This window comes from Bidens hawaiensis, unplaced genomic scaffold (assembly GCF_021521415.1).
Source record: "Bidens hawaiensis isolate Kalapana, Puna unplaced genomic scaffold, B.hawaiensis_p1.1 tig00001087_1, whole genome shotgun sequence".
Classification (NCBI taxonomy): domain Eukaryota; kingdom Viridiplantae; phylum Streptophyta; class Magnoliopsida; order Asterales; family Asteraceae; genus Bidens; species Bidens hawaiensis.
In genome coordinates, this window is record NW_027491062.1 from 1,707,490 (window position 1) to 1,835,054 (window position 127,565).

At 35.7% G+C, this 127,565-nt stretch overlaps 7 protein-coding genes, 6 non-coding genes and 2 pseudogenes across 15 annotated transcripts; 3 read left to right on the forward strand and 12 right to left on the reverse strand.

Moving 5' to 3' along the window:
- Nucleotides 1-3,716: 3,716 nt before the first annotated feature.
- LOC143557738 (polynucleotide 5'-hydroxyl-kinase NOL9-like) lies at nt 3,717-6,763 on the forward strand. Its single transcript, XM_077046745.1, has 9 exons — nt 3,717-3,907; nt 4,161-4,258; nt 4,347-4,380; nt 5,616-5,770; nt 5,876-6,044; nt 6,118-6,277; nt 6,369-6,459; nt 6,550-6,677; nt 6,758-6,763. The coding sequence occupies exons 1-9, from the start codon at nt 3,717-3,719 to the stop codon at nt 6,761-6,763; spliced, it is 1,032 nt and encodes a 343-aa protein (XP_076902860.1).
- A 1,346-nt stretch (nt 6,764-8,109) lies between these two features.
- On the forward strand, nt 8,110-8,884 carry LOC143557746 (putative myosin-binding protein 5 pseudogene; annotated as a pseudogene).
- Nucleotides 8,885-12,673: 3,789 nt separating this feature from the next.
- On the forward strand, nt 12,674-13,570 carry LOC143558487 (putative myosin-binding protein 5). The gene is made up of 2 exons (XM_077047317.1): nt 12,674-13,408; nt 13,506-13,570. The coding sequence occupies exons 1-2, from the start codon at nt 12,694-12,696 to the stop codon at nt 13,562-13,564; spliced, it is 774 nt and encodes a 257-aa protein (XP_076903432.1). The 5' UTR covers nt 12,674-12,693; the 3' UTR covers nt 13,565-13,570.
- A 1,059-nt stretch (nt 13,571-14,629) lies between these two features.
- LOC143558480 (serine/threonine-protein phosphatase PP2A catalytic subunit) lies at nt 14,630-18,138 on the reverse strand. The gene is made up of 6 exons (XM_077047312.1): nt 17,713-18,138; nt 15,861-15,975; nt 15,513-15,621; nt 15,340-15,417; nt 15,066-15,257; nt 14,630-14,975 (listed from the first exon to the last, which is right to left on the reverse strand). Exons 1-6 carry the CDS (start codon nt 17,963-17,965, stop codon nt 14,802-14,804), a joined length of 921 nt encoding a protein of 306 aa, XP_076903427.1. The 5' UTR covers nt 17,966-18,138; the 3' UTR covers nt 14,630-14,801.
- A 3,268-nt stretch (nt 18,139-21,406) lies between these two features.
- LOC143557178 (transcription factor bHLH79-like) lies at nt 21,407-25,863 on the reverse strand. The gene is made up of 6 exons (XM_077046312.1): nt 25,488-25,863; nt 23,380-23,586; nt 23,216-23,281; nt 23,060-23,128; nt 22,895-22,966; nt 21,407-21,830 (listed from the first exon to the last, which is right to left on the reverse strand). Exons 1-6 carry the CDS (start codon nt 25,764-25,766, stop codon nt 21,690-21,692), a joined length of 834 nt encoding a protein of 277 aa, XP_076902427.1. The 5' UTR covers nt 25,767-25,863; the 3' UTR covers nt 21,407-21,689.
- A 6,878-nt stretch (nt 25,864-32,741) lies between these two features.
- On the reverse strand, nt 32,742-34,650 carry LOC143557190 (transcription factor MYB35-like). Its single transcript, XM_077046321.1, has 3 exons — nt 34,488-34,650; nt 34,241-34,373; nt 32,742-33,617 (listed from the first exon to the last, which is right to left on the reverse strand). The coding sequence occupies exons 1-3, from the start codon at nt 34,621-34,623 to the stop codon at nt 32,915-32,917; spliced, it is 972 nt and encodes a 323-aa protein (XP_076902436.1). The 5' UTR covers nt 34,624-34,650; the 3' UTR covers nt 32,742-32,914.
- A 7,945-nt stretch (nt 34,651-42,595) lies between these two features.
- Nucleotides 42,596-42,714, reverse strand: LOC143559017 (U5 spliceosomal RNA). The gene has a single exon (XR_013139847.1). It is a non-coding gene; the product is annotated as a U5 spliceosomal RNA (small nuclear RNA).
- Nucleotides 42,715-43,233: 519 nt separating this feature from the next.
- On the reverse strand, nt 43,234-43,394 carry LOC143559087 (U1 spliceosomal RNA). The gene has a single exon (XR_013139872.1). It is a non-coding gene; the product is annotated as a U1 spliceosomal RNA (small nuclear RNA).
- A 1,667-nt stretch (nt 43,395-45,061) lies between these two features.
- Nucleotides 45,062-45,181, reverse strand: LOC143559037 (U5 spliceosomal RNA). Its single transcript, XR_013139853.1, has one exon. It is a non-coding gene; the product is annotated as a U5 spliceosomal RNA (small nuclear RNA).
- A 1,094-nt stretch (nt 45,182-46,275) lies between these two features.
- On the reverse strand, nt 46,276-49,526 carry LOC143558503 (DDT domain-containing protein DDR4-like; annotated as a pseudogene). Its single transcript, XR_013139751.1, has 10 exons — nt 49,436-49,526; nt 49,310-49,347; nt 49,094-49,175; nt 48,825-48,931; nt 48,450-48,600; nt 48,272-48,364; nt 48,049-48,169; nt 47,913-47,955; nt 47,589-47,789; nt 46,276-47,492 (listed from the first exon to the last, which is right to left on the reverse strand). The product of XR_013139751.1 is annotated as a DDT domain-containing protein DDR4-like (transcript).
- Nucleotides 49,527-58,813: 9,287 nt separating this feature from the next.
- LOC143559024 (U5 spliceosomal RNA) lies at nt 58,814-58,932 on the reverse strand. The gene has a single exon (XR_013139850.1). It is a non-coding gene; the product is annotated as a U5 spliceosomal RNA (small nuclear RNA).
- Nucleotides 58,933-59,451: 519 nt separating this feature from the next.
- On the reverse strand, nt 59,452-59,612 carry LOC143558987 (U1 spliceosomal RNA). The gene has a single exon (XR_013139841.1). It is a non-coding gene; the product is annotated as a U1 spliceosomal RNA (small nuclear RNA).
- Nucleotides 59,613-61,280: 1,668 nt separating this feature from the next.
- On the reverse strand, nt 61,281-61,400 carry LOC143559044 (U5 spliceosomal RNA). Its single transcript, XR_013139855.1, has one exon. It is a non-coding gene; the product is annotated as a U5 spliceosomal RNA (small nuclear RNA).
- Nucleotides 61,401-62,546: 1,146 nt separating this feature from the next.
- Nucleotides 62,547-68,317, reverse strand: LOC143558496 (DDT domain-containing protein DDR4-like). The gene is made up of 12 exons (XM_077047323.1): nt 67,705-68,317; nt 67,312-67,422; nt 65,666-65,752; nt 65,540-65,577; nt 65,324-65,405; nt 65,055-65,161; nt 64,680-64,830; nt 64,502-64,594; nt 64,282-64,402; nt 64,146-64,188; nt 63,814-64,014; nt 62,547-63,717 (listed from the first exon to the last, which is right to left on the reverse strand). The coding sequence occupies exons 1-12, from the start codon at nt 68,056-68,058 to the stop codon at nt 62,856-62,858; spliced, it is 2,250 nt and encodes a 749-aa protein (XP_076903438.1). The 5' UTR covers nt 68,059-68,317; the 3' UTR covers nt 62,547-62,855.
- A 10,522-nt stretch (nt 68,318-78,839) lies between these two features.
- Nucleotides 78,840-87,663, reverse strand: LOC143558512 (uncharacterized). Of its 2 annotated transcripts, none has more exons than XM_077047344.1 (14): nt 84,906-87,663; nt 84,683-84,811; nt 84,415-84,597; nt 84,280-84,332; nt 83,969-84,197; nt 83,827-83,890; nt 83,622-83,741; nt 83,232-83,342; nt 82,603-82,799; nt 82,303-82,518; nt 80,563-81,067; nt 79,759-79,892; nt 79,549-79,635; nt 78,840-79,463 (listed from the first exon to the last, which is right to left on the reverse strand). In XM_077047344.1, exons 1-14 carry the CDS (start codon nt 87,462-87,464, stop codon nt 79,377-79,379), a joined length of 4,674 nt encoding a protein of 1,557 aa, XP_076903459.1. In that variant the 5' UTR covers nt 87,465-87,663; the 3' UTR covers nt 78,840-79,376. The 2 variants fall into 2 exon arrangements, with proteins under 2 accessions (XP_076903459.1, XP_076903454.1); XM_077047339.1 differs by having other exon boundaries at nt 83,232-83,345.
- Nucleotides 87,664-127,565: the final 39,902 nt, after the last annotated feature.

Consider the following 127,565-nt stretch of genomic DNA (forward strand, 5'->3'; position numbering starts at 1 on the left):
AGGGTTACCTCCACAAAACCCCCTCAGCCCAATAACATTGTATTAGTCCATATAATAAAATAAGCCAAACATAATAAATTTAGGGTCGTAAAACCGGGTTTAGTACCATACCCCTACAAGCCCCCCCAAGTCCAGCGTTGCTCCTGGGCGTGCAAGCGTCTAGGTGGAGCGCTGGACTTTATGAGGTGTGTTAGGTAATGGGGCGGTTTTTTCTCTTTTCTTTGGCCTTGTCTTTATTGTCTTTGAGTTTTGGGAGGTTTTCCTCATGATGGTGACATGTTGCGGTCCTTATGATAATGATGGAGACCTGTCATAAATAAGATATAGCACGCATCATAGTGGCGCGAGGCCTGATAAAAGATGGAGCGCGCATCTCGATAATAATGTAACATAACTTGCGCGCGAGGCAGCTTACGAGTTATGAGAATAATAAAGCCTGCGCGTGAGGCGACTTACGAGCTATAAGAATAATGAAGCCTGCGCGCATGGCGGCTTACGAGCTATAATAATAATAAAGCTGGCGCGCGAGGCGACTTATGAGCTGTAATAATAATGAAGCTGGCGCGAGTTGCGGCTTACGAGCTATAATAATAATGAAGCTTGCGCGCAAGGCGACTTATGAGCTGTAAGAAACACAAAGCTTGCGCGTGAGGCGACTTACGAGCTATAAGAATAATGAAGCTTGCGCGTAAGGCGACTTACGAGCTATAATATTAATGGAGCTTGCGCGAGTTGCGAGCTATAAGAATAATAAAGCTTGCGCGCGAGGCGACTTATGAGCTGTATGAATAATAAAAGCATGCGCGCGAGGCGTCTTACGAGCTATAAGAATAATAAAGCTTGCGCGCGAGGCGACTTATGAGCTGTATGAATAATAAAAGCTTGCGCGCGAGGCGTCTTACGAGCTATAAGAATAATAAAGCTTGCGCGCGAGGCGACTTATGAGCTGTATGAATAATAAAAGCTTGCGCGCGAGGCGTCTTACGAGCTATAAGAATGATAACAGCTTGCGCGCGAGGCGACTTATGAGCTGTATGAATAATAAAAGCTTGCGCGCGAGGCGTCTTACGAGCTATAAGAATGATAACAGCTTGCGCGCGAGGTGTCTTATGAGCTGTAATAATAATGAAGCTTGCGCGTGAGGCGACTTACGAGCTATAAGAATAATAACAGCTTGCGCGCGAGGCGTCTTATGAGCTGTATGAATAATAAAGCTTGCGCGCGAGGCGTCTTACGAGCTATGAGAATAATGACAGCTTGCGCGCGAGGCGTCTTATGAGCTGTAATAATAATGAAGCTTGCGCGTGGGGCGGCTTACGAGCTATAAGAATAATAACAGCTTGCGCGCGAGGCGTCTTATGAGCTGTATGAATAATAAAGCTTGCGCGCGAGGCGTCTTACGAGCTATGAGAATAATGACAGCTTGCGCGCGAGGCGTCTTATGAGCTGTAATAATAATGAAGCTTGCGCGCGAGGCGTCTTACGAGCTATAAGAATAATAACAGCTTGCGCGCGAGGCGTCTTATGAGCTGTATGAATAATAAAGCTTGCGCGCGAGGCGTCTTACGAGCTATGAGAATAATGACAGCTTGCGCGCGAGGCGTCTTATGAGCTGTAATAATAATGAAGCTTGCGCGTGGGGCGGCTTACGAGCTACTTTATGTCCCGCGCCACGCGCTGATGTTGCATGCGCGTGCGCGTAGACTTTGGTTTTGTGTTATGCGCCACGCGCAGATGTTGCATGCGCGTGCGCGTAGGCTTTATGTCCCGCGCCGCGCGCAGATGTTGCATGCGCGTGCGCATAGACTGTGATATGTGTGAGCATGTGATGCGTAAGCATGTGTAATATGCTTGAGCATATGCGATGCGTGAGCATATGTGGTGCGTGAGCATGTGGTATGAGGATTCCCAACCCTTAAGTTTGGCGCGTGTTCATATAGGATATTATGAGGATTCCCAACCTTTAAGTTTGGCGCGTAGCCATATGGGATATTATGAGGATTCCCAACCTTTAAGTTTGGCGCGCAGCCATATGGGATATTGTGAGGATTCCCAACCTTGAAGTTTAGCGCGTAGCCATATGGGATATTATGAGGATTCCCAACCTTTAAGTTTGGCGCGTAGCCATATGGGATATTATGAGGATTCCCAACCTTTAAGTTTGGCGCGTAGCCATATGGGATATTGTGAGGATTCCCAACCTTGAATTTTGGCGCGTAGCCATATGGGATATTATGAGGATTCCCAACCTTTAAGTTTGGCGCGTAGCCATATGGGATATTATGAGGATTCCCAACCTTTAAGTTTAGTTTGGCGCGTAGCCATATGGGATATTATGAGGATTCCCCACCTTTAAGTTTGGCGCGTAGCCATATGGGATATTATGAGGATTCCCCACCTTTAAGTTTGGCGCGTAGCCATATGGGATATTGTGAGGATTCCCAACCTTTAAGTTTGGCGCGTAGCCATATGGGATATTATGAGGATTCCCAACCTTTAAGTTTGGCGCGTAGCCATATGGGATATTGTGAGGATTCCCAACCTTTAAGTTTGGCGTGAGGCCTGATGCGCGCATGCACGGCGATGGAGTGGTGACTCGCGAGTGCGCGTGCATGGCGGAGGTCTCTTGCGCAAAACCCACATGGTGGTTTCCGCGGCGGCACATGCACGGCTGCGGAATGAGAGTCCGCGGGCGCGCGTACATGGCAGCGGAAGTCTGGTAATTTTTGGATCTGCAATTAAGAGTTAGACCTGCAATTTTAAACCTAAAATCCAGGTCTGTAATCTAGATCTAGATCTGTGAATCAGATCTGGATATATCTGAAGCTCGGAGCAGATTTAAAACCATCACAGATCCGGAGACTAGATCATTCGAGTCCGGCAGTTTCTTTTCACACAGATCTGGAAGCCTCTTTTAGATCTATGGATCTTTTTGAGCTTTAATAGAACAAGCCTTGAAGCCTTTTTCTGTAAACTTCAAGATCTGGGTTTTTCCTGGGAGAGATCTGACAGCCGAGATGAAGATCGAAGGGTAGTTCGTTGCCGTCCCACGGATGGCGCCAATGTCGAAGCATGAAATGAATCTGACCTGATCCATGACGATGTTTCCACGGATTTTCGAGATGAACGAACCACGTCTTCATCTTCTTCATCAGCTGCTGGTGACCTGCGATGGCTTTTTGGGGGTGTGGAGGTGACTGCTAAGAAATCCTAAGATCTCTTGTTTACAGACACAAAAAGTGGTGGTGGCTCTTATTGAGCATGACCCTTTAATAAGGAGGTGGAGACCTCCTTATATAGAGAGTCTCATGGCCACCATCATGGTACCCTAATGGGCCTAGCCCAGTTAGGGTTACCTCCACAAAACCCCCTCAGCCCAATAACATTGTATTAGTCCATATAATAAAATAAGCCAAACATAATAAATTTAGGGTCGTAAAACCGGGTTTAGTACCATACCCCTACAACACCCTTGGTTACGAATTAATTTCATACGATCAATGAAAATTTTGAAAAACATTCGGTTTAGTATTCCAGCACCTACTTTAATTCAAACTTGGTATCAATACTGGTACCTGGACTGATACTAGTACGGTACCGATCACATCCTTATGAACAGTCACAATAAATACATGCAGAACGCATGCCTTCTAGCTTTTCCTCCCGCCTGCAAAAGTCCAAACTGAGCTTTCATTTGCAGTGAACAACTTCCGGCAATGGCCGTCAACTTACCACCCGAAAACACCAACAATAATAACCAGATCATACAGGCAGAGTGGGACGAAGCAGCCAACGCGATTGCTTACGATTCAGTCACGTCTCCAGCGCCTATTTGTGTTATTTGCGGCCCTCCGAAGAGCGGCAAATCAACCTTCTCTAGACACCTTCTCAATGTTCTCATCGGCCGGTATTGTATTTTTTCAGGGGTCGGAATTTTTTTATTATTGGGAAACCATCACTATATAATATTTTTTATGTTAGTGTCGGGTCAGGTTACATAAATAAAAGATGAAAGAGAAATATTTTTTTTGAGAATATGACAAAAGTACGTCAAACTTTATTAAAAAATGTGAAACATATTTACAATATATCTAAAGTTGTTCTCTGCTACGGATAAGTAATGATCATCAACTTTTGTTATGATCGTTTTTTGTGAACAGATACCGAAGAGTTGCGTACATGGATACTGATGTCGGGCAAGCTGAGTTCACGACTTCGGGGTGCTTATCGCTTACTGTTATTAATGAAGAAACTCTAGGTGCTTTCGATTCGTTCATATTTAAGTTATTGTTAACTTAAAAAGGTTTTGAAATCGGTGTTAATTATCGTCTTTTGTTTCATTGTAGATCTGGCAATGCCGTGTTTGAGGACGCCTGAGAGGTACGAATCGGTTCTTGATTTATCGTATTTATCATTTGCGTAGTTCATGATCGAATTATCTAGAGCTCTAAACGAACTGAATGATTGGCAAACTGTTTAGGAATTGTTTGGCGGGAAGTTTGTTTATGTTCCTTTGTTTATAATAAATAAAGGAACATGAACAAGAAGTTCTGTTCTATTAACTTAATGAACGAACGTGAACAGAAGCCATGTTCATTAATTGTGTTCGCGAACGTTCGATAATATGTTCGTTTATGTCCGTCTATGTTATGATTGTTTAAGTTTTTCATTAAAGGGTATTTCTTTTTATATTTTTTTTATAACTTTTCTAATCTTATCACATAGATTTAAGCAAAACTATTAACTATAAAAATTATATATGTTTATGAGTATTATTACCAGTGCCGAAAATTCTGATAACGAATTTGAACAAAATTGGGTACCAAATACCAAAATCAAACGTGTTGGCTCGGTACCGGTACGATACTTGTATTTTGGTAAGGCATGTGTATTTCGGTACAGTACCTGCTTTGGTACCACTTTGTTTTTTTTCCCCCGAATCTCCTTTGATCATATAATAATTCATTCGTAACCAAGGGTAATCAAGAAACTAAAAATCGTATCAAATTCATTCGTAATCAAGAAACCATAATACCAAAACCAAAACATACAAAATGTTTTAAAAAGTGCATCAGTTTCTCCATAAAAAACAAAAAGAAAAGGTAAGGACACCGGTACTAGTACCCAAGAAAAACTCTACATTTTTCAGTCGGTACGAAATACCAAAAAAAAAATACCGAATACCAAATTTGAGAGACCGAAACCGTATTATATGAATAAAAAAACCCTAGTATTATGTGAATATGTGATTAATTTATATGTAAATTAACAGATGAATATGATTATATGAATGTTAAAAAAAACACAAACATAGTAGCCGGAACCGACCCATTGTCACTGACCATTCTTGTTTAGCCGAATCAAATAAGAGATTTTTAGGTTCATTTGTGTTTGTGAACCGTTCACAAACAAGTTCATATCCTTAACGAACAAACACGAACACAAAATTTCGTTCAGTTAGGTGTCCGTGAACTGTTCCCTTGTCCGATAGAAGCTTAACGAACATGAACAAGTCCTTATTCGTTCGGTTTTTTACAGCGTTAAAAGTATTCAATTAAGCATGTAGATTGTCCTTCTAACTATGGTTAACAAATGCATGTCATAAACCTTTGCAGATGCTACTTTTTTGGGGATACTACCCAAAGAACCAATCCAAAGACTTATCTAGCATATATACATGCATTGTATGGTTACTATATTGAAAAATATCAACATGCTGATGCTAATATTGGTGTTCCCCTAGTAGTAAACACTCCTAGTTGGGTCAAAGGTATGCTTAATTTTATTTTATTTATTTTTTTGTTTTTTATTTAAGCTCAATTTTATGATAATAACTGATTATCTATGATTTACTTATGGTATATTTGCATGCAAGGTATGGGACTTGACATGCTGGTGGATATGTTAAAACATATTGCTCCTACTCAAGTGGTTAAAATCCGTGTACCGGACGAAAACAAGAACCTACCGCCTGGCCCGTTTTGGTTGAAAGACGGGCTTGATAATCAAGAAGTGACCCTATTTGAAATCGGTTCAAAGAAACTGTAAGTTAAAGTTTCCTTTCATTTCTAAAGTCATATTAACATGTGAATCTTTATTTATGTATTGTTTATGCAGGTTACGTGCTGCGCATGATCGTTTGCTAGCATATTTCAGAAACTGCGTTCCAAATGACGCGAGTTTATCCACAACTGAGGAGCTTGATCATGAACTGGCTGCACACCCTCCTTATGAAATTCTCATGTCTTCGGTCACTATCAAGAAACTTCATCCAGAGGTTTGTGTGGGCCAAAACGGGTCGGATCGAGTCACAAATAGTTTCGTATCTATTTTAACGAATTTGATTAAACATAACCGAAATTATGCAGATGCCACGGGTGCAAACATCGGGTAGCTTTATAGTTGGATTGGCGGTTAGCTCATCAACTTCTGAAGGTTTACCCTGCTGTGTTGGTCTTGGTATGTATTGTTAATAATCATTTTTTTTCATTATTTAATTTGCTTATAAATTATATAAACTATTTGAAAATTTGGTTATTTATTGTTCAGGAATCGTGAGAGGAGTAGACACTGCAAAAGATACTTTGTATTTGATAACACATGTTCCGAAAAGTGTGTTGGAGAAAGTTGATCTATTGCTACATGGGTTGATCAAAATTCCTGCTTGTTTGAAACAGGTAAAAGAATTAAGTTATACAAACCGAATCTTATTTTAGTGCGTATTAGCGTATAACTTTCTAAATCGTTTTATTTAAAGATTTAGACGTAAAGTCAGTTTAACGAATTTTTTTCATTATATGTGTTTTAACTATTTATATAATTTTATAAACATGGGCTCAAGCGACCCGACCTCTAACGTGTGATTTTCGGTACAGGTGCAGGAACTCGTGGCTTCAAATACCGTGCTTACAAATTAAGGGATGATAGTGTTTTTAAGATAACCAAACATATTATATCTCTAAGTTATTCACTGCAGCACTAGACTGTTATTTCAAATATGAACATTTAGTTATGGTTTATTTAGACTTTAAATATTGTCAAGTTATATTGTAGGTCAGACCTTTATCAATGGTTGAAAATGCAAACTTTTCTATTATGTTAAGTATGATGGTGATCATAATGTGTGTAGAAATTAGCTCAAATAGTTTTCTTATATTTTTTTACTAGCGTCTTTATTATATTGTCGTCTTGAATAACATAGGGTACATTATATGTTGTAAGTACATGTAGTGTAACCATCAAATGCAGGGCTGTAAACGAACCGAACGAACAAGAAACAAGGCCTTGTTCATCTTCGTTTGTTAAAGAAATAATGTGTTCATGAACACTTATCGAACGAGATTTTATGTTCGTGTTCGTTCATTAAGGAAATGAATGTGTTCACGAACGGTGCACGAACAGAAATAAAATCGCAAAGCCTAGAGATTGAGACCGATGCATTCATCAATGTGAATAATGAAAGCATGTAAACGAATGAACAAAATGAACACGAACACTTAATCGAACAAATATCTATGTTCATGTTTGTTTATTTAAAAAATGAACATTTGTGTTCGTTTGTTTAAAATCTAAATGAACATAGCTGAACAAATATAAACAAACATAAATAACATATATGAACAAATGTGATGAACACAAACGAACATAAATGAAAATATTTAAATGAATACAAATTAACAAATATAAAACCTTTAACTAGATGACTAATCCAGATATATATGTAATTATTTTCTATTAATACATAAACAGACATATATAAACAAACCTAAACGAACATAAATAAACAAACATAAATGAACGTTCATGAACATAAATGCATATAATGTGATATTTTTCAAGATAAAGTAAGAATAATGTTATGTGTGATATTTTTGGTCTACTTGATGACTTGATGTAAATAAAAATTAAATGCATATAATGTGCTTGCAATATACTATTAATACTCTAATAACATATATACAATTTATGCATGCATAATTTGTGCAAAAGTGCATGACTGACCATTAATTCAGTTATAACAACAGACCACTTCTATTTATAGCTAACTCATCACTTCAAACCTTGTTATGCATCACATACACACACAGATAACCAACCGAATCTTAACCTGACAATGTCGAAAAGAACATTTCGAATGTTTGTCAAGGAAGAACTCGGCGAATTCCCACATTTTGTAGTTGGAGCCATACTCAAATGGTTCTTGATCGCGTCTCTTTTCATCGACGGGTTCATAGCGTTTATATCTCACCAATTCGCCACGGTCTTCCAGCTGGACCCACCCTGCGTCCTCTGCACCCGAATCGACCAGTCCCTCGCGGCTACAAACCCGAGCTCTTACTACAACAACTCAATATGTGAGTCTCATAAAAAAGACATATCATCATTAGCATATTGTCATGTGCATAGAAAACTGTCTGATATCCGAAACATGTGTGACGGGTGTCTGATCTCGTTTCAAACCGATAAAGAATCGGATGTTGAGACCAAGAACCCGGGTGAGAAAAACGAGCCGAATGTGTGTAAAGCGGGTGGTCGGGAAATGAAGTTGAAACAGGTGAAAACGGGTAAGGAAACGGGTGCTAGCCCGCGTGTTGAAATGAGTAAGTGTTCGTGTTGTGGGGAGGCGTTTAAAAAGCGGACGTCGTCTAAAGTGTTTGTTAGGACTCCTTCTAACCTTCGGGCCTCGTTGACCGCACCGGCTTTTTCGCCTCGGGTACCGTTGACCCCAATGGGGTGGCGAAATGATGATCAAAAGAATGTGGAGTTGAATCAAATGAGGTATACTGAACTTAAGTTTGTTTCGGATAGTGAACCGGAGGATGATTATGGGTTGAATGCCGAGTCCAAAAGTGAGTTCTTTTTGTTATTAGGTTTGATAGTTTAGTATGTTTGTGTTATGGTCGAAACGGGCCGGGTTGAAATGAATCAGGTTTGAATTCAACCCGTTTGAAGGCCAAACTAAGCATACGCAACCCAAAACCAACGGTTTCGTTTTGTCTTTTCTCTAAAAGCAAATTTCCAGTTTGGTTTCGGTTTTGCGTGTACTCATCTTGAAAAGGCAAAGCGAACCTATAAAACCAAACTGAACCTGTAAAAACCAGTTTTGCATTGATTAAATCGTATCTTGGAAACCTTGTTATGAATTTGTGAAAATAACTCACCAATTTTATAACACAAACTCATATATATATATATATATATATACACACTAGTTTTTAGCCCGCGTGTTACGCGGGTTCATTTAGATATTTTTTTTATATTATTGTAAATATATAATTTTCGATTATAATGTGTTTAGGTTTCAACTTACCATTACTTTTTTATTTTCACAAATTTCAATGTGACTAAACTACCCTTTCGACCAAACTAATTCTGATTATAAATCTTTTTGACCAGCCCTTTTATCCGAATATTAGTACTAAAATAATAAACGAAATAAACTATAAATGGTTCAAGTTTATGGCTTTATGCATTCATTGAAGGTACAATTAACATCCTCGACAAAGATTAAAGTTTGGAAGGTATGCGTTTAGCATTCTTAAAGTTATATTACATTATAATGGAGATGCAAGTTTGGATACACAAAAGGTAGGCTGCATTTTAGGGACATATTCCTTGATTTCTTCACCTTGAACCAACGACCAGCACTTTAGGATCATCTGAAATTACCACTAACCAAATAAATACCAAAATTGAATAAAATGTCATCAGACTCGTTTATAATGTGAATCTTTAACTACAATTTATATGTATAATTTTGAATGCATCATCATCATCGTACTCAGTATATCCCACCAATAACAAAGCTATGGTAGGGTCTGAGGAGGGTAAGATGTAGACAGCCTTACCTCTACCCCATAGGAATAGAGAGGCTGCTTCCGGTGAGACCCCCGGCTCGATAGTAGTTTTGCATCAAGCCTTGGACATAAGGCACATAGCACTCAATCATCAGGACACCGGCCGATCAGTGCATGTACCCTTGTCTTTCGGCTATCAACGCCACCACATGATGCCTGATTAACCTTCCGTCACTTTTAACGTTATTTTCATTAGATTAGTAAAATAACGTCAAAATTAGTGCAATTTCACTTTTGCTCACCCGAGGGTTCACACATATATACATTATATGCGCAAAAATGTTATTTTGCTATAATTCTTTAACTTTAATTGCTTGCATTCTCAAAGAATGCTTAGTAGTTCTTTAACTTTAATTGCTTGCATTCTCAAAGAATGCTTAGTAAGACCAGACCCCTTTTTTTTTGGTAGTAAACTCAACCATACAAATGATTCTTTTTTTTGATAGTACAACAAAACAAATTACAAAGAGTAAAGCAATCAATGAACCGAACCAATTTTTTAAACAACCGCTTTGTACCCAAATTCATTTTACTCGGAACCACAACCACCCGGACATGTTCTGACACGAGCCAACTTGAATTGTTATTAATCCCTCGTGTTGACCCGAACTCATTTTACTCAAATCACATATTGACCACCAAATAACATGTAAATATAATATATGCATGTATTAAAAATTTCTGGTAAAGAATCAAATTATGTCTTAAACTTGAGTTGATATCATGTTTTTCCTTCAGGATCCAAAATAATAACATTATCTTAGATGAGATGTAATCAACTCTTTCAAATACTGGATATGCAAATTAATAATAATAATAATAATAATAATAATAATAATAATATACATGATCAATAAGTTAATATATGTTTAATGAAGCATGAATATACGAAATAAATACATATATATATATATATATTTAACCCAATTCCTGTATTTTTCATTATATAGAAACATAGATATTACATCAACATAGCAGGTAGGCGGGCAACAAGCTGCGCCGCCACCCCTTTCTGAATTGCAAACCCTAACCTGCTAAAGACATACCCCTGCCCCTTTGGAGTCGACACATTGCTATGCACAACCCGTTGGACCCTGGTTAGGAAACGGATAGCTTCCGGTGCCAAGGAGCCAAAGGTATCAAAAGCCAAAGGGACAAAAACATGTTGGTTCTCTTCGCAGGCTTTAGCATGTTTCTCCACCTTCTTCGTTTCAGCCCTTTTCATTGCTTGCCCAGCTACAAACCCATTATCCCTCAAACCAGCTAAGGGAGATACCCATGTGAGGTCAACACAAGCGTGTTTTCCCCCGGCCCAACCAAAGACGAGCAAATCTGCCGTGGGGTCTGTAAGGAAGTTTACGGGGGCTTCCTTTTTAGCTGATATCCCAGCTCGCCTTAAGATGTCCCAAAGAACGTCCCGCACCCAATCTTGTCGGTATTTGAACCCAGGCATCTCCTTGCAATGAACCGCATGCTCTCCGAATTTATCCAGGCAAGCCTTACGGCAGATCGGACATGTTTCGTCTTCTGGGTACATTCTGTTTCTGCAAATTTGGAATGAAACCCGATGCAAACTTAGTGTTGTGTAAATTATATTTGTACTAATAAATGCTTAATAACTCTTATTATGTTGCAAATTGTTTATCACTTTTTTGGTTATAAATACTACACAACTCTACTTCATTGAAGTTATGAAGAATGCCATATCACTTTTTTGGTGCCCGTAGGTCTAAACGTACAATAATACGTGTTTATAAGCAGTGCGTCTAAATCAAAACTGTTTTGTTGTAAATCGGTTTCCACAATAGCTTCAATTTGCAGGAATCCAATTGAAAAATAAAAGATCCAAAAACAAACATGCGAATAGCTTTGGAAAGGGTAAAACATTTATGTAAACACACCTCTTAGACCAGTTTCTGAGGGTTGTTGATTGGTGAAGTCTGCACATTTATATGTTACATGCCACATTCAGCTGATATAATATTAGAAAACCAAAACTAATGTCTGTTGTAGTTTTGTGATGTTCTATTAACATCTTTTCTACTGTGTTGTGCATCAGATGCAAGTAGTAGCATATAGCTTTAACTTGAGCGCAACCTATTTTTAGCAACACAGTATTACACAAAACAAAATTCATTACTTGATAAATTCTAGAATGAAGATTTAAGTTTTTACTTTTATAACAATGACATAGAGTATTAGAGTTAACAGTAGACCCGGTTTGAGACAAAAACGGGCTAAATTAATGTGAGGCCTCTATTCAGAAATAAAGCAATACGGTGGCTCTAGATAATTGGGGGAGCGATGTGAGAGCGACACGTAGGATTTTATGGTACACAATTATATAGATAGTTAGATTAGTTAAATAAAATTTCATCTTTATCTAATAAATAAACTAGATAATTATCTCTAATTGCAATAATTTAATAATTAATGAGATAGATCCATCAGCTCGAACCGGCCACACCTTCCCAACCCATAACTCGGTTCGGGAATTAACTCGACATTATATTTTATGAATGTTAAGTAATTAATAATAAATTAATAAATGATATAAACCAAAATTTTTAGGCTCAAATGATTAACAATCAACTAATCATTAATTAATTAAAAAAATTTACGCCCAAAGTTTCAGGCCCAAATTCATTATTTTGCCTTTTCTCCGGCCCAAAAATTTCAAGTCCAAACTGACAAAACCGAAACAACAAGCCCATTGTGAAAACAGAATGATTTTTAAGAACCCAAGAACCAACTTTCCGGTTTTTGGTTCGGTTTGAGCCCATCTAATGTCATCTTTTTCTCAAACAACTTGATCCATGTATCAGTTAAAGATGACATGAAACCTACACCAGCACCATTGCTACTAGACCTGGAAGAACTAACCGAAGAATCGTTAAAAACCCCGAGCTACGGTAAAGGAAACAAATTCTTCGGTGTCCCACTTGCAGACTCAGCAGTAGTCAACAGTCCAAGATTCGGCACCAAACTTTCAAAAAAGTTCCCATTCGAACGACCGGACTTTTTATCTGACTTAAACGATGACGGGCCACTAGACGGCGACTCAACTCTTCACATACTAAAACACCAGGCCCGTTCAGACAGACGAATGCTGATGGTATTGTATCAAGAACTCAATGCAGAAAGAAGTGCATCTGCAGTTGCAGCTAATAACTCGATGGCTATGATAACTCGGTTGCAGGCCGAGAAAGCTGCCATTGAGATGGAAGCATTGCAGTATCAGAGAATGATGGAGGAACAAGCGGAGTATGATGACGAGGCGATTCAGATACTTAAAGATATGCTTATTCAGAAGGAGAAAGATATTAAAGTTATGGATGCCGAACTCGAGGCTTTTAAGGAAAAATATGGAGAGATTAAGAAAAAGGGAAGTGGTGAGTTTGTTGGTGATAGTGATTATATGGAGACCGAGAGCGAGAAGAGACGAACGAATTTTGAAACCGAACGGTTTCAGATTTCGGGAATGTTGAATGATTTGGAAAATCTTATACAATCAGATGATGATGATCATGATGATAAAGATAAAGATAAAGGTATATGTTACCTGTTTTAAATGTGGGGCCCGTTGAACAGTAAGTCTGTTCAACGGGCCCCACGTTGAAATACTGGTATTGATTTAGATTTAAAAAGATAGAGGTAGTTTTATTTATATGTTACCTGTTTTAAATGTGGGGCCCGCTGAACAGTAAGTTTGTCCAGCGGGCCCCACGTTGAAATATTGGTACTGATTTAATTGTGTTTGGCTTAATAGGAAAAGAAAAAAAGGCAACTATGGATAGAGAGATGTCTATAATTAAGGAGAAAATGAGTGTGATGGAAGCGGATAGCGGATACTTGAAGAGCACCACAAGGACACTTCAAAAGGGTGATGAAAGAGCTGATCTTCTTACTGAGATTGCTCAAAATCTTAGAAGGCTCAGGACTTAAACGGGCCGGTTTGGATTATGAATCATATACTTCAAGCGAAGGTGGTGGTTTTTGCCCGTTTGCTTAAAAATGGGTTAATTGGATTGTGTTTCTATCTCTGATGGTTCAACGGGTAAGAAATAACAAAAAAGAAACATGTCAAACGGGTTGAAAGTTGCCCGAAATGTAAATTCTACGCACATCACCTCGAAAATTGTTTTACTCGAACAACTATATTACATTTATTACTGGAACAATATTGGTCTTGTAATCATATTTAACAAACTAATAATTTAGAATTGCATGTGCAGCGCCAAGTCGCTCGTGAGCTACTCGAAATTAGATCGATAAAAGGCTCAAAATGGGCTGAGACTTATTGAGCCAGAGCCAAGCACGAGCCTCATACTAAACTCGTTTAGACGTTTAGTTATTAAGGCCAAACTCAAGCCTTGTATGGGAAGATCTTACGGGCTCGTCAAGGCCTAACCAAACAAACGTAGTGTACTTTTAAATTTAAACTTTTTTGGACTTCTATGCATTAAACGAGCTCAAGCCAAGCTTAAGATCATTTAAGCTTTTTTTCTCAAAATATATAATTTAACTAATAAATAATGAACAAGCCGAGCTCAAGCATACAAAAACGACTCACGAGCCAAGCTCAAGTTCTATAGAAAGAGCTTGAACTAGCCGAGCTCAGACTTGGCTCGTTTAAGCCCCTACCTAGAAACAAAGGTTTCGGTTTCAAGTAATAAAAAGAATACCGGAAGTAGTATGGCTCCAACAATAAACTCTCACACGCTTGATCCATGTGTAACCATGAAAATGGTTTAGTGAAACATTACGGCTTTTGTAATAAGAATGCATGAACTGCAGCCAAAGAGTTTAACATAAAATATCAAGTGAAACAACAAACAATCATTCAACTTGTCTTTGAATTTGCAAGAAATAAGGTACTCTTCTAACAAAAGAAAACTATAACATTAAAAAGATGCAAAGGTCATATTAATATCAAACACAACTTTACAAAAAGTAATCTGGAGTTCTTCGTGCGACATCGGGCTCAACTTGACGAGGGGCCGGATCAAACTGTAAGAAATTCTGGTCCATATTCTCTCCAACCTCAAGTATCGCAGCCATGTTCCCGCATCTATAGCAGTAGTTTGGTGCACTAAATATTGTTACAACATTATTCTCCTGCAAAATAAAATAAAATGTTATGTTTCAGATAAAGGATATGTAAAGTGTAAACAACTAGTTATAACTTAGATAAATGTTATTACAAACCTGAGACCAATTGTAGCCTTCCATGACGAGCTGATGAGCCCGAGAAATAAGACTGAGCCCATTTGTATGGTTAAACTGGGCAGCTATATCCTGCCCGAATGTGTAACCAGCTCCACGAGGAGAGATTCCCCAACCGCACCGGTCATCAGGGTCAGACCACAAGAGGTCACACATCGGCCCCTCATGAGGAACCTATATTAGATCAAAACATTATGATAGATCATAGAATCACGCATGGTGTCACTAAAATGGTTACACGTATTAAAGTTCATACCTCTTGAATGCGATCTAAAGCACGAATGTTATCTAGTGTATCCAAAGATGGAGACAAACCACCATGCAGACAGAAAATCTGCAAACAGAATAATATTATAACATAAACAATGTTTTTATAAGAAGACTTCAAGCTAAAACAAAAGGCGAGCTAGATAATATGAAGTAATGAACCTGACTCTCGATAAGGGCAGTGAGAGGTAGATAATCGAAAAGGTCAGTAAAATGTTTCCATACATTTGCATTTCCATACTTCCTTAAACATTCATCGTAAAATCCATACCTGAAAGGAGATGTTAAGATTAGGGGAGAAAATATTGCTTACGGTTCATAAACTGTAACTTAAGATAAACTGATAAACATAACCGCGTAATTTATAGTGAAAATTATGATGCAATTGACATCATTGATTTACATGTTTATTACCAAAGATATGTATCTTGAATCTTGATAACCGAATATTACACAAAAATAAACTTTCTGGTTATAATAGAAGTGAAAGGTAAGGCACTGAGATCTCACACTTGAGTTATTTGCCGGCTCTCATGGTTTCCTCTAAGAATGGTAATCCTATCTCTATAACGAACCTTCAACGCCACAAGAAGTGTGACAGTCTCCACCGAGTAATAACCTCGATCTGCATGAGGTAGATCAAAACATAACTTTATCAGGTTCAACCACACATCATCAATATCTACTACATTTAATTAGCTCATAACACACTCAACAACTAACCAGATTCAACCACATATCCTCAGTTACCAGCAGCTTTACTTACATGAGCCACAATATTCAATCAAACTTAACCTAATTAACATTCAATAATATCCACTACATTTAATGTTTTCATACCATGTACCAATACTGTAACGATAACGTTGTGGTACTAACAGAACACAACTGGCACCAGCTACCGTATTCGTTTTCATACTTCCAATATCAATACCATTTGGTTTCGCTATTTTCAAACAATACAGTACCAAGCGTTATCAAACCGATAAAATCCATACGAGATTCCGTTACACTTTCACTCGTTTTCAGTTTTGGAATTTTTCGGCACCTTACCGGTTTGGTACCACATTTAATTAGATCATAACACACTCAACAACCAACCAAATTCAGCCACAACTGCTCAATTACCAGCAATTTCACTTACATAAGCCACAATACTTAATCAACCTTAACCTAATCAGCATTCAACAATATCTACAACACTTAATCATTGATCTTAACATACTCAATAGGGGTGTGCGTGGTGCGGTTTTGGGCTAAAACCAAACCGAAAACAAAAACTTCGGATTTTGGATTTTCGAAACCGTTCGATTTCGGTTTTGGTTTCGGTTTCTGCCATTTGAACTATAAACTTTTAGACCGAAAATAATGAATTTAAGTATAAATTGTTTTGTTAATTGTTAACTAATAAAATATTATACATTTGACCAAAAGTATTTAAGTTACATATTTGGGCTAAAACCAAACCGAAAACAAAAACTTCGGATTTTGGATTTTCGAAACCGTTCGATTTCGGTTTTGGTTTCTGCCATTTGAACTATAAACTTTTAGACCGAAAATAATGAATTTAAGTATAAATTGTTTTGTTAATTGTTAACTAATAAAATATTATACATTTGACCAAAAGTATTTGAGTTACATATTTGTTAAGTTCTTTATAAATTACATAAAATAAATGAATATATAAATAAATAAAAATCTAGAAATTCGGTTCGGTTTTTTAGGTTTTATTACAAGCAAAACCAAAACCAAACCGTTAGTTCGGTTTTCACAAAACCATAAATCTAAACCATCGGTTTTTATTTCGGTTCAGCTTAAATTTTTCGGTTTTTTAAAACCAAAAAACCAAACCGATAAAACCGAACCGAAACAAAAACCAATAGTTTAAGATTAGATCATTAGATAAAACAAATAAACAAATAAAAATCTAAAAATTCGGTTCGATTCGGTTTTTCCGGTTTTATTACACACAAAACCAAAACCGAACCGTTCGTTCTGTTTTCACAAAAACATAAATCCAAACCGTTGGTTTTTGTTTCGGTCCGGTTTGGACTTTTCGGTTTCGGATCGGGTATTTTGGTTGCTTGCACACCCCTAATACTCAACAACTAAACAGATTAACGTACAAATTAAATTAACATGCTAACTGTGAGAATCAAGTAGTGTAGTTATATATACAAGTAGTGTAATCATGTAATTACTTCGTAGTGTAATTACACTATACTATAATTACACTAAGTTGTATATATAACTGCACTACTTGATTCTTACGGTTAACACGTTAATTTAACTTGTACGTTAACTATCTAACCAAACTTAACCTAAACAACATCTAATTTCAAAACCACAACACACTACTAACCAACATAATCTCCCATAAACAAGTAATTAGTATCCGGAGCACTTCCTCCGATCCGAAACAACTCAAGCAAATCATGAAACTGTCCATGAATATCACCACACACAGTCACCGGACACTTCACCGGCTGCACATTCCACTCCTCCACTAATATCGTCCGCGCCTGGTCACATAACACCTTCACCTCCGCCTCCGGCAACGGCTTGCAGTCCATCAGCTGCGAGATCTGACGGTCCAGATCCGATTGCAACGGCATGGTTGGATAATAATAATATTAATAATAATATTGATAATATGCTTGTGAGGATTTGAAGATCTGGTCGGAAGTCCGCCGGAGAGTCGCCGGAGAAGTAGGTCAAGGCTCGGTCATGGCTGCCGGCGGCGGAGATATTTTCTAGGGTTTTGAGAGAGTGTTTTTATATTATTGGGGGTAGTTAAACTGGTTAATATTTTCGATGTGGTCCTTGTAGTGTTTTTGACTTTACACTTTCAGCACAGAAATTATTTTTTGAACAGTGTTTAGAATTAGACTCAAACCCGAGTGAGCCTTCCTGTTAGGGGTGCAAACGAGCAGAGCTGCTCGTGAGATACTTAAGATCGGCTTGTGAAAAAGCTCGAACGAGTCAAGCCTAGAAGAGCTCGAGCCTAAAAGTAAGCTCGTTTAATAAATGAGTACTCTTTAAGGAATTATCTATTTTGTTTATGTAGTTTGTTTATAGTTGATATTTCAGTCCAAAATTTTAAGATTTGTTGTTTCGGTTTCTAGAGTTTCATTTCGTTGCAATTTGACGATTTGTGTATTCATCTGATTAACATATTTTGGATTCAAATAACAAATTTAACAAACCACATGGATGAAAATGCTAGATTTTAATAAACTACATGACATAACTTGCAACGAAAATGACACTCTACGGACGGATATAGCAAATTTTAAACATTTGGGCTGAAATAGAAAATTTGAACAAACTATATAGACGAAAATCGCAGGAATGGAAATAACAAATTAACTTCTAGACTGAAAATAGTGAGTTTGAGCAAACTATACGGACGAAAACCGTAATTTTTGTTTTACACATTTTGCACAATGTTATTTTAATTATTTTTGACGTGTAAGTAGTCATTATGAAACATAATTGTGAGACTTTTGTGTTCGATTTATAAATTATTGCTCACACTAATTACTGTCTTTATAGTTATTTTTAATTCAGATACTTTTTACCTAACAATGTATTTTTTTAAAGATTTATGTTAATTATAAATATTTTTGAAATGTAATTATCCTACAATTTAGGGCGAGCAAAACCGAGACGTAACAGAAAACCAAATCTTTAATCGAAATTAACTATAATTAAACAAAAACGATGGTTATGGTTAAGTGATTCTGACTAACAATCATTCGGCCATGGTTACATTTAAGGTGTATTAGTTTACCAACTTTAACCATAATCAAACCGAGCATAGTATGTTTGTGGTTTTTCAAAATTTGTACCTCTATTTTCATTTTTTGTACCTTTAATTTTAGCTTCGAGCATTTAAATTCGTGTTGTAGATGTCTATAACATAGCTTGGAATACCGTAACTAACCTTTGAAACCTCATATATTTGAGTTCGAAACACCATAACGGAATCGTTTTTGGCATTTTTTACTGTAACAATGGAAAAACTAATTAAAACAATGCATTGTGCAATTAACTGAAAATTAACCCGTAACCGACGGTTACCGACCATTTGGTTATTATGATTAAGCAGTCTTTCATAAGCGAATATCATTTATAGGTATGCTTAAGCCGCCATGAACTAACCGAACCATACATACTTTACACACACTATCTAGTAAATATTTACAATCTAGTAAATCTAACAAAGCATATATTTTATTCACTTTCTATTGCAACTAACTCAACGTAACACTAAATCAGTCACTTTATCTCATTTCACTCCACCTTACCCTAAGGAAGTTGTTTAACCACCCCCCCCCCCCCTCTTCTTTTATATCTCTTTATTTAATGTAAAATTGATTCTTAAATTATTCTGTGTATAGAGGATTTTAAAATCCGTTATTTGAACTCACATTGCACTTAACGCCCCTTAACCCATAAAAGGAATGGTATGACACTTGTTAACCCATGCCAACTCATTTTTAACATAATGTACGTTAAGGTATACCCTAGGCCTAACTGATCTCTTGTCGGTGTTATCATTTAACGCTTTGATAACGTTAGTCAAGTGAAAGTGAGTTTAAATTTAAAATATGCGTTAACAGAAAAAATTAGTTATGTTTCAAAATAAATAAATAAATAAAATTAGAATGGCATTTTGTATAATTTTTTTTTGGCTTTTGTGAGGTTCCATAAAAAAAACATGGAGAACAACATGTCACTTGTTAAAGATAATAAAATATATTTTATGTCACTCTTTGAAATGTGACATTTTGATTATATTCTCTACACATATTCGTTAAAAAAAATTACATCATGTTTGTTTTATTTATCATTTGATGGAACACTTGTCTTTGCATGCCAATAATTGAGCCTTTATTAATTCATGGTGCTTTAGAATGACATCTATATGTATTCTGAGTTATCAGCCTAAAGGTTCACATTCAAACCACTTATGGATACCTGGTTTGGGGCGATCCGGTTTTTACTTGCTCAGGCTTGATCCAAACAGGTTTAAAGCAGATTCGGTTTTGTGCATAACATGCTTAAATAACCCACAACTCTTTTTATATGATTATCAAAGTACTGTATTTTTGTATATCGTACGAAGATTTCACTTGAAAACGTATATAAAAAAATCTTTAATATTGTCATAAAATACTATTCATAGATGATGACTTTACATGAAAAGTTATATCTTTCGTTGTATTGTTAGACATGTTGTACATCATGAAAGAATATGTCTATGCAATAAATAAATCAGTTAATTATTAATTAATTTATGAAACATTAAAATTTTTCATATTGTGACTTGTGACCATTCATTAAGTAACTAGTCAGATCATATATTTACAAAACTTCCATTAAATGCATTATATTGATATATGTGGCTCTATCTCAAGTCTAAACACTTTAAAAAATCATTTTTTTATAAAACAAAAATATACATAATCATTTTCTTATAAAGACAAATTGAAAATAAATATTATCTCAAATTTTGTGTATCGACAGATAATAATCTAACCTTTAAAAATCTCTGTTAACGTTTCAATCTTTTGACTATTTTTCTCTCAATGAACATCCATTAAAAAACTTAGCGTCGCTATTCAAACTGATGTTTTAAGAATTTTAATCGAAAAAATGATGAGTCAACTGATGTAAAACTTATCTCGAAGTGGTGATCCAATCGACGAAACATTGTTCAAATTCAGAATTTCCAATTAACAAAAATCAAGCCAATTAAATCACTGTTTCAGGATAAATTTAACATCAGTCGACTCATATCTTTCTTCTGATTAAAAGCCCTAAAACATCGGCTTGAAATTCGGAAAAAAAATTTAACAACATTAAGTGTTTTTTAACGAAGAGCCATTGGGAGAAAAATAGTCGAAAAGTTAGACCGATGACAAAGATTTTTAAATGTGGGATTATTATCGGTCAAAACAAAAAAAAAATGAGTTACTTATATTCTATTTACCTTTTATAAAAAGTAAACCATGTGAAAGATATGAACATGTTTGATCACCATGTTCAATAATGAAACTTTTTTCTAAATTTAACTAGTCCAAGTACACTTTATCTGTCAATAACATACAAGTAACCTTGAAATGCAAATCTCTACACATGGTATATAGTACATAAAGACACTTTAAACATCAACTCAATAGTAGTTTCATTCTCATACAATTTTCTATATATATATAACACAAATAATGTAATCACACTGGTCAATCAGTCAGTGCAATTGGCAGGGCTTATCTGATTTCTAGTTGGCTAAAAATGTAGCACATGGTGGGCCCGTCTGGTCCGGTCTGCGGTTCATGTCATCCGCCCACAGTTATTATTATTGCCTAACTGCATATGAAGCCATTCAGGTTGGGACTCATGTCCAAATGGTCTTGGGGTCTGTGAGCCGAATAAGAGCCCGGCTGCATCAAGCGGTTGTTGTTGTGGCCCAAACTGCAAGGACAACATTTGTTATTTAGTTAGATGCGTGTTTAATCAATGAGACCGAGCCCGAGCTTCACTCATCGATCTTTGGGCCACGAGCCTATTATTTATATAATTTTTATTTGGTGTATACAAAATATGTAATAATAACTATTGTGCATAAATTTGATAAAACAACTAAATTATATATATACATATATATATTTATAGGGTAGGGTTAATGTAAAAAACAATAGTTTTGTAAGAAGAATAAGAATAGATATTAGCCCTTGGATCTAGGATCTAGTGGTTGAGATTAGTAGTTTCTAAATAATGTATAGTTTCCTATTTACATGGTATAGTGTTTTATTTTAGTGGTGTGCTTGATTTTAAAACCTTCTCACACTTCTCACAAAACAATTGTTTTTTATTTGAACCCTTTTCTATATATATATATATATATATATATATATTATGTTACATATAAAAATTATAATTTAGATACATATATATAATAATTATAAATATATATAAATTAATTAATAAATATTAAACGAGTCTAGCTCGAGCTCTAGTATGTTAGATGAGCCGAGCTCAAGCCTAGTAGAACTCAGGCTCGACTCAACTCGACTCATTTACATTTTACACCACTAGTTAGTCATTAAGAAAATTAATTGTTGAGATGAATAAAAATTTAAGGTAATAATCTAAAACAAATATTCTTAAATAAATGCTCAATTAAACATACCCCTTAAGATGGATTATAGGTTCAATTTAAGCGTAATTCGACACTTTGGATCTCAATTACCATTTAATAAAAAACTCTAATCACAAGTTTGTTAGAAATAGTTTTCAGTTTATTGAGCAAGATTTAGCAATAAATTATCAATAAATAAAGTCATCAACAAAAAAATCCTTCCAAGGGTTGGCAGAGTAGTGGTAAGTGTCTGATTCCCCTCTAGCAGAGGTCTCAGGGTTGCATCCGGCTTCCACTAGTTTCCTGCCTTAACCTCTTGAAGGCCACATGTCCTACTATTAGCAGGGTATTGGTGGGCCTGCTAAACCGACCAAAAAAGTTGACAAACAAAACTTACATCTTTATTAGGAAACCCTTCTACAGGCAAGGCCATCCTGGTATTTACAGCTTCTAGCTTCATCGACAAGAACTATAACATAAATAAATATATAACATATGGTACGGTGCCAAATTCTTCAGTAATCATCATAGGAAGTTCGATTAACTTAATAACAAAAATTACCTCAACTTGATGTTGCAAAGATTGGATGTAATTAATTATTTCATCGAGAACAAGTGCTTTTCCTATAACCTAACATTAACGATACCAAAATGGCGAAATTAATCATCTTTACTACAATTCTCACAAAAACACTAATCAAACCATTAATATACACACCTTGTTGCATCCCGGGACCAAATCTTGCAAGATTTTCATTCTTTCGCTTATCTTTTCTCTCCTAGCCTGAATAAAACAATTCAAATTCATAAGAAAATAAAAAATAAATCAAGATCAAGATTGAATTTTTTTTAATATTTTTTTAAGTGAAAGAAAAGTATTACTCTCTCGGCAAGACTGTGTCTATCAGTGGCTTCACCTCTTCTTGCTCTAACATGAATATAGTCTTTAGGTGGTTCAGAAGGTTTATTAGTTTGGCCTGATGCAGGACCTTTGCTAGCTGACCCTGAGCTCATTTCTTGATCTGTTTTCGAACATCCCGACTCATCTTTCGAACCCGATGCATTCATTTTCTTACCATTCAATCTATTCTGCAAATTAGTAATCATGATTTAACAATAGATCTTCACAAAAAGACAATCAATTTCAAATCTTTAAACAAGATTATGAATATTTACATCGAAAACTGAAGAACCATATTCATGCTCAGAAATTAATATTGACCCAAGGGATTTTTCAAATAACCAAATCAATCTATTCTACAAATTAGTAATCCCGATTCAAACATAAATCTTCGCAAAAACATAATCAATTTCAAATCTTCAAAAACATTTAGAATGTTTGCATTAAAAACTAAAGAACCCTAACTCATGCTCAAAATTTAAAATTGACGCAAGTGAATTCAACAAATCAAACTAAAGTAACTTCAATTTCAAATTTGTGGATTTAATTTCAATCTTTCAATACCAAAATCAAAAACTGAAGAACACGCATAAGGGTCCAATTGGGAACCATAATCTACACTCAAAAATTAAAAATTGACACAAGTGAATTCCAAATCAACTAAAAGGCATTCAACTCCAAATTTGTGTATTTAATTTCAATCATTCAATATGTAAATCAAAAACTGAAGAAGAACACACATAAGGGTCCAATTGGGAACCCTAATTCATACTCAAAAACTAAAAATGACACAAGGGTATTATCCAAATCAAACTAAAACAGTAAAACACCTTCATTTCAAATTTGGATGCTCAATTTCAATCTTTAACACCTAAATCAAAAAGAGTATATTTTTTTAATTACCAAATCAATCAATTCTGCAAATCAGTAAATCACAAAAGATGATCAATTTCAAATCTTTAAACAAGATTTTAAATCTTTACATCAAAAACTCAAGAACACACACAAAAACTAAAATTGACACAAGGGTATTCAACAAATCAAACTAAAACACATTCAATTTCAAATATGAGTTACCTCAATTTCAATCTTTAACACCTAAATCAAAAAGGGTTTTTTTTTGGTTACCTAATCAATCTATTCTGCACATTAGTAATCACAAAAAGATGATCAATTTCAAAATTATATACAAGATTTTAAATCTTTACATCCAAAACTCAAGAACACAAATACGGGTCCAATATACTCAAAAACTAAAATTGACACAAGGGTATTCAATAAATCAAACTAAAACACCTTCAATTTAAATCTTTAACACCTTACAAAAAGGGTGTTCTTTTTAATTACCAAATCAATTTATTCTGCAAATTAATCACAAAAAGATGATCAATTTCAATATTATAAACAAGATTTTAAATATTTACATCAAAACTCAAGAACCCTAATTCATGCTCAAAAATTAAAAATTGACTCAAGGGTATTCAACAAATCAAACTAAAACACCTTCAATTTCAAATATGTGTATTCAATTCAATCATTCAACACCTTAATCAAAAAGGGTATTTTTTTTAATTACCAAATCAATCTATTCTGCAAATTAGTAATCACAAAAAGACAATCAATTTCAAATTTTTAAACAAGATTTTGAATATTTACATCAAAAATCAAGAACCCTAATTCATGCTCAAAAATTAAAAATTGACACAAGGGTATTCAACAAATCAAACTAAAACACCTTCAATTTCAATCATTCAACACCTAAATCAAAAACTAAAGAACACACATAATTTACACTCAAAAACTTAAAATTGACACAGGGGTATTCAACAAATCAAACCAAAACACCTTCAATTTCAAATATGTGTCAACACCTAAATCAAAAAGGGTGTACTTTTTTAGTTACCAAATCAATTTATTCTGCAAATTAAATTAGTAATCACAAAAAAAAACCCTAATTTACACTCAAAAATAAAAAATTGACACAAGGGTATTCACCTAATCAACCCAAAACACCTTCAATTTCATATATGCGTATTCAATTTCAATCTTTAACACCTAAATCAAAAAGGGTAATTTTTTAATTAATTACCAAATCAATAGCACTACTCGTAGACACAATCTTCGAAGACTCATCTTCATAATTAATATCCTTCCGCTTCCGACCACCACCACTGTACTCCGTCACCGTCGATTCATCATCACGAGTATTATTATTATTATTCGGGTCACCAATTCGCCCAATTAGGGTTCCCATTTTAAGCCCTAAATCTTCAATTCGACCGCCATTGAACGGCCAGATCCCGGTTAAAGTGTAAGATGATGGATTGGCTGCTGAGAATGAGGTTTCGTTGATGATTGGTGGATCCATTGATATGAAGATATAGATATACACACAATGTGTATGTATATATGTGTGTGTTTATGAATTGGATTGAAGAGTTAAAGATGGGTTTTTTGATGTGGGTTTTAATAATGAGAAGATGTTTGATTTATAGCCATTTGTTTGTGTAATTAATTACAGAGAGAGTGTAGTGTAATGGACTAATGGTGGAAGATGATGGTGAAGTGTACTGTGCTTATGGTGCATTTTAAACAAGCTTAATTAAATGCCTAACAAAAGTTTCTAGCTAAGGACATTGGTAATGGTTAATGCCGGACGTTTTCCGTCACGTTGCCACCGGTCACTTTTATTAAGGTCGATGGGTATACACTATTTCGGAATGACATCATTTAAATATCATACGCCTGTATACTATCTAATGCATGAAATAAGGAGAATGACCGTGCTCATTTAGATCATTTCCATTGGTTTCAATCTAATCCAATCAATTTTTTTTTCTTTTCTTTATATTATTAAATAATGGAATGGTACGGATTGGTACAAAATGAAAAGAAAGATCCATATAGCTGGATGAAGGGTGTTCTTGAATAATGAAGGTATATCTGACGTGGCGTATACATGTAGAATGAAGGGGATTGTTTAAATGAATCATACCAGTTAGCCTAATAAAAAGTTTATGTAATGGTTAGTGCATTTAATGTATGTTAAAACATTTTCATTTCAAGCCACATAGAACTTTATTGTAGAAACATTCATGATCATATATGTGTGTGTTTGTGAGAGTATATGTTGTAAGGATCCATTGTTACGTCCGCTTGACCATCTGCAGATACAGACTTCAACACAAGACTTAAGCCTCATGCCAGCTAGATCCGGATGATGGTAGTTCACCCTTGTTGACTTGTTGGTGCTATAATGTGTGTATTTGATGAGTTTAGTTTTTGATAATTTTTTGATAAGTGTGTTTTAATAACATCTTCGGATTTCAACAATTCAAATTGTAATATATTGGTAGATAATATTTTGTATCGATAATGTGACTAATGACAATCCTCATTCTCATTTTAATTGCCAAAGAGCAATATTACGAAAAAGTATTTCAACCGTCGCTAATGAACTATTGACCGAGTTTCATTTTTATGGGAATGTTGTGAAGTTTTTTGGAACTTGTTCACTAGAGAGTGATTATCTTTCATAAAAAAAATGATGTTAGATTGTTAAAAACTAATAATTATAATTTTGGTAATACAAAAGTTACCAAAAGAAAACTAAAAGTATACAACTAATATAGAACATGGAGTGCATAATCTTGTCACTTAACATATGTAAGCATTTGATTATTATTTAAGGCATTTAATTTAACAAAAATAAAGTGCAATGCAAGTAGAAAAAAAGTACAAAATTTGGTAGAAGTAATGAAAAAGGGCCCTAAAATGTAGAATTGGTTCGTAACCCAAACGAAAGATGATAAGATAAGGACCATTATTTGCCTAACTTTCCAATATCACCCTCCTTACTTGAAGTTGAACAAATGAGGTCATCATAAAGCCTAAGTTCAATCATGCCCAAAATGGTAAATTCCCAATCTAGTGTCTCTCATTGATGTATGTCCTAATCAAAATGGAAACAATTAAAACAACGACCCACTCCTAATTCATTCCATCTAAATTCACACTTGTTAGTTAATCAAACACGTTTGATTTGCAATCATTTTTTGTCAAGTTATAGGAAATAACGTTTGATGTCTATTGTGTAGCTGTTAAAGTATGAGTGATACTAGAGAGACGCTCGGAATTTGCATGTTTTGTATTGCCATGGTATCTAACATGATCGTTTTCTTGTTGTGTAATCTTATATTATCGTTAGTAAAATAGTATGGTATCTAACATGATCGTTTTCTTGTTGTGTAATCTTATATTATCGTTAGTAAAATAGTTAGAAATTAATGTAAACAATATATCTAATTTACCATTCTATATATCATTATTGAGTTTGATGAATTGCTTTTTATCATAATGTCCTTGTGTGAGTTGACTAGACTTCCCATGAAGAGACTTGCAAGATAAGGTTTCATTAACATTCGATTGGAGGAAACTAAAATTCATTAACAACCATACAAATAGAATTGGCTCAAGTATTATAATTATTTAGGACATGTGTGTACGGATTCACATATTAGACACCAATATAAAGAGCTCGTCATTAACATTCTGGTCCAATGACATAAGTTGATTGTTTAGGTTTAAGATCTTAAGATCTTCGATTCGGAACCTGACTCAAAGGGGTTTTCATACAGTGGTAGATTTTGTCTCTGATGGTATTCCTAGGTGAATCAGACCTTTAACGTCAGAATCAATATGGAAGGTTTGACACCCCATCTTAGTGCTCACTCGATATTTGGGATAGTTCCAAATGCTATTAATAATAAAAAGAAAAAAGACCAATATAAAGAATTATGTGTCATACAAAAATCGAAAAAAAAGTTTTATGTGTTATTTATGTATGTAAGAGCCGAATGAGGTTTACTAACCGAACATTTTCTAAGAATGATATCAAGGAAATAAGTTTATATGTAGTGTAGATAATGATACTCCTAGTGATAATACATATACTTATAAATTAGAATATTGTTATTATTGTGAGTATTATTTTTATTATTCATATAATAATGATGAAACCATCAATATTTAATTGACACGTTTCAAAATACCTAGATTTGGGTATAGTGAATGTAGAACTTTAATTTCATTGTCAGTACAAGTATGAGCATCACCATCACATTGGCATAACATCACACATGGAATAACACCATTTTATTGTGGCGAAAGAAGTCCATTATTAGTGGAGTGCATTATGACTTTTATTTGATGTTTTTCGGTGTCAAGAATTTATTGGCCTTCATATTAAAAGTTAAAAATGCCTTATCAAAAGTTTCCTAAAATAGAAACCACACAAGTACAATGTAGTCCCAATTGGCTTTGATTGTGAGGTTCATGGGAGGGATAAAGAAAATTAAACCTTGTCCACAACTTCACATGTTCTTTATTCTTTGAGATAAAATCTTTTTAGCTAACATCTCCCAACCCAAATTTTTAATCTTAAAGTCCTCTTTTTGTATATCATAAAGTAAAAAAGAAACTAGAGGAAAACAATCTCATTTGCCTATAAAGCTAAAAGCCAAGTTACAATGTTACATGCACTCTCTTTTTGTTGTTAAGTCGGCTCTATGAATACTCTCTTAATAGGCAAATTGAATCTTAATAGTTAAACCAGTCATTATTTAACTAAATCTGCCTTTGATATGATTGACCAAGATTAACTATTTTTTAGCAGCGTTTGAACCTATCCTAAATATTCGAGTGAGCATTTCTAAAACGGGATATCAACTATCCATACTGAGTTTGACGCTACAGGTCTGACTTATCCAAGAGCATCATCAAAAAGGATTAAGAATTATCATATTCCCTCATACATCTCTTAACAAGTCATTAGAGGTCTTAATGAGTCTTTACGGACAATAACGAATTTTAACAACCCACTATGTTGTACATGCTAGTGTAAACCTTGTGTAAATACCGAGGATTAGTTGCCGTACTTACAAAACTAAAGGTCTTTTGAGTTAGTTTTTCTCTTAGTTTGAGTCTAATAAGGATATAAGTTAGGGACTAGAAGGTTACATATACGGGTTATTTATAATCAAATTAATAATCACAATCGAAACAAACAAGAATTGGATTCATAATCTTTGATTACCTCTTTCAGTACACTATGACTTGTTGTCATTCATCCATTTTGTTAAAAAAATATTTGGGGTCAAAGTTCATCTAAAAACTTGATGGGCTTAATATTTGCAAATAAAACTTGATAAAATCTGAAAGGTATTTGTGATAGCCACGTATTCTGAAGAAAGATATCAAGAAATTTCATTGTGTGTGTAATCGTGATTAAGAAGCAAAACCAAGGAGCAAAATTCAACATATTTCTTACCTTTAATTCAACTTTTCATAGTGGTTAGAATCACTAACAAATCATTTTGTAAGCATCTATTCACCCGTTTCTTTTCATTCTTGTGTTCTTAAGGAGTTTAATCCAAAATAGTGAAATTGGTGATGAAATTAATGCATAGGAGTCTACAATCATGATAAATGATGATTATGACTAGTGGTAAATAAATCTAAATAGGTTGTAAATTCAGCATTCAACAACATGAGGCTTTGAGACGTTCTAGGTGGGTTCAAAATCCGAATTTTGGACAAATATGATGTTAACTGTGTCTAAGAGCACCCAGAAAGGGCACCGGAAGCGGAGGTCCAACTAATGTAGCATGAAGTCAATAAATCAATCAAATTCCGGGAGGCTTCGAGAAGTGCTTCTTTAGGAGTTAAACTTCCATTTGTCCATATTTCGAGAAATATATAGTATCTCTTTGTTACCATTTTCATAAGAATGAATACTATGATTCGCATTTCAAACATGCATGAATACATGATCTATAGGTTAACTTTCATCTTGAAAGGCAAGATATCCGCGATTCTTTTCTATTTGTAATCCAATAACCAACTCAATGGGTTCCATCAAGCTAGCTATATGCTGTGTATTATCGACAATTTCTACATAGGGCGATAAGATGATATCTTGAGCAGTTACATATCCAGGGCTCTTGGGGGAGGGGTTGATGCTTTAGACGTATGGCAAACGGGGGGTGGTGAGGCCCTTTGCCACCCCCCCCCCCTCTCTCACACACACACAAATTCAACATTTTTAATGGCGTTTGCGAAGTTTGGTGTTATAGAAGAAAGTGAGAGTTTTTGAGAAAAGTTAGGAATATGATGTGATACTGATGTAGTGGTTGTGGAGGTCTATCGTTACCGTGCTCTAAGGGTGTAGAAACAACATAAATGATGCTTATGATATGTTAGAAATTCAATGATTATAATTTTGTAGTCTAAATGAAAATTGATTATGCATGTTCCTGTGATATTGACGAAATTTGACCCACTATAGATTTTAAGTCTATTTGTGTTTTGATGATAAATTATTGATAAGAATTAGCCAAAGAGGTGCTATTGAAATAAGTTTGAATCAAGATATGAGGTGAAAAGAAAAGAATGTCGTTTTTTTTCTTTCTTTTTTTTTTGGAATAATGAGATTTAACCATTTCGTACTCAAAATGGTGAATTAGCAAATCTAATTGACTTAAAATAGTTATAAAATATTAATTGCATATTATTCAAATGTGTTTTAAGGTGTAGAAAATGCATTTGGAACTTGGAAGTAATCAAAAGAATTATGTGACGTTTTAGTATTAATGGGTCATACAGGTAAAACAAAGGATAGAAGGATCCAAATTTTCTAGTAACAATTTGATTGCCGTGAAATAATTCCAATACTTAGAGCATTTGTGACGCGAAAACTCAAAATCAAATAAAAAATGTCTGGACATCTAACACATCAGTAACACTTAAAAACCATCTCACAAACTGTTCCAAACAATGCACTACACCCCACATAGCTTCTGACATTCTCACAAACTTGGCCTCTCGGCCCTCTCCATACATGTCCGCCACATAGATGTCATAGACCCTGCATTGTAGATGGACTTAAACAAAATAATCGGAGTATGTTTAGAGGTTAAGATGGAAATTATCAAATAATAGTTAAATATGTATTGCACCCAAGAAGCACAATAGTGAATACGTTGGTTTTTTAAGTCAAAAAGGTGTGAAAAAGGACTATCAAGTAGGATTGTAGGAATCCCCAATGACTATTCTCAAGAGTTTAATTTGTGTTGAATATTTGTTTGAAATAATAATAATAATAGTGACTATATAGTTATGCTAAGAGTTTAATATGAGTTGAATAATAATATGATTATACATTTTTACGTAATTATATGGTGATTTGACTTAGTTGTGAGTTATGCATACTAAATTGTTTGATGAATTCACGACAAGCAAAGTATGGTCTAGCAGTATCAATGTATATAAAATGGCATCTATTTCACAAAATTGAGGATTTAAGTCATATGGTAGACAATGATTTAGATTTAGCTAGAGTACGTAGGATTGGAGAATAGGCGTGTCAATTATTTTTTTAAGGTTTATTGGATTTTAATAATCCAAATTTTGGCCTATTGGCCGATATTAATCTCAGTTTAAAAAATTCCCTAGAATAATACCAGCTTTCACTCTGTTGGCCTCCACTGAGCCTTTTCTTAACAGGAACTAACCCAGTTAGTTTTAAGGCAAAATATGTCATTTCTACAAATTTAAGGAGATAAACGAAAAATATAAATTAACTTAAAAACTCAACGAAATGGGCGCAACCACCATCGCGGTCGCCGCCACCGACACCACGACCCTCGACACTGCCACCACCACCACCACGACCGCCGTCGTCGACATCGTCACCACCACCATTGCGGCCTCCGCCACCGGTGGTGCGGTGGAGGCAATGGCGGAGGTCGCGGTGGTAATGGCGGTGTCGACGGCGGCGGTCGTGGTGGTGTTGGTGGTGGCGGTGGCGGTGGCGGTGTCGAGGGTCGTGGTGTCGGTGGCGGCGACCGCGGTGGTGGTGGCGCCTGTGTCATTGAGCTATTAAGTTAATTTACATTTTTCGTTTGTCCCCCTCAATTTGTAGAAATGACATATTTTGCCCTAAAATTAACTGGGTTAGTTCTTGTTAAGAAAATGCTCAGTGGAGGCCAATAGAGTGAAAGTTGGGATTATTTTAGAGAATTTCTTAAGTTGGGATTAATATCGGCCAATAAACCAAAGTTTGGATTAATAAAATCCAATAAACCTTTTTTTAAATGTAACATGAATTATGTAGTGTAAAAAATATTGGATAATGGTTGATCAAACCTTTTAGAATGAGGTCTAAGAACTTCATGGGATGAGAGAATATGTAAGCTTTCTTTAATGACGTGACATAACTATATTTAACAAGATTATATACTTTTCAATGTCTCTATTTTATTCAAAGTTCATACTTTTCGTTTGGACGTGATTGTTATTATCATAATCACAAATATATTATTGTTAAGACTTTTACCATGAAATATCACTTTGATTTCAAAAGCAACCATTTTTTACTCAAACCATCAAACTCACAACTTTATGGAACTAACCATTATTCTAACACTCCAAAGGTCAAACCAAAAGTCAACCCTACTTTTAGTTATAAGATTGTTCACCCAAAAGCCCGGGAAAGTCCAAGAACATGTCATCTTCTCCATCTAGCATGCCTTCCACAAATGATCCATCACAAGCATTCTCCATAGTTTCCGTAACACCATTCATTAACGGAGTGTTACCTTCAAAGGTAAGTTTTTCATCATTCCCTGCATTCCCATCTTGTGCATTCTCAACTAGAAAGTCACGCCAATTAAACGGTTGTTGTGGAGTCATTTCATTCAAGGTTGAACAAGAACTTGAAGAAGACGATGAAGATGACGCCACAGAAACTTGGAATTGTGTGAAAGATGTTTCATGGTTTGTTGATGAATCTTTCCCATGTGTGATGGCTTGAAGTTGAGTTAGAAGATCGAGTGAGTCGGTTTTGATCACCTCTGATGGTTCCATTTTGACATTGTTGTTGAAACTAGGAAATAAGTGTTCGGGTGTTGGGAGTTGTTGAGTTTGATCTTGACTTGTTATGAAGAATGTGTTCTTGTTTTCTCTACTGAGTGAACCCATTCTAGTTTTGGTTCTTGTGAGTCCGCTAATGTTGCCATAGTCAGCCAACATTTGCGAGAAGGGTCGATGAGTGACTGGATCAATTCCCATTGATGACAACTTCTTCTTTAGTTTAGTGTTCCAGTAGTTCTTTACGTCATTATCTGTTCTTCCTGGAAGTTGTTGTGCTATTATAGGCCACCTACAAAACAAATATACATCAATAAGACCAATGGGAAGCCTAAAACCAACGTTTTCATAGATCGGACTTCAAAACGAACTTATTACCAGCCCATTGGTTGGATCAAATTTAAAAAACTGATGAAGTAATAAAAAAATAATAAAATACTTACACTTTTGGTGTAGCTTTGCAATTTTATTTATGTTTGGTGTAGATTTGTAATTTTAGTGAAATACAACAACTCTTAAAACAAAAAAAAAAATAAGGAGTTTGAAGTACTAAATAACTTGTAAATGTGAGATTCGAGATAGAGAAATGGTAACAGTGAACCGGGCTTGTGTTTGAACTGCTACACCCAAAAACGCCACAAAACAATTAAGGATGGAGCAACATAGGCGTAAAAACACTCATTGTGGCTACTTTGAATACCAAAGTTTTGTCTACCAATATGACTAAGTTCATATCATGGACCTCTTTTATAATCCGATTCAAATAAAACTCGAGTCCCGGCTTACAATCAGATTCAATGATTCTTTACATGAATTTTCCAAAGGGCTTTTGTTAAGACTATTAAAACTTTTTTGTGCACATTAATGGTTAAAGAAATTTTTTATTTAAAAAATGTAGAAGTAAAAAAGAAAAACCTGCTGCCTATAGCGGAATGAAGCTTGATGATCAACTCCTCTTCTTGAGGCGTGAAGTTTTCGTGCCTAGTGTTATCATTCCTCGTAACATTTGTTTTCCTTAACTTACAACTCTTTGCGCATCTTCTTAATCCTTTTTCTCACACAAAAAAACACAAACATTAGAATCTAAACTATTTCTGAGTAGATACATCATACATACATACATACATAATATTAATTCATAGTAGAAATATTAGCTAATAACCTGGCTTTCTTGGAGCCCCAACTTGCCAACTACTTGTCGGTTGTTTGGTTACAAATGCAAGCATTTGTGCATCCTCCTCTTCATTCCACGATCCTTGTTTCATATTGATCTTATCGTAACACGAAGGCCTTACCATGATCCGATTAGGTGTTAGATCAAAAGACGACCTGAGATAAGAGAATTGTGCACATTATGAGTTTTGCATTCTAATAACAGAAATGATCAAAGAAAATGAACTTAAAAGAAGGTTTACTGGTAGGGTTGAAGAATAAGCAAGAAAAGCATGTTATATTAACTACAACTTCATGATAAAATGCATCTACTTTGAAAACTAGAACGTGTCACACGAAGGGAACGGATACTATCTTTTAATAATTAAATTATAAATGCTAGTAGCTCAACTATTTAGTCTTGAAATAGGTTTATATTTGGTGGATGATTAATCTAATTAGAAACTTATATTATTAATTTTAGTTGGGATTAGAAAGGTGGAAATGAGTTTTGAATGTGTTTTGATTAGTTACAAATGAGATCAAAAGTTTGATAAAGACATGATTCAACTAATTAATGGGAAAACCAAAAGCCCATTTTGTGCCAGCCTCTAATTATGTCCACCATTTTTGCATGACATCTAGGGTTTATGATCAAAATGTGTGATGCTTATGCTAATAATAAAGTTATGTGAGTAATTAACTATTGAGGCATCACATACTCTTGTATGATTCTTAAATCTGGTTCTCGAAGTCGGTCATATATGTGAACTTGAAAATCAAGTTATCATCTATGACTAGCTCCGAGTTTCGAGTTCTAAAACCAATAAGTCTCTTGTTCGTATCTTTGATTGTGAATATAGTACAACTATATTGATTAAGTGAGATAGGTTATTACTTTTTTCACTTTTTTTTTCAAATCAAATATATTTCACTAAAAAATAGTGTTTATATCGATAGTCGATACTAAAGGCAAACATGTAACACATGCTTCTTCCCTTAACACGTTAGTATCATCATGAAATCAGTATTTGCATTTGCAAAGGAGATCCATTTATCCTATAGTATTTGATTAAATGGCATTTAAGTTTTAAACCTATCTTTATTTTTATTTTTATTTTTTTTAAATCACTGAGATAAGTGTGTTTTCTTGACCAACTATTTGCAAATTTGTTACGAGACTAAAGATATTTTAAACTATTTCTAAAAGAATTATAACTAATTTATTTTAAATATCGGGGCTAAAGAAATAAAGATTGACAAGGTGACACATACCTTGAGGGGCTTTTAACTACATGTCTTGTTGAAAATGAGAAAGGGCACACATCACCAATACTTTTCCAAAACAACATTTCACCGATATTTTTTTAGTCATTAATTTACTAATATAATAATTTGAAATAAAGATAATATATCAAGTCACGATTTTTCTAAATATGACTCCTAGAAAAACAATAATAAATGAATATGATTCATATGCACGTTAAAAATCAAAACAATTCAAATTATTCATGTCCATCACGGGACTTGAACTCCCAACCTCTTTGTGTCGGGCAACATTTTACACACCACGATAATAGGCAAAAGGCTCATTTGTTTCAAAGAGTATTGTTGTAGAACACTCTGAAGAATTGATACAATCAATATACGAAATCAAAAGGTTATTGTTTTGGATCACCTAACGATTACAAAAGGAGAATATGAAAGTATTACAGTATACAAGAAAAGTGAATTGAACTAAACTGAAACCCTAATTTCCAATCGCTATATAAAACAACTCAGTAAGTTTCACTTTTGCCCCCTGAAGAATCATCCATCTAACAAATGAGCCTCAAACTATCTAATCTCTTGATAAATGACAGAACAGTCCCTGAAATATATTGCAAGGATTATTGACTTTAATCCCCAACAAGTATTTTATTATTATAAAAAGTAAACAAATATTTGTAAACTATAAACTTAGGATATATAAGATATAATGTAACATATTACTTAGGTTAAAGTTGTCTATCTTAGGTAAACAGAACTGTTTTAAAACCAAACATTAGAGAGAGTTGTTTTTCTTGTTTTTTTTTTTTAAATCAAAAGTTGATTTATGAGTTAGTAGTTATTTACGATAGCTACTACAAGTGAAAACCGTAAAAGTTGCTACCTACGATATTAACTTGAGTTATGTGAGTTTCCAGTATAACTTAAGTCATTATCTCAAATAGTGACTACTTATTTTCTTTAATATAAAAAAAAGATAAGTTATAACTTATAACTAATGTATTTCATATATTATCTAACACACTTTAACAGCAGTGTTTTGTCTATTAACCTTTAAACTTAATGAAGATGCCTAGACATATGTTTGTTGGGCCAGTAGTTGTTTGATGGGCCTTGGGTAAGGGTTGCACATATAATAACCAAGGGGAAACACATAATACTGCGAAGGTGCGGGCCTGCATATATGGTGTACGTCAACATTGGGCGCTCCCCAGTGACCGGTCCCACAGCTAAAGTTGGCGTATACGTCACATTAAAAGGCTGTTTGTGCGTAGTGAATGATGTTGGCCCGATATTGGTTGTTCCCGTTGCCCGCATGCCCAAAGCCTACTGGTTTATTGTTCACAAACCAAACAATATATATGCAAAACAGCAATGCCTTAAAAAATTTAATCATAGATATTAGGTAGAGGCCACGCGACCACTTGGGCCGACCTTAGGCTAGCACCCCTCTAGAGTGCAATGGAGGTCAACAACCTAGGCCATGAACGGCCTCTTCTATTTTTTGTACTACAATACTTACCCCTGGTTTCTTATTCCCAACGATGTGGGATGTGCTTAATGATATATTTATGTTTTCGTAATTATATGTTCTTAGTTATGGAGTCACATAGAATATGAATAAATGAAGTTATGGAACATTACCGGAAAGAATAAGAAAAGCCAATCATGTACGAGTCATTGTTGTAACGCTGATAACCACCATTAACATGTTCTGTTTGTTTGAGGTTTTATTTCTCACTGTCCATCTTATAGTTTCCTAATACGAGTATTATACCAAACACACCAATGCAAATAAGAATACTTCAACTTAGCTCTAAATATAAGTTTCCTACTCCCAGCTTCTAAATCGGACATGTATCGAAGAACCGTAGAAGCCATCTTTCATAATCAGATACAAATGGCATCCCACACCCACAAGAATTTTATATATATACTCTATAATTTGATGGTTTTTACTAAAACTGTGTATTTTCTTTTTAGATATCTCTATACAGCCGATGTGGGATGGAGTTCACAGTACATATTTTAGATGAAGTAACATGTTTCCTATCCTTGTAGCCCAAGGAGCTTTTCGAGATCAACATTTTATTTTGCGGGCCTGTTAGACTTGCCGGGCCTTGAATTTGGAAGACACGTGAGGTGAGTGCTATACGATTATCACGAGCTTAGCAATTGATGAATGATGATAGATCTCCAAGACTGCATCGTATTTGACTCTAACTAAAACGGCCCATTTCAACCCAAGATACTTTCTTAAGCCCGAAACGAATTGATACTTTCTTAAACTGACCGCCCGTTAGCTTACCGGACCCACCGGTCCGGCATACTTCATTGTATGTAAAGGTTGAATTGATACTTCATTGCTCTAGACAATGTTGATTTGAAGTTTGAACCATGGTTTAGCTGCAGGGTTTGAAACCAAAGATATAAGTATGTATAAGTCATTAGATTATGAACAACGTGTTGGTGCATAATGTGAAGGCTTGAACTTATAACATATCAGACAAGATTAAAACATTATACTTTAATATAAGATAACTAACAAATATTGATATGGTACAAATAAAATACAAATGATGATGGTGGTGAACTGGAGACGGCTGTGCATTATATTTTTTTATAAAGATTTAACTTTGTTTTTGAACAAGGATTCTAGAAACAAGGGTTTTGGTCTTTAAACAAAAAGTAAACAGATATTTTGGACATGGTTAATGAAATGGGCAAGTTCAGGGATGGCCATGCGTGAAAAACAGATTTTGTTGACTGACAAAGGTCATTAGGTGAAATGTAAAATCGATCGCACAATAAACGTGACAGTAGTTTTTAAAAAACTTTATAATTTATGGCATTTAAAACATAGTTGCTATATTTAATTGCTATATTTAACTTTAAAATGTCCACACAGATTAAAAATACAACTATTAAAATATTTGATTTAAATTTACTTTACTATCTATAATATATATAAACGAAAGGCAAGGGATCCTCCCACACCACTCTGAATGGTGAAGCGTGTCAGTTTGTGTCTGAGGTTGTCGGTCGTCGTTTATAGTGCCTCATATAGGCCTGTACGGGTCGTATAGGCCTATACTGGTCGCATAGACCTATACGGCCGTATAGACACTTTAAAAAAAAATAAAAATTGATGACCATATATACAATATATCAGATTTATACTAGTCGTATTTGGCTCGTTTATCTTAACGGGCTTAAATGTTGAGCTCAAGCTTAGCTCGTCAAAAGCTCAAGACTGTTTGGGGTTGGTTGACCCAGCTTGTTTATTATTAAATTTTCTAAAAAATTGAGGTCTTTTAATATTCTAGACATACTTGTTGCTTACATATAATAAAAATTTGAGGTTTTTTAATATCTAGTCCACATACATTAAAATAAAAGTACACCCCAAAATACATCATGTTCCAAACACATGGTCCACATACATAAAAGTAACCAGTTCACCCAAAATGCATCTAGTGTTAAACGTGGTCCACATACATAAAGTTCATATTAGTGCACATCAACACATAATGAAAATAAAATAAGAACTACTGTGGTGGTGGCCTCTGTGCATGTGGCTCCAATGCCGGTGGTGAACCATATCCGTATAGGCCTGTATAATCGTTTTCCAGCAGCGATTAAGCCAGTCTAAATGTTTCTTCAAATGTTTTCTATACGGTCGTATAGCCCTATACGACCGTATAGGTTTTATGGTTTTGTCAGAAGGCAATACGAGCCATTTAATGCCTATACGGTTCGTATAGACCTATACGGTCGTATAGGCTGCAAAAAGCTATTTTTTTGTCCCCTTGTCAGGCATGCATACCCTATACAGCCGTATAGGCCTATACGAGCCGTATAAGCATGTGGGGGTGGTGTATGAGGATCACATCCCAAACTAAAACAGAAAAATCTTATGTGTCACGATGTGGTCGCTCCCCATTTTTTTGGAGTCACCAGATTTGCTTGATTTTTGAATGATGGATTCTTATGCATTTGACCCGAATTCACGGGTATGGGTCTCATCAAACCTATATATTTCTTAAACGGGTTATAATATCTCATTAAATTTAAAACTAATATCACCAAATATTTGATATAAAAATCCTAAAAGTAGGGATATACTAAAAATTAATATATGATTTATTTAAAAAAAGATATATATATTTTATAATTAAAAAAACCAATTTTATAGTAAAAAATAAACGGGTCATGGGTCTCATCAAACTCATATAACTTTTAAACCGGGTTATAACATATCATTTATATGTGAAACAATTTATCATCAAACCATAAGTATATTATTAACTTTCATACAACAAAAAAATATTCAAAAAATAAATAAATATTAGTAACAAATAATATAAAACAACCCCCATAATATGGGGATTAAAACTAGTATAATATATAATTAGGTTTAATTTATCTTTTGAAATTTAAGGTTATTCATCATATTTCATTTCTACGAACAGTCATTTGAGGCAAAACCGAAACATAGTTACACTAGGTTTATTTTTATTGAAAAAACAGGTTCTACAAATTACAACAAATGAATGTTAGCACACTAAACTACCATAATATTTAACTGATGTTCAAACGTATAATTTATAGCCATTTTATTCAAAAGTAAAAGTAAGAGACCATTGTTACACAGATTTAAATAATGGGTTTCATTTCTTTAGCTTTCTCTACACAGCCGATGTGGGACAGAATTAGAGTTACAAATCCTGAGTCTTATATGCAACCGATGTGGGATGGACTCCACATACCAAATCCTTCTCACCTTCTACCATCATGACACCAACACCGCCACCGCCGCAGATGTCGTCTCCACCAGCCACTTCCACCTTACGAAGAAATAAAGTCATTTTGATACTTTTTTTCCTACTACGATTTGTTTCAACTTAAATTTATATAAGTTAGAACCTGTTTTGACTGGAACCAAATTAGTACTTTTTAACAGTGACCAGTTTTGACTCGAACACATCAGCTGGCGGGAATGACCGAATCCACCGAATTAGGAATATTTAAGTTTTGCTTTGGTTAATGCTAATTTAACCATGGTTTGTGTTGTTGGGTTCAGAACAAAACAAATGTAAATATTAATAGATTATGAACAACAATGTTTTCGTAAAGAAAGTGGGTAACAACATTAACACTATATTTCTTCATTACTAAATACATGTTAAATTAGTGGTTCCTTTTATTTGATCGTGATGTGAAAATTGAAATGTGAGAAAGGAACCCGTGATGATGATATTAACAAGTTTGACCAGTCGAAGGCGAGCTAATGGTTGACCAGGGTGATAGGCCGAACCAAGAAGTTGACCATCAACTGTAATGAGGAGGTTTGGATGTATTGTAAAATACAACGCAAATCAACTAAATTCGGTATGGGCTTTTCTATAGAAATGGCCAGAAGAGTTATTATATTTTCATTATGTGTTTTTATTACTTACACATGATCTTGATAGTGTTTTTACACAGTAGAAGGAAGCCGGTCGATTATGTTCATAGTCAGTTGGCTGCATAGAAGATTCTTATACATCTTACTACACTATCAATTTCCTACACAAGTGATTTTTGCTTGTGGGACAAATTACTGATTCATGCCCGGCCCGAATGGTGTAACATAAGATGACACCTACTTCAATCTGAAGCCAATAACTCGAGACATAAACACTCAAAGACTCGTCATGGGCCCAGTGTTTCCCATAATGTTTAATAGGTATAGCGTAACAATAACAGAAAACAGTTTGGAAAGATAGACATGGGTTTTTAGCTGTGCATATATCCTAGAGGCAAAGGTAGCAACTTTAACCCGTTTATGAACGGGTTGATTTGGATTGTGATTTATCTTAATCATACCAGATAGATCACAATAATTAACAGTTGCTCAAAATTGTCTCTGAACATTTACATGCATCATTAATGTATCAATATTGCATGAACATATACAACTAGGTTAATATTTTAGATAGATTCTGGATGATAGTATCAACAAATCCCACAAACCATAATAGAACTTTTTGAAATCTAATTTAAGTTCTATTTTATTCTCGTGTAAAAAGAGGTTCGCAAATCTCCAAATTATTATCTTTATTTGTAAACATCTTAAAAGCAATAGACTTAAAAATTGGGCCGCTGCTTGGTTCATGGATCGTGAGTTATGGTCTTATTATATTAAACAGAAGAGAGATTGTATAAGTATTCGTTACAATTCAATATCATATGCATATTTAGGATAGGTGTTTGAATTTTGATTGTTCTCTAATGTGATTTTGTTAAGTGTTACTTTGCATATAGATCTTTGGGCTAATGCCGAGTTGATTGGGTTATTGCGGACCAACCAACTATGTTGGAGTGTATATAAAGAAGAGAGGCTGGCTAATTATTCTTCTTCACCCAAAATTGGGTTTTACTCATCAATTCTGTATAATCAACATCACCTCTAAGTTCATACCACTCCTAGTTTTGATACCTTTATTTGTCTTCAATTCTTGTTCTTCGTGTTGAGTTGTAGGCTAAATTTGATGTATCAAATATACTAAATATTGTAATAGATTGTATTGTTGTAGCGATTAATGTTACATCATAGCGTTTATATAAGTTACATACTTACATGTCTAGTCTATAATCTATCCTAAATTAGCTAATGGTTATGTAAAGATGAATAATCCATTTTGTATGAATAATTTTTAGATAATGTTGAGTGTCATCATTTTGTGACCGTAAGAGAATACTTATTTAATGTTAAAACAATCAATCATACACAGGAAAAACCTACACAAATATGTACATTTCATAAACGAGAATGAACAAAAAGATTTAAACTAGCAACTGGTTGGAGCCTTTCAATAATAGAAAGGACTCTCCAAAAATAGTCGTATGCCACTTGATGCAGCGAATACACGGTATTCTTTAGTAAAAGGCGAAAGAATAGTTCGCTTTGTATTCACTGTGTGGCTGCGTGCCTTTCACCAGGATCACCTGCATGCCTGAAATAGTGGTTTCACCTTTTCATCTTTCTCTATGCAACCGATGTGGGATGGACTCCACATACCAAATCCTTTTCATTCTCTACTCTTTTTCCTACTTCTGTTCGGTGTAATTATTCTGAACCTGTTAGCTGGCAGTGTTTGGTTTTTGGATTTGCAGCAACAAAAGAAATGTAAATATTATCATACAACCTCCAAACAGCTTGGGAATATAGTATATATTCAACAAACTGATAATATATAAAAAAAATGTTTGGAAAGACGAAAACACTGTATCATGAAATGACTCCTGCTCTATATTGAAGTCAACAACTTGAGACATAAACACACCGAGACAGAAAACATTCAGAAAGACAGTAGTTTTCAAGTTGTGTATAGATATTGGATTGCGATTTATCTTAAATCATACCAAAGATATCAGAGTAATTCAGGGTTGCCAGTCCTGTAAGTTTAAAAACAGTTTTGTAACTTTAGACTTAAAAGTATTAGGCAGAGGCCGCGCGAACGCAGGCCTCCACTGCAACAAATTATGACGTAGGCTCGACCACTTGGGCCGACCTTAGGCGGGCACCCCTCCAGAGTGCAATGGAGGTCACCAGCCTAGGCCATGGGTCTTATTGATCGCCCATTGACCCCGTCCAGGTAAGTGAGTATTCCAAAGGCCTCTTCTCGTTTTTATATACAGCACTAACTCTTGGTCTTTTTTGACATTGCCAATGTGGGATACCCTCGCATTGCTACTTCTACCGCCTCTTCAGGTTACAGTACTCTTTACCACAAGCGCAACCTGTCAAACTATGGATTAGGGGTTTGAAAAGAATGTGTGATTTTGGACACCTATTGAAAATTTGTAAGTTTAAAGGAGGTGGCATTTACTTATGGATGATTTATGTTGGTGGTGTTTCGATGTGTAGTAAAATCAAGAAAATAAGTTAAAAGGATAACAATTAACAGGTCAAACGTTATGAAAATAACACTAAGAGTAATTTTTCCTGTGTGATTTCGTACATTTTTAAATCTGCTTTTAATTAAAATACACATTTAACATATTAATTATATACAATAAAAAAATATAAAAAAAAGTTTAGATAGACAAAATGGTGGTGCCATTTTAACCCAACCCAACAGGCTTCCTGCTTTGACTCTTGGATATTGTCATTGCACCTTACATGGATAGCTATGACCTTGTCGTTCTAAAGACCGTTGCAATATGTGAATACAGGATGAGTCTTGAATATGAAAGCGGTATTCACAAGGTTGAAACCGTTAACTTATTATTGTCAATAACTTTTCATCTTCTCAAGTTCTTGATCACGGTTTGAACAAACCATGATTTCCTTTCTGTTTCTCGTAATAGTACTAGAATTTGAGCAAATTGTGTTTAATATCGTTATGTCAAAGAATTGGACTTTAGTAAGTTTGATTTTGGTTGTCATATAAATATATGTCACTGTATGTTAATGTCATTTGTTTTGTTTGGCCTCTGAACATCAGATTAGTCATAAATTAATCTTAACTTTCTATTCTTTGTAACTTATGTATTGGCATTTTAATGAGAAATTTCTATATTTTTAGGCTTTTAGCATTATGTCTTTTGCCATTAGAAGTGTGATTGTACTTTTTTATGCTAGTGATGATTTTCCTTTAAATATTACAAATGTTACTGCTTGTGACGCTAAACAGGATTCTCCATTTTCTAATTTGAGCATTTTGATGCAACCGATGATCAGTGATAATACACGGTTAAATCCTTAATTGATTTCTTGATGACGTCGAGTCTGAATTTCTCTATTTGATGTTGGTTTATGACGGTGTTGATGATTTGAAATATGTTTTTTGTTAGTGATTCAGGTGCTACAAATTTGCTACTTTTGAACTTTGTGTTACTGTTTTGGCTGTTCTTCCTCATCTTGTTTGCTATCTTAAGAAGTTGGATATGTTTTATAACAATTTATGATTTGTAATTTCATGATTTTAGTCATCTAATACTTTTTTTTCTAAATCAATCCGTTTTGGCCATAATGGTTTTGTCAAAACCGTTGGAGGTACTAATTCAGCGCGTGTTTAAAAGTTTTTAAATTATACAGATCGACCCCATTTTGATGTAAAATACAACACAAATGCGCGCTTTGTTATTGTGAGAGAAAAATAATTGAATCCACCATATGCAAATGCGCACCTTGTTATTTCGAAGGACAAAACAATTAAACCCACCATTCGCAAGTGGCCAGGCTAATTCTTTCAAAAAACATAGCAAGCAGTTCAACTATTAAACAAAGACAGAAGAAAAGGTTTATAACTTCAAGTTTTGGTTGGAGCCTTTCAACAAATAGAAAGGACTCTCCAAAAATAGGCTTATGCCACTTTGCGCAGCGAACACACGGTATTCTTTAGTAAAAGGCGAAAGAATAGTTCGCTTTGTGCTCACTGCATGGCTGCGTGCCTTTCACCTGCTACACCTGCTTGATTAAATAGTGGCTTGCACCTCTTTAGGTTTCTTTAGACAACCGATGTGGGACTGACTCCACATATCATATCCTTGTATTTTTTTTTAAACTTTTTCTACATTGAGTGGCATATGCCATATGAGTAACCTCTTCACCATCACCATAACCTCCACCTACTTAGCGCTGTTGACACCGCCGCCAACACCACTTGCCAAGACCGTGCAGCCGCCTTACAGGTGGGTGAACTATTTTTGATAGGGGTGTGCATTAGGGATGAGATCGGGACCGTACACTGTGCATGGTGAGATTCGGTGCGGTTTTAGGCTAAAACCAAATCAAAAACCAAAACTTTGGTTTTTGGATTTTTTAAACCGTTCGGTTTCGATTTCGGTTTCGGTTTTTTTCGGTTTTTCCATTTGCTTGCAAATTTTGATGCGCGAAAAACAAAGTTGGGGAGAAATAATATAATATAAGTATATTGAATTTTGATAATTATACCTTTTTAAAAGATATTCGAGTTACATATTTATTAATTTTTTATTAATTATTTAAAATAAAAATATAAAAGTTTAGAAATTCGGTTCGATTTTTCGGTTTTAATTTCATTCAAAACCAAAACCGAACTGTAAGTTCGGTTTTTACAAAAACATAAAACCAAACCTTCGGTTTTTTGTTTCGTTTCGGTTTTTCCGGTTTCGTATTTGTTTTTTCGATTTCTTGCACACCCCTAATTTTTATGTCTTTTTTTCTTTTCATCTTGACGGTATATTCTAACGCACGCCTGTTTTAATTAAAACTTGTTTTGACCCGAACAAAAAGAAATTTTTAAAGCACCCTCTTAGTTTAGGCTTACTTTAGTCAATGCAGAATTTCGCTCCGTCGACGCTAATTTGAATTATGGTTTGAAACAAAAAATAACTGTAACTGTCGATTATGAACTGTTTATGGTACATAATGCGCAGGCTGAACTAAGCATCAAGTGAAGCGTAGGTAGATGCGGTATTATTTTGGAGTAGCCAGAAGAATTATATCCAACAATCGACATATGCAAACGGTCCAGGCTAGACTCTATCATTGGACATAGCTGAGGTAACAGACCGACCCGTAGCAATAAATGTTTCAACACATTAGCAACCAGCTTATAAACAAAACTAAAGCATCAATCTTGCATAAACACATACAATTACGTTAATGTTTTAAAAATCTACGCTAAAAACGCAAGAAATTAGTAACTTTCGGGATAAGGCGGATGGTTCAAAGTACAACAAACAATTCGGCTTCTAAATGCTGATAATATCAACAACCAAAATTCTCAGATATAAAGACTTGTAACCATAATAAAAATCTAATTCAACGCCATCTCGTTTCGCTAAATATTACACCCCACTGAAGATCAAGAACCCGCTTGCTTATTAAAAACGCGGCTTGTTTAAAAAATTACTCGGTTTTAGAAATCGTTTGTATCGTCATCCTTTACAGGCCCGTCTTCAAAACCCGAACCCGGTGCAAGCTCATTTAAATCAAGAAACCTTCTTTTCCGTGCACCCGCTTCAAACTCGTCTTGTTCCGAGCTCTCCACCTTCATTGATGCCCCGTTTTGTTCTTCTTGGTCAACCTTCGGGTCTTGCTCGATAACAGGCTGGTCAACCTTCATCTCTTCATTTTCATTATCAATATCATTCTCGTTTTCATTCTCGTTACCATCATCAACTTCATTATCGTTATCGTTATAATTCTCATTATCATCCTCATCATAATCATCATTATTATCGTTGGCATCGGCTTCGTCACTACTTCCCATCGAAAACCCGGATTTCTCACTCGGTTCCGAGTGCTTATCCGAACTCTCGGAAGTCTCGGGCTGTTCCATTTCGGGCTCAGAATCTGAAAATTCAAACTGTTTGTAATCGATTCGGGTTCGCACGGCCCGTCTACTACGTCTAGGGCCCTTTCTGATTTCATTAACCGATCTCAACTTCGTTTCACGACGGGTACAGCCCGATAACTTTTTAACTCTTTGCGGGCTTTCGTCACTATTTTCACTTGCACTTAAAGATTCTTCACCTTCGTCTTCATCTTCAGCATTATCGTCATCCCATCTATATTCTTCATCTCCTTCAGAACTACTCGACATCTTCTTTTTTTCTTTTTAAATATTCTTCATCGTACACGGCTTCACCGACTATATCATCCTCATCACCATCCTCGTTATAATCGCTATCCATACGCGCCTCGTTGTCTGAAACCGCTTCAACAAACTCGCGTGCAGAGTATCGTTGAGGTCTCTGCCTCCTTCGACTACTGCGTGTAAAGATGATAACAGGTCAAACGGGCCATTTGATTGTTTATCAATCAAATTTTGTTAAGAAAAATGGGTGTGAATAATTAACGAAGTACCTGCGGTCCAGTTGTTGAGATTCGTTATCCTCGTCACTCTCATCATAGTTGAGTGAATCAGGAGATGGTGGGCTGAAGGAGGTGTTGTGGTTATTTTGTGAAGTGGCAGGCGCGGGCCCACCACCCGATCTACCATTTGTGGAAGAATCCTGTCTCAACCCTTCTCTTCTTACGGTTGGTTCTAGTGACTGTTGCTTTCTTCTACAAAAGTCAATAATCTAAGTACAAGTGCCAAGAAGAACGGATCAAGTCGAGTCGGGTCGCCCAACAAACATATTTATGAAAAAGAAAAAATTGAAAGTGTAAAGGTGAAGAATTGAGTACTTGGTTATCTCGATAGCCTCGTTGATTGATCGGTCATAATCATCTAAAAATAATAATGCAACGGTTTAATATGATGGGACCAAAGGACAACAAATATTTTTTAAAAAGAAGTTAATAAATAAAGAATTAATCTTACCAAAAGTATAGGAGACTTGTTTTCTACCACGAAGAGATCGGCCCGGACCAAGCCCATCTATAATCATACCATCTAAAAGAAGCGCCTCTCTATGTTGTTTCTTTAAAAGTTTCTCTTTCTTCTGCAATAATAAACAATACAGGAACCATGAATGAAAACACTGTTGTAACACAAACAATTATCTTATTATATTACCACTTAAAATAACAAAACAATGAGTTACCTTTTGGACTTTCTCAATCTCCGGAAGCATGTCGTTCTTTAATTTCTTCCCGAGAGAAGCTTCCCTTCTGTTTTTGCTAGAAAATAGCTTCTCCTGATGAACCATAAACGGGTCGATTTTTGTTGGTACGAGCAAAAAGAGTGAAAATAGATGCAAAAAACTCGGTCATGAAACTTACAGACACGTCTTGAAATTCATCCAAATTAGTTGAAACTGTTTCCCACTCGTAAGATGAAAACGAGTGTACATTTTTCCCCTTTCCTTTCTTCACTTCGACTTTTCTAATTTCACGGTACAACCTTTGACCAATGATAGGATCGTCTTCATACCTTCTCACCAACAAATAACACACAATAAGTCCACACAAACCAACACCACTAAATAAGTAAATATCACCACCTAAACAAAATATTTAACCTAGCAGCCATCATATTTTGTTTCTAAGTGCAACTGACGATCATTCAACTTGGATTTTTGCATGTATAACGGTTTTTTTGCAATGAAAAGCAAAGCTCCTAAATATATAGATAATTAAGAGATATAGGTATATTACCAGAAAGAAACACCATGAGAATTACCGCCCGTACGCTCTTTACGAAATGCAGAAAGAGGAACACCGTGCTTTATGGAGTCATCTATATAGCTTCTGATATCATCTTGCTGCAAGAATTACGCCATATACACTTCACAAATGGTTATTGAAATTAACATGACTATTAATAAAAATGATATTTATTTCACATTTTCGCAAAAAATAATAGTTTATAAAGAAAAAAAGACTTATGGTTTAAAAAATCAACCACTCTTTAAAGAAAATGTTACCTCGACACGAATATCACATAAAGCTTTCAATATCACCACATGAACACCAGGATCAAGGTTCTTATATGTCTCAATTTCGGTCCTGAAAAACAAAATATTTAACCAATTGACCCAAGAAACAACATACAACCCAAATTGACCCATTACAGATAAATGAGTCAAAATTGCAGCTTTTTATCCTAAATAAATGACATGTATAAACTATGAGTAACCTACCCATGTGATGCAACTATAGGTAGTTCTCCTTCTGAAACCTGCAATAAAGTTACAAAGTTAACTTTATGAATTATGATTAGCAACACTACATACAACCAAAATGATCAAAATAATTTACAAAGGTACCCAATGCCACCAATCTCTAAGCTTTCGGCATAGAACAGTAACCCAAGTGTTTTGCCCTAGCGCCATCCGAGTAACTGGAGGTATTGCCTAAATAAAAGAGCATAGTAGAAAACAGTAAAGTTAACTTTTTTAACGTTGAAATTAAGTGCAAGAAATGGAAATCGGTAGATACGAGCCAAATCATTGTAGTATTGTACCCAAGTACATACATTAACACATTGTCTTGCTTTCAAGCTTTATATTTTATAACTTGTAATTGATTTACTACCAGACTACAGCTAGTTGAACATAATAGCAAAATCAAATCTCATATATTAGTTTAAAGTATATGCAATTTCAAAGTTTTGCTTCAAGTGGCTCAAATGATTAACATCTATTAGTATTGTTAAGGTTTACCTACGAGGTTATTGCAACATGCTAGTTGTTTATAAAGGTTTCTAAGATTTCACTCAAGCACAAAGAAAATACATATGATGAATCTTTCTTATAAAAAAGACATGTCTTTGGCTGGCAGTATGTTCTATCTAAAGGCATGAAGTTCAAAAACTTATCATATCTTCAAATAAAGACCACTAAAAACAATTAAAACAAGAATAATCCTATGTTTGTATGCACCAAAAAGAGGCAGTCATCATGTATTTTGTTAGATATGTTCCTCTAACTCAAAGATTACCTAATAAACCATACCAAGAAATAATGATCAGAAGTTATAATGCCCTGTTTCTATGCAAAGATACAATCTTTAACTTTCCCAAAAACCAAAGCTATTTCTGCAAAAAGATACAATCTTTTTCATCTTCAAAACCAACACGACCAACTACTCTACCCATGGCAACATACCCATCTAAACCTACCAACAAATGCACATTCAAGTAACAAATTTCATGAAAAATACTTGCAAAAACAAAATTCTCAGCTGTACGAACATCATAGCAACCTTTAGCAGAGAATTATAAAGACACTCATTGTGGCTACTTTGAATACCAAAGTTTTGTCTACCAATATGACTAAGTTCATATCATGGACCTCTTTTATAATCCGATTCAAATAAAACTCGAGTCCCGGCTTACAATCAGATTCAATGATTCTTTACATGAATTTTCCAAAGGGCTTTTGTTAAGACTATTAAAACTTTTTTGTGCACATTAATGGTTAAATAAATTTTTTATTTAAAAAATGTAGAAGTAAAAAAGAAAAACCTGCTGCCTATAGCGGAATGAAGCTTGATGATCAACTCCTCTTCTTGAGGCGTGAAGTTTTCGTGCCTAGTGTTATCACTCCTCGTAACATTTGTTTTCCTTAACTTACAACTCTTTGCGCATCTTCTTAATCCTTTTTCTCACACAAAAAAACACAAACATTAGAATCTAAACTATTTCTGATGAGATACATCATACATACATACATACATAATATTAATTCATAGTAGAAATATTAGCTAATAACCTGGCTTTCTTGGAGCCCCAACTTGCCAACTACTTGTCGGTTGTTTGGTTACAAATGCAAGCATTTGTGCATCCTCCTCTTCATTCCACGATCCTTGTTTCATATTGATCTTATCGTAACACGAAGGCCTTACCATGATCCGATTAGGTGTTAGATCAAAAGACGACCTGAGATAAGAGAATTGTGCACATTATGAGTTTTGCATTCTAATAACAGAAATGATCAAAGAAAATGAACTTAAAGAAGGTTTACTGGTAGGGTTGAAGAATAAGCAAGAAAAGCATGTTATATTAACTACAACTTCATGATAAAATGCATCTACTTTGAAAACTAGAACGTGTCACACGAAGGGAATGGATACTATCTTTTAATAATTAAATTATAAATGCTAGTAGCTCAACTATTTAGTCTTGAAATAGGTTTATATTTGGTGGATGATTAATCTAATTAGAAACTTATATTATTAATTTTAGTTGGGATTAGAAAGGTGGAAATGAGTTTTGAATGTGTTTTGATTAGTTACAAATGAGATCAAAAGTTTGATAAAGACATGATTCAACTAATTAATGGGAAAACCATAAGCCCATTTTGTGCCAGCCTCTAATTATGTCCACCATTTTTGCATGACATCTAGGGTTTATGATCAAAATGTGTGATGCTTATGCTAATAATAAAGTTATGTGAGTAATTAACTATTGAGGCATCACATACTCTTGTATGATTCTTAAATCTGGTTCTCGAAGTCGGTCATATATGTGAACTTGAAAATCAAGTTATCATCTATGACTAGCTCCGAGTTTCGAGTTCTAAAACCAATAAGTCTCTTGTTCGTATGTTTGATTGTGAATATAGTACAACTATATTGATTAAGTGAGATAGGTTATTACTTTTTTCACTTTTTTTTTCAAATCAAATATATTTCACTAAAAAATAGTGTTTATATCGATAGTCGATACTAAAGGCAAACATGTAACACATGCTTCTTCCCTTAACACGTTAGTATCATCATGAAATCAGTATTTGCATTTGCAAAGGAGATCCATTTATCCTATAGTATTTGATTAAATGGCATTTAAGTTTTAAACCTATCTTTATTTTTATTTTTATTTTTTTTAAATCACTGAGATAAGTGTGTTTTCTTGACCAACTATTTGCAAATTTGTTACGAGACTAAAGATATTTTAAACTATTTCTAAAAGAATTATAACTAATTTATTTTAAATATCGGGGCTAAAGAAATAAAGATTGACAAGGTGACACATACCTTGAGGGGCTTTTAACTACATGTCTTGTTGAAAATGAGAAAGGGCACACATCACCAATACTTTTCCAAAACAACATTTCACCGATATTTTTTTAGTCATTAATTTACTAATATAATAATTTGAAATAAAGATAATATATCAAGTCACGATTTTTCTAAATATGACTCCTAGAAAAACAATAATAAATGAATATGATTCATATGCACGTTAAAAATCAAAACAATTCAAATTATTCATGTCCATCACGGGACTTGAACTCCCAACCTCTTTGTGTCGGGCAACATTTTACACACCACGATAATAGGCAAAAGGCTCATTTGTTTCAAAGAGTATTGTTGTAGAACACTCTGAAGAATTGATACAATCAATATACGAAATCAAAAGGTTATTGTTTTGGATCACCTAACGATTACAAAAGGAGAATATGAAAGTATTACAGTATACAAGAAAAGTGAATTGAACTAAACTGAAACCCTAATTTCCAATCGCTATATAAAACAACTCAGTAAGTTTCACTTTTGCCCCCTGAAGAATCATCCATCTAACAAATGAGCCTCAAACTATCTAATCTCTTGATAAATGACAGAACAGTCCCTGAAATATATTGCAAGGATTATTGACTTTAATCCCCAACAAGTATTTTATTATTATAAAAAGTAAACAAATATTTGAAAACTATAAACTTAGGATATATAAGATATAATGTAACATATTACTTAGGTTAAAGTTGTCTATCTTAGGTAAACTGAACTGTTTTAAAACCAAACATTAGAGAGAGTTGTTTTTCTTGTTTTTTTTTTTTTAAATCAAAAGTTGATTTATGAGTTAGTAGTTATTTACGATAGCGACTACAAGTGAAAACCGTAAAAGTTGCTACCTACGATATTAACTTGAGTTATGTGAGTTTCCAGTATAACTTAAGTCATTATCTCAAATAGTGGCTACTTATTTTCTTTAATATAAAAAAAAGATAAGTTATAACTTATAACTAATGTATTTCATATATTATCTAACACACTTTAACAGCAGTGTTTTGTCTATTAACCTTTAAACTTGATGAAGATGCCTAGACATATGTTTGTTGGGCCAGTAGTTGTTTGATGGGCCTTGGGTAAGGGTAGCACATATAATAACCAAGGGGAAACACATAATACTGCGAAGGTGCGGGCCTGCATATATGGTGTACGTCAACATTGGGCGCTCCCCAGTAACCGGTCCCACAGCTAAATTTAATCATAGATATTTGGTAGAGGCCACGCGACCACTTGGGCCGACCTTAGGCTAGCACCCCTCTAGAGTGCAATGGAGGTCAACAACCTAGGCCATGAACGGCTTCTTCTATTTTTTGTACTACAATACTTACCCCTGGTTTCTTATTCCCAACGATGTGGGATGTGCTTAATGATATATTTATGTTTTCGTAATTATATGTTCTTAGTTATGGAGTCACATAGAATATGAATAAATGAAGTTATGGAACATTACCGGAAAGAATAAGAAAAGCCAATCATGTACGAGTCATTGTTGTAACGCTGATAACCACCATTAACATGTTCTGTTTGTTTGAGGTTTTATTTCTCACTGTCCATCTTATAGTTTCCTAATACGAGTATTATACCAAACACACCAATGCAAATAAGAATACTTCAACTTAGCTCTAAATATAAGTTTCCTACTCCCAGCTTCTAAATCGGACATGTATCGAAGAACCGTAGAAGCCATCTTTCATAATCAGATACAAATGGCATCCCACACCCACAAGAATTTTATATATATACTCTATAATTTGATGGTTTTTACTAAAACTGTGTATTTTCTTTTTAGATATCTCTATACAGCCGATGTGGGATGGAGTTCACAGTACATATTTTAGATGAAGTAACATGTTTCCTATCCTTGTAGCCCAAGGAGCTTTTCGAGATCAACATTTTATTTTGCGGGCCTGTTAGACTTGCCGGGCCTTGAATTTGGAAGACACGTGAGGTGAGTGCTATACGATTATCACGAGCTTAGCAATTGATGAATGATGATAGATCTCCAAGACTGCATCGTATTTGACTCTAACTAAAACGGCCCATTTCAACCCAAGATACTTTCTTAAGCCCGAAACGAATTGATACTTTCTTAAACTGACCGCCCGTTAGCTTACCGGACCCACCGGTCCGGCATACTTCATTGTATGTAAAGGTTGAATTGATACTTCATTGCTCTAGACAATGTTGATTTGAAGTTTGAACCATGGTTTAGCTGCAGGGTTTGAAACCAAAGATGTAAGTATGTATAAGTCATTAGATTATGAACAACGTGTTGGTGCATAATGTGAAGGCTTGAACTTATAACATATCAGACAAGATTAAAACATTATACTTTAATATAAGATAACTAACAAATATTGATATGGTACAAATAAAATACAAATGATGATGGTGGTGAACTGGAGACGGCTGTGCATTATATTTTTTTATAAAGATTTAACTTTGTTTTTGAACAAGGATTCTAGAAACAAGGGTTTTGGTCTTTAAACAAAAAGTAAACAGATATTTTGGACATGGTTAATGAAATGGGCAAGTTCAGGGATGGCCATGCGTGAAAAACAGATTTTGTTGACTGACAAAGGTCATTAGGTGAAATGTAAAATCGATCGCACAATAAACGTGACAGTAGTTTTTAAAAAACTTTATAATTTATGGCATTTAAAACATAGTTGCTATATTTAATTGCTATATTTAACTTTAAAATGTCCACACAGATTAAAAATACAACTATTAAAATATTTGATTTAAATTTACTTTACTATCTATAATATATATAAACGAAAGGCAAGGGATCCTCCCACACCACTCTGAATCGTGAAGCGTGTCAGTTTGTGTCTGAGGTTGTCGGTCATCGTTTATAATGCCTCATATAGGCCTGTACGGGTCGTATAGGCCTATACGGGTCGCATAGACCTATACGGCCGTATAGACACTTTAAAAAAAATAAAAATTGATGACCATATATACAATATATCAGATTTATACTGGTCGTATTTGGCTCATTTATCTTAACGGGCTTAAATGTTGAGCTCAAGCTTAGCTCGTCAAAAGCTCAAGACTGTTTGGGGTTGGTTGACCCAGCTTGTTTATTATTAAATTTTCTAAAAAAATTGAGGTCTTTTAATATTCTAGATATATTTGGCTTACATATAATAAAAATTTGAGGTTTTTTTAATATCTAGTCCACATACATTAAAATAAAAGTGCACCCCAAAATACATCATGTTCCAAACACATGGTCCACATACATAAAAGTAACCAGTTCACCCAAAATGCATCTAGTGTTAAACGTGGTCCACATACATAAAGTTCATAATAGTGCACATCAACACATAATGAAAATAAAATAAGAACTACTGTGGTGGTGGCCTCTGTGCATGTGGCTCCAATGCCGGTGGTGAACCATATCCGTATAGGCCCGTATAATCGTTTTCCAGCAGCGATTAAGCCGGTCTAAATGTTTCTTCAAATGTTTTCTATACGGTCGTATAGCCCTATACGACCGTATAGGTTTTATGGTTTTGTCAGAAGGCAATACGAGCCATTTAATGCCTATACGGTTCGTATAGACCTATACGGTCGTATAGGCTGCAAAAAGCTATTTTTTGTCCCCTTGTCAGGCATGCATACCCTATACAGCCGTATAGGCCTATACGAGCCGTATAAGCATGTGGGGGTGGTGTATGAGAATCACATCCCAAACTAAAACAGAAAAATCTTATGTGTCGCGATGTGGTCGCCCCCCATTTCTTTGGAGTCACCAGACTTGCTTGATTTTTGAATGATGGATTCTTATGCATTTGACCCGAATTCACGGGTATGGGTCTCATCAAACCTATATATTTCTTAAACGGGTTATAATATCTCATTAAATTTAAAACTAATATCACCAAATATTTGATATAAAAATCCTAAAAGTAGGGATATACTAAAAATTAATATATGATTTATTTAAAAAAAGATATATATATTTTATAATTAAAAAAACCAATTTTATAGTAAAAAAATAAACGGGTCATGGGTCTCATCAAACTCATATAACTTTTAAACCGGGTTATAACATATCATTTATATGTGAAACAATTTATCATCAAACCATAAGTATATTATTAACTTTCATACAACAAAAAAATATTCAAAAAATAAATAAATATTAGTAACAAATAATATAAAACAACCCCCATAATATGGGGATTAAAACTAGTATAATATATAATTAGGTTTAATTTATCTTTTGAAATTTAAGGTTATTCATCATATTTCATTTCTACGAACAGTCATTTGAGGCAAAACTGAAACATAACAGGTTACACTAGGTTTATTTTTATTGAAAAAACAGGTTCTACAAATTACAACAAATGAATGTTAGCACACTAAACTACCATAATATTTAACTGATGTTCAAACGTATAACTTATAGCCATTTTATTCAAAAGTAAAAGTAAGAGACCATTGTTACACAGAATTAAATAATGGGTTTCATTTCTTTAGCTTTCTCTACACAGCCGATGTGGGACAGAATTAGAGTTACAAATCCTGAGTCTTATATGCAACCGATGTGGGATGGACTCCACATACCAAATCCTTCTCACCTTCTACCATCATGACACCAACACCGCCACCGCCACAGATGTCGTCTCCACCAGCCACTTCCACCTTACGAAGAAATAAAGTCATTTTGATACTTTTTTTCCTACTACGATTTGTTTCAACTTAAATTTATATAAGTTAGAACCTGTTTTGACTGGAACCAAATTAGTACTTTTTAACAGTGACCAGTTTTGACTCGAACACATCAGCTGGCGGGAATGACCGAATCCACCGAATTAGGAATATTTAAGTTTTGCTTTGGTTAATGCTAATTTAACCATGGTTTGTGTTTCAGAACAAAACAAATGTAAATATTAATAGATTATGAACAACAATGTTTTCGTACAGAATGTGGGTAACAACATTAACACTATATTTCTTCATTAGTGGTTCCTTTTATTTGATCGTGATGTGAAAATTGAAATGTGAGAAAGGAACCCGTGATGATGATATTAACAAGTTTGACTAGTCGAAGGCGAGCTAATGGTTGACCAGGGTGATAGGCCGAACCAAGAAGTTGACCATCAACTGTAATGAGGAGGTTTGGATGTATTGTAAAATACAACGCAAATCAACTAAATTCGGTATGGGCTTTTCTATAGAAATGGCCAGAAGAGTTATTATATTTTCATTATGTGTTTTTATTACTTACACATGATCTTGATAGTGTTTTTACACAGTAGAAGGAAGCCGGTCGATTATGTTCATAGTCAGTTGGCTGCATAGAAGATTCTTATACATCTTACTACACTATCAATTTCCTACACAAGTGATTTTTGCTTGTGGGACAAATTACTGATTCATGCCCGGCCCGAATGGTGTAACATAAGATGACACCTACTTCAATCTGAAGCCAATAACTCGAGACATAAACACTCAAAGACTCGTCATGGGCCCAGTGTTTCCCATAATGTTTAATAGGTATAGCGTAACAATAACAGAAAACAGTTTGGAAAGATAGACATGGGTTTTTAGCTGTGCATATATCCTAGAGGCAAAGGTAGCAACTTTAACCCGTTTATGAACGGGTTGATTTGGATTGTGATTTATCTTAATCATACCAGATAGATCACAATAATTAACAGTTGCTCAAAATTGTCTCTGAACATTTACATGCATCATTAATGTATCAATATTGCATGAACATATACAACTAGGTTAATATTTTAGATAGATTCTGGATGATAGTATCAACAAATCCCACAAACCATAATAGAACTTTTTGAAATCTAATTTAAGTTCTATTTTATTCTCGTGTAAAAAGAGGTTCGCAAATCTCCAAATTATTATCTTTTTTTGTAAACATCTTAAAAGCAATAGACTTAAAAATTGGGCCGCTGCTTGGTTCATGGATCGTGAGTTATGGTCTTATTATATTAAACAGAAGAGAGATTGTATAAGTATTCGTTACAATTCAATATCATATGCATATTTAGGATAGGTGTTTGAATTTTGATTGTTCTCTAATGTGATTTTGTTAAGTGTTACTTTGCATATAGATCTTTGGGCTAATGCCGAGTTGATTGGGTTATTGCGGACCAACCAACTATGTTGGAGTGTATATAAAGAAGAGAGGCTGGCTAATTATTCTTCTTCACCCAAAATTGGGTTTTACTCATCAATTCTGTATAATCAACATCACCTCTAAGTTCATACCACTCCTAGTTTTGATACCTTTATTTGTCTTCAATTCTTGTTCTTCGTGTTGAGTTGTAGGCTAAATTTGATGTATCAAATATACTAAATATTGTAATAGATTGTATTGTTGTAGCGATTAATGTTACATCATAGCGTTTATATAAGTTACATACTTACATGTCTAGTCTATAATCTATCCTAAATTAGCTAATGGTTATGTAAAGATGAATAATCCATTTTGTATGAATAATTTTTAGATAATGTTGAGTGTCACCATTTTGTGACCGTAACAGAATACTTATTTAATGTTAAAACAATCAATCATACACAGGAAAAACCTACACAAATATGTACATTTCATAAACGAGAATGAACAAAAAGATTTAAACTAGCAACTGGTTGGAGCCTTTCAATAATAGAAAGGACTCTCCAAAAATAGTCGTATGCCACTTGATGCAGCGAATACACGGTATTCTTTAGTAAAAGGCGAAAGAATAGTTCGCTTTGTATTCACTGTGTGGCTGCGTGCCTTTCACCAGGATCACCTGCATGCCTGAAATAGTGGTTTCACCTTTTTATCTTTCTCTATGCAACCGATGTGGGATGGACTCCACATACCAAATCCTTTTCATTCTCTACTCTTTTTCCTACTTCTGTTCGGTGTAATTATTTTGAACCTGTTAGCTGGCAGTGTTTGGTTTTTGGATTTGCAGCAACAAAAGAAATGTAAATATTATCATACAACCTCCAAACAGCTTGGGAATATAGTATATATTCAACAAACTGATAATATATAAAAAAAATGTTTGGAAAGACGAAAACACTGTATCATGAAATGACTCCTGCTCTATATTGAAGTCAACAACTTGAGACATAAACACACCGAGACAGAAAACATTCAGAAAGATAGTAGTTTTCAAGTTGTGTATAAATATTGGATTGCGATTTATCTTAAATCATACCAAAGATATCAGAGTAACACAGGGTTGCCAGTCCTGTAAGTTCAAAAACAGTTTTGTAACTTTAGACTTAAAAGTATTAGGCAGAGGCCGCGCGAACGCAGGCCTCCACTGCAACAAATTATGACGTAGGCTCGACCACTTGGGCCGACCTTAGGCGGGCACCCCTCCAGAGTGCAATGGAGGTCACCAGCCTAGGCCATGGGTCTTATTGATCGCCCATTGACCCCGTCCAGGTAAGTGAGTATTCCAAAGGCCTCTTCTCGTTTTTATATACAGCACTAACTCTTGGTCTTTTTTGACATTGCCAATGTGGGATACCCTCGCATTGCTACTTCTACCGCCTCTTCAGGTTACAGTACTCTTTACCACAAGCGCAACCTGTCAAACTATGGATTAGGGGTTTGAAAAGAATGTGTGATTTTGGACACCTATTGAAAATTTGTAAGTTTAAAGGAGGTGGCATTTACTTATGGATGATTTATGTTGGTGGTGTTTCGATGTGTAGTAAAATCAAGAAAATAAGTTAAAAGGATAACAATTAACAGGTCAAACGTTATGAAAATAACACTAAGAGTAATTTTTCCTGTGTGATTTCGTACATTTTTAAATCTGCTTTTAATTAAAATACACATTTAACATATTAATTATATACAATAAAAAAATATAAAAAAAAGTTTAGATAGACAAAATGGTGGTGCCATTTTAACCCAACCCAACAGGCTTCCTGCTTTGACTCTTGGATATTGTCATTGCACCTTACATGGATAGCTATGACCTTGTCGTTCTAAAGACCGTTGCAATATGTGAATACAGGATGAGTCTTGAATATGAAAGCGGTATTCACAAGGTTGAAACCGTTAACTTATTATTGTCAATAACTTTTCTTCTTCTCAAGTTCTTGATCACGGTTTGAACAAACCATGATTTCCTTTCTGTTTCTCGTAATAGTACTAGAATTTGAGCAAATTGTGTTTAATATCGTTATGTCAAAGAATTGGACTTTAGTAAGTTTGATTTTGGTTGTCATATAAATATATGTCACTGTATGTTAATGTCATTTGTTTTGTTTGGCCTCTGAACATCAGATTAGTCATAAATTAATCTTAACTTTCTATTCTTTGTAACTTATGTATTGGCATTTTAATGAGAAATTTCTATATTTTTAGGCTTTTAGCATTATGTCTTTTGCCATTAGAAGTGTGATTGTACTTTTTTATGCTAGTGATGATTTTCCTTTAAATATTACAAATGTTACTGCTTGTGACGCTAAACAGGATTCTCCATTTTCTAATTTGAGCATTTTGATGCAACCGATGATCAGTGATAATACACGGTTAAATCCTTAATTGATTTCTTGATGACGTCGAGTCTGAATTTCTCTATTTGATGTTGGTTTATGACGGTGTTGATGATTTGAAATATGTTTTTTGTTAGTGATTCAAGTGCTACAAATTTGCTACTTTTGAACTTTGTGTTAATGTTTTGGCTGTTCTTCCTCATCTTGTTTGCTATCTTAAGAAGTTGGATATGTTTTATAACAATTTATGATTTGTAATTTCATGATTTTAGTCATCTAATACTTTTTTTTCTAAATCAATCCGTTTTGGCCATAGTGGTTTTGTCAAAACCGTTCGAGGTACTAATTCAGCGCGTGTTTAAAAGTTTTTAAATTATACAGATTGGCCCCATTTTGATGTAAAATACAACACAAATGCGCGCTTTGTTATTGTGAAAGAAAAATAATTGAATCCACCATATGCAAAATGCGCACCTTGTTATTTCAAAGGACAAAACAATTAAACCCACCATTCGCAAGTGGCCAGGCTAATTCTTTCAAAAAACATAGCAAGCAGTTCAACTATTAAACAAAGACAGAAGAAAAGGTTTATAACTTCAAGTTTTGGTTGGAGCCTTTCAACAAATAGAAAGGACTCTCCAAAAATAGGCTTATGCCACTTTGCGCAGCGAACACACGGTATTCTTTAGTAAAAGGCGAAAGAATAGTTCGCTTTGTGCTCACTGCATGGCTGCGTGCCATTCACCTGCTACACCTGCTTGATTAAATAGTGGCTTGCACCTCTTTAGGTTTCTTTAGACAACCGATGTGGGACTGACTCCACATATCATATCCTTGTATTTTTTTTTAAACTTTTTCTACATTGAGTGGTATATGCCATATGAGTAACCTCTTCACCATCACCATAACCTCCACCTACTTAGCGCTGTTGACACCGCCGCCAACACCACTTGCCTCGACCGTGCAGCCGCCTTACAGGTGGGTGAACTATTTTTGATAGGGGTGTGCATTAGGGATGAGATCGGGACCGTACACTGTGCATGGTGAGATTCGGTGCGGTTTTAGGCTAAAACCAAATCAAAAACCAAAACTTTGGTTTTTGGATTTTTTAAACCGTTCGGTTTCGATTTCGGTTTCGGGTTTTTTCGGTTTTTCCATTTGCTTGCAAATTTTGATGCGCGAAAAAAAAAGTTGGGGAGAAATAATATAATATAAGTATATTGAATTTTGATAATTATACCTTTTTAAAAGATATTCGAGTTACATATTTATTAATTTTTTATTAATTATTTAAAATAAAAATATAAAAGTTTAGAAATTCGGTTCGATTTTTCGGTTTTAATTTCATTCAAAACCAAAACCGAACTGTAAGTTCGGTTTTTACAAAAACATAAAACCAAACCTTCGGTTTTTTGTTTCGTTTCGGTTTTTCCGGTTTCGTATTTTTTTTTTCGATTTCTTGCACACCCCTAATTTTTATGTCTTTTTTTTTTTATCTTGACGGTATATTCTAACGCACGCCTGTTTTAATTAAAACTTGTTTTGACCCGAACAAAAAGAAATTTTTAAAGCACCCTCTTAGTTTAGGCTTACTTTAGTCAATGCAGAATTTCGCTCCGTCGACGCTAATTTGAATTATGGTTTGAAACAAAAAATAACTGTAACTGTCGATTATGAACTGTTTATGGTACATAACGCGCAGGCTGAACTAAGCATCAAGTGAAGCGTAGGTAGATGCGGTATTATTTTGGAGTAGCCAGAAGAATTATATCCAACAATCGACATATGCAAACGGTCCAGGCTAGACTCTATCATTGGACATAGCTGAGGTAACAGACCGACCCGTAGCAATAAATGTTTCAACACATTAGCAACCAGCTTATAAACAAAACTAAAGCATCAATCTTGCATAAATACATACAATTACGTTAATGTTTTAAAAATCTACGCTAAAAACGCAAGAAATTAGTACCTTTCGGGATAAGGCGGATGGTTCAAAGTACAACAAACAATTCGGCTTCTAAATGCTGATAATATCAACAACCAAAATTCTCAGATATAAAGACTTGTAACCATAATAAAAATCTAATTCAACGCCATCTCGTTTCGCTAAATATTACACCCCACTGAAGATCAAGAACCCACTTGCTTATTAAAAACGCGGCTTGTTTAAAAAATTACTCGGTTTTAGAAATCGTTTGTATCGTCATCCTTTACAGGCCCGTCTTCAAAACCCGAACCCGGTGCAAGCTCATTTAAATCAAGAAACCTTCTTTTCCGTGCACCCGTTTCAAACTCGTCTTGTTCCGAGCTCTCCACCTTCATTGATGCCCCGTTTTGTTCTTCTTGGTCAACCTTCGGGTCTTGCTCGATAACAGGCTGGTCAACCTTCATCTCTTCATTTTCATTATCAATATCATTCTCGTTTTCATTCTCGTTACCATCATCAACTTCATTATCGTTATCGTTATAATTCTCATTATCATCCTCATCATAATCATCATTATTATCGTTGGCATCGGCTTCGTCACTACTTCCCATCGAAAACCCGGATTTCTCACTCGGTTCCGAGTGCTTATCCGAACTCTCGGAAGTCTCGGGCTGTTCCATTTCGGGCTCAGAATCTGAAAATTCAAACTGTTTGTAATCGATTCGGGTTCGCACGGCCCGTCTACTACGTCTAGGGCCCTTTCTGATTTCATTAACCGATCTCAACTTCGTTTCACGACGGGTACAGCCCGATAACTTTTTAACTCTTTGCGGGCTTTCGTCACTATTTTCACTTGCACTTAAAGATTCTTCACCTTCGTCTTCATCTTCAGCATTATCGTCATCCCATCTATATTCTTCATCTCCTTCAGAACTACTCGACATCTTCTTCCTTTCTTTTTTTCTTTTTAAATATTCTTCATCGTACACGGCTTCACCGACTATATCATCCTCATCACCATCCTCGTTATAATCGCTATCCATACGCGCCTCGTTGTCTGAAACCGCTTCAACAAACTCGCGTGCAGAGTATCGTTGAGGTCTCTGCCTCCTTCGACTACTGCGTGTAAAGATGATAACAGGTCAAACGGGCCATTTGATTGTTTATCAATCAAATTTTGTTAAGAAAAATGGGTGTGAATAATTAACGAAGTACCTGCGGTCCAGTTGTTGAGATTCGTTATCCTCGTCACTCTCATCATAGTTGAGTGAATCAGGAGATGGTGGGCTGAAGGAGGTGTTGTGGTTATTTTGTGAAGTGGCAGGCGCGGGCCCACCACCCGATCTACCATTTGTGGAAGAATCGTGTCTCAACCCTTCTCTTCTTACGGTTGGTTCTAGTGACTGTTGCTTTCTTCTACAAAAGTCAAAAAGTCGATAATCTAAGTACAAGTGCCAAGAAGAACGGATCAAGTCGAGTCGGGTCGCCCAACAAACATATTTATGAAAAAGAAAAAATTGAAAGTGTAAAGGTGAAGAATTGAGTACTTGGTTATCTCGATAGCCTCGTTGATTGATCGGTCATAATCATCTAAAAATAATAATGCAACGGTTTAATATGATGGGACCAAAGGACAACAAATATTTTTTAAAAAGAAGTTAATAAATAAAGAATTAATCTTACCAAAAGTATAGGAGACTTGTTTTCTACCACGAAGAGATCGGCCCGGACCAAGCCCATCTAAAATCATACCATCTAAAAGAAGCGCCTCTCTATGTTGTTTCTTTAAAAGTTTCTCTTTCTTCTGCAATAATAAACAATACAGGAACCATGAATGAAAACACTGTAACACAAACAATTATCTTATTATATTACCACTTAAAATAACAAAACAATGAGTTACCTTTTGGACTTTCTCAATCTCCGGAAGCATGTCGTTCTTTAATTTCTTCCCGAGAGAAGCTTCCATTCTGTTTTTGCTAGAAAATAGCTTCTCCTGATGAACCATAAACGGGTCGATTTTTGTTGGTACGAGCAAAAAGAGTGAAAATAGATGCAAAAAACTCGGTCATGAAACTTACAGACACGTCTTGAAATTCATCCAAATTAGTTGCAACTGTTTCCCACTCGTAAGATGAAAACGAGTGTACATTTTTCCCCTTTCCTTTCTTCACTTCGACTTTTCTAATTTCACGGTACAACCTTTGACCAATGATAGGATCGTCTTCATACCTTCTCACCAACAAATAACACACAATAAGTCCACACAAACCAACACCACTAAATAAGTAAATATCACCACCTAAACAAAATATTTAACTTAGCAGCCATCATATTTTGTTTCTAAGTGCAACTGACGATCATTCAACTTGGATTTTTGCATGTATAACGGTTTTTTTGCAATGAAAAGCAAAGCTCCTAAATATATAGATAATTAAGAGATATAGGTATATTACCAGAAAGAAACACCATGAGAATTACCGCCCGTACGCTCTTTACGAAATGCAGAAAGAGGAACACCGTGCTTTATGGAGTCATCTATATAGCTTCTGATATCATCTTGCTGCAAGAATTACGCCATATACACTTCACAAATGGTTATTGAAATTAACATGACTATTAATAAAAATGATATTTATTTCACATTTTCGCAAAAAATAATAGTTTATAAAGAAAAAAAGACTTATGGTTTAAAAAATCAACCACTCTTTAAAGAAAATGTTACCTCGACACGAATATCACATAAAGCTTTCAATATCACCACACGAACACCAGGATCAAGGTTCTTATATGTCTCAATTTCGGTCCTGAAAAACAAAATATTTAACCAATTGACCCAAGAAACAAAATACAACCCAAATTGACCCATTACAGATAAATGAGTCAAAATTGCAGCTTTTTATCCTAAATAAATGACATGTATAAACTATGAGTAACCTACCCATGTGATGCAACTATAGGTAGTTCTCCTTCTGAAACCTGCAATAAAGTTACAAAGTTAACTTTATGAATTATGATTAGCAACACTACATACAACCAAAATGATCAAAATAATTTACAAAAGTACCCAATGCCACCAATCTCTAAGCTTTCGGCATAGAACAGTAACCCAAGTGTTTTGCCCTAGCGCCATCCGAGTAACTGGAGGTATTGCCTAAATAAAAGAGCATAGTAGAAAACAGTAAAGTTAACTTTTTTAATGTTGAAATTAAGTGCAAGAAATGGAAATCGGTAGATACGAGCCAAATCATTGTAGTATTGTACCCAAGTACATACATTAACACATTGTCTTGCTTTCAAGCTTTATATTTTATAACTTGTAATTGATTTACTACCAGACTACATCTAGTTGAACATAATAGCAAAATCAAATCTCATATATTAGTTTAAAGTATATACAATTTCAAAGTTTTGCTTCAAGTGGCTCAAATGATTAACATCAATTAGTATTGTTAAGGTTTACCTACGAGGTTATTGCAACATGCTAGTTGTTTATAAAGGTTTCTAAGATTTCACTCAAGCACAAAGAAAATACATATGATGAATCTTTCTTATAAAAAAGACATGTCTTTGGCTGGCAGTATGTTCTATCTAAAGGCATGAAGTTCAAAAACTTATCATATCTTCAAATAAAGACCACTAAATACAATTAAAACAAGAATAATCCTATGTTTGTATGCACCAAAAAGAGGCAGTCATCATGTATTTTGTTAGATATGTTCCTCTAACTCAAAGATTACCTAATAAACCATACCAAGAAATAATGATCAGAAGTTATAATGCCCTGTTTCTATGCAAAGATACAATCTTTAACTTTCCCAAAAACCAAAGCTATTTCTGCAAAAAGATACAATCTTTTTCATCTTCAAAACCAACACGACCAACTACTCTACCCATGGCAACATACCCATCTAAACCTACCAACAAATGCACATTCAAGTAACAAATTTCATGAAAAATACTTGCAAAAACAAAATTCTCAGCTGTACGAACATCATAGCAACCTTTAGCAGAGAATTATAAAGACCAGGTTACATCTAGTTGAGCATAAAGACCAAATCACCTCTCATATTAGCTTAAACTATGTACATTTACCAAGTTTAGCTTCAAGTGGTTCAAATAATTAACATCTATTTTGTACCATTATGATTTATCCAAAAAGGCTATTGCAGCATGCTACTTGCTCATTAAGGTTTCTAAGATTTCACGCAAGCCCAAAGAAAGAGCATATGATGGATCTTTCATATAAAAAACATGTCTTTTGTTGGCAGTATGTTCTATCTAAGGTCAATAACACCCTCTCATACTTATGTCTTGTAAAATTTTATTATCAGGTATTTTACATGAAGTCCAAAAACTTATCCTATCTTCTAACAAGAACCACTAACAAAAACTAAAACACGAAAAAACCTGTATTAAGATGCACCAAAAGAAGCAGTCACCATGTTATTCTTAGATATGTTCCTATAACACAAATCCCTAATAAACCAGACTTTTGAACACAAACAAACCACAATACACCAAGAAACAATATTCCTGTGAAAAGATGCAATCTTTTTCATCCCCAAAACCAACCCGACAAACTACTCTACCCGTAGCAACATACCCATCTAAACCTACCAACTAACGCACACTCAAATAAACAAATTTCATATCAAAATATCAAAATTCTTGCAAAAACAATATTCTCAACTATATGATCATTATAACTACCTTCAACAGAGGAATATGAATTTCACCCAACGTATTATTCGGCGTAATAAGCGCCGTCTCCAACTCCTCCACCGAAAACTCCGCTTTAATATTCAACAAAGGCCTAAACACCTGCACCACAAAATCCACATTATATTATTACGGGAAAGTTAACGTACAAATTAAATTAACGTGTTAACTGTGCGAATCAAGTAGTGTAGTTATATATCCAAGTAGTGTAATTATGTAATTACATCGTAGTGTAATTATGTAATTACATCGTAGTGTAATTACACTACACCATAATTACACTATGATGTATATATAACTACGCTACTTGGTTCTCACAGTTAACACGTTAATTTAATTTGGACGTTAACTAATCAAAACACAAACTTTAAATTAAACCCTCACATTTAAAAAATTTAAAGCCGAGGCCAACTCCGACATGGACCGAATATTCCACCGGGGCAGCTGCGAGGGTTCGGGCTCACCGACCAAGGGCGTAACGATACCGCTATACGGGTTAGGCGGGCTCGGCGGCTGCTCCTCTTCTTCCTCATCCTCCTCCTCCACTTCCCGGCGAACCCTCCGGCGGGGCTTCTGGCGGCGTGCCACCACCACCGCCGCCTCCGCCACCGCCGCCTCGTAAATCCGAGCAGCCGATCGTGCAGTGCACGCGCGTGACGGCCGTTCTCTCCTCACCACGCCGTTGGCAGCCGGTTTAGCTTCGGACCGGATCGGAGACGGTGGGTGTTCGTCGGTCATGGTTATGGGATCTTGAAGATGGTAGAAGTAATAATAATATTAATGATATTATTATTATTGTTAGTGTAGAAGAATCTATGAATTGGGGGTCATTTGATGTGAAATTGAGATCAATGGGAAGGTTTCTCTCTCTAGATTTGTGGGTAAGAGAGAGAAAGTGAAGAAATTGAAGGAAAACAGGTTGAAATTGGAGAGAATTGGAGTGAGAAATGGAGGGTTTGATGGAAAATTAGGGCAAAAGGGGGGTTTGTGTACGGGTAACAAATTCAGCAGTGAAACGACAGCGTTTTGGGACTGATTGATGATATTGATAATTATAAGAGTAAAGTAAACCTTTGTTTTGGTGTTTTGAAGTTCGGAGTTTGGAAGTGACTTGCACTCTTTTGCTAAAAGATTTCTTTCTTATGTAACAAATTGCCCTTAATTTGTGTTTGTTTAGCGATAGCTTGATTTACCTCTTATGTGATGGATTTGAAACGGTTTATGATGGATGTGTTAATGTGGTCGAGATTTGACTGTTGAGGTAACATGCATAGATGAGACGCTCTTTGATTTTAGGTTTTATGGTATGAATTTTGTAAACGATTATATGTAGGATGGTGTGGTATGAATTTTATAGAAGATTTTATGGAGGAATGTGTGTGAGTTTTGAAGAGTTATGAAGTCAAAACTTGAGACGCGTTGTATTTTATAAGATATGGTTATTGGATGAGTGTTTTGGACGAGAGAGGTTATATGGAATTCTAAAATAGGAATTGAAACTTCGAAATTAATTAAATGTGAATGTGCGAATAACTACTATGAGTCTTGAAATGATGAATAACCAATTGGTGTATGAGGTACATAATTTTAAGTTTTGGAATAAGTGGTTACCGATAGAGATAAACTGTTTTATTTGGAGATTATTGTTGGATGGAATCACAACCAGAAGTGCATTAACTATCAGGGTATTAATGTTGGGAATGTGAATTGTCCGATCTGTGGTTCGTGTCCGGAGACGGCACAATTCCTGTTGGTATATTTCGAAGGTATTAAGAATATTTGGTCAATTATTATGAATTGGGTAAAGCTGTCTATGTGTGCAAACTTTGTATCAGTGGAAGAAATTTTGGAATAACCCCGAACAAATTTATCAAGTGTAATAATTCGTGTTTGGTGGTTCAATCTATTTTGACAGTGACGTGTTGGATTATATGGGTGAGTAGGAACGATCTCATTTTTAATAAAGTACCCATTGTCATGTTCACGATGGTGTATGAGATCAAATCGGCATCTTTTTTTTGGGTCAAACAAAGAAGCAAAAGTTCATGTCTTGAGTGAGATAAGTGGTTTCGGTTCAATTTCGTGAAATTTTCTTTATAAGTGGTTGGTTGTTTTATTATATGTCTTTTTGTTTTTTCTTTGTTATGGGCTACTTGTCTCTTGTAAGTGATTCTCTTTAGTTTTTTAATAAAGTTTCCTTTTAAAAAAGAAAAAAGGTAATGATTATTGTTAGAACAATGTTTGGGTTTAAAGTGGATATGTTGAGGTGGTAGAGTTTTGAGATTTGAGGTAACAAGCATAAATGAGATGGTTTTTAATATATCACCTTAATATAAAAATCTGTATAATTTTTTAATGAGGGATGGTATGAAATTTTAGAAGAGTTTTAATGTCAAATCTTGAGTCGCTTCATATTTTACAAGAAATGGTGATCGGATGGTGTGCCTTTCTCCTTTTAATCTACTTTCGGTGTTTGTTAATCGACTTGATTTACCTCTCACGTGATTGGTTAATGTGGTTGAGATTTGACTTTTGAGATAACATAGATGAGACGCTCTTTGATCTGGCCTTTTGGTATGAATTTTGTAGAAGATTTTATGAAGAACGGTGTGTGATTTTTTTTAAGAGTTTTAATGTTGAATCTTGATTTGCTTCGTGTTTGACAAGATAGAGTGATCGAATGGATGGATGTTTAGGACATGGGATGTTATATCAAACCTAAAATAGAAATTGAAGTATCAAAATTAATTAAATGTATATATGTGAATGAATATTGTGATTCTTGAGATGATAGTTTAGCTAATGATTATCGCTAGAACAAAATTCGGGTTTAAAATGGACAAATGATTATAGTTAGAACAACGTTTGGGCTTAAAATAGATATGTTGAGATGGTTCAAATTTTAACTTTCAGGTAACAAGCATATAGATGAGATGGTATTTGATCTAGCTTCTTGGTATAATAATATTTTATGAAGGATGGTATGTGATTTTTTAAGAGTTCTAAATTCGAATGTTGAGTTGCTCTGTATTTCACAAGATACGGTGATCATATGGGTGTTTTGGATAGGGAGGTTATACGAAATCTCAACTAGGAATTGAAGTATCGAATTTAACTAAATGTTCACATATGCGAATAACTATTGTGATTCTTGAAATGATAGATTAGCTCACGATTATCGTTAGAGCATCGTTTCGGTTTAAAATTGATGTGTTGAGGTTGTCAAGATTTGACCTTTGTGGTAACAAGCATAAATGAGATGGTCTTTGATCTAGCTTCTGGATATGAAAGTTTGTATACAATTTAATGAGGGGTGGTGTGCGATTTTAGAAGAGTTTTAAAGTCAAATCTTGAGTCGCTTTACAAGAAATGGCGATCAGATGGATGGTTTGAACAAGGGTTATACAAAACCTAAAATAGGAATTGAAGTATCAATATTAATATGTAAACGTGCGAATAATAACTATGAATCTTGAAATGAAAGATGAGTTATGATTATCGTAAGAATAACGTTTGGGATATGCTATCATATAATTAATATTTTCTTTATCCAGCATAGAGAACTCTGATAATATTTTATGAGCCTTATATCTCTTTGTTTAAGAAAAAATGGTTATATATGTTTTGAATTGTTGATAAATAGTTACCATTGGAAAGTAGGAGTCAATCTCAAGCAATGTTCGTTTTTTGTAATTTTGATCAGTTTGTCGATTATAAGTTTCACATGTTATAAAAAGAGTTGGTGTTTTATTAATATAAAATATTCAACTTCAAATGATAGACCACTAGTTAAGGTTGAATAACTTTATTTTATATCATTTTGTATCTTTGAAGATCAACAACACTTGGTTAGACTTGCTATAGCTACACCATGCTTTATGTTAGTCGAGTTAGGGCTTAACCAATCGGATAAAATAATATCACACTATAGCATCATGATTCCAATTTATAATTAGATGAGAAGAGTGTTTAACATTGACTGGATTGTCATCTCGTCAAAGATAGGTCAATGCGACGCGTTTAGGTTATTATTGACATTATAGGGGAAAAATATTGGCTCTACCAGCAGATGTAATTATTATGAGATATGTTTAGAAGCTTAACGAAATGTTATGTGCTTAAATGGAAATTGGGTGTTTTTGAAGGATGGATGGATATCATATGTGACGGTTGATTGAGCGGGTTTTCAACTTGTCCTACTAAAATAACTAAGCATAGCTTTTCTTTGTATCTTTCTTTACCCCAATTTTAGTACCACCGTCCACCAAGATCCAACTCTTCTTTCAAGACCTACTTTTCACTCTTTTTCACACCTCATTGCCTACACGTAACGAATAATTTTAGAAAAAAAAAATCCACTTAAACATCTCAATAGGCATGTACTCGCGTTTTCCAACTACAATTGCACACCTTCTTTCTCTTCATATAAATTTGAAGATGTATTTGGCTCATAGACCTTTGAACAAAGAATTCTAAACTAAGGGTCAGAAGTCCGGCCGTGGTGCTCATAAGCGGTCCACAAGTTTCAAGCTTGAGGCGACTAAAGACCTTTGATTGGTTCAATTCAGAGGGTTATGATTAAATGCCGTTTATAGGTTGTGTGGCTTGTGTCCTTTTTAAAGGATGGAAAAACCCACTCAAATAAGAGGTTGGTCCATAGGTTGGATCATAACTCACTCGAATATTGAGAAGTTGATCTAGATGTTGGGTCAAAACACACTCACGGGTCTCTAAAAGGATGTTTAAATACACTCGCATACCACAATAATTTCATACTATAAAACTAAGGTGCTACCTTAGTTAGAGAGACACTTTTTGCATCCCACATTTTGCAACAAACCCACACAAATAATTCTAGCAACAAATAATACATTTGCCTTTTACAATTCAGACTCCGTGGCGTTTTCCAGCGGTACCACAAAATAGATTTTGTTTGTTGTATCCTAAGGAGATAGACGTGTTCCTAGAGGTCTACTTAATGGAAATGTCTCCAACGTGGGTAGAGGTGTCCAAAATACTCGAACCCGATTAAATCGACACAAATCCGAATAAACTAATTAGGGTTGGGTTAAATAGGGTCAAAAAAGTATCAATCGGGTTACTCAGATTATACCCAATTAACGCTCATTATTATTAGGGTCGGGTTCCGGGCTCATTTTTGAACCCATAGCCCAAGCCTACCTACAACAAATCACGCCCTAACTAAATTAGGCAACCTAATGCACAAGCCCACCTACCATACTGAAGAAACACTAATTGACCCCTGTCAGATTACGGATAATGCGCCAATGAAGAAACACTAATTGACCCCTGTCAGATTACGGATAATCTAGGGGTTAAATAGATGTTTCCCACGATGGGTTAGATCCGGCAAAGATGGTTCTTCTGATAACCTGCAAAACAGACACCGTGAGCTCGTCACTGAGAAGGGGGGGTACCTCCTTGTGACCACCCTCCGGCGTGAGAATCAGACTAGATTGCCCTTGAATATAAGTGTATATTAAGAGAATGACTAGAGCAGATATCAGGTAATATATCAATATATGAGATATGAGATAAGATGAGATGATACCATTCCAAGGTGTTGGAGTATTTATAGCCGAATGTAGGTTTCCAAGCAGGTACAGCCGGCTGAATAGTGTTCATGTTCTGCCAACTGTGGGCTACGCACATGCCATGCCGGTGGTTGGTGGATAGGCAGCGGCTGATAGTGACCAGGCCGGCTGTGTACTATTCATGTTCCACCAACTGCAGGCCATGCACGTCCACCGACAGGTTGGTGAGTAGGCAGCGGCTAATAGTGACATACAGTACAAGAGTGTGCTGCTCGTCATACTGTTGTCAGTGAGCTGTCGTATCCTTGGTCAGATCTTTTGTCCATACCTCGTCAGGTACAGTACAAAAGATCCTCCAGTATCGTACGGATTGGCTCATTTGGGCGGGAGTTCTCCCGGCTTTGTGCGGGAGTTCTCCCGGCTTTGTGCGGGAGTGTTCCCGGCTTGCTCACTCCTTCTTCAGGTGACATTACTGAATTATTTAAGAGTTAAGTGCCTTGTGCGTGTAGCTTTGCTGCGCAGGTAGCCTTCCCTGATGGCTTGTATCCGCAACTGCGGGAACAGGCGGAGTACTTCACCATTGGGAGGCTTTTTCTGCGGGAACAGCTTGCGTACTGCGCGTAAGGACGTCACGTCTCTGAGTATGGTGGGTCCTGCGGGCCCAGTTGGTTTCTACGCAGACGTCCCTCTTCAAGGGGTTGCGAGTTTAGCCTTTGCGCAGACGTCCCTGTTGAAGGTGAGTCTTGCGGGTTCAACTGCGCAGACGTCCCTCTTTGAGGTGAGTCTTGTGGGTCCAACTTCACATACAAATTACTATAATCGTCAATCACAAAACATCTAAACCCTTGTAACAATTTTAATAATTTTATTTTTATAATATTTTGCAAGCATTGTCATTTAACCAAAAAAAAGTGTAACTTGTGATAGTTGAGTAATGTGAGACATGCTGGAAGTTAGTGAAACATTGTAACACTAGGATATAGCCCGTGTAATATACGGGTGACTAAAATATATAAAAAAAGTTAAATTTAATCATATTTGTAATAACATACCTTATGAATTCATAAGATAAGAATAATAATAAATAAAATTTTATAATTCATAAATATCTAAACATCATAGTGAAGAAAAAAAATTATGTTAATGAGAATTTAAACATCATGTGAAGATGATTCAAGGATCTCGAAGTAAATAATATCTTAGAATTTGTTAGATATATTTAATGATCAAGAAAACTCGATCATAGTGCATAGCATTTGATAGAAATGAGTCAAGAACACTATATATGGGATTTGGAACAAGTGATAAAATACATCAAATGAAATGCTAAAACGCTTAACCCTCTCTTTGACAAGTTTTGAGACCAACCATCAAACATGTTCATATTCAGCTGCTACTAAGCCAATGTGTTAATTACTAAACAAAATGTGTTAATAGGTTGGAGTGATAATCAACTTAAAATTATAGAGTGACCCGACTAACCCGAACCCAACAAGCCCAGACCTTAATAGGGTAGGGTTACGAGTTAGCTTTATTTTTTAAAAAACCTGATTAACTTGAAACCCAGTCGGGTTGACCCGATGAACACCGTGGGCCTTAACTAGCAGTTTTCTTTTTTATTTTCTTGTTCCTTTTTTTTCCATTTGTTTTAATTGTAACATGTATATATTGTAAGATTTTCCTTCCTACGTTACGTTGTAGTTTTCTTTTGAAAGTGTTTCAGATAATTTTTGCAAGACGAGACAAAAAAAAAAGCACAAGAGACTAGAAATGGAATTATATGAGAAATTGAGATTATCAGAGGATGTTCAATATAGAATCACTTTCAAACAAGAGTGAACTGCGGCTTTCGTTCATGTGGTTTGTTCAAATTTCTGGTTTTAATTTAATATTATCAAATTGTGACGTTGTCCTTGTTGTTTCATTTCACTTGCAATTAAACCCGATCTAACTAATCTCGTTAAGTCTGGTCGTTAAACCCATCAACGTGCCCCTCACGTGAGATGCAGTTTTTTCCTTTTTCTACCCAAATAAACCCCAACCCTAATCCGCAAGCCCCCTCACGGGAGGGTTGAGGTGTATTTGGGAAAAAAAGGACAAAATTGCCCCTCACGTGAGGGGCACACTCATGGATTTAACGATTAGACTTAACTGGATTAGTGTGGTTGGATATAACTGCAAGTGAAATGAAACCACATGAACGAAAATCACAAATTTAAAACTATTGGATTAAAACTGTAGATTTGGACAAACCACATGGATGGAAACTGTAGTTTATTCTTTAAATAAAGAACTACGGTATATTTTTTGTTTTAATTGTAATACATAAACTCGCAATACAATTGCTTCCAAAACATAAAGTAAAATTCAAAACCAATTTCATCACAAAATATATAATAAATATTACTTTTATAAGGAATTTCCAATTATATAATTAGAAATAGAAATTACATATGCCACACAACCATGTACAATACATGTGCATACATACTAGTCATAAAACTACTCAACCTAAGTCTCATAATCTCCATCATCTCATGTTGTTAATATATAGATGTTATGAAGGTTATTATAATAGAATAGTCCATGAAAATGGTATTATTAGTACCTTAATTCATCATCTTCTACCTATGTTTCTCAACCTTGAGTATTATCGAAGAACGGATAGATTTCGCTATGGTTGGAGCTACTAGATTTATATGTTTCTTGAAGCCAAAATGCATTATTGCATACATTAGCATTAGAATTACTATTATCACATGATAAAATTGGCAAACCTGGCTGTAACAAACCATGACCAACATGTTGTGACAAAGTTGTCACATGTTGTTGTTCATGATGTTTTTTATAAAAAGAAAGCCAAGTAAGAACATTATACAACTCCTCCTCAGCTTGTCTTATTTGATACTGAAGATCACATATTACACTGAGGCAGCCGTGAACCGGGAACTGGTCTCGCATGTTAGCTTCATAGATTATGGACCGCATGGCTTCGGTTTTGTGGTTTGGGTCGATCTGTTCGAGTATTCTAAGGATGTTTCGTACACCGAAGAGTTTGTGTGCATTTTTGAAAATTATGGGGTGTTCGGGGCGGAAGTGTGGGGCGAGTGCACACTCGGGGGTGCACCTCTTGCGCTGGTAACGGCAGGCGGCACACGCTTGGTTGCTGGTGGCACCCTTGAGGGTCATTTTGGCTTGGTGTAAAAGGTTAATTAGTGTGTTTGTGGGAAGAGTAGAAGACCATGTAAAGTATATAAAGAGGAGTCTAGTCCGTAACCGTTTGGGATAGCATGCATGAGATTGTACGATGCATTAAATGAATCTATAGTATATATCACATGCATGAATTTACTTTTTAACAAATTTTTTCACATAAAATTCTTTAACAACTATCTTATTTTTTCGGCTTCTTTTGTTTCACATTACACCCCATCAATCATAATATACATATATAAATTTTAACTTGTCAAGATAAAAGAATATTTCATTTATTCAACTCGTATAATACATGAGCTAATTTCTAACCTAGTTAATCATTTCCATTTCATGACTATTTAGTATTTTGATATAACTAGCAAAATATATTTGTGCATGGCACACAATAATGTAAGACATGGGTGTGCCCACAATAGAGGCACCCATTATCTATAAAAGAAAATATTAGTGTTATTTATACCCCAAAATACTTAGTCTCCCGTGAAAAGAAATCATGGGTTCACCACTGATGAAAGAGTTGTATACCTATATTTTATATTGTTTTTTAATAACGTCAAATCTAACTCTACTCATAAATTATTACACTTTTTTTATACTAAGAGACTTGAACCCTCAACGATTAGAAAGACAAAGTCATATCCAATACCTTAGTATCGTAAAACCAAAATGCCATTTGGTGTGTATTGTATGGTTCTTGCATTACAAACATCTTATCTTAAATATATATATAAACGAAATCTTCCTAAATTCTCTCAAGCCACCAGATTGTTTTATTTTTAAATGAAGGTTTCTCATGCATTTGACCCGAATTCACGGGTATGGGTCTCATCAAACCCATATAGCTCTTAAACGGATTATAATATCTCATTATATTAAAAATTAACCCATTAAATATTTGTTATGAAAATCCTATAAAATAGGGATATACTAAAAATTAATATCCGATTTTTTTTTAAAAAAAATATTATTTATAATTAAGAAAAAATTTTATAGTAAAAAAAAAGAGGGTCATAGGTCTTACCAAACTCATATAGCTTTTAAACCAGGTCATAACATCTTATTTATTTGTGAAATCATTTTACCATCAAATCCTAATTATATTATTAACTTACTTACAATAAATAAAACTAAAATCTTAAAAATTATATAAATTTAAAACGAATAATATAAAATAACTCCGTAATACGGGGAATAAAAGCTAGTATTATATATTCTAGGTGTAGTTGTATTATATATTCCGAAGGCATATATAACTTGGTGTGCATATGTTATATATGCATGAACACATATATATCTAGGTGTGTAGTATAAGTACAAGTGAAGTGAAGTGTCCTACAATCATCCAATTTCATATTTATCGGCACCTAACCTACACAGTCCAGAGGTGTCAGGTTATACTATGTCATCATCATAAATTCATAATGCTGCTCATTTAACTTCAACCCCATATGAGCTTTTCAACTGATAAAGCTTAAAATGGATACCGAGTATGCTACCACATGTTCATTCTTGTTTTAATTCTTTCCTCTTTCCTGTTTACTAGCTATGCAAATGAATTAAATACAACTCCGGTAATAATATCTATATAATAAGACATGTATAGGATACACGGGTAGTTGCTGGGTGAGCTTTAGCTCAACTGACAATAAAGAGAAAGTGAAGATTTGGGCTGGAGACCGCAAAATTATACTGCAGTGGACTTTCGGGCGGCGGGTTTTCTTCAAAACAGGAGATGATGGGCTTGGGCTATCCAGCCTTGTCTGCAATTGCATACAAATGGGGTCATCTTTTGACATCGGGTTATCCCGGATAGCTGGACTTTGTTCGTTGGTAGTTAAAAAATGGATATATGAGAAAAAAAATAGTAAAATGATAATAGTAACTTATTTCTCTTGATCCCCTCTTTAATTTTCTATTTTCCCAAGTACATATGTGAAGGATATGTTCATATTGTGAACAGGTTTTATCAACATATTCTTGGAATCATTCTTCCCAAATTTATCTCACCCTTTTACACATTGAAACTAAAACTAAAGACTTTGAAGTCATTTTTAAGTGATCTCTTAACTCTATACAAATTAAAAGAGTAGAAGAAATATGATTACACGAACACACACAAATTTGTAGTGATTCGGGTGTGTATTACCATGTGTCATTCCTTAGTGTTAATGAACAGTTTGTTTCGTTAAGAGTGTGCGTCTCTCTGAGTAGTCAGATATGATTTCAACACCTTCTCACTAACATGATAATACCACCTCTCATTGTCTCATTAATTTGTGCAGTACTCGTAAATCTCGTGTCACTAATATTTGGTAGTATCTTCTCACAAACAATGATTGTGATCAATAACAAGATTCATGATATTGGTAAGAGAAACCAGTCAACATTAAACGAGTACCATTTATTTCACCAGCACGGTGTGTAACTGAACCGAACGGATTAGAGAACGAAAAAATGAAAAGCAAACTTGCTACCTAATTTAGCAACTACCACCACTACCAGGATCATGACCATGGTCAATTGGTCATCTCTGGTAGCTTCAGCTGTAGAATCAAAATCAACTTCTTGCGGAACCATGTGCATACTCAACATCTTAACACCCAATCCAAATTTCCCTAATTCATATGTTAATTATCAAAAAGAGTTCTAATTTATGCTTGCATTAACCAATCTTAAGCGTGCCTCGGTTGACCAGTCCATGCCAAGCTCAGGACCAGCATGGGACTAATGTCCCAGGCTCATAACAAACACAGAAATACACTATCATAAACTAATAAAAGGTCATTAAAAAACCGAGCAAGCAATTATGTCTGAAAGTTGGGGAGATCAATAGCACCCTAAAACATCTATACGATAACAGTCACCAATATAACACGCTTGAATAATTAAATCGACTTCTTTTGCAGTACAAAAACGAGCACACTGGCTCTTTTTACCTCTTTGTTGTCCCACCAATTCCATTGGTTTATGTAATATCACAATGGCCAAACCCAAGTACACAACCGAAGGCTGCAGTAGTAGAAACCAAGATGCACCCATTACCAACCACCGGATCACCGAACTGTACAAACCTTTCTCAACAGTAAAAGCCCATTTTCCACTTTCTGATTTACCATAATAACAAGTCTGGAAAAGGACTTTATAATAATAATAATACTGATACTTTTGACTTTTGCTGACTGCATCATCAAAACTTCTCAGAAAGTCAACTCTTCTACAAAATTTCTTTACAATACAAGCTTCCCGAACAACATCATAACTTCTCACCACCGGCCGCCAAAATTGCTAATTTACAGCTTCATAAAAAAGAACCTGAGGTTGCAAATGCCCTTTTTCACACATTAATACTACATCTTCCCATTTTCCAACTACCTGCAAAATTAAATATTATAACATTAATACATATACATACATCGTTATAAAATATATCATAGATGATTGCATAAAAATGTGTTACCTTAACTGTTTTGTCATCATACATCACCCATCGATGATGAGCATGGCTGTATGCAAAGCAATGATAATGCTGCCCATAATAGCATACCTTAAAAAAAATTACAAGCATTTATGTTGAATTAAACGACTGTATGTACGAAAAATGATATATTTGCACTTACAATAGACTAAAAGAAATCAAAATAATGTCGCTTTAAATAAAGATATTTACCACTGAAACAAGACGGCGTGTGTTATTTGGATCAAGTCCACGATAAAGTACGCTTAAATCTATTTCAGCAGATAATGCTGCTAATGTCGCCTTAATATCTTCAACACTTTCACTTGTGTTTTGCCAACCAAGAACTACAAAACATAACAATTGTAGGTTAGCAGTTAATATAGGTGCCAATTTTGACTTAATTACATAAAAATGGGTAGGGTGGTTATAGGTTAAATAGTTAAAACAGTTCAAAACTCTTCCAAAGTGTACTCAAAACACATAAAATATTTATGAAAATTCAGAAAATGCTACAAAGGCGTTCGTGGGTCGGCCCAAAACCTTAGGGATGCAAACGAGCCGAGCCACTAGCAAGCCAATCAAGATCGGATCAATAAAAAGCTCGAAGCGAGCTGAGCCTGAGTTTCAATAAACCTCATTTAAATAACACGCCCGAGCTCGAGCCTTGTATGGAAAGATCGTTTAAGCTTGTTGAGCCTTAGCGAGCCTTGTGTGTTTTTAACCCTTTAGGACTTCTATTTATTAAGTTCACACTAGCCTAGCTCAAGGCGAGCTTAGGCTAGTTTAATGTTTTTCTCAAAATATATAAAAATAATTAAAAATGTGAATAATTATTAAATAACAAATGAGCCGATCTCGAGATATTAAAAAAAGGGCTCAAAACTAGCTGAGCTCAAGCTCGAGCTCTTGTAACTCAAAACAAGCCTAGTCGAGCTCGGGGCCAGGCTCAGCTCGTTTACACCCCTACTGAGAATCTCTAGAAACTGCCCATTTGACCCGTGTTTCTGAGAGCACCTGTTGTGAAAACATGAGGTGGATTAGAAAGGATGTGATGGATGTAATTAAGCTTCCCACAACCACCATCATCTGGATCACAAGCTAATTGGTGATTCATCTCAACAAGATTTGACAGCTCATCAAAAGAACCTTCCGGACACATGACCTGCAGCAGGAGTGATATAAAAAGCTTATCATTAGTAATAAAAATTGAGCACAAGGGTAAAATTAGAAAAAAGAAACATGCCTTCATGGTTCGAAGGGCATTAGCGTTGATTTGATGAAAGAAAGATGTGTATTTGAGACTCCTGGTTTCCAACCCACAATTATAACAATTCATCCGTTCAAAAATGTCCATTCCAAAAAGAGTATGTGCTGTACAATGTTTATTTATACACTCCCACGAGCCCATTGTATTGTTTTCCGTTTGTTCAGTATCAGAAACGTATGTACCAGGTGTGAATGATTTATGTAAGCAATCAAATATCACTCCCAATACCTCCGATGCATCATTCATTTGTGCCTGCCAAATCATCACATAAATTAGCTAAGATTGGAAATGAGTCAACTCAAAACTCACAGAGAGAATTGTAAAATGACATTATTATCTCAGAGCATACATGTCCCATTCTTCATCCATATCTCAATAATTCAACTAAAAAACACATTTTCTCTAAATTTTGTCTATATTCTATTAACCTCCTACATCCCATTCTCCATCTCTATCTTATTCACACACACTTTTTTTATTATTGTGTCTATTTCTTATACACTCGCAACAAGTTTAGAGAGTGATGAATAGTAACCTATCAAATATAGAGAATTACTATTACTCTACTGTATAAATTAGAGATATAAAGAAAATAGAGAATGGGATGTAGAGGTATTTTAGCACTTTTCTTTATAAATTACTTAGGGTTGACCCAACCTGAACCAATATACTTCCACATTTTACCCAACCCGTCCACTTCCAAACCTACAAATGAACCGAACGTTCAATGAACAGTTGGTGAACCATTGGGCTAAAAGTTCGTTTATTTAATAAACAAATGGACATGAACAGTTTTTTCGTTCATTTAGTTAAACAAACAAACATGAACACGTGTCTCGTTCGTTCATTTATGTTCGTCAACATTCGTGTACTTGTGTTTCTTCGCTTACATTAATCTATGTTGATTCCTAGATCGTATGCGTTCATTTATTTGTTTACATTCATTCATTTGCGTACGTATATATATTCATTTAAACTTTCTAGGACTGTTACAACTTAGTCTTGTCTTAAAAAATTAAATATCACCCAGTACAATTTATTCTAGGTTAATTTAATTTTCAGACACAACAGATTAATGATCACATTTACTTCTAATCGGTGTTCATTCAGCTATGTTAATTCATCTATGTTCAGTTATGTTCATTCTTTTGTGTTAGCTTACATTTGTGAACCATTCGTTACTAGTATTAGCAAATGAACACGAACACTCATTTCTTAAACAGACATACACGAAAACCTCATTCTTTTTAACTGTTTGTGTTCAATCCTATGTTGGTTAAGTAAAATGAACAAACACAAACATGCCTCGTTCGTGTCCGTTCGATTCATTTACAAGCATCCACTACCAACCTCTAGTACTTACTATTTACCAACAACTAAAAACCTAAAACATAATGTACACAAGGGCTAGCAGAAGCATATAACTTTTAACTCTAAATCCTAAAATATAAAAATGTAATATATATGATCAAGATGAAAAGGCATACCTCTTGAAAGAAGTTACTGTCGGGATACAGGTTGCTAAGAGCAATCCGAAGAGAAGTAGGGGCAACGGCTTGAACTTTTGTATCAGTTGAAGCAAAGTTTAAAGCACTAAAAATATCATACAAAGCGCATGTAACACATGGATCACCAACATGAAGATGATCACAAGTAGTTGTGCCTAAAAATTCCTCACGAAACCGTCTCAAATGCCATAATGACTGCAATTTGAAGAAAAAGTTTACAGATATTAGATTTGAGACGAATAAAGAAGATTGGTGAAACTTGAATTTTGAAAAAATAACCTGTATAATAACATTTAAAAAACAGTTGTATTCACCAACTTCATTCTTCAAGCCTGTACCATATACATCACTTCCGTTTACATTGTCTGATTCGACCTCAATAGATGTAATACAAGAGTCTTCCCCTTCTATAAGCATGTCGCCAGGTATTATTATTCCAGATATTGAAGAATATTGCTTGTGCGAATGAAATGCATCTGCATTTTTAAAATAAATACCTACTTTAAAGCAAATTCTAAAACTTTGTCCGGACATTGTGACACGCAGTTGCACATAAAAAATATCATTTCTTTTATAGAAAAACATATTTTGAACAAAAAAAAAGTGGTTCTGGGTCTCAATGCAACCCAGCCTAGCCCGTTTCAACCCACAACAAAATTATTTGTTCAAACCCGAGCCCAACTTTACATGTTAAGCAACCCACCAGAGGTGCTCATTTTGTCACTGTTAGCATAACTTCATCAAAGTAATTACAGTAGTCTTAAAACACCAGGATTATGCATAAACTCGAATTCTTCTGGATACTCGTAGTTAATTCCAACTTAAATATGAACTAAAATTGATCAAAATGGCCCAAATAACATCAAACTATTATTATGTTTGTTATAAAAAAGCAGATAAATAAATACCAAGGCTTTGGCGGACAGCTTTTGACAGGTCAGCTTGGAACCTTTTTTCGTCATCATCTTCTGCTTGCAACATCAACACCCTTGTTTCATTATCTCCTGAAGAAGAGGTGTCTGCTGTCAAGAAAAGTACAACACATAAGCTGAGATCTTAATGTCATAATAAGATGACAAGAAATGAAATTATAAGATTTTTGTAAAACACCTCTATTTGTTTACTTTTCTCATTTTTACCATCCTCACTTTCTCCATACGGAAAGTTACTGAAGGGACATACCAAATTATACCCCACACAAAGTAAATTAAAAAGAACAAAAAAAATGAACATAAACAAATAGACCATATATATTAATGAGTATTTGAGTCTCACACACAGACACATATATATTTCACCTTGAAGAAAGTCACCATCTGTACTTTGTCCAGATTCGGTAGTTTCCTTTCCAGCTGGCACGGTTTGCTGTCTTCCATCAATTTCCTTGGTTATACTTTTTTGCCGTCTACTTCTTCTTCCTAACAAAGAGAGACAATGTTTTGTAGTTTCACAAGTAATAACATGTGTATATGATGTATATTTATATATAAGCACAATCAATACCAGTCCTCTCTGAGAGTCCATCTTCTGTGGGGCTCAAAAGTCCATTACTTTGCTTCACGGGTTCCTAGAAGACAAAAAAAGGTAAGCCGCATCATACACCATTACATTTTTATGTTGCTAACATCATCACAAAGAAGCTCACCGTGCTCATTGGTGTCATTCTTGAGTTATTTTTATGTTGCTCTGCAAGATGTCTTTGCTTAGCTTCATCCTCAATTCTTCTTTGATATTTTAATGTTTCTTCAAGCTTTCTTTCCTCAGCTTCAAGCTCAATCTTCCTGCGCCTTGCTTCATCTTCCTGCTGATGGAAAACACCAACTTCATCCACACTTTCATTTGGTTGTTCATCTATCACAATTGCATCTGAGGAACTGAGAAAAGCAAACATCAGCACAAGGGTAATGAAATAAATTCTTATAATGAACATAAAAGAATAGTGAAGAAGCCACATACATCATCTCTGCATTCCCATTGGGTAAAACATGCGATTCACCAGTGCTTATAGCCTGCATATGCAACAACTTATTCTCAATCTATAACCTAATAGAAGATAAAGAAATTATTTAGAATATGTTTCTAAGTTCAAACCTTGACATCCTTTGTTTTTCTGTATTCTTTGTTCTTTCTTTTATCCTTTAGTTTATCATTAAGATGCTTTGGAGCATCAGCCGATCCTTTTTTAGAATCTAGAGCAAGTTCAGCCAAGAAAGCTTCTCTGGCAGCATCTGATTTCTCTGTGGCATCTTTCTCTGCTAAATTCTCTAGGCGTGCCTAAAAATAGATAAAAAAAAAAGTGTAAACAAATGTATTTGCACCTTTAACACATGTATAGAAAGTTGTATATGATGATACGAACCCGCAAATATGACTTCACAAGAGGTTCAACTATGAGTCTAAAATCATTAGCACATAATGGACCTAACTTGGCTTCCAACTGCTGCATTCCAGAGAGATTCCGCATGATCCGTGCATCGATTTTGCTAAGCTGCATTTCTGAAAAAGTGAGATATAGTGGAAGACCGCACAACCGCATATATAAAAAATCAGTATAAATACGTATATTCATTAATCAAACAGACCTCAACAGACAGCTGTTCTTTCTGTTTCTGGATTCCAATTTCTATGCAAGCATCCAACTGTTGAAGATAGTCATTCACCCTCCAATCATTTTCACCAGCTTCTAAGTTGACATGAGGATTCACATTTACAACACCATATGTATCTTCAAACCTGAATTGATTAACATTGAAAGAGTCTACTTCTTTTAGAACATTTGTCAAGGCTTCCACCTCAAACCTATTAACGCATGTAACATCACCGTTCTGTTGAGTAATGTCTTCTCTTCGTTTCCTTAAAACCGATTCGTAGCTTTGTCGAACGAATTCGGTAGAATTCTCTCTTTTCTTACCTTCTTCTAGACAGAGATCTTCAACTAACTGTAATGCCTCCACGTAACTTAGATGCTCCAACTTTCTATCGCATAAGCTCTGCAAATGTGAAAATTCTCTACCGATTATCTCTAAAAGGTCTATCCCTTTATGTATCTTCTCATCTCTAGTTTTAGTCCAGAATGCCAACTGTTCCTGACTTGTGGGGCCCGAAAATATCCATGACAGTAGAGACTCATCATCATTATCTTTAACTTGGAAAGTGTTTGCATTTAACAAGAGACTTGAACCCTCTTTATCAAAAGCTATTTTTTCAGATACTTCATTGACTTGTGTGACATTGGTCAACTCTTCTAAAGCGTTACCATTCTCTGAATACCTACCTATTCCACATGAACGAGATAGCTCTTGCAAAAACATAAGCACTTTTGTAAGCTCTGTTGCTCCAAGAAAGCATATACAGATTGGTGACCGTTCCACACCAGAGTTCAGAAGCCGAGGATGCAACTCCTCAACCGCAAACTGTACAACTTTTGTAAGATGACTTGCTGCAAGACACTTATGTTTAATAAGTAAATGGAACAAAGTTTTAATCTTTTCAAGCAGCTCTGTTCGCTCAATGTCATTAGATAATGGCCAACTGTCAGGGTTGAAATACGCCTTGCAACCTTCACTTTGATCACATTCCATTGGGACACAGTCAGCAGTTTTAGCAGTCTTTTTGCTCCCTGCACTAACACCATTACAACTATCCTCATACTCCTTATGATCAAACGAAGCCCATGAATTCCCATACCCATAACTTTCACTAAAACCGCCATTAACTAAGTCTGAGTTAGAAGCTGAAGAATTTGATTGCAATTCAACCATTCTAACAGCGGCATTGACATCTAATGCTTTCCATGGGTAAGTCAGAAGCATTTCAGTCCATTCATTATCGACATTTGGAGGCAAAACAGCCTGAAACTTTGGTGATAAGCTATCCATGTGCTCCTGTAAAACATGCTGCTTGTGCAGATCAAGATCTACAAACTTCTCACCACATCTACAGCACATCCAGAACCTCCAACCACTATCCACACCAAAGGACAAAGCTTCAGTAATTACTTCATATGCTAATCCATCTTTTTGTGACTTAAAATGGGATGTAATATCTGATACGGTTATCTTGTACAAGTCTTTCTTCAAATCTGTACTCATGGACTTCCAATAATGAACTACGTTATCTTTTCTTTCAGAAGTAGTTGCACTCCTTTCCACTTTTCCACCTTTTCTCCTGTCACCTGCTCGCTGGCCCGGCCCAGTAGAAGACTCCTGACCCTTATCTGTTTCAGTTTGGGACTGGGAAGACTCTTGCTTCTGCTGCAATAACCTTGCTGCAGCCACTTTCACTTCAATCTCTTTCTTCCTTTCCTCATCCGTCTTACTCGCTTTCTTAATATCATTCGGCCTTCTAGCTTGAACCGCTCTAACATCCATCGGGTCCTCAGGAACCCTCCTAACAGGAACAAACCTAAACTTGTCATCCCCGTTCCCTAAATTCCTCATCCAAGTCGAAAGAGTCCCAAGACTCGCCCTCTGCAGCAACGCCCGAAGCTCATTCTGCACATGCTCAATCCTTGCATCCGGCGCACCAATCTTCAGCTGACTCTCATCCAGCAAACTCTCCTTCCCAGGATCAACCGGATCCTTAATCATCAACGCACGCTCACACTCCCTAACCGAATCCTCGTAATCCTTCCCGTCCGCAGCCGTCTCACACAACAAATTAGCATAAAAATGCGCAAACTCAATCGAACTCGGCGACAACACCACCGCCTTCCTCGCCGACTCCACCGCCTTCCGCAAATGCCTCTGTTTCGCATTCGGATCGTCAATAATCGCCGCCACCTTAACACAAACCGTCCCTTGAACTCGAGAAACCAACGCCAAACAAGCCGCGTTATCCTCGTACTTCACACACAAATCCTTCATTAACCTTAGGGCTTTGGTATGGTTCCCTCGCCTAACCGCATTCAGCGCCTTCTCACACTCGACTTTAACCGAATCAATAAGTAACCTAGAAGCTTCATTTTCTAGATCAAATTTGGGCGTTTGAAGTACAATCGACGAATTAAGGTTCCAATTGTGTTCGGGAGTGAGTAAACTAACGGCAACGTCATCTCCGTCGTTAGATAACGGCGGCGGAGGTTGATTATTATTATTATTAGGTTTGGAGCGAGTAACGACGTTACGCTTCTTACGGCCCATAGGCTAATTGAATTGAAATGGAAATGGAGTTTAACTTCAAAGCAATTGATACATGTATAGGTGTATATGTATAGAAATAAATATAGATTCTATAATTGAATTGAAGATGAGACTTACTGTGAGTTGGTGATGGTGGTGGTTGGTGGCGTTGCACCGCAGCGATCGGTGGTTGTGTGAAAAGAGGGGTTTTTATTGTTTTTATTATGTTGTTATTATATTAATATTATTATTAATAACTCTTAGTGGAATTCAAATGAGGCTTTTGATTTTGACATTGACCACCTTTATGTTTATGTTGATTCGGATATACCATATGCCACATTTAACCTCACGTCAATAATTGTCAATTTTGTTTTTTTTTTAACTTTATATATTAGTATCATTTTTAGTTTTTTAGATCGTTGTAGTTCTTAACTAACGAAACGGTTGTGATCATCTCATCTTTTAACATGTTTGCTTTCTATGATTTACGACTAATGGAAACGTAACTCCCATGAAATTTTGAGACGGACAATAATAAAAAAATAAACTTACAAATTTACATTTATAATTATATAAATGTATATAAACAACTAAATTTGAGTTTAACTTAAACTAATTTAAGCCCAAATACTCAATCAATATATTCCAAAGTTTTAAGTCCAAGCCCAAAACTCTCAACCCAATAAACATCTAACTTATTAAAAAAATGTTACAATGACGCAAGTAATTTGTTAAGTGAGTTCAACGGATTATAAGTGTTTTAATCTTCAAAGAAAATGTTTTGACTTCCTACGTACGTAGGTTTGTTCACCAACTTCATTTCTATTGGTTTATCGTTTATTGAGGCTAGCTCTCGTATTACCTGTCGCAACCGCAAACATTGAAAATACTTTTACGTGAAGTCTAATTTGCGTAATAATATGGGTGATAAGAATTTAAACAATAGTTGTATTTGTTTTATTGAAAAAGACATGTGTACTGTATGATATTTTTGTTAAGCTTAAAAAAATGAAAACCTGTAAAGAACAATTTTAGACATGACATCTTATTTATACATTTCTTATGAAGTTTCGTATATTTTTTGTTTGATTATCTTTTTTTCTATATTACTCGAGCCGACCCAATTCTAACCAATCGGAGGGCCCAAGCGGACCAAAAAATTATATACCGATTACTTGGCACGGGCGCCCGAAACGGATCGGAAAAATATTATGTAGCGATGGTCAACTGAATACCGACTAAAATGTTTTCCGACCCTTGTAAGAAAATTTTCTGAATCCGTCACTGGCCCGAAAACGTCTAATTGGTGTGATGTTTGACGCTGGAAAACACTATCGATATGCAAAAGCGATAACACATCAGCCGGTCACATCTATAACGTCGTTGACCTTCCTCCCCCGCAACGAACGGTCTCATGACTTAGTTATATTAGTTGATTTTAATTATTTCATAAACTTTATACAAATTAAATTTATATGATCAACCTTTTAGTAGAGCAATAAAGGAAATAAAAATTAAAGACAATTGGTATCGGTTGTTGATATTGATGTTAGGAATCCTATCACATCAGATACTTGATGAAATAGGATGGATTGAGAGGACATCTTATACGTAATTATTCTAAATAGATGATTTTTTCTGTAAGCGTTTTATACGTAATTGTTTGAATAGATCGAAAATTTATTTATTTTTCAATATCTGACTAGAAAAGCATTTAGCTAACTTTTGTTCTTTTGACAAACGAAATGAATTGTTAATTTAAAGTTGAGTGTCACATTTTAGGTGATGTGATTTGAATAACTTTAGTTAAAAAGTGTTAAAAGTAGTCTTAACCTCAAATTCTAAGCAAATATAGATGTAGACAAGTTATTTATGTTCCAAGTGACTACTTTTTCTCATTTCCTCTTAGATCCCTATATAATTTAGAAAAAAATTTTAAAATGGTGTGTATGAAAAAAAAAAAAAAAAAAGAGGAAAATGGGAAAGTCAAAAAAAAAAGGGGAAATGGTTGAGCCGCTATTGGGAATAGCGGCTTAGGAGTAAATTTATTTTGCTTTTTTGACTTAGAGAGAGGGAGCCGCTTTTGGCAATGGAGGCTTAGGAAGAAAAGAGGGAGCCGCCATTGCCAATCGGGGCTTAGGAACAAACCAACTTAACCCCGTTTAACCTCCGTTAGTTATAGTATTGGGTATAAAAAAACCCACCAAAACCCTATCACACACCCTCACACACATTATAATTTTATAACTTTAAAAAAACCCACCAAACAACCTAATACACATTTACATATCTCCATTTATATTTTATAAAAACTATACCTATTTACATATGTTAATTTATATATTTTATAAAACTAATTTGTTTAAATGATAATTTATTAGTGTAGGATTCATTATTTATAACTGTAATTTAATTTTTATAACTCTAATATTAATTTGTATAAATATTGCACGTTATGGTTTAAATAAGTATAAATATGTTAAATTATTTTAATGTAATGTAAGATTATTTGACATCTAATAATATTAAGATAATGAAATAAAAAACTATAATACTATCAAGAACACGAGATACAAGACCTAACATTTCTCAAAATATTAAACTGGTTAACATAATACACATACAAAGTAACACGAGATACAAGACCTAACAGCACTAATTTGGTCGGTTTGGGCAATTGTTGATCATGTGACCCGGTTGTTTACAGCCAGAGCACAGACGCCCTGTCCTTTCCTGTGCATAGGTGTTATCCATCTCATTACGCATCCTCCTCGCACGACGTCTTACTCTTAGTATGGTTATCTTATTTGCGTCCCCATAAAGTGTCCATCCGGCGTCGTTCCAATCTTCTTTATGACTCACCGGATGATAGCTGTTGTTGTATTGCGCACGGTATGTGTCTGTGTGAAACCTGCTATTCACAATACTTTTTGGATCTTCTTGTAGATAGTGGCAAACTGCAATTGCATGGCTACAAGGGAACCGGTAAATTTGCCACTTACCACAAGTGCATGTTTTCTTCTTGAATTTGACCGTATAAGGACTATCGCCGGTTTCATCGGAGGTCTGTAGGCATGTTTTCACCATGAACACTTGCTCAGGTACTGAATAAGGGAATACTCTATGTTCTCGAGCCCTTATTTCACGACCATGGAACAATGTCCACTTGCGGTCCGGAAATTGGGTTGAGCAATTATACGTCTGTTGGTAGTTTATGACGTATTGGTGAACCTCTCTTGTAAAGGTATGCTCAACCAATGCCCTTATCGGGAGCATCCGGGCACCACGCAACACATTGTTCATGCTTTCGGAGATGTTCGTGGTGAGGTTACCCCATCAGAGATTTTCTTGTCATGCAGGAGTGTCCACTTACTTCTATCAATGTCTTTCAGGTATTTCCACGCCTGTTTATTTGTTCTCTTTAGGTTGTACATTAGGCGATCGTACTTTCTTTGTTGTGTCGTGCTTCCGATCTCCCAACACATCTTCTTCAAGCTCACACCCTTGAAATGCGTGGCGAAATTGCTCTTTACATGCCTAAGACAAAATCGATGGTAGGCATTGGGTTCCTGCCAGGCTTCCAAGTTTTCCATGGCGTTCTTGATTCCTGCATGCCTATCAGAAATTACACACAACCTTCGGGATCTGGGGTCTTCAACGTTCTCCGCAAACATTTGAAGAAACCACCTCCAGCTGTTGTTTGTTTCTTCATCAACCACGGCGTAGGCAAGCGGCAAGATCATGTTATTTGCATTTTTCGTAACCGCCATCAATATTTTTCCTTTGTAAGTGCCCCTTAGATGGGTTGCATCTATGCAGATTACAGGCATGCAATAACTAAAGGCCACGATACTTGGACGGAATGCCCAAAAAAGATAGTTGAATATTGGTTTTCCCGCAGGACTCCCTGGATGGTGTAACCACTGGACAACGGTACCCGGGTTTGCTTGTTGTAGTGCCAATAAGTAGCTTGGCAATTCATGGAAGTTTTCTTCCCAGCTACCGTGTATGTTTTCGACGGCCTTTTTTCTCGCCGCCCAAGCCTTACCGTAAGTGATATCAACATTCAGTTTCTCTTTGATGAGAGACTGAATTTGTTTCACTTTAATCGATAGATCTGCTTGAACTTGCTCTTGAACGTGGGCTGCAACAACATTTGATCTTAGGGACCGGTTGTTGTTGCGAGAAACAGTTGTGAAACATGAATGGGCAGGAGTCCATGTTGTTATTTTGAAAAAATTTGAATTTACTAGCTTTCTGGCTGTGCATGTCCAAAGACATGATTGAGAGCTTTGGGACTGGTTGTTTGTATCCTTGATACTTTTACATTTCGCTGTCCAGACTTTTGGTCTTGTTTCAGCCATATACAACTCTCTGTTGTGGCTGATATTCCACATTCTGACAGCGTAATCAACTTGTTTCTTTGAAGTGAAATACATATTTAAACGTATTTCTGGATTGTCTTTGTCCCAGAACACAATCTCATCTTCCCCATCATTATACAGGGGAGTATAGTCTTCATCCCATCTTGTACCAACAACATTAAGTTCAGGAAATTGAGTTAGTCCCTGACTTTGTTGTTGAGGAAAAAGAGGGATTCCATCGTCTTCTTCCTCTGATTCATACTTAGAAAGAGAGGCTTCACTCTCTTCAGTTTCTTCCATTTCTTAGTCCTCTTCACTACCTTCGTTTTCTTGGTAGACGTGTGAGGAACCAGCATGTAGCAAATTCACGGAACCACCTTGCTGCAAGGTGGGAACTACCGGCGTCCATGTGACATGAATATTACAGGTGTACGGATGGACATGCGAAGCTAGTTGGTATATTAAGTCCATACCGTTTTCTCCATTAACACATGCTGTATATGAACAACCATTGAATTCATATAAGAGAGTTAACTGCGGACAAGAAGACTCTCTGTCAATTTGAACCCATTAACATATGTTATCAACGAACTTTGTATAACTCATACGATTCATAACTAAAAACGTTGTGCTACGAGTTCCCAGAGCACCTACAACAACCCCTTGTGTGTATGAAACTTCACCCCCATAATATAATTGTACCACAAACCGATAATGTGGTTGAGAAGAAGAATCCATTTTGATTTAGTGTAAGGGTTCTGTGGAATTTTGAGTGATGTATGTATGAAGCTAGGTAGATGTCAAAAAGGGTTTCAATTACGTATGAGGGGTAAATGTTACTACTGTTCTATATACAGTGACATGTTTGTATTTTAGTTCTAGACATGTGAACCTTTAAAACTATGATTAGAAAAAGCTGGTGACAACCCCCTAATTCATTCATGTCAGTGTATGGTTGTGAAATGAATTAAAGCTGATGTATGGTCTCAATCAACAGCAAAGATAGTACTGTATTAAACTAAGTTGGCCTGACTCTACCCTTAAATCTGTGACTCTACCCAAATCCACGGCCGACTCCACAGTTTGAAGACCGTTCTGGATAGCTGTAATAAGGTCTACCTGGACTGGTAAAATGGTCTGAGATCTTGATTTCCATCTCTTTCCCGCAGTTGCAAATCACCATTTTTACTAGAAAAAAGATTGAGATGCGTATAAAATTATGAAATTTGTTTGAAATCAGGGTATAAAATAAGAGGTGTGGGGTGTTATTTATATACAAGTCGGATGAGGAGGAACCTCTTCTTCTAGTAGCGGCTTAGGAGATGTTTAAAGTTGATGCGTTGTCTCAATCAACAGTAAACCTATTTTGGCCTTACTCTACCAGTACTGCATTATTACTACAGGCTTTAATCAATGAGTTACATTTGAAGCTGATGTCAGTGTATGGTTTTGAGATTAATGAAAGCTGATGTATGGTCATTCATGTCAGTGTATGGTTTTAAAATAAATTAAAGCTGTGACATGCATAATTACATTATTGATGCGTTGTCTCAATCAACATTAAACATATTTTGGCCTTTCTCTCTTACCCGTCACCCGTGATTCTGTGACATTTAACAGCATGTGATGTATCACGGGTTTTCTTTATCCAGTATTTAAAGACAATACTTCATCTCTTATCAAACATAATTTGCATCGACACACTAAGTTTCTTCCTAATGGCGCACCGAAGGGACCAAGAAGATAATGAGAAATTTTACTCCTCTCAACCAGTGACCAAATCAGCACGATGGACTGATGATGTTTGGAGGCGTTTGAGGAACCCTCATACAGTTATTTCGGGTTCCTCTTCATCCATTCCCGAAAACCCCTTTTTACAAAATAAAGAGGCAACTTTGAACCCAGAGGGTAAAAATTGGTCTAAAGATACAGTTGAGTTTTATACTAACGGAGATGCCCCATTTTGTTATACGAAGTTTTTACCCACGAAACAACTAGATCGAAGTTTCTGGGGTAGTTTGTTAGGGTATGAGTCCAATGGAAGCCTTTCTGAGATGGTAAATTTCTAAACTCACATATGCTTGTACATATGATCTCCTAATTGTGTAACTTATATGATTTTTAATTATATTTACAGCACATTGAAGCGTGGACCGCAAGATTAATGATCCATCGATACGCAAAATTAAGAACTGCACCAGAGTCGACACAACGTTGAACGATGTTACCCCCGTGTTTTTATGATGAAATGAAAAAAAAAGACTCTATAATTGCCTTAGAGCTTGCCGGAACTAAATGGCCATATCCAAAACTTTGGGAGGTTGACAAAGTGTATATTCCTTTTTCGTTTAAGGATGGTAATTGGTTACTCGTTCGCATAGATATGTGGACGATGGAAATTACCCAATACTGGACTGATAAAAGGTGGAGAAGTGAAAGACTTCAAAGTGCTAAAATGGAGATGTTATCAGTGTTTTTTCCGTGGTTTCTTGATCGTATACGATATTGCCGAAACTCGGATATTATATACGATAAAAAAGAAATGGTCATGGGTTTAAGTGAAGTTGACGTGCCTCAAGACAAGGGTAACACTGCTAATTCAGGGGTTCTGGTTTATATGATGATGGAAATGCTGGTTAAAAAGAAGCCCTTAGTGATTGAAAATGACGTTGAAGAGTCATGTTTTAACTACCGGCATCATATGGCTGACGTGTTATATAAATGGCGTGTGAAACCCGATAATATTTAGTTGTTAGTCTTGTTTAATTTAAGCATCCCAAAACTCTTTGTAGGTTGTGACGTTTAACTGTGTTATGTGTGAGTGTTTGGTTTGTATTATGATGTTTAAGTGTAGTTTATGTTTCTGGTTTGTATTATGATGTTTAAGTGTAGTTTATGTAATGTTATGATATTTAAGTGTTTGGGTAAAAGTAAAAATATATTTTATGTTTCTGTTATTATATATATATATTATATATATATAAAGAATATTATGTTATTATATATATATATTACATATAATTTATATATATAAGAAAATTATGTTATTATATATATATATATGTATATAATATAGTTTATATATATAAATAATTTATATATTATTTATATAAATTATGTATATATAATAATTAATATAATACGTGTATATATATATAATATAGTTTATATAATAAATAAAAATATAATGCATGTCTAGGAGATTTAAAAAGCTTATTCCTAAACCGCCATTGGGAATCGCGGCTCCCCCTCACATGGTTTTTGGTCAAAACCCTAATGCATGTGTCAGCCTTTTTTGTCCTAAGCCTCTTTTGGGAATCGCGGCTCCCCCTTTACTTTTTTTTTTCAAAATTCCGAAACCCTAATATATCTGCAATATATTTATCTCACTCAGCTTTTATCCCTACCTCTTTATTATACCCTAATAGTCCAAAACATGTGATGAGAAGACAATATATGCATGCACACAAATTATTAAAGCAAGGCACAGGTATGCATGCATGTCATGTGATTAAAGCTTCCAAATTATTAAAGCAAGGCACATGCATGAAGACAATACATGTGATTAAAGTAAGAAAGCAAAGGACATGCATTATAGAAAGGATTCAGCATTTTCTTTAGCATGGCATGTGAATTCAACATGTGAAAGCAAATTACATCCCTATATATTTTCTCATATATTGTCCATGTGAATTCTCATCCAACACCACCATAATTCTCATCAATCTCTCACACCATAAAATTCTAAATTCTCCTACAACCATCAAACACCACAAATACTTCATACACCTTACAACCATCAAACACCACCAGAAAATGAATTACAACCTACATCTCAACCCGGGTCCAATGGATAGTAGTTTGTTGTACCTGGGTGACGAACACAGAGCCAGAAAATTGTTTTTGAATCCACAAGCGGGGGATGTCAATACCATTGATTTTAAACGGGGTGATGGTACTCTTTGGGCGTATATTAACGAAGAGAGAATATCTATATGGGTAGAGTTGGAAATTTCATCAGTATGCTTGGTTTTGGCGGCTTGGTTTCGTGTGGAAAGGGTCGAAAAATTGATAGACCTTTGGTAGAAGCACTAGTCGAGAGGTGGCGGCCCGAAACTAACACGTTTCACCTGCCATTTGGTGAGGCCACAGTAACGTTGGAAGATGTTAACGTTCTATGGGGTTTACCCATTGAGGGCGTGGAAACAGCACTTGTTGAGGAGTCGTACAGCCCCGCTGATCGCGTGCATATGTGCCAAACTTACTTAGGTTTTACTCCGGATGAAGATGATTTGAAAAATCACACGCTAAAAATTGGCAAAATACAAGAGTTTTTGTTAGAGAATCCAATACATGAACATTCAACAGACTTGTTATGTATGCAGCATGCGCGTTGTATCTGCCTAATACTGATTACTAATAACTTATTAGCATATACGAATAACTCGTATGCATCGTTACATGTGTTAAATCATTTGCGTGACTTTAATACTTGTGGGCAAATGAGTTGGGGTTCAGCCGCGCTAGCGTTTTTGTATAGAGAACTGACTAAGGGAACCAAGCCAGAAACTAGGGCTCTAGGCGGCCCAATGTCACTCCTACAAATATGGGCATGGACCCGGATTCGGCCAATGGCACCCACAATTATCAATGAGCAAATAGATTGGGAAAAAGCATATGGTGCAAGGTAATTAAATACGTACTATTGTAATACTAAGATAAATATTAATATTCTAATAGTCGTTAATGTCTTCCTGAAGGTGGACGTATAATAAAATTAGTAGAAGAGAGACGCCTTCAAATGTTATAAAGGCCCACCATACAACGTTACAGAGTCTACGAGAGTCCGATGTATGTTTTCTTTAACATAATGGTTTTATTAATTAAATTTTAAATACTAAGTATTAACATATTTGTATTCTTACAGTTTAATTGGATGCCTTATCGGGGCGTGATCCATAGACTCCCGGGAATGTGCACATCAGGCCAACACAGTTGGAGATCACAATGTTATTTAATCTATTATAACGTGGTGGAATATCATCCAGTGGAAAGGGTGAAGAGGCAGTTTGGATGTGACATCTGCCCCGATCCGACCCGACCCAGGTACCCGTTTCTCCGACCCGATCTCTTTCTTTTATGATTTAATATTTATTTATACTTATACTTTACTTTTAATAATAATAATATATTTTCCTTCCTTTTTCTTCTCTCTTTTCCTTCCCGCCGTCCCGTCCCTCTTCTTCTCTCTTTCCGCCTTCTTTTCCCTCTTGTTGCCATCCCGCCTCTTTCTCTCCCTTGTCGTTGTTCCGCCCTTAAGCCTTGAACCCCTAACTGTCCTTTGTTCCTTCCCGCCTAAGGTTGTCTGCGCAGCTCCACGCGCCAGACTCCTTACAAGGAAGCCTGCGCGAAGACCAGTTGATCCTGCGATACGCGAGGCGAACTGTTCTCGCAGCGCGCTAAGAATTGTAGTTCTTCTCGCAGCGCGCTAAGAACGGAAGTTCTTCCCGCGACGCGCTAAGAATTGTAGTTCTTCTCGCAGCGCGCTAAGAATGGTAGTTCTTCCCGCGACGCGCTAAGGATTTTAGTTCTTCCCGCGGCGCGCTGTGGACTGTTCTCTGTCTGCCTTCGCCCTCGCGCGTGCGCTCGATGCCTTCTCGCGCTAAACCCCTTTAAGTCTTCTGTTTAATCTAGCCGTTTACTTTTGTGATGTCTTATCTCCTGTGTTGTTGACCTGACCTATCTTGTGTCTGAAAAGCCACTTTTGGCGCAGCATGCGCACCAACCCCATTGGTTGACAGAAAAAGTGACTGACATTATCTTTTGAGATCTGCTTTTTCCATGCTTGACCTGTACCTTTATCTGACCCTCCCATGCCTGTTTACTGTTACCTGTCAGCTTTTCCTTTGCCCCCTGCAGCTGCCATATCTTTTGATATCTTTTGCTTTTGGAATCTTTTGCTTTCTGGAGATCTTTTCCCCTTTTTCTAGGGATTGTGTTCCCTAGGGTTTCCCTATAAATAATAATGCCATTTTCTTAACACTACACACACAAATACTTATTATCTTTCTCTTCCTTTGCTCCTTGCCGTTGTTCTTCCTCTGCCGTCTCCTCTCTCTTTGCCTTCGTCTTCTATCCTGTTCTGCCCTGCTTTTCCGGTAATATATATATTATATATAATAATTTACTTATTAATTATGCTAACTTATAATCAAGACTTAAATCAAATCATTAAAATAATAATCTTATTTATAGGTTAACTTGTGCTTGTTTAAAGTTGGTTCTTGCTTTATCTTACACCGCATCGTTTATCAAGTGAGTAATCTCGTACCTAATCCCTTTTTATTTTTAATGTTTTGGGATGTTCATGTGTTCATACAAACTTAGAGTCTTAAACTTATTTATGTACTTTAGTCGCGCAGTATCCCATGTGTTGAGGACGTAGACTTGGCTGTTTATTTGTATGTGTGGATCATTAACCGTCTTGTCGGTCTATTCCGCAGTTCTCATGGTACCATTAGATGAACACGGGAGAACTATCGTTTATGATTTTCTCTTTTGTTTACACTTGCACAGTCTTTCTTGTTTGTGAGCTCAATTGTGAGCACTGGCAGTCTATGAGTATGAATCTTAGAGTTGGTCCCGATCGGATTACACCCTTGTTGAAAACCAGACATACACATGTTGCGCGCAGATTTATTGTTATCTATGTATTGTATTAAACTTGATTTCTCACCAACACGCAAGTGTTTGACGTTTTATTTTAACACATGTTCAGGTTTGCTGTAGCTACGTTTGGAGCTTGTGGACACGTAGGACGTTTTTACTTTTGGACCTAGATTAAAATGTATCAAGACAAGTTATTGTTGTTCGAATATTTTGCCTTATAATATATTGATTTATGTTATCTCGTGTTTACGTTGCGCGTGCGTGAATGAATATATTTATTAAATATTGACACCCAATAGTGTCACGAGTAATGAAACAATATGTGGCGCCCCGATGTATAATCCGCCTTTGGTCGGGGTGTTACATTGGATTGCTTCAAGAGATCCCTCCCTCATTCCCTATTACCCGTGCCGTGGTTACAAAACTACGTAAAACGGAAAGAAAAAAGGAGAACTGGAACGGACTGGTCTGTTTACCATGCAAGATATGTCGACGACTGGAACAGTAGACACGAACACGTGTTGGAAGGTTTGGACACCAACCTGCCTACGACAGTCAACAATTACAGTGACTGGTTCCATCAGCATACGGTCCTTTATGTAACGGACCCGAGGCACGTACGCGGTGATCTCCATACTGGATTCCATGATCACGGTGGACATGCAAGATACTTGGTTAGTATGATTATTAATCTTGAATTAAAATTAATAATTAAGTAGCACGTGTAGATTCTAATTGGTTTCATTTTGTAGGCGGATGGTATAAGCTTCATTGGTCAAGAAGCAACGCGTATGCAAAACATGGGTCCTGACCATTACTACGCAAATTTGGGAGGGGTCCAACAAATGGCTTCACAACTGGTCGGATCAATTAGTCAATTTGGTCAGCCTAGTTACATACAGACCAATGAACCGGACGTGGGACCGGATAACACTATCCCCCAGCATGCTCCCCGTGGTCGGGGTCGTCGGGGTCGGCAAAGAACCCGGCCTTCAACAAACTATGGTGGAGGTGAGGGGGCGGAACCCCAACAATTTACAGGGCCAAACTATGGGGATGGTACCTCTACTATTAGAGGTGGAACACCCTATCATGGGGAGGGTACCTCACAAGTTGGAGGGGAAGCAATAGATTGGGATTCTGGTTATAGACCTTCATTTCAAAATGCTGGAGAGGCATCATCAAGCAATCCATTTGGTACCCAATCGAGTTTTAACTACAACCTAGAAAACAGTTGGGCTGCATTTTTTGGACAAACTCCTTATACCAATATGATTGCTCCGATGTACTCCGACCAGCCGAGGAACTTCCAGAATTTTGATAATACCGGTCTTGATGTTCCACAACCGCGATACCAACATTTAACTCTGGTTCCAATGAGCTTGGACCTGCACACGAGTCAACCAGAAAGCTCCGGACAACCGGATGATGATGAAGCCGAAGATCCACCACCAAGACGAGGACGACCACAAAGACATCCTAGACCTGTTGGTTGTGGCACCGGCGGCTGTCTGATCCGCCATCCGCATAGGCATTAGATTATTACTTGTATTGTAAATTTTAAATTAGCTAATGTAATAAATCTTATTTTAACAAATAATATTGTTTTAATAAATAGTATTATTAAAAAAATATCATTCATATATATTTTAAATATACTAGAGTTATAAAAATTAAACAAATGGAGATATGTAAATTATAATGGAGATATGTAAACAAATTAGTTTTATAAAATATATAAATTAACATATGTAAATAGGTATAGTTTTTATAAAATATAAATGGAGATATGTAAATGTGTATTAGGTTGTTTGGTGGGTTTTTTTAAAGTTATAAAATTATAATGTGTGTTAGGGTGTGTGATAGGGTTTTGGTGGGTTTTTTTTATACCCAATACTATAACTAACGGAGGTTAAACGGGGTTAAGTTGGTTTGTTCCTAAGCCGCGATTGGCAATGGCGGCTCCCTCTTTTCTTCCTAAGCCTCCATTGCCAAAAGCGGCTCCCTCTCTCTAAATCAGAAAAGCAAAATAAATTTACTCCTAAGCCGCTATTCCTAATAGCGACTCAACCATTTCCCTTTTTTTTTTTGACTTTCCCATTTTCCTCTTTTTTTTTTCATACACACCATTTTAAAAATTTTTTCATATAATTTAAATGCTCTTTGTAAAAGTGTTGCAATTTACATTTTCATATAAGAAAAACCATGTGGCCACAAATAAATACTCCTAAACACAAATCAAATAAATATAAGAAAACTAGTCGATGATTCAAAAAGTAAATTGAAAATAAAAAGTAAGGAATATTTAGTAGTTTACACTATGAAGTATGAACCTTCATACAGAGGTTAACAGGTGCATAAACTGGTTTTTAGTGTGTTTATTTGTGTTCTAATATTCGTTAACTGATTGTATAGTACTCATATGTTTGGTTAGATATAGGATGTCATAAATACTTGGGGCCATTGAACGGATATTAGTTTATGCATTAATGGTACATGTTTAAAAGTAGAAGTGGTAGGTTGTGGTTGTGGTTGTGGTTTGGAATCACCAAAGGGGGTGTTAAATCTTGACGAGTTTGTATTGATGAAGTTTTATAACTCATTGAATGTATATGGCATGTTAAACTTAATAATTATGTAAACTTAATAATTATGTATTTATGAAACTTTAAAATTGGTTTTGAAAGTGTAGAATTGACTTTGGGTAGAAGAGAGAGAGAGAGAGAGATTAGTATAGTACTGAAACTATCACACATATACGGATTGGACTCGTATTTTTGTGATAAAGTTAGTAGTCATGTAATTTTCAACATTTATGTATTAAGTTTGTAAGCTTATACATAAATTTTATAAGTTATGGATCCAAAACCATAATTTGGTTTCATTTGAGAATTCTTAATATAAAAAACAAACATTCGAGTTCAAATAATTTCTAGATAAGTGTTATGATTGTTCGGCATGTGTTTCAACAAAGATTTTGTATTTTGTATTACATATAGTTGATGATGTGCAATCTTTATGTTTTCTTATATATATTGGTTCGTGGTTAGAAAATTTATAGCTTTATCTAGCGAGATAGTTGAGTGTCATAAGGATATGTAAAGCTTGTTGTATGATAAAGACTATGGTTTTTAATCGATTTATTTAGTGGCATGTATGTTGTTTAAATGTTGAAGGTAATAACCCGTCTTTAGTTTATTGTGTCAAGTATGCCCACTTATAGAATTATCACTTAGTCTATTCTCAGTAATTAAAAATTATATTTCAACCGTAATAGTTGCAATACACAAGATCTAAGTGAACTCAAGTAGTTTATAAGGCGGTTCATATGTTATAACACGTTTCATTTTCACCACAAGTTCTCCAATATCTAATATAAATATATAATAGAAGAGCTTCATTGTTTTTTTATAAATGAAATGTATCGATCAGATTGTATCTATAGCTAACTTAGGCCGTCTAATAAACTCATTCAAATATAAGTCATTGCACCATAATTTTTCTCATTATCAAAAATTCAAAATGCATCTTTAGGATCAAAGCATATAGCAAGTCCTTAATGGCATAATATGATAATGGACTTTGAATAACGTAAAAATCAATAGGATAAATAAATTAAATAATATGCAGTGACATAATAACTAACCTAACAATATATTAAAAAAAAATCATAATAAATCCTGAAACAACTTATTATAATTTAGTTTGGGAAATATGGTCCAAAGTAGTTTTAAGAGAGTTTAGCTGCCAACCCGTGACTCGGTTCCAACAACATAGAGGAGTACCTAATTATGGTAGATTTTGGGAAGTACATATGATATAGTTGTTGAATGATGATTTATTGTTTAGTAGGTTTGCATATTGTTGGCAAGATAGGCTAGTTAAATGGGTTGAAACGAGTATTTTTTTTAATAAGAGTTAAAACGGGGTATTATGGGCTAGATAACAGGCTTAGCCCGAGGTGCACAAATCAGGTATTAAAATACCCAGTTCCGGATTTCCGGGTATGGAAAGAGGTTCGGATATGACCGGATATTTTAATTAGGGTATTGACCATACCCGTGCCGGGTTCGGGTACCGTCTCTAAAAACCATACCCTATGTATCGGGCTCCGGTCGGGTATAGAAAATGGTATTCTAAAACCGAGTATTTGAATACCCTATTTCCGAGTATTTAAAACCTATATCTTGTTATTTTTTGGTATTTTTCGGGTACATCCTGGGTTTTTATTAGGGGCTACACTTTTTTGCAGTATTACGGGTATTTTTTGGATAATTTCGGATATGATCGGATACTTGAAAACCCCAGTTTTGGGTATCGGAAAACCCGGGTCCGGGGTATAGTACATGTTCCGGTTTTCAGGTATTACCATGTATAAGTCGGGTACGGGTTTTGGTACTAAAATGCATACCTTATTTGTACTCTACGGATAGAGGCGGGTACGAGTTTCGGGTAGTAAAAACCCAGGTATAAAAAAACCCAGTTCTGAGTTTATTATTGTTCGAATCCGGGTTCAGTTTTTTTTTTTTCACCTATAGGCTTAGGTGGCAAGATGGGTTTGTTAAGTACTTAAGTGGGTTGAAACAGGCTGTTCTTTAGTACTGGTTAAAATGGGTCACTCTGGGCTGGGTAATGGGCTTATTGGTAGGTGCCTTTGGATTTGGACTTTGGTTTTTATAAATTTATAATGAACTTCTCATAAATTGTTATTCTGGTTTCTTGTAATCAAGGGGTTTTTTGGTTGGTTCAAATTCAAAGGGTGAGCTTAAAGAAAGACTGTTTGGTTAACTACTTTATTTTTGTGACAAATAATGAAAGTTAACTATCAATATTGGAACGTATTCTTGGTGAACAACCATACCAAAACAGGACCAAGAGTGTTACTGGTCTTGACCCGTGTTTAGAAACATGGGTAGAACCAGAGGAGGGTCAACAGGGTTATTTGACCGTCCTGTCACCTGAATTTGTCAACTTTTCATATATAAAAACCAGGATTGTTTTTATAGGAAAACATTAGTTGGACCCTGTTAGTTGTAACCAAGAGAACTTTATGATAACCTTCAACTAAAAAAATCTGGTTCCGCCACTGTTTATGTATAATTTCTACCAAAAGGCTCGAGAGAGAGACCACATGTACATGATCTAGCCATAATGGATCCGGTCCATATACATTATAGCATAGATTTGGTTTGTCCTTGAATCAGCCGTTTGCTTTATGGGAATGGTTTATTGTGGTGTTCAAATTTGCACATGTGATGTTATCTTTGTGTATCTTCAAGATATGGAAAAGAATCATGAGTTGTAACATCAAAGGTTGTCGTCATGTAACAAACTTATAACACCTAATAAATACATTACCAATAAGTAGTAATACTTGTTTGTCTAGGTGTCTTTGTGATAATATACAACTTTTTTCATACCAACTTTTTAATTCTTTTATACGTCACTCAAGTATGTATCCGGTTTTATTTATGCACTAGCGTTCAACCTGTACAAAATACTTGTATGACTAAAAAAATCACAAAAGGCATGCAACTTATAATGCTCAAATTCGAGGTTGATCAAACACTTACCAATAGCGTGGTCAGTCCATTATCTACTCAAATTACACAATGGGTTAAAATGAGTAACTTTTCGAAAACATGCTAGCTTTAAATTGGCCCACGTGAGATGGAAGAGTAAGACCGCAACCCTTGCTTGTCGACCACCTATTAATTGTTGCTTCTATCGTTTATGTTGCCTTAACTGAGTTAAATCGGCCAGTTCGATTGTGTTGGAGTGAAACGTTTCGGTTTATGGTCTAAATGCCCAGGTTTTATGATTTGGTTTGCGATAAACAATTTTGATCTGGCCAAAAAAAATTTAAAAAAAATTATAAATATAAAAAAATTTTAATATATATGACATTAATAAAATAGTTTTCAAGTTTATGAATCAAACAATTACAATACAAATAAATAGCTTGTAGTTACAATTCCAATAAGTTATTAATTCAACCGGTTTCGTGTTCATACGTTTTCTTATTATTTTTTCCATAGACCCTTTGACACTCAAAATATAAAAAAGTTTTATATTTGTTTAAGTAAAGTGGTATACTAAATGTCTAAATTTTCAAGGGTCTATTTGTATGATCCTTGCTAAAATATTTTAATATTGAGGTATTATTGATTCCACACACACAAATGAGTCAAATGATAATAGACAAGAAAAAATCAAGTTGGAAAATGGACTCCCTAAATTTGTCCATATCTTGAATTTGTCACGGACGCAAAATCAACTCAGATCATCTCTATGGTGGGAGCATTGAAGCCCCTCCACAATGATACGTCAGTACCACGTAAACACCGGTGGCATCGAAGCCCCAACCAATAATGTCCCGTTATTGTTTAGTGTACCAAGGGCCCTCACACACACACATATATATATGCATATATATGTATGTGTGTGTGAGAGAGAGATGGAGAGAGTCATTGGAGAGCGGGCCCACCTTCACACCAGAAAGGCGCTGGTCGTTGGGACGATCCTTGGCTCCGTGCCCCACCATCAAGGGCGCCCCTTGATGGTGTCACGTGCCCAAGGGCGCCCATTAAAGCCATCTTTGATGCCCCATAAAGGGTGGTCTTATAAGTATTAAAAGAATTTTATATGAACAAAAGTTATAATTACCAGAGAATGTTAAGGATTATAACTATTTTGAATTTTTTAGTTTCCGTATAATTATTACATGATAAGGCATTTTTTTCTTTTAAAAGCGAGAGAATAGTCTCACTTGTAATAACAGTTTAGATCGAGAGTTTTCTTATTTATAATGGATTTCCTTCTCAAAGGTTAAATTGAGATAATTTGATGAGTCAGTTGCCTGTCAGTAATTCAAATAACCGTTAAACTAAAAAAGGTTACTTAAATGATTTTATAGAAGGAATATTATACTTAAAAGTATGCAAAAGAAGACCTCGTATTATTATTATTATGAATATAAAAATGAGTAAAGGCATTTTCAAAGTTTTGGCGTGGAGGCATGAGAGTGTGTGTCGTGGAGAGGTGTTTCATCAAAAGATCTTGTCATTAAATGACAGCTTTATTATTAAACTTTTAACTTTATGTATATGTGGTCTTTCGGGTCGGGTCATTTTACTTTTGATTTAAGCATTAAAATATTTATGACAGAACCAACTATTTCTCTATTTCTGGTATATAAATTTACTCCGAATTTTTAAATACTTATTTCATTAAATGATGAAACTAAAATGATGTTAGTCTATATAAACTCTTCATGTGACTATGTTGAATAATTGGCCAATTAGTAGTTTAGTACGACTATAAATACTTATATCACCACCTTTAAGTTGTCTATTTGAAATGATTAGAAGATGTGGTTGAAGGGTTAAGTCATGTAAGAAGTATGAAACATGTACCTTGGGAGGACATGTATAGTGAATTATATGACAACATGCTTGGGACATGCGTTCTTCCCTCTTAATGATGTTTTGGGATCTTTTAATCCATCTTTATTGAATATGTTGTATTCTCTATGTCTCGAACTTTTAACACGCGTCGTTTTAATTCTCAAGTAAGGCTTTGTAACATGTCTTTAGTTTTGTTTATTAATTTGGATAGATTTGTTATTTGGGGGTGGGAAAAAAATTTATACATGCTCTTTTTTTTAGTGTGTTTGGACTTCTTTGTGTTTTTGTGTTTGCGGTGTCAATAGTGTTGAGTTAGATTTATAATATACATTTGCATTAAAGGTGTTTATGTTGAGTGAGAGGATTTGGAAATAGTTTTTACTCTTCATATGAATTATATTTGGAAGCAAAGTAGTGATATGAGATGAAGCTTCTTAATGTTGGTCCAAAGATCAATGCACAATTCCACACGCCAAAATATGCAATGGGGACCAGCAAAGATTAATGGGGTGAAGAAGAAAGCATAGATATGGGTTAACATTATTTAATTCTAACTTATCCATTTATTGTTTTCTGTTGTGATAGACAAAACTGTTATTTGTTTACTTAACCTTTTTTTTGTAATAAAACTTCATTGATTTAATTAGCATCGAAATAAAAGTTAAACGAATAACAGGTTACACGACCCTTTTTTGGATTGCAAAAGCAAAACCAAGTCTTTTACAAACTAGGTTGACTGATTTTGAAGTCATAATATTACTACGCACCACCGCTGAACTCGGATAAGTAGTTCCACCGCCCCAAGCGCGAGAACCCAAAAGTATCAAACAAAAGGAATAAACAAATGTTGATTGTCGATTCACGTTTTCTCGTGTTTGATCATTTAGCATGAAGCAACTTTTAAGGCAGCTTGACTCATCGTTTAGCATGTTTAACGTTCGTTATTGTTGCGGGCAATGTAAATAAATTTATAGTCTCTTGAAACTTAAAATGAAGTTCAAATAATATCATACTGTGTGAATCTTTCGTGTAATTTAGTCTTCTGTTTATCCCTACATAATTCTCAACCAATATAGTGTATATGAATTTATTGAATAATATTTTTTTGTTACTATTATTTTCACAATATGAATAGCAAAGACTGAAAGGTTTTAAAGTTTTTTTGTGTATGTGTATATCTTTTGAACCTTAAAAGAAATAGGACCCAAAGCCACTAATCTTGCAAAGTGTACAGATTTCAACACATAAATAGTAGTTAACTTAAAAGTCTTAAGGAACATTTTTAAATTAATAAAGAAAGAAGAATATAGGGTTATTAGAAGAATAAATGTAGCATGTATTTTAATTGATATATAGGGGTGCTTTTAATGAGCAATAATTTAAATAACATGGAGGACCATGGGTGTGGTGATGACCATGTGTCACGGCTCCCTAAACCATTCAAATATTCAATTTCTCCGGATCATGTCTCTTGGATATTATTTCCATTACAACTTGTACATTGCGCTTCTATACTTGCACCAACATCTCTATCACTTAGGTTCTCAACTCCTCCGACTTTATAATCCAATAACATGAGGGTGATGATCATTATTTGGAATCTTATGATTTCATGTTTGAAACCTAATTCAATAGGTTTACCCATAATAACAGGTTTTCTCAATGGTGGTCTGAATGATTCAGACCTGAAAGGTCAAAATCAATATGGACGGATGACATACCGTCTCAGGAAAACTCACTCGAGTATTGGTGTAGTTCAAAATGCTAGTTCAAAATAAAAATCCATTTATCGCATATCTAAATAATATTCAACAGATCACTTGTTTATATACTAGGAGTACGTTTGGTTAGAAGTAATGGAATGAAGAGGGAATGGAATGAACAAGTAAATGAAATGGATTATTACCATTCCTTTGTCTTGTTTGACTAACCTATATGAATGAAATGAATAATTACTTTATGTTGTTTGGTATAAAAAAATTGTATGAATGAAATAGAAATAATAAAAACATTCTTATCTCAAAATATATTTATTTTTTTTACAAAAAAAAAAGCTGAAATGCCGACGGTGGTGGTAGCTCCGGCGACGAAAATAGTGGTGGTGGTGGCAGTGGTAGTGATGACGATGGTAGGGTGGCGGCGACAGAGATGGTGGTCAGGCAGCGACAATTGTGGTGGCGGTTATGGTTAGTTGGTGGTGGTAGCACTAGTGGTAAGGTGGTGGTGGTAGCGTTGGTGGTAAGGTGGTGGTGGCGGCGGCGGTGGTGGCAGAGGTGGTGGCAACGGAGACGGTGGTGGTCGGGTGGTGGTGGTGGCGATGGTAGTGGTGGTTGTTAGGTGGTGGTGGTGTTGAGAAAGTAGGGTGAGTGATGAATGGAATGAAAAAAGAATGGTGTAGGAAGGAATGGTTTTGATAGAATGAGATTCCATGTGTAATGGATGATTCAATTCCATTGAGCAACCAAACACCACTTTCTTCATTTCTACGTAATGAATCATTCCATTCATCATGTCATTCTTGCATACCAAACACTACCTAGGTGTAACAAGCTTAATACGTTTATTAATGGTTGAGTTATTTAATAAATCTGATTTATAGTATATTTCATATATTGTTGGTGGTGCATACATGCACAAATATGAACTACGTGTTTTAATAATGTTAAAATACTAACATACATGTCAAATGCTATCTTAATATAGTTTTATATTAATGTAATTTGTGTTTTATTTGTTGGACCATTCACTCAACATCACAAGCAACAGATCACAAGCTAAATGTCACGAACCAACCACAGGATCAACAACTAACTGCAACAGTAAGATCATGATTAATGTTACGATCAGGTTTTATTGCATGATCGTGACATTACCGGACAATATTTAGAAATTGGTAAAATAAACTAAATAGTCAACATCAATATCAAATCAACCACATTAAAAAATCTTTGAACCACATAGCATAATTAACATTTTATGAAAAGATAATTTCTAAAACCATTCAACATTTTATGAAAATGTTTGGGTGTTGGGGTTTTATATGATGATAAAATATTAGAAAAAAATAATTATAAATTTGTTTATTTATTAAATGCTTACATTTAATGTATAATTCGGATAAGAGTAGCTGTTTGTCCTCCTCAAATCGGGGGTCCATAATGTTGGTTAAATTCAAAATTTAAGTTTCTGTTCATGGTCATGCCACAATTATTAAAACGAAAAATCCCAATATATGCAAATAAAAATAAATTAATTAATAAAATACATTTATTTTTATTAAATTTGTTTTTTTAAAATGCAAATATATAAAAAAAATGTAAATGATAAGTATCATCTTTGACTCCTTTTCAACCAAATCAAGATTCCAAACACGCTTTCTCTCCCTACATTAAAAATCAATAAATTTAACGAGCAATCTTAACAACTTGAAGAGTAATATTTATATTTACGGGTATAGGAGTTAAAGGCACAGTATATTGTCTATTTGACTTCTATTTCGATGTAAAATAATAGATACATATGTGTTAAAAAAATAATTGGTGTAGATGCATTAGACCACGCGTAATAGGGTGCTTTGGGTGTTTTGAATAGGGAGAGCGCTTTCCACAAATCGTTGAGAGGGGGGGGGGGAAGGTGATTGGTGGGCTTGTTTATTTGTTTTCTTATAACAAAATAATAATGAGGTAATGATTTGAAAGAATTACATCCACTATCCTTTTAGCCAAAAAAAAAAACTCATACTGTAACGTGGTCCCACATGTTGCAAAATGTCTCTATATGGATTCCATCCACTCCACATGGTCTTATGACTTATAATATTTTAATTTTTGTTACTATTTCCAACAAAATGAATAAACTAACAAATCCTTTTTCTTTTAATGCCAATAGCCATGAACTGTTTCAACATGTCAAAAGTATTAGTCATATAACATTCCAATCTCTAAGTGTAAAAAGATTAGGGAAAAAGTTTAACCACCTGTCAAGAAAAAATAAATAACCAAAACAATAATAATTCTAAATAAATAACAAACTGTAAATCAAACCCAAATGACGCAAATCTATTTAAATAAAACAATATACTTTTTAATCTAATACTTTATTGAACAACAAGTTAGCTAAAACACGATCACTCGAAATCACCTTGACAAATGCATCATCTTTCTGTTCGACGAATAATAAGGGGTGACCCAGATCACTCACTCAATAGAAACCATCATCTAAAAGGATCGACCGACTCAATTCACAAAACTTGGTCCAGTGGAGAGGAATTATAAGAAAAGTCATGAGACTACTATTGCTTGTTGCTTGACTAATGGTCTTTGTTATTATAATATAATAATATAATTAATATTTTAATCATACTAATTCAAATGGTACGAACAGTTTATTCTTTATTATTATTATTCCACAGAGAGAGAGAATCAAAGTTGAAAAATGATACGGAAACTAGTACGGACAACGGATGGTACCACCACTTGACGGGTGTGATTGGGTGTGGGTAGGTCGCAGGGAACAATGGTACACCCGACTTTTGATCCTCCACGCTCACTCACATGCGCCTGTCACCTCACATGCTTTGCTGTCATAACTAATAATTCCCTCTTTCTTTTTCTTTTTCTTCTTTTCTTTTGTTTTTATTTTTTATAAACGGTTGGTTCAAATCACTGATAGATCACTGGCTTACTCATACATTTATAAAATTGTGTAGTCAGAAACTTTTTTCTACGGGTTCAGAAAATTTCAAGGGACGGACGATCGATTGTTTATCACTTAGATTTGGGTTTTCTACGGGTTCGATGTTGAAATTACTACGGGTTAGACGTCAAAATACGCTAACATATAACACTAAAACAAAATTTTGTAGGGGTTCAGCCAAACTCATTCCCCTAAAGCTGCCTACGTCCCTACATCTATGATCCCCGAATAGATAATTCATATAAAGAAACTCGTCATAGGTAAAAAAGAATCTGGTTCAACTTATAACTCTTTATATTTTATTACTGACGAACTTAAACCTAAAATATTTTATTTTAAATTAAAGTTTTTAAGTGGATTATCTAAACACTAGTGTAGTGATCATTGGCTTTTTCAGTTCTTTTTCAATTATATAATATATATTTACTTTCAAGAATTACATTAATTTGAGGCATAAATAAATAAAATAGTTAACTGGTTTGTACATCACAAATTTATATGAAAAAGTAGTTTTCTTTTAAGAATAACTATAACAAAAACTATCATATCATCTTCATTTAACTTTTTAACACCATCATTATCCATGTACTTTAACTAAAAAAAAAACATTTCTAAGAAAAATTATATACAGGTTTGAGTTCGTTATGCATGTTTGTTTGGCGATGTTTTGTTTTGTTTATAGTGTTCGTGTTTTTTTGTAGTTGGTTTGTTTTAATTGGGATGTAATTTGTTGGGCTACTTAGCTGGTAGCTTACCGATGGTTTTTAATATAATGTTTTGTTGATCGTTTTGAAAATATTAGAATACATCTTTCTCTCTAAATTTTGTTCATCTTTTAAAAGCTCTTCACATCACATATTCTACATCTATCTCTATTTGATTAAAAAATATCTAACTCTCTTATAAAATTTGTCTCTTTACACTCACAAACATTTATAGTGATGAATATTAATGGAATTTGAAAATGAATAGAAAATTTCTGTATTTTAAGACTCGTTATAGCGTTGATATTTTTTCTTTATTTTAAAGTAGGAGACATATGAATGATTTAGATTTTAGATAGTTTATAATCATCCTCTATATATTCTCTAAGTTTTAAGAATGGGATATAGAATAATGACCCTAATGTGAATACTTTGAGCGTCAACATTTTTGAACAAACGAAATAAATTTATCAGATCTTGATCCGCTTAAGAGTCATGCCTTCATGTTACAAAACTCATAAATGTGTATTTTATACATGTTTATAGACTTTAATATAATAAAATCAGGATGTTTTTTTTTTGTTTAAGAGTATCGTATGCAATGACTATTTCAAGCATCCTCTAACTTATTCATAAATCTACACATTTATCCACCATAACTTCATGAGACTGAAAAGAACCTTAAACCACTTTGTTAAAACCACAATGCACAGCCTACTACTACTAGGTTACAACCCCGTTGGTTAAAATAAGGATTGTTTAGACTTTAGAGCCCACAACTTGTGTCATTAAGAGGGTTGACGTATCCATAGGCTTCATTCAACATGTTTATAAAACTGACTAATTCAGAGATTCTATTACTTATTTAAAGGTTTCCTTTTGATAAACCAAATACACCTTAACACTAACAGATTTAAAGGTAACTTATTAATATAATTATTAAAAAACTACCAAATAACCTTAAATATGTATGATCTTATATGGTTTTCTAAACTAAAGTCATTTTTGATTTATAAAAAATAGCTTTTTTTGAGATTCCATCAAGGCTTGAGTCTTTTCCACTTTATATACTTTTTGAGTAAATAAAATTTAATTTCCAGGTTGACATAATTATTATTAAGTCAATGTAAAGATGACTAAATTTTTTGATTGATGGGAGGAAGAAACCAATTTGATTATTTAATCATATAAATGACAATGCTATTTAATGTGTGAGTTATTATTGACCGTATGGGTATGTCAAGTTTGTGTAGGGTGGTTGGCTTGCATGGCCCTTGTGAATTAGTGAGATTGTCGTCAATGTATATGCCTATGATTGTTCATTCCTGTTAGCGGCTATGAACCCATGTTTGCCCCCATCACTAACCACATGTCTCCTTGCCATATTCTCTATATATTAAAGTTTCTACAAATCTTTTGAAAAGTTTCATGAATAGATGAACCAAACTTGCCCAACACTTATAGCATCACAACGCTAAACATTAATTATTTGTTACATGCATCAACTCTACCTCAGATTACAAATTTTTCTCAAAAACCTTATTTTCTTCCACAACAAACATTTACAAACCCCATTAAACTTTATTGAAACTATATACATAATATACATGTATGCGAGAAAGATGACCCATATAACCAAACATACGAAGTTCTGCTTTCGTAAACTTCATGGGTGAAGGAGGGGTTGGATTGAGCTTGTTCTACAATGGTGAGGTTTGTGGCTAGGACGGTTTTGAGAGGCAGACTTTGTCACCTAGAGCTTATTGTGGATGCTCTTAGACCAATCACAACAAGATCAAACCCAACAAATAAGAAAACTCCAGAACAATAAATGATAAAAAGAATCGTCGCATCATCATCAACTTTATTTCATATTTAGTCACTCATATTTCTATATAAACTTTATATATTGAAAAATTAATGGGTCCACCAACATTTGTTGTTGGGCGTTCTTGGCCAAAACCAAGAAGACAGGGTGGGAAACAAGAATAACCAAAGAATAACCAACCCCTAAACACGACTTATTGTTTTGCTCTTAAGCTCCAAACACTATATCCATATAGATGTGGTGGTGTAACACTTCTCATGCTCACTTGTAGCTAGGGTTGTCACTTTACCCGAAACTTAAAATCCAACCCGAAAAAACCTGTACCCGAACTAACCCGAATCAAAAAACCCGAACCCGAGAAAAGACTAACCCGAACCCAAACCGAAGTAATTTGGGTTGGTTTTCGGGTTTGATTTATAAGTTTCGGGTCAACCCGAATAAACTTTTAGTTTGAAATTAAATATATTTTTAAGTATAATAAGCTTCGTCTTAGACACTAAAGTTATCAGAATCTGACTTAATCGATTGTCATTCCAACTATTATGGATCGATTGTTTATTGTAAATTTATGTTTTTCGTTTATTACTAATGACAGTCGTAATCCAACAATCAAATCACGTCCGATTGAATAAGACTATGGTTCGAGTTAGTTACTTAGTTTTATTCTTCTTTTGAATTGTTTTATCAAGTTATGTTGGTTTATTATTTGATTATTTGCGTTACGAACAAAGAAGAATATGTTGTTTTAATTTTAGGAAGTTTTTTAATTTTTTTTTGTTTTGTTTTCTTGGATACTTGAAACCCGATTAACCCAACCCGAACCCGAAAAACCCATGAGAGATTTGGGTTGGTTTCGGGTTAAGATTTAAAACTTTAAAACCCGAAGAACACCACCCGAAAAACCTGAAAAACGAACCCGAAGAACACTCTTGCTTGTAGCAAACACATCAAAATTCAATCCAATAAAATTCTTTTCTACATCGAATAGATAAGGCCATAAGCCCTAACTTAAATTTTCTTATAAAAAACTCAATTTCTATAAATAAAGTTCCGGAATTCTGATTACATATAGTAAGAATATTTTTATTTCACGTTATTCTATTTATTTCGTTTTGTGTATGTTTTTGTATTCAAATTTACACACACACACAAAACAAAAAAAAAAAAAACGCTTTGGCTTAAATTAGATAGGATATTTTTGACCGTTGGTTTTATGTTAAATCTCATCGTATCGTGTTGACGTCTTACTTAGCTTTTTCATTGAAACCATGTCGTACTTTTTAATAACTATATTAAAAATTAATTCGTATTATATTTAATATTAATTAATTATCAAAGAATGAACTGGATAATTATATACTTTAATAATATACATAGTGAAGTTGATGAACGGATGACCTAAAAAGGATGTAACGTGATGTGCAGTAACATATATCACTTTATTTCAATTTTAAACTTAAAAGTTTTGCTTAATTTTAAATAATCTCAACTACTTTCTCTTACTATAACTTTATATCATAAATTTATTAATAATAAGAATATTTTTATTAAATATGCATAGATGCATCGTAAGTGTTCAAAAGCTAATTACTGGTTATATAGTAATTTATTTATGTGAAATAATAATAATAAAGTTATTAAAGCAGTTGATAGAAACTCATTTTAAATATTATAGCGCTATGATTATCTGTTATCTAACTTTTGAAGAGCATGTTTATCAAATACTTTTAAAAGTAAGATACTAAAAAAGTAAAAAAAAGCTAACATAAAGGTGAACAACATTACGTGTTTATTTTATTTTTTTTTAAATAATGCTTTAGTAGCACACACGTATTTATCTTTAACTTCTACAATACGCATAATTTAAGTAGTAAAAAATTAGAACATATGTTGTTATAGATTTTATAGATAGAAAACAATTTAATTTCTTTATTAACTTTTATTTATATGTTGAAACGATGAACAACATAGGTATATAAAAGTATAAAACATATATTTTATAGTCTTTAAATTACGTGTTTTCACGTATTTAGGTCTACTCAAAGTATCAAGGCCTGTCGAGCAAGTAGAATATTGAGAGAGATAATCATCGTGCATACTAGGCACGTGAAAGTATCTTCAATGTTGTTGAACACATGTATATTTATGAGATGAAAAAATTTCAAACAAATATAAAAAAATAATAAATAAAAGTGTTTGAAGATATAACGTTCAAAATATCTCTCCTCACAAACGAAAAAATTCTTGAGGATTAAAAGAAAAATATTAAAATTCTATCAAACATATCATTTCATTGATCAAGTATATATAAAGACGATTCTTATAAATTCAAAACTCTTGTGTTAATAATAATATTGGACTATATATTAATTCACATATTATCAAAGTTTACAATAAGTGATCAATTCCTAATCTGATATAGTGTGTAAACTTTAAAATGGTGTTTATAATCTTCAAGGGAGATATAATTGTAAGTACATGATTTTTCTCTAGTAAATATTTCATATCATAACTCTTGACCCAACACAAGTTATGGATGACCTGCTCTGTTATTGATGCATTTCTTTAAGTTTTTTGTAACGGTTTCTCATGGTTAAATATATTTTCATCATATAGGGTCACCTTTTGTTATTGGATTATCCTGAATAGTCGGACTTTATTTATTGATCGTTAAAAAATTAAGTGTTCGGGTGTCCGTTAACTAAAATGGAAATATCAAGCTGTTATAAACTTATAATAACAAATAAATAAAACAAACTCACGGAAGATTATTATAGTACAAACTGAATGTATTGCTTTAACTTTAAGTTTAATGGAATGGTGACAACAAAAATTCAATTATTTAAACATTGACATATGGCATCATCAGTACGTGTTATAATAATTTATCTTTATTAATGACAATATTCAGTTTTTTTTTAATAATAAATGTTTATAATTAATAAACTGTTACAAATATATCTACTCTTTAAATAAAAAATAGAATTTTAAGAAAAGTACATTGTATTATTTCAAGATAACTTTATTAAAAAGCTGTAATATTATGTAAGAATATAAATATCAAATTTGTTTATATAATTAGAACATGTTATGTGTTTATCATTCGGTTTCTTAAGCTATGTGTAGTGAAGGGGCTATAAATGGCGACTTGCGTCATGTGGTGCCCAGTTAGTAAAATATAGGTTTTTGTATTAAGAGTGTAATGGTGTTGTAGCCCCATATACATATATATATGTATTTCACACACACACACTATTATAATAATAATAATATAACATAACGAAAAGCAGGCGACAAGTTCTCCTCAACCCCCCACCCCCATCGCCCATTTTGGCGTCCTAGGAGCGGTGTTCGCTCCCTTGTCACCCTTGTCGCCCCCTTTTAGCGCCCACGATGGTTGGCCTTAGTACTAAACATTGGACATAGCCCAGAATAGCGTAGCTTTATATGTGAGATTCTCTGTCGTTAAAAAAAATCTAAATCTTTTAATATCTAATTATTAATTAACAAACTTGAGTTTATATTAAATTTGTTTTATAATTAGAATATCTTATGTGTACAATCAGTACTTTGAAAGCCCAACATGATAATTTTGTTGAAACATTACAACTTTTTCATGAAAAAAGGGTATAACTAATGACGGTTCTAATTGTGACAGTTATTTAGTTACATTAGTTGAAAATGGTTAGCGCAAACTTTATTAGTAATACCTTAGTTGTCATTTAGAGTCGTGTTGCTGCTCACGCTTGTTTGTTGCTGGCAATTTGTTACCCCTGTCCGATTACACTCATGACCATTTTTTATCAATGGACTAAATTGCCAATGAACTAAAATCATGTAAATCATTTACATAAACATGTCAAAAGAGTTGATGGTTTGTAAATGAGTTATAACCAAGTTATAAACGTGTTAAAATATAGACATGATACATTTTTAACTTCAAATTACATTTTTAAACGAATTGAAGCATTTATTTACAAATCAACTTGTTTGGACGTACCAACCCAAAGATAATTATTTATATATATTGTCTCATCTAAAACAAAATATGCAAATGAGTAACACATGAACATTGTGTTTCACCCTCAATTATCATATATATTATTGAAGAAACACTAATGGACCCCGGGCAGATTACGGATAATCTGGGGGTTAAATAGATGTTTCCCACGAGGGGTTAGATCCGGCAAAGATGGTTCTTCTGATAACCTGCAAAACAGACACCGTGAGCTCGTCACTGAGAAGGGGGGGGGGGGTTCCTCCTTGTGACCACCCTACGGCGTGAGAATCAGACTAGATCGCTCTTGAATATAAGTATATATTAAGAGATTGCTAGATCAGATATCAGGTATAATATGTAAGATACAAGATAGTATATGATAAGAAGAGATGATCATACCATTTGGGGTATTTATAGCCGAAGGTAGGTTTCCAAGAAGGTGTAGCCGGCTGAATAGTATTCCTGTTCTACCAACTGTGGCCTACGCACGTGCCATGCTGGTAGTTGGTGGGTAGGCAGCGGCTGACAGTGACCAGGCCTGCTGTGTACTATTCCTTTTCCACCAACTGCCGGCTATGCACGTGGTATGACAGGAGTTGGTGAGTAGGTAGCGGCTAATAGTGACATACAGTACAAGAGCATGCTGCTCGCCATACTGTTTTCAATGAGCTGTCGTATCTTTGGTCAGATCTTTTGCCCATACCTCGTCAGGTACAGTATAAAAGATCTTTCAGTATCGTACGGACTGGCTCATTTGGGCGGGAGTATTCCCCCTCCCGCCTTTGTGCGGGATTGTTCCCGGCTTGCTTATCCTTCTTCAGGTGACTACTGAATTATTATGAGTGTTAAGCCTTGTGCGTGTAGCCTTGCTGCGCGGGTAACCTTCCCTGATGGCTGGTATCCGTAACTGCGGGAACAGGCGGAGTACTTGGAAACCATTGGGAGGCGTTTCCTGCGGGAACAGCTAGCGTACTGCGCGTAAGGACGTCACGTCTCTGAGCATGGTGGGTCCTGCCGATCCAGTTGGTTTCTGCGCAGACGTCTCTCTTTGAGGTGAGTCTTGCGAGTTTGGTCTTTGCGCAGACGTCCCTCTTTGAGGTGAGTCTTGCGGGTCCAACTGCGCAGACGTCTCTCTTTGAGGTGAGTCTTACGGGTCCAACTGGGCTCTGCTGGGACCTACCTCTTCAAGTCCCCCCAGTCCAATGTTCTTCTCATGAATGTTTAATAAAGTGAGGTGAACTTTTGGACTTAAGCAAAGGGTTTTTGAAAAGGTTTTAGTTTTAAGGTTTTCCATGGGGATTTTTCCCGCGGAAGTCCTAATGTCACTTGCAGAAATTCCCGACTTTCCTGCTTGATCTTTGGGTATGATGCGGGTAGGTCTGTAACCTCCTCGCAAGTCAGGAGCGTTGAGTCCTAGTTGTGTGGATTCTCCATGAGGTTTTGGTAGTTTTGAACATAGTGATCAATTATGTTAAAACCACCAATTCCATCTTGAAGCTTCAAACAATCTAGTTCTCGACGTTCCTGCTATGCGGGGATGTTATTCCCGTTTCCGCAAGCATGGCCCAGAAGATCCTTCTTGGTTTCATTTCCCTGCGGAGTGCTAAGTATGTGAAGGGTTTTGCCTTGACACTATACCCGCACTCGTCTTATAGTTACTTTACTTCCAAGGTATTCCTGGCGTCAATTCCTTGCAGGTGCTAGGTATGTGAAGGGTTTTGCCTTGACACTGTACCCGCACCCGTCTTATAGTTACTTGGTTGCCGAGGTATTTTTGGCTTCAATTCCCTGCAGGTGCTAAGTATGTGAAGGGTTTTGCCTTAACACTGTACTCGCACCTGTCTTATAGTTACTTGGTTGCCAAGGTAAGGGGTATTTTTCCGCTTACTTTTGAATCTTTGGGACTTGCGTTATAAACGTTACATGACTTGCGCATGCATATTTTAGTTTATTTTAGCAATTTTCCCAGTGTTTTGGGTAAGTTAACCGTTCGACGCGCGGTTGTCAATAGGTTCGGTTTCCTCTCATGATTTGTGCGGTTAGGACCGGCACTTTCATTTAGTGGGATAACCAAAGTTTACCTATGACTGACCTGCGTGAAGGTTTGCCGTTTTTTGGGTTTATGCGGGTTTTACCGCCTTCCCCACGCAACGGCTTTCTTTCACTTATGTATGCGGTGAAGACCGGCATATCCGTGTGGAAAGTTAAAAGTATAAATGTAAAATCATCAGCGTCAATGTTCTAAGGAGAATCATTTCCATTAGAAGTGGCTCTGGGCCTTTTCTTTACAAATTTGGAATTGATCTACATGTAACATTTGCGTAATTGAGCTCCGTTCCATGTTCGTGGGACGGGAGTGCCATCAAGCCTTTCGAGCCGGTATGCGCCCTTTCCCAGTACTTGTTTGATAACGTACGGACCTTCCCAGACAGGGGTCAGCTTTCCTGGGCGCTCTTGGTTCGAAGCCTCGTTTTTACGCAATATGTAGTCTCCTACATTGAAGTTGCAGAGTTTTACCCGCTTGTTGTAGTACTTTTGCATTTGTCGTTTGTAGTTCTCTTCACGCGCTGCGGCTAAGTCTCTGCGTTTCTCGGTTATCATAAGGTCTAACCGTCTTTCCGCATCATTGTCCTCTGGTTGAATCATGACCCTTGGTGAGGGTAGACCAATTTCGACCGGGACCATGGCTTCAGTGCCATAAGTGAGGCTGAACGGGGTTTCTCCCGTACTTGCCTTTTTCATCGTTCTGTGTGCCCAAAGTACGTGTGGAACTTCGTCCACCCAGCCGGATCTGTGTTCCAATAGTCTTCTCTTTATGCCGTCGACGATGCTCCTATTTGCTCTTTCCACCTCACCATTACCCTGCGGGTGCGCCACCGAGGTAAAGGTGTGGGTGATTTGAAGTTCTTTAAGCCACTGTTGTAGCTTCTTGTCAGCAAAGTTGGTGCCGTTATCGCTCACCAAATTCTGTGGAAGCCCGAAACGACAAATGATAAATTCCCAAATGAATGTTTTGATATGTTTCGCGGTCGTTTGGGCTAAGGGTTTTGCCTCTATCCACTTGGTGAAGTAGTCGATGGCAACCACTAGAAACTGGACGTTCCCTGCTGCTGTGGGAAATGGGCCTGTCACGTCGATGGCCCACTTCTGAAATGGCCATGCAGAGGTGACTGGAACAAGTTCATTCTTCGGGCGATGCGTGTTGGGTGCGTAGAGCTGACAAGACCTGCACTTTCTGATGTACGCCAGCGCATCCGTATGCATCCCCGGCCAAATGTATCCCGCGTTGTTTAGCTTAGCTACAACTACGCGTGGACCTGCATGTATCCCACAGATGCCTTCGTGTACTTCCCTTAAGAGGTAGTTGGCATCTTGGTCGTCAACGCATCTGAGGAGGGGGCCAAGAAAGTTACGTCTGTAAAGGATGTCATCGATGAGTTGATAGTTCAGTGCTTTACAGCGTAGTTTTCTTGCCTGTGTTTTTGACTCTGGTAGTATACCCGCCGCAAGGTAATTTATTATTGGTGTCATCCACGTTTCTGTGCCGGTTTGGACGACACAGACTTCCTTGTGTGGGACTGATGGTGCTCCAAGGAGTTCAATGCGGATGTCCTTTCCCAAGTGGGTGAAAGCTAATGACGCAAGCTTGCTTAACGCATCCGCAGATTTGTTTTCGCTGCGTTTGACGTGTATGACTTTACAATCATTAAAATCGCGCATGAGGGTTTTTGCTTGAGCGAGGTACAGGGCCATTGTGTCGTTCACGGCCGTGTACGTCCCGTTTATCTGATTGGCTACTAACATGGAATCCACATGGGCTTCCAAGTTCTTTACTCCCATTTTACGCGCAATCCTCAACCCGGCCAAGAATGCTTCATATTCAGCTTCGTTATTCGTACTTGGAAAGTCTAGTCGAATAGCGTAAGTGTATTCTTGGCCGGCTGGGTTGGTAAGTTTTAACCCTGTGCCTGAGCCCTCATTGCTGGCCGCTCCATCAGTGTAAAGTCGCCAGACATCATCAATGTCTTGTGCTGGAGAGGGTTGAGCCTCGTCCTGGCACTCTTTCTCCCGCGATGCGGGGACTTCGGCAATAAAGTCGGCCAAGACCTGGCCTTTTATAGCTGGCCTTGGCTTGTACTTTATCGCGTATTCTCCCAATTCTATTGCCCATTTGGCTAGGCGTCCCGAAAGTTCGGGTTTGCCTAAAACGTTTGCAAGTTTGAAGTTGGTGAGAATAGTGATTGGGTGACCTTGGAAATATCGTCTTAGCCTGCGTGAAGCCTGTACAAGTGCTAAGACTAATTTTTCCAGGGTAGAGTACCGAGTTTCGACGTCTGTTAAGAGACGGCTAGCATAGTAGATTGGCATCTGGATGCCTTTTCGCTCGACTAACAGGACGTCCCCGGTTGGTCTATCCGTGGCGGAGAGGTATAAGATTAATTCATCTCCCGCTTCTGGTGCTGTGAGCGTTGGGAGTTCGATCAAGCGTGACCGAATTTCCTGAAAAGCTGCTTCCGCTTCTGGTGTCCAGCGGAAGTGCGTTTTCTTTAGACAGTTTCTCAGCGTCGACACGAATGGGAACGACCTATCCGCATGATTTGCCAAGAAGCGGTTAAGTGCAACTAGGCGTCCGTTCAGTGTCTGAGCTTGCTTGATGGTAGTAGGTGATTCCATTTTGATAATGGCTTCGACCTTTTCAGGGTTCGCTCTGAAGCCATCTTTTGTAACGATGACTCCTAAGAACTTCCCTTCTTCCATCCCAAAGGAACACTTGCTCGGGTTGAGCTTCATGTTTATTCTTATGAGTGTGTTGAATGTTTCTTCGATGTCTTTCAACATCGCTTCTGGGTCAAGGCTTTTGATGACCAGGTCATCCATGTATACTTCCAAGTTCCTCCCAATTTGGGCATGAAACTCTTTGTCCATCAGGCGTTGGTATGTGGACCCGGCATTCTTAAGTCCGAATGGCATCATTTGATAACAGAATGTGCCATCGGGCGTCCGAAATGCGGTTTTGTCCTGATCGTCAACGGCCATGTGGATTTGATGGTACCCTTTATACGCATCAAGGAAGCATTTAAGGCGAAACGGTGATAACGAATCTACCTTAAGATCAATTTCGGGTAACGGGTAACAATCTTTGGGGCATGCTTTGTTCAAGTCTTTGAAATCTATGCACATGCGCCATTGCTTGTTAGACTTCGGTACCATAACGGGATTTGCAACCCAAGTTTGATATCTGCTAACGCGTACGATGCCCGCGTCAAGGAGTTCCTTGACTTGGGTTCTACATGCGTTAGCTTGTTCCGCCCCCATTACTCTACGCTTTTGTATGACCGGCGTAAAAGCCTGGTCACACTTGAGCTTATGCTCTGCTTTACTTCGAGGTACACCAGTCATGTCTGCTGGTTTCCATGCGAAGATGTCAGCGTTTTTCTGTAGTAAGCGTTTGAGTAATGTGCGCGTAGGATCAGTGATTGTTGGGCCAATGGTAACCGCCTGGTCGGGGTATTTGCCATTAAAAGCCCATTCTTCTGGTTCGGTGATGGTGGGTTTAGCCATCTTTGGTTTGGGTGTTGATGAGACAGATGCGATGCATACCTGGGGAATACAGGTGATCATCGCTACACCCTCAGCAGTTGGCCATCCCATCATGCCGTGGACTGAAGATACCACGGCGTTGAATCTTGCCATCCCGTCTCTCCCGAAGAGAATATCGTATGTGTGGTGTGGCTTCCTCATTACGACGAAGTCCACGTCTTCTGTGCGGTAGTGTTTCCCGTCCGTAAGAATGACGGGGAAAGATAGGATACCCAGGGGGTGTTTGTGCTGCCGTCGAACCCTTCCATTGAGGCGTAGACCGTTTCCAGGCGTTCCTTGTCTTCGTCGTTAGCTTGTCGAAGAACTGCCTGTACATAACCGTTGACGAGGCGCCGTTGTCAACAAGAGTGCGGGAAGTGATGTAGTGCCCCAGCTGGCTTTTGATGACGATAGGGCCTTCTTTGCTGGGTCCTCCTGGCACTCGCGGGAAGCGCACCTCAGCTTCTTTCCATGCGCATGGTTCTGTCGTCCGTCTTTTTCTTCCTCTGATGTTACCACGAACCATGTGAATGCTGATGTCAACGGGCTTTCGTCCGTTGCTTTTGTATCGGTTGTCATTTTTCCCTCTATTCCTGATTGATGCCACCAGGTGTGTAAGTTTGCCCTCCTTGACGAATGTTTCGATAATATCCCTCAAGGATGAACACTTCTCAGTGGTGTGACCCTTTGTGCCGTGGAAGTCACAGTATTTGCTCTGATCCGCGTCAGGTCGTTGCCGGACCGTTGGAGCTTTTGGCCATGGGAGTTTCTCAGTGGCAAATATCTCCGTGACGCTTTTGGTGAGCGGCGTCCACCTGGGGTGTCGGCTTGATGGGTGTGTATTACCCCTTCCGCCTACTAGGGAGCGAGAGCTGGATGAGGTGTCAAAGTTTACCCTTGACTGCCACATGCTTGGCTTCCTCCTTTTGTTTTGCCGGGCGGTCCGGACGTTGTTTTCTCTTGTCCTCTGCGTGTAGAAGTTTGTAGTCTGGGGCAGATTCCCACCCAGTTGCTTCTCTGTTTCGGCAAAGCGCTTGGCTGCCGTCATGATGGCATCCCATGTGGATGGCATGCCATCTTTACCCGTCAACGTGCGGACAAGCTCTGGGTATTCGGCGCCTTGGATGAAAGCGGCGCGAACAAGGTCCTTGCTTATAACGCCCAGACTCAGCTTTTTCGAGTTAAAGCAGGTGATGAAGTCTAGTAAAGGTTCATCCTTATCTCTAACGCAGTTGAGGATCGTCCACTGTTCTTCAATATATTTCCTCTGTTGACTGAAGTGTTGGCTGAACTTGTGTTGGAAGTCCGCCCAATCATAGATGTGGTGGACCGGTAAACGGTCAAACCACGCTCTAGCCGCTCCAACCAGTGTCATCTGGAACATATAACACCACGTGGGTTCCGTCCAGTTGCTGACGGTTGCCCCCGCTATGAATCTGTTCAGGTGATCATCTGGGTCGGATATACCATCATAAGTGCCGATGTTGGGCATCTGCTTGGCACTTTTCGGGGCGATTGCTTCCGCAATGTCCCTTGCAAACTTGGATGTTCCCGCGTTTGCAGCAGTTGGTCTGAAGGTTTTGGAGAAGTCACGTGGGTTTCTCCCCGTGTTCCTTTGTTTGAAGGTTTCTCCGAAATTCCTTCTCGCTTGGAAGTCCGTTTCCTTACGCTTCCCTTTCGCCCTAAGGCGAGGGTTTGCGTCGGTGTCGGATTCCTCCCGATCATCGTCCGAGGACTCGTACTCACTGCTCATGTTGAGCTGTTGTCGAGTGCTTCAAAATTCGTCAGCCTGTTGGACGGAACACAAGCGTTCGTCCAACTCAGCTTGGAATTCCTTCTGACGTGTCTCCGCCCACGCTTTAACTTGTTCAAGTGTTTGGCGGGGGAGTCTCGTCTGTTGTCCTTCCGCCTGGGTATTACTGAATCCCAGGGGATGGTTGTTTACTGCACTTGCCCTGGCTTGGGTAACCGGGGTAGTGTTCGTAAAATTTACTGCACTTGCCTCGGCTTGGATAACCGGGGTAGTGTTCGTAAAATTTGTGTGCTCGCCGGTGTTCCCCCCAGTAGCTGGGGTTGTGGTTACCGGAGTTTCTTTAACCATCTTTCCAGAAGTTTGAAAAAACTGAAAAGAAATGAAGTTCTAGCTTTTATGCACGGATGGCGCCAATGAAGAAACACTAATGGACCCCGGGCAGATTACGGATAATCTGGGGGTTAAATAGATGTTTCCCACGAGGGGTTAGATCCGGCAAAGATGGTTCTTCTGATAACCTGCAAAACAGACACCGTGAGCTCGTCACTGAGAAGGGGGGGTTCCTCCTTGTGACCACCCTCCGGCGTGAGAATCAGACTAGATTGCTCTTGAATATAAGTATATATTAAGAGATTGCTAGAGCAGATATCAGGTATAATATGTAAGATACAAGATAGTATATGATAAGATGAGATGATCATACCATTTGGGGTATTTATAGCCGAAGGTAGGTTTCCAAGAAGGTGTAGCCGGCTGAATAGTATTCCTGTTCTACCAACTGTGGCCTACGCACGTGCCATGCTGGTAGTTGGTGGGTAGGCAGCGGCTGACAGTGACCAGGCCTGCTGTGTAATATTCCTTTTCCACCAACTGCCGGCTATGCACGTGGTATGACAGGAGTTGGTGAGTAGGTAGCGGCTAATAGTGACATACAGTACAAGAGCATGCTGCTCGCCATACTGTTGTCAATGAGCTGTCGTATCTTTGGTCAGATCTTTTGCCCATACCTCGTCAGGTACAGTATAAAAGATCTTTCAGTATCGTACGGACTGGCTCATTTGGGCGGGAGTATTCCCCCTCCCGCCTTTGTGCGGGATTGTTCCCAGCTTGCTCATTCCTTCTTCAGGTGACTACTGAATTATTATGAGTGTTAAGCCTTGTGCGTGTAGCCTTGCTGCGCGGGTAACCTTCCCTGATGGCTGGTATCCGTAACTGCGGGAACAGGCGGAGTACTTGGAAACCATTGGGAGGCGTTTCCTGCGGGAACAGCTAGCGTACTGCGCGTAAGGACGTCACGTCTCTGAGCATGGTGGGTCCTGCCGATCCAGTTGGTTTCTGCGCAGACATCTCTCTTTGAGGTGAGTCTTGCGAGTTTGGTCTTTGCGCAGACGTCCCTCTTTGAGGTGAGTCTTGCGGGTCCAACTGCGCAGACGTCTCTCTTTGAGGTGAGTCTTACGGGTCCAACTGGGCTCTGCTGAGACCTACCTCTTCAATTATATAGCAATTTTAATCTTTTTAAACACGATATTTCTTTGTCTTTGTCAAAAGAAAAAGACGACGTCCTTAAAAAATGGCTATATAGCTATATAAAGTGAATATTTCTTTAATTTACTTTACTTACTTTGTGAGAAAATTTACTTTTTATGTTTGCATTTCATTTTCTGTGTCGTAGCTATATGGGTGACTTAGGAAGACGCCTATAAATTGCCTATAAATTATAATTATATATTTTAGAGCAATGCTTTTTTTAATGGCACAATACGATGGTAAAACACTATGGTTAATTTGTCACTAATTATGTGTTCTATATCTTAAATCTTAAATATATATAAACGAAACCTTTAAAAGCTCTCTGGTTGTTCCATACATTCTCTCAAGCCACCAGATTGTTTTATTTGTAAATGAAGGTTTCTCATGTATTTGACATGAATTCACAGGCATTAGTCTAACCAAACTCAGATAGCCCTTAAACGGGTTATAATATCTCATTTAATTAAAAATTAATCTTACCAAAATTAATATTATATTTTTGTTTAAAGAAATATATTATTTCTAATTAAGAAACAGCTTTGTAGTAAAAAAAATAAAATAAATGGATCATGGGTATCACCAAACCCGAAGTATATTGTTAACTTTTAACAATAGATAAAATAAAAATAAAAAATATATATACTAAAAACAAATAATGTAAATCAACCACATGATACGAGAGGATAAAAACTAGTATAATTATATACAAAACAAATTTATTTAACCATTGATATGCCTCAACATGTAAGTTTAGAACAAATGGAAATGGAATGAAAACCAATTTATATTTGCAATTTGAAAGGGTTTGGACCACAAGCCACGGCTATACATCTCTACTTATAACTTTCTACTTGAGTATTTTCAATGTGTAATATTATTTATGTAACAATGGGGAAGGTTTATGTGTATTTTAATCTTAACATGAGAACGTAGAAAATAATACTAATTTATAAAAAAAATGAGAACATAAGAAACAATATCAACTACAATACCAATATATATAAACAGTGATTTGTAATAACAAAGAAAAAACCTAAAAATTTCAACAAAAGAATCAAAATTAAGAACAAAATAATAACAGCAAATACCAACAAATAATACTTATAACAACAAAAGAAAAAAAATCTAATAATAGCAACAAAAAATAAATCAGCAAATGCTTATAACGTCTCATAGTCGAAAATTAGCAAATACGATCAAAAAGTAACAATAAACACCTATAATATAAACTTAATTATAACAAAATATTCGTTCTCATTATTTTTATATTAAGAATAAAATGTATTTGATACTGTTTTATATAACAATAACAATTAAAAGGGTATGGTCTAACGCTACCAAGCTGGTGAATAATATATTTTTGAAATAGTGAGTGTTTAAGTTATTTAATTGGGAAAAAAACTTGTAATAAAGAGTGAGTTTTTTTTTTTCTGAAAATAATATAACAAAATATGTTAATATTTACTTGGCATCAAATTGACAAAAAAATGTTGCTAGTTTTTACTATTTATTACAACGTTAACGTTAAACACACGATGATACAATGATAATAGTATATTTCAAAAAGGAAGTTAAATATTGAGCATCGAA

Excerpts from the sequence above, each read along its gene's own strand:
- LOC143557738 (XM_077046745.1), top strand. The coding sequence starts at position 3,717 with ATGGCCGTCAACTTACCACCCGAAAACACCAACAATAATAACCAGATC. Across the intron at positions 4,259-4,346 it reads TATTAATGAAGAAACTCTAG|ATCTGGCAATGCCGTGTTTG; the intron begins GTGCTTTCGATT and ends GTTTCATTGTAG. Across the intron at positions 4,381-5,615 it reads TGTTTGAGGACGCCTGAGAG|ATGCTACTTTTTTGGGGATA; the intron begins GTACGAATCGGT and ends AAACCTTTGCAG.
- LOC143558487 (XM_077047317.1), top strand. The coding sequence starts at position 12,694 with ATGAAACCTACACCAGCACCATTGCTACTAGACCTGGAAGAACTAACC. Across the intron at positions 13,409-13,505 it reads TGATAAAGATAAAGATAAAG|ATAGAGGTAGTTTTATTTAT; the intron begins GTATATGTTACC and ends AGATTTAAAAAG.
- LOC143558480 (XM_077047312.1), bottom strand. The coding sequence starts at position 17,965 with ATGCCGTTGCAATCGGATCTGGACCGTCAGATCTCGCAGCTGATGGAC. Across the intron at positions 15,418-15,512 it reads CTGCCCTTATCGAGAGTCAG|ATTTTCTGTCTGCATGGTGG; the intron begins GTTCATTACTTC and ends TTCTGTTTGCAG. Across the intron at positions 14,976-15,065 it reads AAGGCTACAATTGGTCTCAG|GAGAATAATGTTGTAACAAT; the intron begins GTTTGTAATAAC and ends TTTATTTTGCAG.
- LOC143557178 (XM_077046312.1), bottom strand. The coding sequence starts at position 25,766 with ATGGATCCACCAATCATCAACGAAACCTCATTCTCAGCAGCCAATCCA. Across the intron at positions 23,282-23,379 it reads GACACAGTCTTGCCGAGAGA|GCTAGGAGAGAAAAGATAAG; the intron begins GTAATACTTTTC and ends TGTTTTATTCAG. Across the intron at positions 21,831-22,894 it reads AAGGGTTTCCTAATAAAGAT|TTTGGGCCACAACAACAACC; the intron begins GTAAGTTTTGTT and ends TTGTCCTTGCAG.
- LOC143557190 (XM_077046321.1), bottom strand. The coding sequence starts at position 34,623 with ATGGTAAGGCCTTCGTGTTACGATAAGATCAATATGAAACAAGGATCG. Across the intron at positions 34,374-34,487 it reads TGGGGCTCCAAGAAAGCCAG|GATTAAGAAGATGCGCAAAG; the intron begins GTTATTAGCTAA and ends TGTGAGAAAAAG. Across the intron at positions 33,618-34,240 it reads CATTCCGCTATAGGCAGCAG|GTGGCCTATAATAGCACAAC; the intron begins GTTTTTCTTTTT and ends TTTGTTTTGTAG.
- LOC143558496 (XM_077047323.1), bottom strand. The coding sequence starts at position 68,058 with ATGACCGACGAACACCCACCGTCTCCGATCCGGTCCGAAGCTAAACCG. Across the intron at positions 65,578-65,665 it reads TTAGAGATTGGTGGCATTGG|GTTTCAGAAGGAGAACTACC; the intron begins GTACTTTTGTAA and ends ACTTTATTGCAG. Across the intron at positions 64,403-64,501 it reads AGATTGAGAAAGTCCAAAAG|AAGAAAGAGAAACTTTTAAA; the intron begins GTAACTCATTGT and ends TTATTATTGCAG.
- LOC143558512 (XM_077047339.1), bottom strand. The coding sequence starts at position 87,464 with ATGGGCCGTAAGAAGCGTAACGTCGTTACTCGCTCCAAACCTAATAAT. Across the intron at positions 84,198-84,279 it reads AATGGGAATGCAGAGATGAT|TTCCTCAGATGCAATTGTGA; the intron begins GTATGTGGCTTC and ends TGCTTTTCTCAG. Across the intron at positions 81,068-82,302 it reads ACAGTAACTTCTTTCAAGAG|GCACAAATGAATGATGCATC; the intron begins GTATGCCTTTTC and ends ATGATTTGGCAG.